A 104,420-nucleotide genomic window follows, 5' to 3' on the forward strand; every position below is an offset into this window, starting at 1 on the left:
ATCAGTTAGGTCATTTTGAGTATTTGTTAATTTTGGATCGGGTCACTTAGGGCATAGTTCGAGTTGCTTCGGGTTTCGGGTCCGTTCGGGTCAATAAATTCGGGTCAAAATCAGGTTGGGTCACTTCAGATTTCGGGTCACTTTAGGTCGGGTCAATTCGGGTATCCGTTAACTTCAAGTCGGGTTAATTCGGGTCAGGTCAATTCGGGTATTAGGTTAAGTTCGGATCAACTCCACTTCGGGTCGGGTATGGGTCGGGTCAGCTTTGTGTTCGGGTCAATTTTGAGTCTACATTTTCGGGTCAATTTCGAGTCACGGGTCTGGTTATTTTTGTCCGTTCAGAATTACTAGCTCTAGTTTGCATTGACCAAACTACTATAAAAAAAACATGAGTAATTTAATATGGAATAATATATACAATATGGGGTTATAGTACTCCATTCGTAATAATATAAACTCTTTGAAGTATCCACTAAGGGTTAGTGTTTATTTATTTGTTTTTACGGTAAGGATAAAGATCCTGCCAAACTTTAACCCATATGGTTTTTTTTGGTCTGTTATTTGCAGATCAGAATTGAAAAGTGAAGGGGGAAAGGTAAGCGATCCGCACCTCAAGGTTGGAACGTGCAATTTTTTTTAACTAGACTAAGCCTAAGAGTTAGTGATGTAGTTGATTGACATATTTCTCTATATAATGTCCTTCAAACAAGATCTTTTTGAGCTTAAATTATGAATTCAACATAACGCTTAATATTTTTACTTTGAAAATGAAGAATTGCTGACATATACCCAAGACCTACTCATCATGATGCAAATTTTTGTACTCCATAATGTGCTTCAATCCCTCCTTTGTATTGAAGAGTAAGGAGATTATTCAATTTTCATTTTGTGTGCGTTTACGCTTTAAATAAAGTTAAAATTACAACTATTGACACCATGTTGGGGGGTGTTACAATTATTGACACAACTTGCACTACTAGTTAGATTGACACCAATTTTGATTAAAAAAAGAAACATAAATAAGATTACTGATGTCTGAGTGGGTTCCACTTGCAAGAAATTTTGCATTTATACTGTATCAAAATCGTTTTTAGAAGAACTTTTTGTCAAAAACTACTTATTATAACACTTTTATTGCGAGAAACTATCTAATAAAAAAAATGATAAATGTTGTAAATGACTACCTAAGGTCAGAATGTCACCGTTGACTAAAGTTTTCCGACGTTGACCCCCATGTGCCTCTCACGTGACTTCTATGAATTTTTTTTGCTCATGCCGAATTGCTATGTGAATTATATTATTATTTTTGTATGTTTTACGACGTAAATACTCAATAGCCTTCTACAAGGAACTCTACATCACCCTTCTTGGCGGCAACGTAGAGCTCCCTCTCCATTTCTTAAGTCTGTTGATCTAATTCTACTAAAGGTTGACTTAATTTTTTCCCTCTTTTTTCTTAAGGGTTTTATGTGTAGAATAATTATTGCTTTACACTAATTTATACACAAGTATACAAGATCCAATCTTGTAGGAGTGAACCGCGTATGTAAGTGTTGCACTAAAATAATAAGACTTTGAAGTTGAATTGTTTATTACCCAGATCATTAATTAATTACCGACTAATAAAATAAATCGCTGCACGGTTTAAATTATAGGTAGTGTTATATATAACCTTTAGGGATACAAACTATAACATTGAATACAAATGACAAAATCCATGCAAATTAGTGTAATTAATGAATATACTTCTGTAATACTTTCTTCTTAGGGTTATGTATGTACGGAGTATTTCATTTTCCTTAAATTAAAGTCTAGTTTTTCCTTAAGCTTTTGTCTACTTGTGCCTAGCCAGCTGTATTGTCATTAGCAGATTAAATTCATCATTTTATAAATTTTCTTATTAAAAGTTTTAACTGTTAAAAACGCTTTATTTATTTACTCCGTATTTATTTTGGTTAAAGGGGGTAAACTAGACTAATTATGTGTCATTAAGACACTACGTTCATACGGACCAGCAGTAGTAGTAGCAATTAACAGAGTATCAGCATCATAAGTTGGATTAAGCGGATTGCATAAAAATTGTCTAAGCAAACTGTTATAAATGCTTTGATGTTCATACTTCATCCATAATTAACTAATTGTACTGTATCATTTAGACTTTAGTTGTTTACACACATTATTATTTCTTGAATTGGATACCTTTCCTTGGTTTCAAAAATTGGATACCTTTCCTTTCAAAATAAATAAAATTAAAAGCATATTATAATTCACTTATCACTTGTTAGGGGTAAAATTTTATAATTCAAAGTCAACGATAGTCAGCCAAAGTCAACAACGAAGATCAAAGACTTGACGAAGAAAAGCTAACCTCAACGGACGAAAGAAGCGTCAACTACTCCCCTATTTTTTAGGGAAGGATAAATGTGAAGGACTAAGTATATGTTCAGCTGTACATTACCATTAGCAGGCTAGACAGAAAAGAGATAATAATGAGCTAACTCCGGAAATCAAGGAACCAAGTTTATCACCTTGCAATGGCTAGGAATTAACCCTAGATACCATCTATTTAAGGGGAAGGCATCGTCAGATGAAGAACACATTGCAACCTAGCTATTAAAATACTCTAAGCATACATTGTAAACCGATTCCTTTGATATTTTGCATAGTGAAAGTTTGGTGAATCCTCATTCTACCCGCGGTTTTTATCTTCATTGAGTTTTCCGCGTGAACAATTCCTTGTGTCATTTCTTTACTTTCGCATTAGTTTTGATCACGGTTTTATTTAGTTGATCTGTAGCCTAGATTTTGATATTCAATCCCACCTAACGAAAATTCGCATAAACATCACTAATTAAGTAACCCTGTAACATTTTACACTAAATTTTCTTAATCTTATCAAGCGGCTCTATTTATGTTACTCCGTATTACAATACTACGAAGCATCTCCTCATTTCCATGGCTTGATCTGATTTCTCTGACTTTAACCATATAAAAGACTTTTAATCTTATTTAAGACTTTTTCTGAATACGTGCATTAATATAATGTAATCTTGTACAAGTAGACCATGTGAGTGTTGCACCTAATAATTAAGGTTCGTTGAAGTCTGCGATGCATTGGCTCAAAGCTCAATATGAACAGAGAGGCGGTTAGAGGCCAGGTTTAAACTTTGGCAAATTGTAACTCTTACGAATTTATAACGGAAAGATTGAGCCGTTGTTTTAAATAAAATGCTCCATCAGTCCATCTTAATAATCTGAAATAAAAAGAAAAAAAATGGTACAATTGAGGACTAATACAAAACTGCGGGGCGTTACATGACCTTCCATGCTTAATTTATCTAAACATTATTTAGGGAACTGTGAGAAGTATGCTGTCGACGACTAAAACAAGTGTGCCATGGACGACGATGAGAAGTGTGTTGCTCAGCACCCACAACAGAAAGCCGCAAAAACTTTCGTACAAAAATCACAGTAGCATTTTTAGAAGGAATAAGCACCTTAATGATGATATTTTTGTAAACGGACAACATTAGGAAAGAACAAAGAGCCAAAGTTACGTAAGCCATCCAGGCTTTGACTGGCAAGGTAGTTGCACACAGACCTGCCATGAATGTCAAGAGCGTTGTAAAGAATGATGCCAGGACCAATGTTACACTAAAATCGAGTATCATTACCGAATTCTTCCTGTTGTTTGTAGCCATGATCCAAAGGAGACAACATAAAACCATCATCGATAAGCACATTACTAATATATCTGATATCATAAAAACCTGAAACGCTATCTTCTCTATTAGAACTGGTGTCCCGATATCTTGGAGGAGGCCACCAGGGACAGTGAATGCTGCTGTGAATGTTATTGTCGTCAAAAGAGCTGCTATAATACCTATTGTGCTCACATAGGTTTTCATCTCTCTCAAAGGAATGCCCCACGTGCTAAGAACACCTATCATTTCTATTTCATCCAGAATGCCCTTCTCGATCTGAATGGTAAAGGGGAAGAAAGTTATTTAAATTAGTAAAAAGCAGCTATTTATTAATCAGAAAATTTGATAGTTTGATTATAATAAATATATTTTTACTTTGAATATTTTTTAGTAAATAATATCAATCTTTGACATATTGAAATGAATGCAATATAATCTTGTATAATACATTGTTTTGTTTAATTTTAATATATTAGTAAATACTATGGTACAGTCAAAGCTAATGTATTAACAATGCAAAAAAAACGTAACGATTTGTTGCAATTTTAAGAAATTAATTTTTTACTTCATACTAAAAAAATACATATATATGCATGTAATGCAGCTAAAAAATGAAGATCGTGTTGAAACTAAGACTTAAGTGAAATAATATTAATGGAGGTAAACAAAAACTGATTTTATTAACTCGATGCTACACTACGAGAATACAAAGATGCTTGAATTTAAATAGCATATGGAATAACAACCTAAAGCTAATAATTAGGAGCATGATCTTATCTAACTAACCCACTATACATGACTCCACTAACAGTAACAATGACTACTCCCACGTAATTAGCCACTATCCATTTACTCCTAAAGACTCTTAACTTATCAATAACATTTAACAAATTCACCTAAAAAATAGCTAGTTACTTTGAATCAATCCAACATTCCCCCTTGATTCAAAGTCTCATACATGACTAAACTTTGCTAGTGACTTCATCGACTTGCAATGGACATCGACACTTCAACGACTTGCGACAATGAACCTCGACTTTAACTCGACACAAACATTAACTCACGACACCCAAGGCACCACAACCACGACTTTCACGACATAACCACGACACACGACTTTAGAAAAGCCTACTCTCTTCTTGTTCGACATTTTGAGCAAAATTGGTATTTGCTTTCTTTTGCTCATCCCTTTGCTTATCCCAACACCTATCTTCCTTGTGACCATACCTCTTGCAATAGTAGCATTGGACTCTACTCATGGACGAACTTTGACCTTCAAAATGATCACCACTACCATTTTCTTCACGACCACGACCGCGAATACGACCACCTCGACCACGACCACCATCATAATAACGACCCTCCGACATTTGCCCTTTAACTTGAAAGGCTTTTTCCTCGACATCTTCATCCATAGACTTATCCATTCTCTCTTCATGAGCCATTAAAGAACTCATTAACTCATCAAACGAATAAGTTGATAAGTCCTTTGACTCTAATATAGCAGTCACGACATGTTTATAATTTTTTTCTTTGCTAAGACATCTCAGCACTTTACTAACAATAGTTTCATTGGTGATGGTATCACCATAAATTCTCATTTGATTTACAATACTTGACACTCTAGATAAAAATTTTTGAATAGACTCTTTATCTTGCATAGCCATACTCTCAAAACTACTATGTAAAGTTTGTAGTTTAACAGCAATCACCTTCTTGTCCCCAAAAAACTCTTGTTTTAGAATATCCCACGCTTGTTTGGCGGTTGACGCAGCGGAAATTCGTGGGAAAACCTTATCATCCATTGCCGATTGAATGTACAATAGAGCCTTTGCATCCTTCTTACGGTTTTCTCGCAATTGTTGATCAGGAATAGCCGGTGCTGGGTTCGGCTCACTATAACCGTTCTCCACCAAGTCCCATAACTCTTGAGACTTAAACAAGGTCTTCATCTTGAGACTCCATAGGTGATAATTCTCACCCTTAAACATTGGAATTAAGGCCTGCGACGACGAGTTAATACCACCATTTGACATGATTACTGACTCACAAAAAAAGAACGACTACTATTTTTTATGAAACTCACGACACTTTTTTTTTTTTTTTTTCTCACGACTGATTTTTTTTACTCACGACTCTTCTTTGTTTCACTCACAACTCACGACTCACGACATTTTTTTTTTTTTTTAATAAGGCCTAGGATTGAACCATCGGCTCGGATACCATGTTGAAACTAAGACTTAAGTGAAATAATATTAATGGAGGTAAACAAAAACTGATTTTATTAACTCGATGCTACACTACGAGAATACAAAGATGCTTGAATTTAAATAGCATATGGAATAACAACCTAAAGCTAATAATTAGGAGCATGATCTTATCTAACTAACCCACTATGCATGACTCCACTAACAGTAACAATGACTACTCCCACGTAATTAGCCACTATCCATTTACTCCTAAAGACTCTTAACTTATCAATAACATTTAACAAATTCACCTAAAAAATAGCTAGTTACTTTGAATCAATCCAACAGATCGAACTTACTTTGGAAGGAAGACTGGGTGAATCTGGTATTAGATCGTTGGGTGTTTTACCAGCATTGTTTGTAGTTTCTAAAAGATCCACTACCCATTGAACTTTCCCCTTAGTTGACTTACGTTCATATTTCCAAAATTCAAGGAAAACTTGTACAAGATCAAAACGGCTATCTATGATTGCCAGATGCAATGGTGTGTTTCCGTTTACGTCCGCCAACTTTAACAATTCTCGTAATTCCTTATTTTTAAACAGCCGAGAGAAATAGTATTCCGATGGATGTTTTTTTACTAGCAGATGCCCATATGTCTGGTTATTCGCGTCACCAGTTTTTGCTGCTTCTGGAGAAGCATTACATAGCATTGCTGCCGCAGATAAATTGCCAGCTTTAAGTGCTCTCAGTAAGGGGGTGAGCTCATTCTGGTCGAGCGAAAAGGCTGCTTTATTTGCTTTATTCAGCATTTCCTTTATGTCTTGTAGCTGTAATCGATCTTTACCTGAAGCAGATTAAACATATATACTTAATTTAATATTAAGATCAATATATATCTTTTTATGAAGCAGCATATATATTCTCCCCTCTTTTTATAACACCTCATTTATTGTAAACTCTAGTTTTCAAGAAAAATTAGGATATAAAATGAGTGGGTGTAAGAAAAAAAGTGGAAGAAGAAAGTTAAATATTACAAAATCAAGTATAATATATTAATATACAGATGTTAAAAAGACTTACCTTCGAGACGGCTAGCGAACAGATGAAGAGGTGTCTCTTTATTTTTGTTGACTAAATTAATTGACTTTTGATTGTACTTCATCAATTTTTTCACCAATTCAACGTTTTGATCCGATTTGAGGGCTTCATGCAAAGGCGTACTACCTTCCACATTTTGTACTAACCATGGCGAGTCGAAACGAGCTCCCTTAACGGTAGCCTCATTTTCAAGTTTAAGGATACACTGATTGCATTTCTCTAGTAACAATGATAAAAGATCAGATTGCCCCAGTAACGAGGCAATATAATCGTATGTCGTTACAGCAGGGTTACCATCACTACTTATGTTCTTTTGTTGCGAGTTATCTTGATCTCTTAAAGCAACATAAACTTTAGTATCTGGATGATTTCGCACCAGGACATGAATTAGAGTGTCCCCTTCATCGTCCGTTTGACTAATAACTGACGGAAATTTTTCAAAGGCCTGTTCAATGAAACTCACAAAGTCGTCTTTTATCATACGACTTTCATTTTTAATCTTCAACATACGATGGAGGACATCTTTTCCCATCAGATCTTGTGCGCATAAAAAAACCATTTCTGAGTCCATCATTCTTTCCTTTAGAAAGGATATGTTTGCTACGTCTATTGCTTGAATTTCCATCTTTGTTAATTTTCCCTTCATTAGCATCTGAATCATTAACAGTGACTTATTACTTGCATTGCATAATGCCGTTAGGGTCCCGTTTGATTTGATGTAAAACATTTTAATGAAAAATTAGTTTTTATGGAAAACATATTTTCAAACAAAAACACAATTGCAAATTAGTTTTCTTTTGGTTGCTTATAAGATACAAGAAAAGTTCAAGAAAAAAAAAATGAGTGGGGATGTGAGGATGCATGAGAAGGAAGTAAAAAGGTGGTTAGGAGGAGAGAGGAAAATGAGACTTCCCTTATTAGGTAAAGCAAAAATGTTATCCATCATTATGGATGTAATCCTCTACTATTGGGAAAAAATTTTCCTTCACAAACCAAACAAAGAAAAATGAGAAAAAAAATAGGAAAATCATTTCCATAAAAATATTTTACATCAAATCAAATAGGGCATAAATTAGAAATAAATAAATTCAACAAAAAGTTATCACGTCACCAACATGGCAAATATGTGCTGAACTTCATTGAAAATTCCCTTGTAAGTGTCCCACATTTTAAGAAAAAAGAGACGTGGTTTCAAGGTGAAGGAGTTACTCCTACTAATCTACTATTACCAATTGGTTTTTATATAGAACCTCCTTTGACCTTATTGTGAATCAAGCTCTCCTCCTCTTCATTTGGGTTGTCTAGACCCATTTCATATTAACCATGTTTGGTAAATGACTTTTGGCTTTTTATTTTGGTCAAACAAACAAAAAATGTGTTTGGTAGACAAAGCCGACTTTCCGCCAAAAACAAAAAGTTAGTCTTATTAGCTTTTTGATTTTGCCTTTCCATTAATAAAACTACTCTTTTAACTTTACTTGATAATTAATATGAGTAATTATTAACTAATAAAAACAACTATCTAGAACTTAATATGATTAATGATAAATAATTAATAGTTATTAACTAATAACTAATACTTACGGTGTAATAAAATTGGTTTCTTAAAAAAATACTTAATAAAATTAATTATTCATAATTATTATTGATTAATAACTAATAACTAGATAGTAATAACTGAATGATTAATAATTATAATTAAAAATAATTATATTTATAATTATAATAACAATTAAGGAGAGTTTGGTCTACAACCAAGACTTAAGAGATTCCATGCTAAAACCAATTAGCAATAGTAGGAGTAACTCCTCTACCTTATAAATACATATATTCTCCATTAGAAAGTAGCTATAAAAATTTATTTAACGGTAAGTAATGAATGTTTGGTACCTGAAATACATCTTTCTGTTGAATCAAGGATGCTGCTGAGATACCATCCACATTATTGGTGTTGTATTTTGAGTTGGATTCAAGTAAAACTCGAACCATATGTATGTCCCTAGTTGTTGCAGCGATATGCAATGGTCTTGGCAATTCCTCAAGGCATATATTTCTTTACGATTGACAAATTTTTCTGCTTTCTCGTATTTTGGAACTTTATTTATCAAAAGGTGTAAGATGGACTTACCGGAGTTATCACATACCTCCGCAGCTTGCGGGCAACGTTTAAGTACTAATTTTATGAACTTTATATTATATGGAAAGTTGACGGATGCTGCTAGATGAAGAGGAGTCATACCATTTGCATCAGGCCAGCATGTAACAATACTAGCTTTCCGAACGAGAGTACTTCTTAGCTTTGATACTTGCTTTTTGGGTGCAGAATTTATTTTTAGACCTGCTCCTCCTTTATCGATCGGTTGTTGCAGTCTTGCCATTATTGATCTGCTCTCAGCTAGGTACAAACACACATACGAGTACTGATGAGTACATAACTCAAGTTTAAAAAAAAAAAAAAAGGTGGGGGGGGGGGTGTTTGTCATAAACTATCTAATACAACCTAAAATTTGTGAGAAACTACCTAATAAAAAAAAATGTTGTAAGAAACTAACTTATAAAAGATAAAATGTTGTAAGGAAAAAAGAAAGAGAAAACAAAAGGAGGGAAATTGAAGAAGGTGTTGATGTGGCTAGGTGGTTTGAAATGTGAAAGGTGATTAAAGGGTAGTAGCAAGGGTGGGTGATTTACCGATGTGGTTGGGCATTGAGAATGGCGGTTGGCTACGGTGGTTTGCAATTCTAATGTAAGAGTTTTAGTACTGGGGGTTGATCACTAAAGCTATCTGACACTAAAAACTGCATTAAAAACAGAGTATCTCGCTAAGGAAGATGATCTAAATTTTGATGCAACTGAGGGAAGATGGTCTGTATTTTTAAATTTTTTTTTTTTTATAACTAATAGAATTGTATAGTCAAATAAATGAATGGCCATGCTTTAATATTGCATATCAATGATCCATATTTAAAAGTTACAATGGCTACAAAATTATTATAGTCATTGCAAAACTTCCTAGTAAAATATTCCCTCTTTGTATAACACAAAAGTATCATAGATTAATTGGCCAAGGCCGGCCCTTAAATATATTACAATTAGATACCCTTTACTTAAGAATCTAACAAACTAATGAAAACAAAGTAGTGTGTAGTGTGTAGTGTCACGAAAAAGGAAGGTCAAGAATAAGCAAACTTACAATAATTAGCATGTTGCCTGATTGCAAGATGAAGGGGGTGCTTCATTTGAGTTGTTACAAATACGAGCCAAGTAATCATCCTTCTTCAACAAAAATTTTGCAACTTTGTAGTTATCATGAGTAATTGCAACATGAAGAGGAGTGTTGCCCTGTAAGTTTTGCACCCTCCATGGTATTTCACCTTCAACCTTCCTATCTTTTAGGTATTTATAGAGTAACTTCGCTATGCTATAATTTCCAAATTGAGCAGCAACATGAAGAGGGGTATTTCCTTTTGAATTTTTTTCACAAATTAACTCATCAATGTCATTAGGAAATTTACTAAGACATGTTTCTATAAATTCTTGTTGCTCATGTCGAATGGCTATGTGAATGATATTATTTTTTTCGTAGGTTCTACTACGTAGATACTCGTCCTTCATGTCTTCTACAAGGAACTCTACATTACCATTCGTGGCCGCGATATAGAGCTCCGTCCCCATTTCTTCTACTACCTTTGATGTTGCCCCTCCCATGGCTTCTAATTTCTAAATTATTGTCAAATTTGTATTGTGTATAGAGCTCTTTTTTTTTTTTTCTTTCTTTCTTTGGATGACTAAAAGGTTGCATTTTTTCGTTTATTGATGAAAACAATTTATAGAACCCATCTTTTGTATGAGATAGAATTGATTAATGACTCGAAATCCGCTCAAATACATTATTAATGATTTCTCTAACCGATCTACTTGTATTAGCTTATAAGCAAGCCAAGCTAAATCATGTTACTAATATTAGTCAATCTAGTACTGTTAATTTCAATAAGTTGAAGTTGACGAAGTAATATTATATTAACTATTTTATTAATAATTTGAATAAAAGCCAGGATTGTCGCGAAAAGGACAACAGTTAAAGAAAAAAAAAAAAGAAAGAAAGACAGAAAGTGAGAGAGATAGATAAGAACGGGAGTGATCACAAAAGTCGCTATGCTTGTCTTTTACTAGTGTGAGTAGTCTGATAGTGTCTAGCTAGCTATTATTATTATTATTATTATTATTATTATTATTATTATAGAAAAATAACAAAAACCTACAAAGTCAATCGATTTACAAGAAATTAGTGGGGAGACGAAGATACAATCTGGCCCTCCATCCCTCTAGCTATAGCGAACCCAATCCTATTGAAGATGTGAGCAGCTGCACGAGCACCGAGAACCAATATCCTGAGTACTAGCGAATGCTTGAACCCGCTTCAGCAACGCAACAATATCCTACTCTAATTCCCCCAATGAAGAAAAGGAGAAAGGAAGAAAACCATAGCCAATAGCCCTGCAACGCGCCCCATACTTGTCCTACTTCCGCTGAACCACACCTGACACAACACGACCAGGAACAAAGTCAGACAACCCAAATCGAGTAAAATAAGATTAGGAAAACCCCGTCAAGTCAACACATTTATCAAGGCCTCTATGTCAGGAATAAAGTAACACATCTGCCGGTCGAAGAGCCCCGTCGTTTCCTCTAGTCACCCCAACGTTAACCCCCTTTCTTGCAGAAATTCCTGACCGAAAAAAATATCAACAAGGGTGTCACGAACAACGTTGAGTCGATGTTTAATACCTACCATCCTTGTACAAGAACAAATAACAAAAATCTACAAAATTAATCAATTTACAAAAAAATTAGTGGGGAGCCGAGATACAAGGTCCCCACCATTATTATTATTATTATTATTATTATTATTATTATTATTATTATTATTATTATTATTATTATTGGATTAAAAAAAACAAAAACTAAAGAAACAAAAATTAATTAAAAAATGAAAAACCCTAAAATCCTAACCCAACCATCACCCTCACCACCGGTGCCGATTCCCCCTGCCCCCACCGCTACTGTTGGCCAAGATAAAGACAAGGCCAGAAAACACACAAACACACACACAATCAGCAAAGCTGAGTACATAAACGTAATTAACACACTAGCATACAATTTCCTATCAATACACAACTTACCTTGTTGCACTTGTTCTTCAAGCATACAACAATCAATAAAAGTTCTCACTAGACACTAAATAATTTATTTAGCGTTGAAAACGCATCGAACGGATTTCCCACTAACCTCCCCCAATAAATTGAGGTTACTGACACGGGAGCTAATCGTGCCAACATCAAAACCACTCGTAAGTGGCGGAATTCCTGCGCATAATAATAATAAAAGGAATGTACAGCGTCCTGTACTCCAATAGAAGTTATGGTTAAATATAAAACCCCATAACTCCCCCCATATGTTCATACTCAAGGTATATACGTTCCAAGAGTTTTGGTGCGTAATCTCTTTCACTTTACGTTATTTACAGATTATTAAACTTGGTATGGTGATGACTCTCAACCATATCCATTCAATCGACAATAATTATTCAATCAATCAAATATACCAATTTAATTCTTGAATAATTAGTGACCACATAATAATTAATGTTGAATCCTTTTTAATTCTACCTCGGTGCCAATGACAACTTAAACACATAAAGCGCCACATATCCTATCCCTTGGTGTTAAAACACCTTAAGTGCACTAAGGCACCAACATACAATTTATTCCTCTTGTACATAGACACTTATATAGCTCATTCCTCATGCTTAAAGCATCAATAAAAATTATATGAACCATAATAAAATTCCTTTTCAATATCTTAAACCAAATTAATCATTTAGTTTAATTAAACATGCTCTCACATGCCACAAATAAATATGTGGTTCATAAACAATATTCCAAACCATAATCTTCCATCCAATAATCCATCATAATTAAATCATGCTTCATAATCCAATCACCAATAACATCCAACTCATAATTTCCAATCCAAACCTAGCATGATACTACTTGCATTGTAATCAATCAAACACATTTAGCATGCTAATACATCAACATAATTATGCTAAGTACGCAAACGTACCTTGTATACGATCTTAATATCGCCACAATTAATAAAAATCGCTCACTTCAAAGTCTCCTACAATTTAAAATCATAGAAGAGTATTAAAATCCTCTCTACACAAATTTCCAGCAATATACACTATTATAAAACCCCTCATAATTTAATTAAAATAAGCTGAAATTATATTTAAAACATCATACTTTAATCCCAATTAATGGGTAATTAAAATTCCTTAAAGAAACTTGATTTTAAATACTCTACCAAAAATTCCAGCACTATATTTTAATTAAAACTTGCTGTAATTAAGCCTTAAAACACTTTAATCAAAGATCTAAACCATTATACATAATAACCCTTCAATAATTTACAACTCAAGAACCTAGGGTTTCAAAAATTGGGGCTTTTTAATTAAAAACATAATCTGAAAATTAATTAACAAAATACTCATAATCAAACATCAAAAATAAAATCACGAAACCCATCATTAATATTTAGATCTACGATTAAATTAATTTTTGAAACAAAGTTTTAATCTTTTATTTTTTTTTTGTTCGAAACGGTGGCTGGCCGGCCACCACTGCCGGCTGCTGCTGCTGGTGGCTGGCGCCGGCAGCCCACCGGTGGTGGTGGTGGTCGGCGGTAAGGGGGAGGCCGAAAAGAGGAAGGGGAAAAGAGAAAGAAAAAAGAAAAGAAAAATAAAGAGAAAAGGGAGAGAAGTTTACCTTGGGTTTTCTTCACTCTGGGCAAAGTTGATTTGCCTCATATGTGGGACATTTATACCCCTTCTCTAGAAACCCTTCTCCCAAAACTTTCCTCTTTTAATTTTCCTAATCCCTTCCCTAATAAAACTTTACTTAAAATAAAAGTTTCCTAAATTAAACCCCAACTTAATTAAAATAATTAATTAAATAAACTTTCCTTTTATAAAATATTTCCAAACTTATTAAAATAAATAATTAAAATACTTTAAATAAAACATTTCAATTTAATTAAATACTTCTCAAAATACTTATTTTAATTAAAACACGTATAAAAATACGAGGTATTACACTGACAGCCTGGGTTAAGGTGTCGGTAGCTGAGGCAAGGTGGCACCGGTGGTAGGGCTAGCTGGGTTAGGGGATATGCTTTATGTTTTTTTTTAAAAAAAAAAAAATCATTTTTATTGATTTAATTTTTTAATCCAATACGACGCTATTGACATGTGTTGATTATGGGCCTCACTAACGGATTCCATCCAAGAATCCGTTAAGTGGTGATGAAATCAAATTTTCGAGTTCGCGTTTTTTGTGGTGTTATAATAAACGTTTTTTTTTTTTAGTGTTATAATTAAATTTTGGGTTTTTTGTGGTGTTATTTTGCAAAATACAGATAATTCTTTTATTTAAAACAATTGCAAAACAATTACAATTGAGTATACATGAATTTATAAAGCAATACTTTATAAATTCATGTATATAAATTATTGTATTTATTTAGGTAAGCAAAAGGGTCTTGTTGGATCAAAACCTTTCATAGTGTTCTAGTGCCTTGAAATAAAAGTGGAATCAAGAGTAAGAGAATGTAGTGCATCTAGTAATACTTGATCCCACAACCTCGTACTCTCGTAGCTATGAGCTACAAACTTTTCCATCAAACTATGTCTTGTTTGGAAGTCTTTGTAAATATTAGTATTGTATGGTATGGTCGTATGGATAACTATGTTTATACTATATATATATATATATATATATATATATATATATATATATATATATATATATATATATATATATATATATATATATATATATATATATATATATATATATATATATATAAGAGAGGGCATATGCAAAGTAATATAAAGTTGTATTCAATCCACGTACTCTATAACAACATAACAGTGCAAAAACTAAATTAGAAATAGGGTTGAATGCTTGATTAAGGTGGAATTTATTAAGTTAATATATAAATTTAGGAAACTTTGACACCTCATATTACTAAAAAGCACCACTTTGATTTTTGCTAGTTACTTAATTTTTTTTTTTTAAATTTTACTACTCCTTCCATCCCTTAATTACGTTCCTATTTCTAAATTTACACAGGAATTAAGGAAATTGGAGTAACCTTAAAACCCATGATTAGAAAGTACAATGGGAATTACAAGACATTTATTGTTGTTTTTGAATAAAACAAAGATAGAATGATATTAAATAAAGCACATGTCATCAATCCTTTGAAAAGAAAAAGGATCCACAACATTTTTTTATGAAAAATAAAAGGACCAATCATATTCAATTATAGTGTTGCACATGGATTTAGAATGTTCAAAAGGGTAAATGAAAATTAGGTTTTTGTGCAACCATTAATTGCAAAACAAAAAAATAATTAAAGTAATGTCACATCACAACTATTTAGGGATAATTTGGGGATATTTGGTAAAAATTTACTTACTAAAAAAAGAAAGTAGGAATGTAATTTTGAAACACCCAAAAAGGAAAGCAGGAATGTAATTAAGGGACGGAGGGAGTACCACTTAACGGTTTCCGTTAGTGCTCAATCATTAATTTTTTTTTTCTTAATTTTCATGTCGTAAAATGTTTTGTTAAGCATTTTGTGAGTCATTTTGGCTCTTAAGGTCCAAATTGAGTTTGGAATTTACAAAAAATAACGTAAGTGTCTCAGTTAGCTTGTCAAAAACGTATCGATTTGCTTGCAATTATTATTTTTGCCGTGAAAAATGTAGGGTAAGATTTTAGGTGTCATTTTAGTCCTTTTAGCCTCAAATTAAACTTGTAATTGACAAAAAAAAATTAAAAAAAAAACGTAAATAATGTCAATTTTGAGCTCAATTATTTCGATTTAAATAATTCCATCTGACCCCCATCTGCTCAAAAGTCAAAACAATTGTTCATTCGTTCTTACCTACAACATGTTTGACAAATTGTTTTATTATTATTATTTTTTTTTTCTTGAATCTCTTTCCTCCTACCTCCCACCTCCCAATCTTGTTTAATAGCGAGCCCACCATAACCACCACCACACCTGTCCTCAATTTGAAACCCCAATTTTATCCAAAACCCCAACTCATTTAATAGCAACCCCACCATAACATGATTTTGATTACATAAGGAGCTTAAAAAAGGATATATTAAGGATAAATTAACATTAATTACGCCAATTTGCTTATGATTTTTCAATACATACCCTAAAAGTGGACAATATATATGGCAAAGATTGAAATCACAAACCCTAGGTTTCAAAGGAAAAAAAAACACAAACACAAACCCTAGAAATTGAAATTGAGATTAAGTGAGGATGTTACAGCCTATAAAAATGAATTGGAATAGGAAGAGATCGAGATCACCAGTTAAATTGCAAAGATTGAATAAACTTCGTTCCGGGAGTAGTAATCTGAAAGCGATTAGACTATATTTCATGTCGTTGGAATCCGGTGGTAACAAATCGTTTTTGTTGAATATACCAATAGACGACATCGAATGGTTCAGTATGGCAAATCCTACTGTCTTTCCCACAGTTACAATATCGGCGATAAAAGATTCCCTACTCGGAAATTGGAGCCTCAGTTCCTTTTAGATATAAGGGAAGCTCCCGGTAGTATTCCCTTAGCAACTCCGCCGCCGTTCGTTGGCTCCACTGTCTACACTTTGTATTTTGGTAAGCTTGTCACCCTCGACCTTGATTATTATTTTCAAGAATTTGAGGAAATCGCGCTACCTCCTTCTTGCCCTCGTCCCTCCTACCACTTTGGTATACACTACAAGAAATAGGTCATTTTGCGACGGAAACCTTGCAACGGACTACAATTCCGTCGCAAAAAGGGTTAATTTGCGAGGGAATAAATTCCGTCGCAACTTTGCGACGGAAACAAACTTTTGCGACGGAAATTCCGTCGCAAAGTTTGCGACGGAATTTATTCCCTCGCAAAAGTTTGTTTGCGACGGAAATAATCGTCGCAAAACAATATTAAAAAAAAATAAAAAAAAACATTTTGCGACGGATTCTGCGACGGAAATTCCGTCGCAAAAAGTTTTTAAATTTTTTTAAAAAAAACTGAAGTTTCGCTGAAGGAGAGAGAAAAAGAAAACGAAGAACAGAAAGAGGAAAGCGTAGAGAGAGATAGAGGAAAGCGTAGAGAGAGAAAGAAAATCCGGCCACTTCACCGCCGCTGTCGCCACCGGAACGACCGGAATCCGGCCACTCACACCTACTAACGCCCACCCCCTCCGTTCACTCCCACTCACGCGCACTCACGCCCACCCACGCCACCCCCTCCGTTCAAGCCCACTCACGCCCCTCCGTTCGCCGGCGGTGTGCAGCCACCACACCACCCTCCTTCCGGCAGCCGGATTTCCGCCACAACACCCTCAAATCCCGGTGAGTATTCCACTATCCCCCTTTGTTTTTGTTTTCAATTTAATTTTAATGTAAACCCTAACTTTTTCTAATTATGTTTTTTAATTTAATTTGTAACTAAATTTTATTATTTAATTACTTGTGTTTAGTGTAGTGTAGTTTAATTTATATTGCAATGTTAGAATTAGTTTAATTTTTAAGATATATTGCAATGTTAGAATTAGTTTAATGTATGTTAGTTTAGTTTAAAATATATGTTAGATTAGTTTATAATGTATGTTATTTTAGTTAGGTGTATTAAGGTCAAAAATAGGTTCATTAGATAACAAATGTGAGAAATAGACAAGTTAGAACCAAAAACGCCCCATTTTCACCCAATTTTCCTAGTTTTAGGACCTAGTGAACCTATATTGCCACTTATGAACTATATCAAGCCTCAAACTATTGGTTCTCATTCTTTATTTTTATTTCTGCATTGTATATCCTTTGTTTGTTACAGGAGGCGTACCAACACAGACAGGAGGAATCAAGAACCCAGGGTTCCCAACTGTCTGAAAATGAAATTTTCTTTGAGGCGGCTGGTGGTCGTAATAAGAAGGGTCGTGTTAGAGGTCTTGGTGTTGGTGCTGACTTGTACTACGGCACATCTAGGGGACGAGGATCGGGTTCTTCCAGCCAATACGTACCGTCGGTCATAACTCAAATGCAGGAAAACTTCCACAAGGAGTTGAATGAGAGGGTGGAAGCAATTGAGAGCCAGATCGATAGCCGTGTGGCGGAACAGCTCGATGCTCGAGTGGAGGCTCGAGTGGCAGAACGGATGGCTGAAATCGAGAGGAAGAACAAGGAGTTCTTAGAGGAGTTAGCCAGTAGATTTACAGGATTGACCACTCCTTTCACTTGTTCTACGATTCAGCCTCAGATTCGAGACCCCAGGAACGACCCGGGTGGTGGTGGTGGTGGTGGTGCAGGCCAAGGACAGCCAGCTTGTGTTTAGTTAGGTGTCATTTTTCGATTTTTGTATATGGATGACATTGTAGTTTTAAAAATTATATCATGTACCGTACTTGGTAGTTACGGCTACGTGTTGTATATATTTGAATTATGTTAGGGCGTGGACTTTTTGACTGAAATTATTTTAAATGCACGTATTTTATTAAACAGGATTGCATGAATACAGGTTCCAGGAAAACAAAACAAAATACAAAAAAATTAAATAGGATTGCAGGAATACAGGTTCCAGGAAAAAAAAACAAAATACAAAAAAAAAAAAAGGGGTAATTGAATTTTAGTACCTCAAAATTGGGGGTAATTGAATTTTAGTACCCATCTAAATTTTTTTTTTAAATTAGTACCTCCAAACTGACAAAAGTATAGCTTTCAGTACCTCCGTTACTATTTCGTCTGATTTGCCGTTTGTGGGCCCCAGCTACCAAACTTCCCTCCCTTTGTTCGTTCTCTCTCTTCGATTCTCATTCAATTCCCTCCATTTTACTCTCTTTGTCTCTCTTTGCCTTGTTCCTCCATAATCAAATGCTCAACCACATGCAATAACTCCATTGCCCAAATTCAACCACGTTTTCTTTCTCTCTCCACTGTCAATTGCTAGGCTGTAATTTTTTTTTTTTTTTGTTTTCATTGTACCTCTGCAATTGACTCAAAGGTGTCTTCTTTTGACTCAAAGCACACATCAGCAAGCTTCTGGGAAAGGTCAAGCTTGGAGTCGTCATCTCCTTTGAAAGAAGTGGGAGATCTGACAACGAACAGGTATGATTTCCCCAACTTTTTGTACTGTCCATTAATGGTTTGTTGCGCAATTTTAATGAAATTTGTGGGTATTTTTGGAAAAAATTAATTAAACCCTAGATTACTGTGTTTGGATTAAAGTATCAATTTAATTGAAATTGATTTATAATTGAATGTTACAAATGCATGTGTTAGGGTATTTGTGTTGTTGCAGTTACTGTGTTGTTGCTTTATGGTAATTGGTGTAGGGTAATGCATGTTACAGTTGCTGTTATTGTTGTTTGTGATATAGAAAATTGGTTAATTAGATTGTTTATTCCTTAATTTGTAGAATCTCAAATGGATGAGCTTGATAACACTGTTGACATTAAAATAAGACTTTTTGGGGGTTTTGTGTTTAAGAAAAGAAAGAGAAAGGGTAGTGAGTATCAAGTGTATGAGGCTGGTTTTGTGTATTGGAGGTTAGCTGTGCCTCTTTCCTTTATAAGAGTGGGATACTTGAGATGGCTATGTGCTGAAGGGTTTAGGGAAAAGGGGTGGGCAGTCCCTTACATTTATGTGTTATGGTACAAAGAGAAGGGACAAACATGGATGAATGGGAAAAGGAAATTAGAGGATGATGAGGCTTTGAGGGGGTTTCTTGAGGCTAAACATAAAGATGGGTACTTGGAGTTGTTTGTGACTGTTAGTGAGCAAAACCCCCATGACCAAACAGATCCAGCTCAGATTGCAAGCCCAAGTCAAAATTCAACCATAAGCCCACCCAAACAAACTGAAAATCTGCCTAATGTCAGCCCACCTCAATCTACAGTTACTGGAAAAAGAAGTAAACCCCAAGTTCAAGAAAAAATCCCTGGTAAACACACTCCCAAAAAAGCTTGTACTTCATTAGTTTTGAGGAGGAGCCCTAGGTGGCAACAGTCCAACCCATTAGTGAGGAGGAGTCCTAGGTTTTCCTCAGGAAGTGAATTGAGGGAGGGAAATGATAAAGGGAAAGGGAAGCTGAGTGAAGCTGCTGGGTTGGGAAAGAGGATAGCCAAATCAGAGGGGAAAGGGAAGGGTAAGGCACAAAGGAAGCTGTTCATTGATGATGAGGAGAGTGATTCAGGTTCTTCTAGTGAGGACTTAAGTGACATAGACATAGATTGGAATCCAGGTGAGGAGGAAGAGGGTTATTCTGAAGACGAGGGATTGGGTGAGGGCACTGCTAACATCCTAGGTGAGGTGGAAAAGAGTTTGGCATTGGTTCATCCTGGGTGTTCAGGGCAGGGGAGTAAGCAGAAGTTGGATCAACTGGTGAAAGATCTAGGGCAGGGTGAAGTACAGCTTCATGAAGAAGAAACTGATGATGATGATGAGCTGAGAAGTGAGCATGGTTCTGATGAGGACATAGATGACAGTCCTTGGTTTAGGGAGGATACAGATTTCAAGAAACCTGTTGTGTTGGTGAAAAATCAGAAGTTCACTAACATTTTGGTGCTTAGGAAAGCACTAAGAACTCATGCAATTGAAAATAGATATGAGTTCTATTTTCTACACAACAACAAAGAGAAGTTAACCACTTTCTGCAGGAAGAGATGTGGTTGTGAATGGGATTCAAAGAGGAGTAAGCTTCCTATTTGTAAGTGCAGTGAGGAAGTGAGGAGGTGCAAGTATAAGGTCATTGCAAGGCCTTTGTTCAAGAGTAGTGCTTGGCAAATCCAAGATCTGAAGTTGGAACACAATTGTATGAGGAGCAACATGAATGCCAATGTTACAGCAGAGTACTTGGCTGAGAGATATGTGGAAGAGTGGAGAAACAACCCTAGTTGGAAGATAAACAGCTTTAGGGATAGGGTTTTGAGTGACTTGGGCATTAAGATTGGGTACTACAAGGCATGGTTAGCCAGGGGTAGGGCTAAATTCATGATATATGGCTCTGCTTCTGAACAGTATGCCAGAGTTTGGGATTATGGGAAGGCAGTGCAGAAATATAGCCCAGGGACTGTAGTGAATGTGGTGGTTGATGGATTGGATAGGCCAGAGCCACCACTATTCTTGAGGATGTATGTGTGCCTTTCCCCACTGGTAAGGGGTTTCTTAAAAGGCTGTAGGCCTTTAATAGGGGTGGATGGATGCCATTTGAAGGGCTCCTACCCTGGTCAGATTCTGGTGGCAGTGGGAAAGGATGGGAACAACAGCATCTACCCCTTTGCATGGGCTACTGTAGAGGTGGAGAACAAAGAAACTTGGTGCTGGTTCTTGGAGTGTTTGAAGCAAAGTTTGGATGACTTGGCAATGGGAGGTGGCTTCACTTACATGTCAGATAGGCAGAAGGTTAGTGAACTATCAATTTAGTGACTTTTTGTGGCATTTATTTTGAATTGACTGTGTTTTATTTGTTTACTCACATATAATTGTCATTTTTGTGTTTTTAGGGCCTTCTTGAGGCATTTGAGGAGGTGGTGCCCTTTGCTGAGAAGAGGTTTTGTGTGAGACACATATGGGCAAACTTCAAATTACAGTTCACAGGGTCCACATTCAAAGAGTTGTTTTGGAATGCTGCTAGAGCTACAATATGGGTATGCTCTGTTCTTTGTTTGTTTATTAGTATGGCATTAGCTCATTTTTTGTGGTAAATCCAGATGTGATTAGTTTATGTGTGCCTTTCCCCACTGGTAAATCCAGATGTAAATCCAGATCTGAAATTTTTCTCATTTATGTGTCATTTAGTTTGTTTTTCTTTGTCTTAATTTAGTATACATCCCCTAATTTTTGCAGACTACTCCTGGAGCATCAGCAGGACCTAACAGCATTGCCAATAAGAAGTTCCCACAAGAAGAGGCTAAGAAGAAGGCTGCTACTGCTGCAGCAAAAGCTTCCTCAACAGCTGCTGCAGCAGCAGCATCTCAAGGAGCAGGAGCTGCTGGATCTCAAGGACCAAAGGCATCCTCAAAAACTGCTGCAGCAAAAGCATCTCAAGGAGCATCAGCACCCTCACAAACAGCACCTTCTCAAAGGCCTAATACAAGGTCAAGGCAGAGTGCAGGAGCTGAGCCATACCTCTGCAGCCAAGCATCAACCACAACAACAGCAAAAAATACTACAGCAACAAGGCCAAGCAAGAAAAAAAAATAAGTGCAATTTCTGAAAATTGTTGAACCTGCTATTTCTCTAACAGTATCCATTATGTATTCACTTTGATGAACTTATATATTTAGTAGTCACTTTTTGGGCTTAGTCCCTTGTAAGTAGACATATTTATGCATATTTATGTATATATGATATTTAGTAGACATAAATGAAGCACATATATTTGAAGGCCAATATTTTTTGAAATTCATACATACATAAAGTGCAACTACAATTAAGAACCATACATAATTAGTAGGAAAATTAGTATCACCATACTTAGACATAATACCCTGTAATTCATCACCCTCCCCTAAACAAGTTTTATGACTACACAAACTCCTAAAACCATAACAAGTACACAAAATACAACAACTACAGTCAACTGAAGCCTGTCACCACTACCATTGTTGCCTGTCATCTTCTTCCTATCACCAGACAAGGCCTTGCATTTAGTCTTCAATGTGTCAACTTCATTTAGCAAACACCTCCTTTGCCCAACAAGATCATCAACCTCCCTTTGCAAAGAATTCATCTCAGACTTCATTAACTTCTTGTCAAGAGTGAGGTTGTTGATTACCTCCCTTTGCCACTCAGTTTGCTCCAAGTCAACCCATTCAAAACATTTGCAACCCCTTGTCTCAGTGTTTGGATCCCAAAATTTACAAGCCTTGAACTTGCGCCCTGGATTCTCCCTCGTCCAAGATGTCAGCCTTGCTAGTGGCAACCCACAGTTACACTTGTTCAGTTTAGAGGGAGATTCAGTATTGCAGGACATTATGACTCCTGCAAACATCAAACAAAATAAAAATAGGGGCATTAGACAAAACACACTACAACAACAACAACACCACTTAGACACACCATGCATCACACAAACCTTGTTAAACTGGTGGCTGAGCACCATTATAGGGATAGCCAGGGGGTGGCCAATTCCCATTCTGTTTCTGCCTAAACTCCCACATACAATCTGCCAAGAACCCAGGATCATCAGTGGTGCCCACATGAATGGTGTAGATGTCCTTATTACCAAGCCTCCTAATCATTTTGAACACATCCCCATCATCCTCTAAATCCCTATATTTCCCTTTATAAATGTACTGGAATCTGGGAAACAAAATATCTATAGATCCTTCTACTGGATCGTCCATTTCACGCAAACGGTCTTCCCACTCTAAGCATTTATCCATCAAGTTGTCTTTACCTATTTCTACTTCAATGTCAATCACTACACTCAAGAACTTATATCTGAAAACCACTCTATCCTCAGCCATTCTGCAAATAAAAATACACATATGCAACAAAAAACCCCAATTTTAGAAATATGACACACATGCAGCATTAATTTCAATAACACCAAAAATCCCCAATTTAACCAAATTAAAGAACCCTAACTTTTCTACAGCATCAAAATACAAATTACATCAACATTATTCAAATAAACACACAATTGGCAGTACAAACTACAATGTCAATATCATATGAACCACAAATACAACACAATTCTACTCAAATCAACTTCAAATATAACAATTCGTATACAAAATTATGAACAAACTGACCTTTTTTTTTTAGCCAACCAAATCTTCAGCAAATGCGTGAACAATCCTCCCAACAGCTTCCCAATTAAGCAATTAACAAGAACCCTAAGTCTAATTGAATTTCTATCCCACAAATTTTGATTCTTCACTATAAACAACAGCAAAAATGGGCAAAAATTGAAGAAAATCGTGGTTTAAAAAAAGGGAAGTAACAAACTAGCCGTTGACATGGGGCCCACAAACGGCAAATCAGACGGAATAGTAACGGAGGTACTGAAAGCTATACTTTTGTCAGTTTGGAGGTACTAATTTAAAAAAAAAATTTAGATGGGTACTAAAATTAAATTACCCCCAATTTTGAGGTACTAAAATTCAAATTTCCCAAAAAAAAAATTAAAATTACAATAACTTTGCGACGGAATTTCCGTCGCAAAATGGAGTATTTTGCGACGGATTATTTTCCGTCGCACACATGCGACGGAAAATAATCCGTCGCAAAAAACTTCATTTTGCGACGGAATTAAATTCCGTCGCAAAATTTGTGACGGACTATTCCGTCGCAAAAGAATCCATTTTGCGACGGAAATACATTCCGTCGCAAAATTTGTGACGGAATATTCCGTCGCAAAATGATTCCTCTTGCTACGGAATTTTCGTCGCAAATGTTGTTTTCAGCTACAACTACCTTTCCGTCGCAAAATCCGTCGCAATTCGTTTTGCGACGGATATTCCGTCACAAAAGGACTGTTTGCTACGAAAGTTCGAGCGACGCCATGCCTGTGACGGAAATCCGTCGCAAAGTCACTTTGCGACGGAATTTTGCCAGTTTGCGACGAATTATTTCCGTCGCAAAACGGCCCTTTTCTTGTAGTGATAGAAAATCAGATGAGTTCTAAGCTTATTTCTCTTCGAGGTCGTCTTTACTATTTTGGGTCCGGATCTAAGCCCTTTGGTGAGGTTTACGATCCCTTCACCAACTCATGGACTGCCCTTATTGAGCCTCGTGGAGTCGTCGATTCCACCAAAGTCTCTATAGTCTTTAGAGAGTCTCTTGAGGAGTCCAGGGGCGAAATCCCGCTCTACGGCTGTGATGATGATTCCACTCGGATTTACATTTATAATGTTGACTCTAGTCAATGGAGAAGTCGTTCCAGTACTCCTAAGTTTGATGATGATGCTTGTCCTTGGGATCTTTTCCTTGTTGGGAAGAAAGCTGCCATTAAGGAGGATACTAACACCCCTATCATGTATTGGTTCAATCGGTTAAGTCAGGTTTTCGCTTTTAATTGGGAAACTATGGAGGTTTATCAAGGAAATGTTGTTGGGATAGACCTCCAATATCTACGCACTATGGTCAGTAACTGCGCTGCAAAGTTTGCTTTTTTCCATGTATCCGGGGACCTCTTCTGCATTCCTTGGAATCTCGTATCAGGGTACCACGTCACTTTTTTGAGGGTCATTGAGGATGATCCCGAACCTGGTTCTTTTACAGCCTATGTTGTGGGTTGTATCCAGTATGCTTATGCTGATGCTATTGCGAATGATAATGCTGATGATGACGATTCCTATCTCTTTTTTACTAATGTTATCCCAATTTAATTCTGGTTAGTAATTTACTCGCTTTTATTTCCAGATCCATTGTTTGTGCTGGTCCAGTCGTTGAGCTAGTTTTCGGAGGTACAAACTACAAAAAAAGAGCCTTTTTCCGAAGGCTTAAATCCATCGGAAATTGCTCAAAATCCGTCGGAAATATGATTTCCGATGGTTTTCCATCGGAAAATGGTTATCGGAAAGTCCCTCGTCGGAAATTTACACTTTTCCGATGGAAAAGCCATCGGAAAACTTATTTCCGATGGTTTTAAATGGCCATCGGAAACTTCCGATGGCCAAGCCATCAGAAATTTCCGATGGGTCACTAAAGATTTCCGATGGCCTAGCCATCGGAAATTAAAGCAGAATTTTTTTTAAAAAAAAATTCCCCTCCCCCTCCACCACCCACCCTCACCCTAAACCACCCCTGCCCACAATCCAAACGACTAGACCCCAACCACTTATATTACCCACCTACCTAAACCACTTAAACCCACACCATTACCCACACTAAACCACCCCAGCCACACACCACCTCATTTAATCCGTCCCCAATCCAACTTTACAACTACCTTAGCCCCACACACATGTACTCCAAAAAAAACCCTAACCACAGCCATTGTTACCACCGCTACAACCACCGGTCGCCCTAAATACTCGAAAAAAAAACAAAAATCGCCAATAAAAAACCGCAAGAAAATGACTAAAGGAAAGAAATAAAAAAAATCTAACCTTCATAATTTTAACAAAAATGGGTTTATATGGTCAAATTCAACCACGAAAACTCCAGATCTGGAATTTTCGTGGTTGAATTTGGCCAAAAAAACCCAAAACAACCCACGCACATTGCTTATATTCAATTCTTGTAGTGTTTGCTCAGAATTAAGTGATGAACTCTTGCAAATTTGGCCAAAAAAGGTGAGATAGAGAAGAAATTAAAGAAATTAAAAGAAGAAAAGTGAGAAAAAGAGGAGAGAGAAATGAGAGGAGAGCGTCGAAAGGGGGGAAATGGGGAGAATAGTAAGAAAAGAAGAGAAGTGATAAGAAGAGGAAGTCAGAAGGGGGAAATGAGGAGAGGAGGAGAGAGAAAGGAAACGAGAAGAAGGAGAAAAGAGAGGAGAGAGAAAAGGAAATGAGAAGAGGAGGGGGCGGCTGCTGGCTTTATGCCCTTAGGGTTTTTTTTTCTCTTTATAATTTCCGATGGCTCTTTTTTAAAAAGCCATAGGAAATTTCCGATGGTTTTAAAAACCATCGGAAATTATCTATTTTCCGACGGTTTTTGACCATCGGAAATTTCCTATGGCTTTTAAACCATCGGAAATTTCCTATGGCTTTTAAAAGCCATAGGAAATCATATATTTTCCGACGGTTTTTAAAACCATCGGAAATTTCCGATGGCTAAAGCCATAGGAAAAGCCATAGGAAATACACTTTTCGATGCTTATTAGGGCCGTTGGAAATTTCCGATGGCTTGATCCATCGGAAAAATTATTAAACCATCGGAAATTTCCGATGGCTTATAAAACCATCGGAAAATATGTATTTTCCGACGGTTTTAGGTGGCCATCGGAATGATTCCATCGGAAATGGCGTGTTTTCTTGTAGTGACAGAGAAGTATTGCAGAGATGAGGGTTGAGCTTTAAGCGGGTTGGGTTGGGTTGTGGCCTTGTAGGGGTGGTGCAGCTGGGGGGCTGATAGTGGTTGTTATAGTTGGCATGAGAATGGAGAGGGTGAAGACTAAAGAGAGGATGTAAAGATGAATTTATTAACAGGGTTGTTAACTTTTTAATAATATGGTATGAGCACTATCATACTTAGCTTATGACAAATTTTGGCATGCCCATCAAGAGGTTCTTATGGTTTTGTTACTACTACCTATGACACATGCATTCTGGATTGAGGATATCCTCATAGGTGTGTATATTTTTATGAATGGCTAGTTTGCTACTTGTTTTCTTGTTTGGGGAACCTAATATGAAAATTTTTATGTACTCCCAAATACAAGCTATACCTATTATTTTTTTTCTTTTTTGGAAAACTAATCTAGGGCCTCTTCTGTATTTATCTTAGATGGTTTCAAGGGAAGGACAGATAAATTTTAATGATGCTCTTTTGCTGATTATGCTAGATGCCTTTTTTGGAATGCTGATGTGATTATTTACTAATCTTGGGCTGTACAATGACAAAATTATTTGTAAATAAATAGTGCCTATCTTTCCTAAAAAAAAATAATAAAAAAATAAATAATAAAAAAATTAGTGCCTATCATGTAATTATTTTGACCATGTTGCAAGGGAGATTTTCTTTGGAAAACCAATTAAGGGCCTCTTCAGGATGTTTTTGGGAGAACTGATTTACTAAGTATTTATAATTTATTTTAGGATAACCACGTATTACTAAATTGCTCAAGCTCTCCTCCATGATGTCATTGTGCCTTATTTATTTTAGGATAACCACATATTACTAAATTGCGCAAGTCCGCATTGGCTCAAAGCTCAATGATTATTGATTAATTATCGGTAGTTAAGAAGTTGTCTAACCAATACTTTCACATTCTTTCAAATTAATGTTATGGATTAGTTTGTTCAGCCCCGTGATTTGCCAATACATTGAGACAAATCAAACAAGATAAAAAATATTATCAAGAAAAATATTAAATATTGATTATTTGTTGGACGATCAAATTAAAAGAAATGGAGTGTTATGTAAGGAAATAACTTCCTCTGCCCAATCTAGCTGTTATATTTTGCTTCAGATAGGGTCCCAAATTCCCAATAGTTTACTTGCACCATTTTCTTTAGTTTTTACAGTATTTTATTTTATTATTGTTTTTTTTAACCTTGGGTTAAATCCCATATTCACTGCCGTTCTTTTTTTAGTGCAAATTTGTGTCATGGAGAAAGTAAAAGGAGACCGGATGAATTCTGTAGTAGTTAAGAGAAAATAAGTTTATACTCCGTGATTCATAAGTTTATATAAAAAGAGACAGATGAATTTTGTAGTAGATTATATAGCTTATATTCAATAAATATAAGTTGATTAGAAAATTGGTTTATCTTCAATTTAAATAAAACACTCTCTTATTGATTAAACTTATTGATTAAAAAAAAAAATAGTAATAAAGTCTTATAATTGAAAAGAAACACAATACATGTCTACATAACATTTATCTAAACGTTACTAAGGGAACCTTGGTGAGGCGACTGTTGAGCACCTACTCCTGTTGAGCTATTTAGGTTTGTTTTTGTGTGTGACATACAAGGCAAGCACAAAATCTTGCTTACAAAAGCATTTTTAGAAGGAATAAGCACATTGATGATAACATCTTTGTAAACTAGCAGAATAAGCAAAGTGCATAGACCCAAAGTAATGTAAGCCATCCAAGCTTTTACTGGTAAGGTAGTTGCACACAAACCTGCCATGAATGTCAAAAGAGTTGTGCAGAATGATGCTAGAACCAAAGTTACGCTAAAATCGAGTATCATCACTGAATTCTTCCGGTTGTTTGTAGCCATGATCCAAAGGAGACAACATAAAACCATCATCGATAAGCACATTGATAATATGTCGTCTAATACCATAAAAAATTGAAACGCTATCTTCTCTATTAGAACTGGTGTCCCGATATCTTGGAGGAGTCCTCCAGGAACTGTGAATGCTGTTGTAAATGTTATCGTTGTCAAAAGAGCTGCTGTAATACCTATTGTGCTTACATAGGTTTTCATCTCTTGTGATGGAATGCCCCATGTGCTAAGAACACCTGTCATTTCTTTTTCACCCAGAATGATCTTCCTTATCTGAATATCAAAAGGGTAAAAAATATCTTTGAACAATAAAATTAAACAATCGATATGGTACAACACTACAACCATCTCTTAAAGAACAAAAAAAAAAATGAGCGTGCTCTAATTTTACTAGTTATACCATGAATATTGAAAGTTCAACTTGATTACTATTCATGTTTATGGTAAAGTTAACATAACCTTTATATATATAATCTATAAATGATCATTTAAAAAAAATTATAGAAAAAGGCATGTGAGATTTACATTAATTTTCACTTGTACATATGCGGAGTTAGAATTAATGTTCAGAGATGTACCTTGTGTTTCATGAAAAATTAATGTGATTCGAACTTTCAGAAACCAAGAAATAATTGTAAGGAGTTAGATTTAGAGTACATATATCAGATGGAACACTGGGTGATTCTGCAAGTAGATCGTTGGGGGTTTTACCAGATCTGTTTGGTAATTCTAAAAGACGCACTAGCCATAATTGATCATCTTTACCCTTTGATGATTTACGTTCGTCATGCCAAAATTTAGGGTAAAACTTTACAAGGTCAAAACGAAAATAAATAGTGGTATCAGGATGATTTCGCACAAGGACATGTATCGGAGTGTCCCTTTTGCTGTCTTTTTGACTAATAAGCGATGGAAATCTTTTTAGAGCTTCTTCAATGAATTTTAGAAAGTCGTCTAGCACCATACGACTTCCCTTTTTAATCAACATTGTTTTATGAAGGATATTTTTTCCACTGGAATCTTGTGAGAGTAAAAAATCAACTCCTAATATGCTCATTCTTTCCCTTAAAAAGTTTATGTTTACTCTATTTGTTGCATCAATTTCCTCCTTTGTTAGCTTTCGTTTCCTTAACAACTGCATCACAAAAAAGGACTTATTAATAATCTATCTCATCTACACACGTACACTAAGGCCCTCTTCACCTTAAAAAAATAATATTAAGTAAAAATAATTTCAGTTCAGTAAAAATAAGTTCAGTTCAGTAAAATTAATTTCAGTTCTGTAAAAATAAGTTCAGTTCAGTAAAATTCAGTTTTCTTAAAGTAAAATTATAATAGAAAATCAGCAAAAATAATTTCAGTTTAGCAAAAATAATTTCAGTTCAATAAAATTAATTTAATTTCAATAAAAATAATTTAAGTTTAGCAAATATAATTTTATTTCAGTGAAAATAATTTCAATTCAGCAAAAATAATTTCAGTTCAGTAAAATTAATTTAAGTTCAGTAAAAATAATTTAAGTTTAGCAAATATAATTTTGTTTCAGTAAAAATAATTTCAGTTTAGCAAAAATAATTTCAATTTAGTAAAATTAATTTAAGTTCGGTAAAAATAATTTAAGTTCAGCAAATATAATTTTGTTTCAGTAAAAATAATTTCAATTCAGCAAAAATAAGGTGAAGAGAACGGGGCCTAAAACTATCAAAGATCCATTTGTTAGGCCAATAATATGGAAGTGTTAGTAGCCAAATTTCGTACCTTAAGCATTTCTTGTTCTTCTACCAAAGATGCAGCTGAGATAACATCCGCGTTATCGATGTTGAGTTTCACTGAGGATTCGAGTAAAAATCGCACCATATTTATGTCCTTACTCTTAGCCGCAACATGCAATGGTGTATTTCCTTGGTGGTCCTGATAATTTCTCAAGGCATACATTTCTTTATGACTAAGCAAATTTTTGGTTTCTTCGTAGTCTGGGATTTTGTTAATCAAATGGACTTGCCTGAATTATCACACACCTCCGCAGATTGCCGGCAATTATCAAGTATGAACTTAGTTAATTCTACATTATGAGGTTTACTGAGAGCTGCTACTTGATGAAGAGGAGTCAAACCTTTTGCATCAGGCCAGCATGTGACAATACTTGCTTTTTGAACAACAAGTTTTATCATATCAGACATATCTTCCTGGTGTACTGAGTTGATTGTTAGAGCTGCTGCTCCTCCATTGATCGGTTTTCGTGCTTTATCCATTATTGAATCACACTCGGCGAGCAATAAACACACATAAGATTGTGTACACAACGCAAGTTAGAAAGGCTAGCTTCAATAATTTAGTGTTTGTAATAATGTCCCTATTCTTTTGAACTTATTATTCTTCAGTTCAAATTCAACAATTAGTCCAAAGATACATGACTAGAGTCGAAAAAAAGTTTAACATACACACTACATATACTGAAAGACAGACAAAGCAATTGTCTAATTGACTACAACATATAACTTAGGCCCTCAGCTCACTTTGAAAGAGAACGGAGGAAGTGTATGAGTGTGTATGCATATGGGCGCACGCTCAAGTGTATGTGTGCGTGTGTGTGGACATTAGCCGAGTGCTAAAAGAGCTTGCGAGCTCGTATCAAAACTTGTGGGAGATGAGTTTTGAAAGATTATGATCGTTGCCTTTGTATTCATTAAACTTGAGTATAAATACACATGTACAATAGTTATCTACGGAAACTATCTAGCTACAAATAAGGCTAGGATAAATACAATACCAAAACAGTTATATACAAAGTCAACCGAATATATTTACATATATTCTAACACTCCCCCGCAGTCGTAGCGGGAGCATCACGGACGCTAAGACTGGCACGAAAGTCATCAAATAAAACACGTGGAAGGCCCTTCGTAAAAATATCTGCAATCTGATAACGAGAAGGAACATGTAAAACTCGTACTTCGCCTTTAGCGACTTTTTCGCGAACAAAATGAATGTCCATCTCAATGTGTTTTGTGCGTTGATGTTGCACCGGATTGCCAGAGAGGTAGATGGCACTCACATTATCACAATAAACAATAGTTGCTTTTCGAATAGGAAAATAAAGCTCAAGCAACAAATTTCTGATCCAACAAGAATCAGATACCACATTAGCAACCCCACGATATTCGGCCTCTGCACTAGACTTGGATAATGTAGGCTGCCGTTTAGAAGACCAGGAAATCAAATTATCCCCTAAAAATACACAATAACCCGAAGTGGATCGCCTGGTGTCGGGGCATCCCCCCCAATCAGCATCAGTATAAGAAACAAGACCATCAATAGAAGACTTATACAGATGCAAGCCAAAAGTCAATGTACCCTGTAAGTAGCGCAGAATACGCTTCAAGGCACCCATATGCGCATTGCGCGGATCATGCATGTGAAGACAAACCTGTTGAACAGCATAAGAAATATCGGGTCGAGTAAAAGTCAGATACTGAAGAGCACCTGCAAGACTCCTGTACTGAGTGGGATCCTCATAAGGATCGTCATGAGAGGCACTAAGTTTTGACTTCGTGTCAACAGGTGTAGGACAAGGACTACAGTTAGACATGCCGGCCCTTTCAATGATAGAGGAAGCATACTGTGTCTGAGACAAAAACATACCATTATCATCACGAGTTACAGCAATGCCCAAAAAGAAACTCAAAGGACCTAAATCCTTCATTGCAAATTCAGAACTCAAACGATCCATAATACTGGTCCGGAGACGGTCAGAAGATGCTGTAAGAATGATATCATCAACATATAACAGAATATAAGCAATATCAGATCCCTGCTTATAAATAAACAGAGAAGTATCAGATTTACTGTTAATAAATCCAATTGAGGTGACAAAATCTGCAAACCGTTGATACCAAGCCCGTGGAGCCTGTTTCAAACCATAGAGAGAACCTCGTAAAAGACAAACATGATCAGGGTGATTTTTGTCACGAAAACCCATAGGCTGATGCATATAAACTGTTTCATTAAGATAACCATGCAGAAAAGCATTCTTGACATCCAACTGATGGATCGGCCAAGAGTGTGAAATAGCAATGCTAAGAACAGTACGAATAGTGGCCGGTTTGACAACTGGGCTAAAGGTCTCATCACAATCAATACCCTGCTGCTGAGTCTTACCATCAGCTACAAGACGAGCCTTATACCTCTCAAAAGAACCATCAGAATTTCGTTTATGACGAAATATCCACATAGACCGAATAACATTCACATTAGGAGGCCGAGGAACCAAATCCCATGTATGATTATCAATAAGAGCATTATATTCGTCTAACATTGCATTTTTCCAATTTGGGTCACGAATAGCACTAACCGGGTCCTTTGGGATAGGAGAAATAGTGGTTGTGGTCATCGTGTTTAAGTTGGAAAAGTACTTGGGGTTAGGCTTGGTAATGCCGGCTTTGCCTCGGGTGGTCATGTGGTGCGGGGCCTGCTGGTCTATGTGGTGATGCTGTAGGTGAGGTGTTGGGCTGATTGGAGAGGTGGGTGGACTGTCGTGGGCTGTTGGGGTGGGCTGACCAGCACTTCGTGAGGAAGTGGCTGGTGGGCTGGTAGCTGTTAGGGGCCCAAGGGAAGATGGAGCACGCTGTGAGGGGGGCTGCTGTTGGGCCTTGACAGTACCGAGAGAGGGAGAGATTGGAGAGTGAGCTGGGTCAGGCCTAGTTAGAGGAAGAGTTGGGCCAGGCTGCGTTGGAGACACGGGCTGGACAGGGGGTGGTGTTTGACGCAAATGGGGAATGTGATGTATTGGATTTTCATCCAAAAAATCATAATCATTGTAAGCAGGCTTGTGAAGTTTAGAAAACGGGAATTCGGTTTCAATGAATTTCACATGACGACAAATAATGATTTTTCCAGTTGAAATGTCATAACACTTAGAACCTCTATGACTAGGTGCAGGACCAAGATAGACACAAGGGGTGGATCGTTCTTGCAATTTGTGAATAGAATTGGCGGGAATGAGGGGAAAACATAAGCAACCAAAGACACGTAATTCCGAGTATATTGGATCACGTTGATATAGAACTTGAGTTGGAGACCTATAGCCTAAAACTTTGGTTGGAAGAATGTTTAATAGATAGGTGGCCATTTCTAAAGCATGATGCCAAAAAGAAAGAGGCAAAGAAGCATGTGCAAGAAGAGTCCGGATGATGTTATTAATGGTTTTTATGTGGCGTTCGGCTTTTCCGTTTTGAGGAGAGGTGTGAGGACAGGAGAGTCGATAAAGCATGCCATGGTTGTTAAAAAAATCTTTAAGTGTGCCATTAACATACTCAGTGCCATTATCACATTGAAAGGTCTTAATATTACGCTCAAATTGTGTTTGAACTATCTTATGAAAGGATTGGAATAAGCGCTGCCCAAGAATAATACATCCCATGGTCGGCATCAAGAGTGATGGGAATGAGAGATTTGACGTTGGTGACGTTCAAAGCAGGGTGATATTTTGATTCAGCCATGAGAAATTTGCAGCGGAAGTGAAAACAGAGAGGAAGAAGGAAGACAGGAAGGTCTGGGCGAATTGCTAGGGGGAAGGAGGAAGGATCGTAACCCTAACGGATACCATGAAAGATTATGATCGTTGCCTTTGTATTCATTAAACTTGAGTATAAATACACATGTACAATAGTTATCTACGGAAACTATCTAGCTACAAATAAGGCTAGGATAAATACAATACCAAAACAGTTATATACAAAGTCAACCGAATATATTTACATATATTCTAACAAGTTTCTTGGGCGCTATTGCCTATTGATGACAAGAGCGGAGATGAGAGTCGTTTGGGATTTGTGGTGATGGGAACAGAGGGATCCGACAAAGAAATACTCACTCTGTTTTTTTAAAGCTATACTTGTTATTTTTGTCTCTTTTTAATAACAAATTACATATCCTCATTTGGAAACTTTTACAATTTAATAATATATCATTATCCACTTTTCCAATGGCCCAATGATCCTCATTTCCTTCACACTAGACCAGGCAATCCAACCCTACCCATAAGCCGAAAGTTGACCTGAAAATGACCCTAACCCGACCCGTATTGGAGTTGACTTGAACATGACTCGATACTCGAAATGATCCAAACTTGACCCGATCCGATTCAAACCTGAATTGATTGACCTGAAATGACGACCCGAATTGACCTGACCCGAAGTGACCCGATTCCTGAAGTGAATAGGGTGAAATGGTGAATTACTTATTTTAGAGCATCTTTCTTTCCTAAGTAATAGGTACTCACGATTTTTTATTTTCTTAACGATTTTACTTTATTTTTTCAACTATTTATTTTGGTGACCCAACCTAAACTTGACCTGACCCGAACTGATCCGACTCGAATTGACACGATCCGAATTGACTCGACCCGAACATTGATCCTAAAAATTGACCCGACCTGAATGGACCCAACCCGAATTAACCCGATCCGCACGAACTTGACCTAACCCGAACTTAACCTGATGTGTTGTCCTGAAACTCGAATTGACCTGACCCAACTCGAACCCAACCCAAATATTTACTGACCCAAAATTAACCCGACTTGCACTACCCGTTTGCTAGATCTACTTCACTCCACTTTACTTTTAATAAAATAATAACTTCATTACCTTTTCTTATAATTTTTTATTTATCTTATTTACCCCACTAATATCTTATTCTATAAACCTCTTAAAACTCCGCACAATCTTAACTCTAAATTTTAAAAGATATCCGTAGAAGTATTTCTGTTTTAGCGTCTCATGGAAATTAATCTGTTTTGGTGTGTTTTAAAATATGATTTTATTGTTAATTAGAGAGTCGCAAGGACACGTATAAAGATAATCGAACACTAATCAACGGAGATATCTGGCACATTATGTATACGGACTTACAACAACACACATTCACACAAGTATTAAAATAAGAGGCAATAATGGGCCCCAATGTAACAGTTCACATTTGTGTTAACTATAGCTTGGCATATTTAATTTAGCCCAAAAATAGGACTTTGTAGTAAGTGAACAACCAAGAGACGATAGTCAAATTACGTGTGATCTTAAGATTTGATTATTTTGATCTTAAGATATGCAAGTAAGCGGCAGGAATAAATCGAGTAATTAACTGATTTCAATTTTTTTTTCATGATTAAATATATAGCGCAATATAACTCTCGTATCAAACCCAATAAATTGAAAAATACTTGGTATAACATCTTCTTTTAGGCAAAATGTTTGCCATACAACTTGTTCCCTTCTCTAATATATAGTTTTTGATTTGAATTTATTAATGTTTGAAAAAAAATTATCGATTTGACTAAACTTTAATGTATCTTTACATTGATTATATATAAGAAAAAAAAAAATTATCAAATAAAATCTTAGATTTTTTTTTTTTTTTTTTTTTTGAGGAATTGGTGTATATTGTATACTCCATACTTCTAACAATAACTCCGCATAAAATTTCCCACATACAATTTTTTCTTTTAAAATAATCAAGTTGATTGATTATCCAAATACAACAAAGTACATTTAGTAGTGTTCGTAATTATTGTAATAAGAAAAAAGCACTTATCCGATCCAATTTGTTATGTAAGTTAGATTCAAAGTTGCTTTATAGATATCGTATGACTATAGATGACTTAAGCTAGTATATGCAAAAACAAATTAACAAAAAATATAATTAAAATGTAATGGAGAATAGACTTACAATAATTAACATGTTGCTTGATTGCAAGATGAAGGGGTGCTTCTTTAGCGTTGTTAGAAATTTCAGCCAATTCAGAATCCTTCTTCAATAATAATTTTGCAATTTCGACATTATCATGAGTAATAGCAACATGAAGAGAGGAGTGTTGCCCTTTGAGTTTTTCGCCTTCCATAAGTTAACATCACCTAAGTGATCATAGAGTAACTCTACTACACTAGAATTTCCGACCTCGGCCGCAACATGAAGAGGGGTGTTTCCTTTGGATTTTGTCTCGGAAAATAACTCATCATTTTTTGGAAACTTAATAAGACATGCTTTTACGAAATCATGTTGTTCATGTCTAATAGCTATGTGAATGATATTATTTTTTTCGTAGGTTTTACTATGTAAATACTCGTTGCTCTTGTCTCTTACAAGAACCTCTACCTTACCTTCCGCGGCCGCGACATAGAGCTCATTCTCCATTTTTTCTATTGCCGTGGCCTGGTTTCTCAAACTTTTTGCAAAGTTTTTTTTTTATTATTTTTTTTTTGGGGGTGGGGGGGAGATAAACTAGTAAAAGTGAAGGTTAGTTGCTGTTTTGGTTTAATGATGAAGACTATTTAATGAATCCAATCAATTAGTAGTAAATAATTATTGTAAATAGTGTATTAAAAAGACTTAATCAAAGACTCGAAAACCACGAACAATAATATTAATGATTCTCCGTATCTCAGATCATCGATGGATTAAATTATAGCAAGGCGTAAATCATGTTACTCAAATAATAGTCAATCTATTAACAGTAGTACTAGTACAAGTATTGGTTGATTAAATTATTAGTTGACGAGGTAAATATTATACTGATGAGTAGTTTATTAGTAGTAACTAAGGGCGTGTTCACTTCAGCTTTATTTATTTCAGTTTAATTCAGTTTAGTTCAGTTCAGCTCAGTTCCAATCAAATCAGTTCAGTTCAGTTTCTAATTTTCTTCTCTCATAAACTATTCAGCTCAGCTCAGTTTAGTTCAGTTCACCTCCAATCAGTTCAATTCAATTCATTTCACCTCACTTTAGTAAATGTGAACATGCCCTAACTAGTCTGTTGATTACATGAAATTAGAGTTAGTGGTTGTTGCAAAAAGGACAAAAAAAAGGTGACAATTAATGGAGTGTAACTTGTCATCCCCAAAGTTGTTACTTGTCTTTTATTAATCTTGTGAGTTGTGTCTTTTATTTAAATAAATTAAAATCCACAAACAGATCAAATATATCCATTTGTTGTTTTATGAGACGGGTTGACTTTTTTTTTTTTTTGAGAAGGAAGATGATTAATGATAATAGGCCAGGATTAGGCTTGTATAAATACTCTAAAAATGTAAAAATAAGTTCAATAATGTATAAATAATTCAGTTAAATAAAAAACATTTATTTAAAAGAAAAAATATAATAGAGAGTCAATAAAAATAATTTCATATTAATAAAGATAATTTCAATTAAATAAAAATAATTTAAGTTTTTAACTATTTTCATTAAATGATTTAATTTATACAAAGCAAAAAAGCAATCATTTAAAACTTATTAGCTTGTTAGGCTAATATTACTCCTCTTGTTTTAGAATAATTGCAATAATAGGTTTAAATAAAATAGTGTTGCAAACTTGTAATTAGTAAATAAAATAGTGTTGCAAACTTGTAATTAGTAATCAGAAACTAATAATGTAAATGAAAAGAGTTACAAAAATATTAATGTTTGAATATATACACTGAAATATGTAACATTCAGGGGGTGTTTGGTTCAAGCATATTAGGTATAAGGTATGGGTTTGGAATGACCAAAACCCATACCTTGTGTTTGTTTCTTGAAATTCCATTTTTCAAACCCATACCTCAAACCCCCAAGGTATGGGTTTTTGAAACCCAAGGGGGAAGGTGGGTATGGCTCATACCCATACCTTTAGGTTTAAAATTAAAAGGAAAACTATCATTCCTAGATAACAACCAAACACATGAAATCAAGTATCAAATTCCAACCCCATACCACCCAGGTTTCATTCCTCATTCCAAACCCATACCATTATTTGAACCAAACGCCCCCTCAATCCTTTGTCACAACTCACAAAGTCACAAGCTAAGTATGAACCAGTGAGGAGTCACGAGTGTAAAAGTGAATTATTCTATTAAAAACAATTGCAAAATCATTTTAAATTAAGAAATTTCAAATCAATCAAGTCGTTGTAATTTGTAGTGTCGTATGGATAACACAATACTTGTGTATGATGGCATTATAGCAACATGATGAAAGCCAAAGAGGTCAGCATGATGTGAATACTTGTGATACACAACTTAGGTCGACACAATTTAACCAACGCCTACCCAACACCTATCTAGTTTTTGCATAAACGACCACATGGTCTACATTGACCAAACCTCAATGTATGAACATTAGTAATTTAATACTATGTAGTATATATATATTATCATAAAAACATATTTTATTATAAAATATGTTGTTAGATATGTATTAATATAAAGTTTTATAATATAATTTTTAAAATATCTTTTATTAATATTTAATTACTGTATATAAAAATAAAGTCAAACTAATATATTGATATGTGTGCAATGTGACTGTGTGTCATGGATCTGGGATAGATAGTGCAGTACTATAGGTGATTGACTTGTTGTGTGTACAGTAAAACCTAATTGGTAGTGCAGTACTGCAGTTGATTGACTTATTGTGTGTATAGTATCATATATGCTCCTTCATACGAGATTCCTTTGAGCTTAAAGTGTGAATAGAGGTTTTATACTTAACACTAACTTCTTCACTTTGAAAATGAATGATGAGTTGTAATAACATATGAACTTTTTTTTATTAGGGTTTTATAACATTTTGGCCAGGCCATTATTGGTCATCTATAGCGCATAAATCGAGACATATTTAATAATTTATTTGCCATTTTTGAACTTAAAGTGGAATCATATGGGCCAAATGATCCCAAAACCATATATAATCAAACAATTTTTATCCTCTTGAAACTAATGGAACACAAACCAAAGCATTTCTTAGGATGCAAAACGAGATATATATGTTTAGTATGGAGTAATTTTATTTTAGTTCCTTTATTTTACTTTGAACTAAAAAAAAATTAGGCTAGTAAGGATCAAAATGATCCCAAAAAACTTAACCAAGCAATTTTTTCAGCTTGCAAATCGATAAATTATAGAAATGGATATTTTAAAATTTTGTTTTTAAAATATCATGTCTCACCAAAAAAAAAAAAAAAAAAAAAAGGTCCTTGTTGACATAAATCTTCCAATTTTTTAAGTGCATACAATAATTACAAAAATATTGGCTAAACATTATGAAGCTGATGTTGATGACGCTGAGAGTGACCTTGACTAGTTGTTGCTGCTGTAAGCTTGTTTATTAGGTTTGTCTTGCAACATTTGGTGATATTTGTGCATAAATCAGCAATAGACCGCCAAAAACACGTAACAAAGATGAGCGTAGCCTTTCCGAATGGGATGAGAAAATTTATGACAAAATATTTGTGGACGAGCAACGTCAACAAAGAGCATATAACCAAAGTGACAATAGCAATCCAGGGTTCCACAGAGAAAGTTGTTACGTACAGACCGGCCATGAATGTCGAAAGAGTTGCAAAGAATGATGCTAACAGCATTGACACGCTGAAATCGAGTATCATCACGGAATTTTTTCTGTTGCTCGTGGCCATGATCCAAAGGAGACAAAATAAAACCATCATTGATAAGCACATTGCTAATATGTCCGAGATCATAAATACATGAAACGCGGCCTTTCTTATCAGGAGTGGAGTCCCATTTTCTTGGGTTATTCCTCCCAGAACTGTAAATGCTGCTGTGAATGTTATTGTTGTCTGAAGCGCGCCTATTATACCTATTGTGTTCACATAGGTTTGCATCTCTTTTGTAGGAATCCCCCACACGCTACGAACACCTATCATTTCTTTGTTAGCCAGTATGATTCTCTCAATCTGAATGGTAAAAATAAACCTTTATGTTAGTGATAATAAATTGGTGACTGATTATTTCGATATGATCAAACATTCCTAGTTAGTAGTTACAATAAACAACAATGTTGTCAATGTACTCGGTACAATACGAGTCGAGGATATTGGATCAATATTATTTAAAACTCAATCTAGCTTGTAGTGTTATAATGTTATGTACTCGGTACATATATTAAAATGAACCGATCATATTATTTTATCATTAAAATACTACAAGAATAATAGACAGGAAGTACTTACAATGGGAGGAAGACTTGGTGATTCTCTGATAAGATCGGCAGGGGTTTTACAGGCTTTGTTCTGTATTTTTAAAAGATCTAGTAGCCATTGTTCATTGTCCTTTGATGATTTACGTTCTTTCCCCCAAACATGAAGGAAAACTTCTACAAGATCGTAACGATTACCTTCAATTGCAAGGTGCAACGGTGTATTTCCATGCTTGTCCTTCAATTTCAGCAGATCTCTTACAGATTTAATTTGTAGAAGGTGGTGCAAAAAATAGCCTGATGGATGATCTATTAGCTGGTGCCAAAATGTCAGCCCGTCAGCGTCACAAGTTTGTGCTGCTTTTGGTGACAGATTGCATAGTTCTGTAGCCATTACGAGGTTATCAGCTTTAATAGCTCTCATTAAGGGGGTCAGACCATCCTTGTCGAGCCAATGTGTCGCTGTGTCGTTTGTCGCCTCTACCATTGATTCTATGTCTACTTCTTTCTTGAACTGCTCATCCATGTCTTATGCAAAACAGAACCAAACAATTAAAAATGATGAATAAAAAAAAACAAGGAAAAAAAAAAAACAGTACTTGTTGAAGTTAAAATATTTACTCATGGGGCATTCGGCGAGCAAATGAAGAGGCAACTCTTTACATTTGTTAGCTACACCAGCCGATCTTGGATCGTGCATTAACAATCTTTTTACTAAATATGTGTTATTTGCTACGAGTGCTTCGTGAAGCGGTGTATTGCCTACTGCATTCTGTACCAACCAAGGTGTCTGTTCTTGAAATCTAAGGATACTCAGATTGCATAATTCTAGTAATAGTAACAAAAGGCCTGATTTGCACAATTTTAAAGTAACATTAGTGTGTGGCATGTCAAGGCTGTCTCGATTTCCTGAAGCGACATAAATTTTCGTATCAGGATGATTTTGTACAAGGATATGAACCGGAGTGTCCCCGTTAAGGTCTGTTTGACAGACAAGTGATGGAAAATTTTCAAGAAGTTGTTGGATGAAATCTACAAAGTCGTCATGCATTATATGGCTTTCATTTTGTATCTGTAGCAATTTATGAAGGATATTTCTTCCCTTGGAATCATGTGAGAGTAAGAATTCCATGATTTCCAATTTTTCCATCCCTAATTTGCTCATTCTATGCCTTAGAAAGGCTATGTCTCCTTTGTCCGCTGCTTCGGATTCCTCCGGTGTCATGTTTCGCTTCCTTAGCATCTGCATTATTGCAATATTCGACATATGAAACAAATATATATCTTGGCATGTGAAAAAAGACTAAGTAATCAGTACTATTGTTTCCTAGTTTCAGTTCCTACAGATCAGAGTAGTACCTCAAGCAGATTATGTTGTTGTATCAGTGATGCTACCGAGACACCTTCCATGTTTTTAATACTAAGTTTCGTCGAGGATTCCAATAGAACTCGTACCGTGTTAATGTCCTTATTTCTTGCAGCAATATGCAATGGTGTATCTCCTTGTAGATCCTGACAATTTCTGAGGACATAAATCTCTTTAAATTTAAGCAAATTTTTAACTTCTTGATAGTTTGGCAGCCTAGTTATCACAAGATGTAGGATGGACTTGCCAGAAGCATCACACACCTCTGCAGACTGCGGCCAGTGATAAAGAATGTTTTTTATGACCTGAAGGTTATAAGGTGAACTTAGCGATGCTGCACTATGCAGAGGAGTCGAACCGTTTGCATCAGGCCAACATGTGACATGACTCCATTTCTCTACCAGAAATAATATCAAACTTGACATATCTTCGCCGGGTACAAATGTTGTAGCCAAGGCAGCTCCTCCCTCAGTGATAGGTTGTTTTATTTTGGCCATTATTGATTCACTCTCAGCTATGTATAGCACAAATACATAAACAGAAGTTAAATATTCTTTAAATAAATAGTGATTTTACTCTGTTTTAATACTTGTAAATGGTTATGTTACAACTATATTTAAGAAGTCTAATTCTATTTCATGATACCAGCTAGACCTACCAGGTCACAACACCAAGCGTAAAGTCTAATTCTACTCCAAGCATGCTCAAATGTGTATTTCAAAATAAATACATATATTTTATAATTTAATGTAAGTTTGTGTTTACTAATTTTTCTTTAATCATGATATTTTTTAAGGGGAAAAAAAGGAAACAGTTTTGCAATGGCTACAATAAAATTGTAGCCACCACAAAAACGAAATCTACACCCTTGATTATCATTATGTAAATTAGGACCGTTGATTTAAGTTGACCATTAAATACCAAAAAAAATAAAATTGTTTAAATGTTTTTCGTAATCTTCTACACAACAAACTACTCCATTAATGAATTTCTGCAAAGAATGAATAGCAAAACAATCCACTAAACATGAAATCCATCACAAAAATAAACTGGGAGACTCATGGAGAGCAATAAATAATTATAATTATCCTATCCAATTATCAGTGTAGTTCGTATAAAACTATCCAATATATAAAATTGAATTCCTTTTTCAAGTCAATCAGCAATTTCCATTGATTGTAATTGGTTATACTTCAATCTTATCCATGATAATTGTTCCCCCACACCTATTTAATGGAGATTTAGGTTGAAAGATGGAACTGCATCAATGGCAGCGACGATTATTTTTTATTATTAAGTCAAATATATGAATGGACAAGATTAATCATTTATATTTAAACGGTTAAAATTGAAAATAGTTTCAATGGCTACATTTTTTATGTAGCCAATAAATAGTCTTTCTGGTTGGAAATTTTTGTTGTAGATGCATAATATGCATTACATGTTGTACTTCCTCGGTCTCATATTACAAAGCTTGTACTCCTTTTTAGATAAATCAAAATTTATTAAAAGCCTAGTTCTATTTAAATGTTGTATTGTTTGACAATATTATTCTCTTTTTGATGAGTAGTCATCTTTATTTTCTTTTTCTTTTCTAAACTAATGTATTTTGACATTAATTCTCAATACTTTTTCTCTCCCTCTTATCAATAATTTTCAACTACTTTCTCTTTCTCTTTATTTATATCTAATTCTACATGCATATATGTACTCCCAATACCCAATCATTAGTTTAAGGAATCCATAACCTTCTTAATTCATGTGAAAAAAAAATTAAATTGGCTTTGTATTATAAGACGGAAAGAAAAAATAATATAATATTAATTATCACGTTTTCAAGCTAAAGTTTTTTTTTTAAGGTTTTTTTTTTTTTTTGGTATACATAAAATTATACTACGTATATAGACCTTTCAAGCTAAGGTTACTATCACTTTTTTTTTTTTTTTTTTTTTAAAAAAAATGGTTACTATCACTTAGTATATCAAATGAAAAAAAGTTTACATGATATGTAGTCATCATGGTAAAAGATGAAAAATGTGGCCAGAAAGGCAGAAACTAATAAAGCAAAACATCATCTTTAATGTTTGTAGAGGAGTAAATAAAGCGTTGAAAATTCAGCGCATTTATATTGAATGAAAGAGACAAATTAAATAAATCAACAAATAGCTGAAAAATATGCAAGTGCATTAGTGCATATGTTGGTTGGTTGGTTGGCTAGGCTAGGCTAGGCTAATATTGTACACACATGGTGTCCTACCGTCGTGATAGTCATGGTGAAGCATTATTTTGTTGGTGTGTGGTTCAGAGAGCTTGAGAATTGATGAGATAAATGCTCATACCACACTAGACTTTTTTCAAAGAAAGACCCACACTAGACTTTTACGTAGGGGTAAAATTAATATGGTTTAAATATTAAATATTAAATATTAAATATACATTCAAATTAATTACAATTTTGTTTATGGGGATTTACTACTATATATTTAAAATTTGAGATTATATATTACTTTGCCTTTTAATATAGATTATGACAATTTAATTTCTATATATTTGATGGGTTATGTTTTATCAAATTTATTTGAAAGATATATTTAATTTTTACAAAAATAAGATTTATCGTACATGGCACAGGGCCTAAGCTAGTTATATAGTACAATACTAAAGCCGAATCCACTTAATTAGATTTTTCCTACATACATGCCAATTACTTAATAATTAAAGATATAAATGGAATACGGGTTATAAAATAAAAAATAAAATAAAACTAAGCAAATGAGGTAAATTAAAACTAAAAAAAATGGAAAAAATAATGGTGTCTCCTATTTTTGCAAAATGCACAACTTGTCGGTAGACCATTGGCCACTCAGGTTATGTCGTGCCAAAAGCGAGCTTCAAGCCTAAATTGTGCTAGACTAACCCACAACTCATGCTCGATCTATATATAGATATAATAGACCGAAAACAAACATTGTATCTATGAACCAAACAAGCAAGCTAATTACTTCTTGAAAAATAGCTTATTTAGTGGAATATATAACCTCTTTAAATAGGCTTTATGTAACACCCCAATAATTCTCCATTTTCCAAACCACTTAATTTAAATAAAATAGTGGAGAACCATTGACATGTTACCGTCACGTGTTTAAACATTAAGGCTTTATCAAAGTATTGCAGCGGAAAACCAACATAAGTCTTTAAAATAACACAGTTTAGAAAACGAATAAGTCAAAGCTTACAAATTGGAACCATATAAGGCCCTTATTTAAAACCAAACCAATATTAAAAATCCAAAACATAAATGAAATTGCAAAACATAAATAAGTTCGACACAAAGAACGACTACGCTCAATCACACCAATCCCTTGACAATGCGTATGTCAAATCCCCGAACTTCACATCATCAAGCTAACCTGTGCAATACTGCTCCCCAATAATACAAGTGTAATAATTGGATCATCACAGGGTCATTGAAAGGCGAAGGCCATGACCAAAAGAAAGCACACACAAAAGCACGCAATCAGCAAAGCTGAGTACATACAAGCTACAACGTACCAAACCTAGCATGCTCAATTAATTAAAGTAGATAAACATACTTACTAACTAATTCCAAACACTTGACTCTTTATATATAATTTAATTAATTTAGTTTGGAGTAAGCAATAGACCAGGTTGTCCAATCCACCAAATCATTTTGGTCCCAAATGACCATTTGAAATAAAAGTTTAGCGCGATGCAAGAATGGGCGCGACTCCATTCTCACAAAGTTAGTCTAGGATCCCATCTAACTTTCATTATAAAATAAAATGTAAATACCAAAAGAGAAGAGGACATGTTGATCAAACAAGCCTCGAAAAGCCACGGGCTACCACCGTGTACCCCAACCCATAATTGTCAATACTCTAGAAGTGCACGCTTTCCAGAGTTTTATTGCTCATCCATGTTTCACTTTACGTGATTACAATTTTAATTAATAGCCGACTCAATCAAGAAGACCATATATAACAATCATACATCAATTCATTTTTAATCTTATTTAGGACAATGGTGATCACATCACAAATTGACCTTTAATTCCAATTAAACTTCAAAATTATTCAAAATTGTTGAACATAGTCAACCCACCTAGCCATTTCGGCTTAGTACACCTTTACTCAACATACTAACAAGTTATGATCGAGTAATAAATAAATAATAATAACCTTGTGGAATAATTAATAAATTCATTCCACTTGAACCATTCAATTCCAATCCTTTAATAATCCAAATGTGGTTAACAAACCAATCCAATAAAATATGTTTGTATCAACATTCCATACAAACAATTAATCCAATATAATTCAACATACTTGCATCCATAATTCCATACAAGAATAATTAATTCACCAAAACATGCCTCATAACATAAATACATGAATTAATTATATATATAACCAAACAATTTCCATCCAAGTGTTCTCTAATCATGAAACTAAGTTCTTTCCTTTTGGTACCTAAACATGATACTACTTACAACGAAGTAGACATGTACGTACCTCGTGTAAACAATCCTTTGCGCCACTTTTAATTAATTAAAAGTCTCCTAGAGAAAAATCACTTCCTAGAAAACAACACACAACAATAAATTAATACTTAACCAAATTTCCAGCAATATAAATTAGGTTAAAAGTCCTTAAAACTTCATTAAAAACATGTTTTTATGGTTAATTAATCAATAGAAATTGACTAGGAACAAAAGCCCCAAATTAATTGCTCATTAGAATCCTAAAATCCCAATTTGATTAAATTAAAACCCTAGGTTTATAAATTATAAAATCTGAAAATTATAACACAATTAAAATCTGAAATTTATAAGTTTAAGCTATCAAAAACATGAATTTGATACTAAAAATATAATCTTTATACTACAAAATCAAAACCCAAAACAATTTAATAACATTAAGCAAAATAAGACAAAAGAGGAAGGAGATAAGGGGGGTGGGAGAACAGCAGCCACGTGGCTGCTGCTGGAGCACCGGCGGTCAGGGGGTGGCGGCGACCGGCGTCCGGCGGCTGGAGGTGGTGTGGCAGCAGGCAGAGTTGGTGGTGCAGCAATGGTGGTGAGTCAAAACTCACGTAAAGAGGAGGAAAAAGAAAGAAAGAAAAAGAAAAGAAAAAAAAGGAAAAGAAAAGAAAAATAAGGGGAAAGAAAATAAAGGAAAAATAAAATAAAGAAGAGGAAAAATAAGACTAACCTTTTGTGTGGGGAAAAATTTGGGGATGTATGGGGTATTTATAGGAGAGAGAGTGGTGTAAGGTTAGTTTTAAGATTGGGCTCATAAAATTAATGGGTCAAATAGGTAAATGAAATGGGCTAGCTTTGTTTAATAAGTATGGCATAAATTGTTGAATGGACAATTAAAAATCCTTTTAGAACAAAATCAATCATCAACCCAAGAATAATTTGGAACTTTAAAACTTAAATCCCGGAAAAACACATATAAGTATTATAAATAAAATAAAAATTCATTTATAATATATTTATAAATACGGGGGATTACACTTTAAAAAAAATAAAAAATAAAAAAAAGTTAATGTTAATGTTGGTCATGAAATTTTTCACCAAACACCTTAAATTAGCTTATTTAATAGTCAATAAATTAATGTTGGTCAAATAAGCTAATTTTGCTCAAATAAGCTAGCAGTTACCAAACACAGTCTTAGATTTACAAACAAATAAGATGAGGTTGGGAATTGACAAACTTACAATAATTAACATGGTGTTTGATTGCAAGATGAAGTGGTGCTTCATTTGACTTATTCACAATACAAGCCAAGGAAGGATCTTTCTCCAACAAAAACTTAGAAATCTTAACATTATCATGAACAAGTGCAACATGAAGTGGAGTGTTACCCTTTGAGTTTTGCACCCCCCCATAGCATTTGCTTCTTATCACCAAAATGATCATTGAGTAACTTGACTATACTAAAGTTTCCGACCTCGGCGGAGACATGAAGAGGGGTGTCTTCTTTGGAATTCTTCTCACATATTAACTCATTACAATCTTTTGGAAGTTTCCTAAGACATGTTTCTACGAAATCGTGTTGTTCGTGTTGAACCGCGATGTGAATGATATTGTTTTTTAAATAAGTTTTGTTAAGTAAATATTTGTCGCCGTGCTGAATTTCTTGAAGAAACTCTAAATTACCTTTTGCAGCGGCAACATAGAGCTTCTTCTCCATTTCTACTTCCTCTGAATTTTTCATAGTTTCTATGTTTTCAAGACTAGAGTTTGACATTTTTATTTTCTTGGGTGAGGTGTGTTAGAGGCCGTGAGGGGGAAATACTGTACGTTTAAGGCTTTATGACAAATTGGGCAATTTATAGGATTCAACCAATTTTGTTGACCATGTAAATTTTTTTTTTTTTTTTTTTTTTTTTTTTTTTTTTTTTTTTTGTGTGAAAGCTGACCGTGTAAATAATTCATTGGTTTTATGTTAATTTTTATCATTGGGTGATAGAAATAAATTACTTTTTTTTAAAATGACAATGATAGAAATTAATTACAAGATAAGAGGAATTATGGTATGATTAGTCACTGCAAAATTTACTTCCTCCATTTTTTAATAAATTAAGAGGAAATATGTTATGATTAGTCATTGCTAAATTGACACTTAATTTTTTTATTTTTTTATTTTTTTTTTTTTGGAGGAAATACAAATGGAGTATTGTTGTGTATTTGCAAATATATAACATACTTTCTCCGTTTTTTTAATATTGCTCCACTTGCCTTTTAAGAAAATATCACAAACATATCCTTAGTCCCTTACTTTTCAACCCTTGATTTTTTAATTTATATATACCATTTTGAATTTAATAGTTGTGTAAACTCGTACTTCCTTCGTGTATTTTTTAAAGTGTTACACTTTAATTATCACAGAGTTTTAGACAATTTAATTGATTTAAATAAAATAAGAAATAGGTGGGATAGTTGAAATGTTTAAAAATTTATAAAAAAAAGATAGTGAGTTTTAATAGTTTATTGAAAAGTAATAAATGTAAGAGGAAAGGGAAAAAAAAAATTTGAATAAAAAGTAGTAAAGAATAGTGAGATACAATATTAAAATATAGTTTTCGATATAAGAGCGTTAAGTATGAGTACCTACCAGTGGCGAAGCCACGTTGGAACATGGGGACAGCTATCCCACCATTAAAAAAAAGATGAATTTCATTAGCATAAAAAGATACAATAAATAAGAATAAATACATTACATAAACAACTTATATCATAAAGATTAAACATGGCCCAGTGGTTGTTGGGCTTTCAATAAGGCTTGTTTCTCCCTTTGGTCCTTTCTTTTACTTGTTTTTTTAATTTCATTTTATAGTATATAATTTATATATTGTATGCCTTCAAACCTCTAACTACTTTCATTTAACTATTTAATTAAGTACCACCTTGTTGATAATGTTTACTAATGTGTTATTCATCATTTTTTAATGAATACAAATCTTCGTATTTTTATCTCTTTAATTATGTGTGCCTAAATTCTATTTTTTTATTTTAATTAATTGTTTGGAACTAAGTTTCAAATTTTATTTTTACATAATACGGATTACATTGTAATAATTTCATTAGTCAAAGAAAGTTGCGTTTAATTTTTTTATTTTTTTTTTCCGAATGTATCCCAAATCCCTTTATATATATTAGTCAAAGAAAGTTGTGTTTTTTTATTATTTTTTCCAAATGTAACCCAATTCAAATCCCTTTATATCTAGTATCAATTTGTTTAAAAGATTATTATTTGATAAATCGTTTATCGATTATTGGGGATTACATAACTTAAAATTGGGATTCACCAACAAAAAATTATTTTACAAATTCCTCTTTTTCCATATATATATATATATATATATATATATATATATATATATATATATATATATATATATATATATATATATGACATATTTCATGTGATTTAAAATATATACAGTAATAAACAATTTATGTAATCTGATCACTATTTTTTCTTAAAATTTTTGTCAATTTATTAAACATTTGAAATTCGTGTCTCCGGATTACAAATTTTGGCTCCGCCACTAGTACCTACCAAAGAGAATAATACAGTATCTAATAGTTGACTCATATTGACTAGGGGATGTTACAACTAAATAGAGTATAAATAAAGACTCTAAAATAGAGGGAAATTTTCCAAAGAAAATAAACCCAAAAATATATCGACCGTTGGGCCTCCATCTAACCATCTCTCTTCATTATCCACATCTATCTCCATTCATCCAAATAACACAATCACCCACGAAAACACAAACAACTCTAGAACACAGAACTAACCCAATTTTCCTACAAAATTTAATCACTGAACTTCAAATTAATGGCTTCCATACCAAACCCAGTTTCTCTAATTTATCAAAAAACATTACACAGAACTTGTTATACTAAACCCACTTCAATTAACACCACCATTAAAGCCATGGCTAAAGAGCTCCACTTTAACCATGATGGTTCTGTCACTAAGAAACTTCAGGTTTACCATTTTTGGACCATTACACCTTTATTTTTGAATTTATAATTGTTGATTTTTTATTTTTAAAGTTATATATTTATCAAATTTTTAATCTTTTTTGTGGGAATTGTAGGCAGGGGTGAATTTGGTGGGAGATTTGTTAGGGGTGACATTGGGTCCAAAAGGAAGAAATGTGATTTTGCCAAATAAATATGGACCTCCCAAGATTGTCAATGATGGTGAGACTGTTCTTAAAGAGGTTATCTACTTTGCTTATACTTTGTAGCATTTATTTCATCAATTCTGTTATTTAATTAGTATGTGGGTATGATATAGAAATTATACATCTCTGACCCAAAATAATTGGCCACATTTATTTTTCGGGCTGTCCCCGTATCAATCGGTTATTTTGTAGTACTTGGTATGTTGATATGTGAACTTTTCATAATACCCTTAATAAAAGACTAAAGAAATAAGTTTTTAATTGTGTGATCATGTACACAATATTTGTAAGGTGGGTACTTAAACTATGATTTTTTAACTGAACTTCCTTAAAAATGATTGTGAATCAATGTAGCTTATTTCAATGAATATTGGAATTTCATACATAAGTTCATATTTAGCAGATTTCAGAAATGTATGCATTTTGTGAAACAGTGCAATTTCTAACAGACTAGACTAGCACTATATATTTATATAATGTGAAGGAGCTACCATATAACTTTGTGTGAACTTTTCTTATGTAATCAACTGATCATACTTTAGATTGAGTTGGAGGATCCTCTAGAGAATGTTGGAGTAAAGTTGGTGAGACAAGCCGGTGCTAAAACTAATGATCTTGCTGGTGATGGTTCAACAACGTCGATTGTTCTTGCCCGTGGTCTCATTGATGAGGGTGTGAAGGTAATTATATCCCTATCCGAAAGGGTCACTGCTAGGACAAATTTCTTTATTTTCACAATTGCATTTAACATATTCCTTAGTTATGGAATAAGGACATTACCAATCTAAATGCCTTGTTGTTGGTGTCGTTGTCTAGCTTCTTAATTCCTTGTACTAATGGTGCAACTCTTAAGGTCATTGCAGCAGGCAGGAATCCTATCCAGATTTCACGTGGTATCGAGAAGACAGCAAAGGCCCTTGTTTCTCAGCTTAAACTAATGTCTAGGGAGGTGAATGTTACTGTTCTTCTATTGTTTCTTAATGCTTTAGCCTCATGAAAACCTCAGAGAAGGGAAGAAATTTAAGTGTTCATATTCATAGTACTTAAATTAAGTTTGCAAAAATAATGCAGATTGAAGATCATGAAATTGCAGATGTGGCTGCTGTTAGTGCAGGAAATGATTATGAAGTAGGCAATATGATTGCTGAAGCTGTTGCAAAAGTAGGAAGGAAAGGAGTTGTGAGAGTTGAGAAAGGAACATACACAGAAAACAAACTGCAGATTGTAGAAGGAATGCAGTTTGATCGCGGGTACTTGTCTCCTTATTTTGTCACTGATCGACGAAAAATGACAGTAGAGTATGACAATTGCAAGGTAGGTTTCATACATCAATAATCAGTTTTCTATGATCTTCTTCTGAGGAGTGATCAAAGGATTAATTGTTCACCTGGCAGATTCTTTTGGTGGACAAAAAGATCACTCATCCGAAGGAGGTGTTCAAAATGTTAGAAAATGCGGTTCAGGGAGATTTTCCAATTTTGATTGTTGCAGAGGGCATAGAGCAGGAAGCTATGGCTCCAATAATCAGGAACAAACTAAAAGGTGCTCTGAAGGCTGTTGCTATCAAGGCTCCTGCCTTTGGAGAACGTAAAAGTCATTGCTTGGATGACATTGCTATATTGACAAGAGGTAGTTCCTTTACTGGTCATAAGAGTTACATTTATGCTTCCCTAAAGCAGCCATGATCCAATTTAAGCTTGACCACATTGTTATAGCTTATGTTGCTCAGACTCTTCATATCTCCTCACGTACCTTTGTCAGGTCCTCAAATACCAAAATGGGTGTACACTTTGTATCTTTTTAAAAGTGTGCTCTTTATGTTCTCGTGCACTGTGTAGGAACTGTGATCAGAGATGATATAGGCCTCAACCTAGAAAAGGCGGGAATAGATGTATTAGGAACTGCTACTAAAGTGATCATAACCAACAAATCTACTTTGATTGTTACTGATGGAAGTACAAGGCAAGCTGTTGAGAAGAGAGTTTCTGAAATCAAAGCATATGCTGAGGTAAGGCATCAAGTTCTTCACAGATTTGGCCTATCATTTGAACTATAGAACTTTGATAGGTCAGTATTGATCTACATACTGATTAAAATATCAATGGCATCAGTCCTGTGGAGTATAATATATCGAAGTTATATGAACAAGTGTATGATTTTAGGAAATAAATTTTTTTAGGCAGTGTAATGTTCTGTTAGATTTTGAAGGTTTGAGCTAGTAAGATAATATCTGGCCAGATATGTGCAGAGGATATTTGATGACAGTTTTTGTATGGTTTCCTTGCATGATACTTAGTTGTTAAATGCTATTGGTCAATCTCCAGAATGTCGAAGAAAATTTTCAACGGAAAATTCTGCATGAGAGAATAGCAAGGTTATCTGGGGGTATTGCTATCATAGAGGTAATTTCATAATTTATAAACAGGAACAGGTACCCTGTGTTGTGGACATTTTGTTAAAATGAAATGACTATATTGCAGCCTTCTGCAGGTGGGAGCTCAAACACAGATTGAGCTGAAGGATAAACATCTAAGGATTGAAGATGCTTTGAATGCAACTAAGGTACTGTTCTTGATTTATTCAGTTTATATATTTTAACTTTGAGGAGATCGTAATAACAATTACTCCCCTTGTCCCTAAATAATAGGCCACATTTGATTCATGGTCTTTATAAGGATATCAGCTAAAATACCAAAACTATCTTTTACTTCCAAAATTTACTTCATCATACCAATGTAGCTTTTCTGTAAAAATATTGATTTAGAACATCATTGAGGATATTATGGGAAAATTCCAGCAAGTGACCTACGGAGTATAATTTTGGGACAAACTAAATTGAAATATGACCTATTATTTTAGGATGGAGGAAGCTTATGAGCCTACAAAATTGTGTCTAAGCATATGACAAGTCATGAAGAAATCAAAGAAAGGTTCCTATGATCTTTTTTAGGAGCAATATCAAGGAAAGATTTCGTTTGACCATTAGAAAATTGAAATTTTGCACTCCCTCTCTTTATTTTTGGTTTCTTATTGCTCTTATAATTGTACTCAATAGCTAACAAGTTTACGTGGCTTAATAACAAGAACTGAATCCTAAAGATCTGTTATCTAATTATTTCTACTCTTGAATCTTTAACTCACTTGCTAACAAACTTCGTAACATGAACTCTTGTTTCTAATCTCCAAAATGACATTTTGTAGGCAGCTATTGAAGAAGGTGTTGTGGTTGGTGGAGGATGTTGTCTTTTACGGCTTTCATTGAAGGTTGATGAAATCAAAGAGCAGCTAGATAATGAGGAGCAAAAGGTAATGCAGCACTTCCTTTCAGATTTTTTTTTTGTTATAAAACATAGAAAACTGCTTAGTTCTATGTAAACGAACTCATGATGTCTATAGCCAATGGCTATGATCTTCCCTTCTTTGTGTTGCCTAACTTATGATATTTCTGTGCTGCTTAAAAGTTTTGGATGTGATATGATACAGCTCAATAAATATACCGTTATATCAAATGAATTCCTAGCTTGTGTTTAAACTTCAGAACATTTGTCAAAACAAAAAATGTATGTTCAGAGGTATTCATGTCAGATTTTTATGAGCATTCCTTGACAAATGTGACTGAAATTAAGTAAATATCTACAGGTTGGAGCAGAGATCTTCAGACAGGCTTTGGCCTACCCAATAAAAAAGATAGCAGAAAATGCAGGTGTTAATGGCAGTGTGGTTGTACAAAAGGTCCTGCATACTGTTTTACTGAATTCTGTTCTGCTCAAAATATGTAAGCATTTTGCTCATAATTAACTCTATGAAACTATTGTTGCAGGTTCTTGCGAATGATAACTTGAGATATGGGTACAATGCTGCACGTGACTGTTATCAGGATCTAATGGAAGCTGGGATTATAGATCCTACAAAGGTATACTAGATCCAAATGTAATTTTTCCTGTTACTTGTGGAAAATAATTATAGTAATGTGTTTTTCGGGTGGCTTGGATCATGTAGTATGTTCAAAGTATAGCATTCTAGCTCCTTACTACTTTATTAACAGCAATGTTAAAAAAAAAAAACTATAGAGGCCTTCATGCCAAATATCATGGATTCATGGTAAAGATTAAATTACCAAATTGAAGCATTAGAAGATTTGAAGTGCATCTAACCCAAAAAAATCAATTTATCCTGCTTGCTTGCAGAATGGGCAAAGAACCAAGTCATGCTCTAATAGTGTCAAATCTTTTGTAGAAAAAATGCACTCTTTTTACTCTCCTTTCTGTTAGATTCTTCACATCTTGTTAATACATTTATATGTGCCCAGTGACGATAATTTTTTACATTTCCCTCACAAATGGGAGCAGGTAGTCAGGTGCTGTTTGGAGAATGCAGCATCTGTTGCAAAAACATTTCTTACGTCAGATGCTGTAGCTGTTGACATTAAGGAAAAACAACCATTTCTGAGGAGACCTCCAATGCCACCAATGCCCATGTCAGGTAATTTACCACCATTTCCGAGGAGACCTCCAATGCCACCAATGCCCATGTCAGGTAATTTTGACTTGTGCAATCAAGTGATCAATTCTCCTGCAGCAGTTTAGCAGACGCTAAATTACAGTTGATTTGATGAAACTGACTCATACTACATTTTTTCATTTAGGTGTCGGGCCTCTTGGGATGTAATCAATTTACATACAATATGGATGTGTCTTTATCATATAGCAGCCAATTGTGTTTTTTTTTTTTCCCCTGAGTTAGAATTAGTGATGATCCTCAATCAAATGGAAATTCTTCTCTTAACAATCAAGCTTCAGGGAGTTATGCTGCATTACATGATCATCATGAAGTTACAGATGATTGGCCTTCCGCAGTGCCAACTGGTATCAGAGTTTCTCTGAAAGAACTAAGATTAAGGGTGGTAGCTAATGTATCATTCATTCGTAAATCAAAATATTTTGATGTTTGTACATACTCTGATCTGTATGTAAATCAATAGCACTGTGTAGTCTGCAAAGCTTAATATTCCAAAATATAAACTGATTGCGCATTAGACTGATATTGAATATTTGAAAGCATGCATAAATGTACTTTTTACATGTATTCTCTATCTTAATGAAATGATGCCAAAGATAATGGGCTAATGGCAACAAATTTATACTTTCTTTCTATTGATTTTAAATTTTTTATTAATCACTGACATACTTATATATTACGAAGAAGAGATGGATTGGACCGTGTTACATGTATTGAATTAGTTCCCCCCCCCCCCCCCCCCCCCCCCCGAATGAGAATGTCTCAGCATAGGGGTTTCATCTACCTATGAACGTAGCTAACACATAGTGAACCACAAACATCTTTGTACATGTTTCTTGTTAATGCTTCTCCCATCCATCACAACATGCCCTTCAGGCCTTCACTGATTTATTCTTAATTGGACTGATGACTATATTCTATATAGTCATTTAAATATTAAAAAATTACAATTATCAGAATAAATGTCACATTTTAAAATTTTATTTAAAAATCAACCCAAAAGTTAAAACAATAATCTTAGAAACTATAGATTAAAAATTTCCTACAAGTGTTGTCGCAAATTTGAAGTATATCATTACAGCATGGAGCATTTGTCTTTTCAATTGCTTCATTAATGTACTTTATATGACCCTAGGTCATTTTTTATAAACAATTACCAGCATATTTAGCCAAAAAGGGCAAGAGGTTCATCATATATGCTTCAAAAGATGAACACGTCAACTGTAAGCAACAACTTAGATTGATCAAACACAAGAAGCAAGGCCAGTAAGGTTATGCTCATACTAGTCATACATAGCCAGTTAGGATAGCCAGAACACATTGACGCTTGATCTTCAACTCAGGTAAAAATGTTTACAAAAGTAAGCGTATACAATAAAATTGATTTTAATTTGCAATGGCTAATCTTTCTCCAAAATTACGCAGAAACATTAAATTGAACACTTAATTTCCTGACTCATGAAAGGAGAATTCTCTAGCTAAAAGATCAAACTGCAAGCTTCAAATTTCTTACTAAATTTACAGATCAATCACACGAGACAGCTTCTGGATTCTGTTTAGTAAGAAATCTCCTTGCTTGATAGTTGCTTGATAGAGAGCATTTTTCGCATCAGGCCGATTGGTCTCAAGAACACCAGCTACCTTGTCAATTTTGCAGTGCAGCTTTCCAGCTGCTATAAAGCGAGACAACTCCCTGGAAAGCCAAATTTTAGTTCTCAGAATTGCAAAAATTAACAAATATGGCTCATCTTGAAAACCTAAACAGATGAAGGGAGTAATTTGACTAATTTCAATTTTCCTTTGCTTCAGCAATTAAAAAAGGGGTGAAGGGCAAATAAAAAAAGGCCTCAATCCAGCTTATAAGCTGTATATATGTCATTTGATCTTGCTTCTCCATTATAATTTTCACTTTTGCTACCACTCAAACACCCCTATTTCACTTTTGCTACCATCTAAAATGACATTTATACAGCCGACGGGAGGGGCAGGGCACTCCGAAGCTTTGGGCGCCAGCTGCCGGCAGGGGGGGAGGGGGGAAAGTGGCTGACGGGAGGGGCTGGGCAGTTGAGGGTGGCTGGGTATTTTTCTTTTTTAATGAACTTAACGGAACCCTAACGGATTCCGTTAAGTGGTAGTGAAATTTAAATTATGAGATTTTAGGTGGTAGCAAAATAAAATAAAATTTTAGATGGTAGCAAAAGTGAAATAGGGGTGTTTGAGTGGTAGCAAAAGTGAAAATTTCCTAATTTTTTTTCAAAAACTGAATACTTTTAGCTTTTTAAGGGACTGGTTTGGAATTTCAAATGCCGTAAGAAAACACTTTATTTTTCAAGCAGCAGCTTGAAATTAGATACTTTTCCACCACAAAGTAAAATTAAGAATACTCACAGGTCAATGAACTCCACTGTCACGCCAAAAGCCTTCGCCATTGCTTCAATGGTCACACTCTTGTATGATTCCAGAAACTGAGAGTAAACGACAGTCCTGACCTCCCTCATGTAATAGCGGAAGTGTCGATGCAAATAGCGGTCAAACTTTATTTGTTCTGTCAGACCAGCTGCACATCACAAAGATAATATTGATGTGATCGTTATTACCCATTAATTTGCCGCAGCATCTAAACTGAAAAATTAAATTTCCAGGAGGAGGACAGAGGGAAGATGAGCATGCCCACTATTATATTGAGTTATTTTCCAAACCAACCCCCCCCCCCCCCCGGCCCCCACTTTGCATCCCCACACCAAAGCCTGATTACCACAGTAGACTGATAAGAGTCGGAACAGACAAACTAGCCAAAAAGATGGCAGGTACTAAAACACAAGTGAAATATGCAATAAACAACACACGAAGTGGTCACAGTAGGCAAAAAAAAGAAACTAATCTTACTCACCAAATGCAGAGAAAAATGACTTGTATTGACAATCATAGAGTGAGTTCAGGAACTCGGACAAATGAGGAATCTTTCCGATCACAGTTAAAATCTCAGGTGCATCCACTACCTGTCACATGTCCATGAACATTAATACATACCACTATGTCAATGGAATAACAAATTCAGGAGGATACAGAAATAAAATTACTATTAGATTACCTTTTGTTTCAAGGAAACTCTATCAAGGGATATGATACTGGTAAGGACAGTGTAGAATATAAAGGTATCATAAGGGAAAAGCTCATATGTTGTGAAAGTTGAGATGGAGTCCAAAAATAAGCTAGCTGCTTTCTTGAAATTTCGAGTAGACATGCAATAGAGCCCCTCATACACCTTCAATCGATTTTTTCTTTCCCAATCACCTCCTTCCTCAAACAGGCTGAAATTAAGAAATAGACACCGTAAATAAAAAAAGAACAAATTGATTAAGACACTCAAGAATCTAAAGTGCAATATATTGCAGAGAATTATGATGATTCCTTGCAACTTACTTTTTGGCTTTATCTATGCTTTTGGAAATCAGATCAAAGTCCATATCAAACAATCCAACTTGAAGAGTAAAGAACACCAGATCCATTTTCTGACCAACTGCAACAGTTTTGGTCTCAGTTACCTTGAGCTGCTCCAATGCTTTATCCTAAATATAAATCAGATTAAGGAATGGTTAGAAGTAATGTTACAACTTAGGACAGTCCTAAACCCCCGAAAAAATCAATAGAAATGATCTGCTGAAGAGGTCCTTACTTTATCACCAGTTCTTATGTAGAATAAAGACTTTGCCAAATGAGCTTCTCGAACTTCACTTTCGCCCAAGTTTTCTTCAGCATCAGCTATCCTACACCAAAAAAGAACAGATAAAAACAAAGGTCATAAAGATGTAAAGCTATTTTTTCAATGAGCTTCATAGTTTACAAGAAGCATAACCATGCAACAGGCAAAGAGATTAAACAAACTAAAACCACTACCTACCCTCTAGATAAAAAGAAAACAGCAAATCAAGCATTGACTAGTCTAGCATGTAAAATGAACACAATATGATCCATGGCCAGCATCAGTAACAGTCACAATATCAAAATTACCTTATTTCTTTATCAAACTAATCAAAAAAGTTAAAGAGGTAAAACAATATTGATCAGAAATTAAGGAGTCTTTCCAATACAATACAATACAATACATAAACTAATTTTAGGTAAATTTCAGAAAACCTTTAGGTAAAGTTCCTGAAATCTTTACACTTTTACTCATGACTGATAACGATTACAAGCTAGTTTCAGGGGACAACACTTTGCCTCACTGACACAACCTTTGTAAGTGAACAAAGAACAAATATTCTGCACTCGGATGTATGTGCTTCTATTGAACTCAAAGGAATACAAAGAATCTGTTACATCCAACTATCCAAGTATTCAAACGAAGGTGTAACTAGAAAAATCTAGAAGTCATAGATCCTCAGATGTCTCTTCATTTCCACCTCTAGAGCTTTACCAAATATGATAAAGCCCCATTTTTGGGAATTGGAACGATATCAACGAGCATCATACATCACTGGATCATTACAATTCATCCAAAACATGTGGAAATGTTTCACCTTTAAAGCTAATTTCTATAACAAATTCACAATTGGGGATTGAAATAAAAGAAATTATGACTTACTTGTCATATAATTCCAGTTATACATCACAGCAAAAATGTAGAAAATATAAGTTCTCAATGTTATTAGATGCGCTTAGCACCTCTATGAGAGAGAGCAATGGGAGGTTACACAAAAACATTTACCACATACAGAGTTAACAACCAATATTGAAGGACAGTACTGATCCACTAATTAGTACAGTACTAGACAAGCATGATGGAGCAGGAAGATCTATTTAGACAGTGATAAGCCCCTCTAATGTATAGCACCACACAACACTACTCTCATTTCACCTCAAGTACCCTTGTCAGATCCTAGACACTCTAACATAGGTATAGACACTTCAATATTCCATTTTGCTTCAATTTTAGAAATTTTAATACGGCCTACTTGATTGCCCAGGTCTAAGTAACATAGAACAACCCAAATTGATAACCCGTACATCAGTAATAGCAACACAAAGAAGCATATTTACGTCAAGGCTAATGGTTTCATTTCACAGATTTGTAGCATTCCCAACTCAATGCACCCCAACCCCCTTCAACTTATAGTGTTTCAGCTAAAAGATAGTGAATCAAATTAACTTTGATAGAAAAATTCTTTAGAATACAGCATAGAAAAAAACCCTAAAAAAATCAAATTAACTTGCATTTAACAAAAATAAATACTTAGTTATAAAAGCTACAATTTAACAATCCAACAAACCCTAAATCAAAATTCACAGAAAACTCACTTCTCATCGAGTTTCTTAAGCTCATCTTCAATACTTTGCCGCATCGAATCAAGCAGCGATTGATCCAACTCCAACACTCCATTACCAGCTAGGGTTTCATAAAGCGAAACCATAACTGCAAAATCAATAAAACACAAAATTAAACACAATTTGATTCTAAAAATATGATTGAAATGAAGAATTAGGGTTTGAATCGAAAAAAAAAAACAACTTACAGTCAGATTTGATGGAAGATAAGACCTCATCTTTGAGACGAACTTTCTCGATATCCTCAACATCGGGATGAGTAAGATGGAAGATCTTGTTAGCGAGTTTAAGGTGCTCATTTTGTGAATCTTCTTTAGCTTCCATGGCTTCTTTCTCGAGTTTCTCTCTCCTCTCTGAGTAAAGAGGTTTGTGTTTTCTTTTTGTTTGCTTGGAGAAGGAGAAACTGTAATTGTAAAGAGAGTACGTTTGTATTTCCTCTTAAAACAATGTGTGGGCTGGACAGTCGTCTGTTAAAACGAGCTTGCTTATAGAGGTGTTAAAAACTAACTCGATTCGATAAAAATCCCGATTTAATAACACAATAATTTTACACAACTTACCTTTAAAATTGACTTAACCCACTTCGAGCTCACCAAACTCAACCCAAGTAACCAAATTGACACATCTACTTGCTCATACAATGATACAAGTCCTAGTATGTGAGGCATATACGGCAAATTGAGTGTAGTAGCATACTAACAGGTTTTTGTTTGAAAGAATCCCGACACTTTTCAATGTACTTTGTAGGAGTTGAAACTGTTTTCTTCACTTGAATTAGAGAGATCTTGTAACTTAATTATAGACGAAACCAAAAAAATAACTTGTATATTCTTGAAGTGTTGAATTTGGCAAATTAATACTAATAACTTTTATAATGGAGCGAAAAAATAACTGCACCATTTGTAATTTAAGTTAATGGTGAGAATTGAGCGGTTGCCCTAGCTGGGTATAGAGTTATATGCATTAGCCAATTAGCCCAATTAGCGATATTTGAACAAGTTTGCTAAAACATTGGAGCTTTTTAAACTAAACCAGACATACAAAATTGGTACACATTTCATTAGCTAATTTGTGATTTGTGATCCTGAATCGAAAGCATATTGTAGTATAATCAAAGCACATTAATCAAGTGGGCATGACATGTACCACAAACCCTCTTCATACATTTTTCAGCTTGTACTGATGATCAAGATACATAAGAGTTACCTCTTTGAATTTGAAACGTGATATTAGCAACACCAATAATACTAAGTAATTCAAACAAATAGAGATAACATATACTTCTAATGTTCATACTATACTGCTCTTTACAGTGTCATAAACTCATAATCCAAAACTCAGGTCAATATGTATTGAAAATTTAGCTTTGTATCTCAGTATCTGTCATTGTCAGCATGTCACCTGCTAGCAACTGCATCAGCTTGGTCAATAGGGAAGGGCGCCTTCAGGAAGCTCCCAATTATCATTATCAAAATCATCATCTTCCTTCTTTGGAGTATCAGTACGATTCTGTTTAGTAACTTTTGGCTGAAAACGCCTGTATTAACAAGTAGTCAACATGTCTTAAATTGAATTCTACAACAGGCCAGAAATAATATTAAAATGACAATTCCAATAAGAAAGCAGCAGAAGATCAAGCTCTCTCAAATCTCGAAACACAAATTCAAAGGTACAAAGCATATTAGAGAAACACGAAGTAGCAGCTGCAAGATGCTATGGAGTATACTGAAGAACCTTTTCATCTGTCAAAGTCGCATAATATGTCAACCAGATTTTAAGTACAGAGAGATTAACACGGAATATCAGTAGAGGAAACTGTAATAACATACAAAACTCACATCACATCATAGGCAAAATGATAATCCTTCTGTCCCTAATTAAAAGCCCCGTTTCCGTCAAAACTCTTGTGCCTAAATAAAAGCCTCATTTCTCATTTGGCTAGGGTCAATTATCCATTTACCTCGTTTCTTTATCACTATTGACCAACAAAACCTCCTTAACCCACTATACATTCTCTCACTTCCCCTAAAACCAATAAATTGTTACCACTGCCTTTCTTTTCTATTCAACTTAAATCAACAAAACCCCACCGCATTCCTCTCCTAAAACCGCATGCACAGGAGAAATGTGGCTTATCTAAATCTAAAGGCAAAAGGAGTAAATAATATATATAGTACAGTTGCATAAGTAAGCAATACTGCAATTGCAAGCATAAAATTAGGTTGCAGCTTCTCAAGTCCCACAAGGATAATGAATGCTAATTTGTTCCAAAGATTCCATGTAACAATCTCACATTTGGTAAAAGATCTGTCTTATGGTAGTTAAGTTGTATGACATAAGAGACAAGACTCCAAGTATTCCATTCTCTTTTGAAGTCAAGTATTACATCAAGCAGGGTGAATAGCTCTAATACTCCTTCCGCAGAAAAGCGTAACAGAATTGGAATCTCAGGACATAAATTTTATACTATGTATAAGATAACGAGGGAAACAACAATGTTATTAATGAACCAAAGCTTCGTTCAGTAGGAAACTATCTAAACAGTGTTAGCTTTGCCCATCAATGACTTTGCAGCGCCTAATTTACAAAATGGTATTTGCACAATACAAGAAAGCTTCAGGATCCCCTATAGGTGTTATAATATAACCACAGCTGCAGCAAAATTAACTATAAAATTGTTCAAAACCAGAACACATTAGGTCCTCAAATACCAAATACACTAAACTTGGTCAAGATTACTCTGGTGAGTCTAGACTCTGGTCAAGGGAGTAACAGAATATACCAGAACATCCAAAGGAATGCAGATAAGCATCATGTCTGTCTGCGGAATAACTTATGTTTTCATTGCGCCTCATATGACTTCTTCAAGATTTCTATAAGTCAATCATATCATTCAATATTCATAGAAACCATGAAACCAAAACCTTCATCTCTAAAAGCCTCAAATTCTAATACTTCACTATCATTCCCAAAAGTTCAAATTTTATAGCAAGTCAATCCCTATTTCAATTTCAGCTCTTTCATCCGCTTTTCTTCCTCAAGCAAAATATAACTCCATTAACAAAACCTAAATTTGGAGTTAAAATCTTAAAAATAGACAAATTTCTGTAGTTAACTTATTAGCAAAATCTCAGTCCAATAGTCCATAACTCCATACTTCACAAAGCCACAAAAATTCCTTAAAATGACAAGAACACGTAAAGAGGAGAAAAGTCTGAAGCTAAACCTTCAAACTTCCTTCATCAATTTCTCCTGGCTCATATAAGAATCATGTTTACAAGTTTGGGACAAAATTCTGTAGCTGCTCACCATATGAAACACCAAGTAAAGCTCAGTCGAGCTCAATCAAACAACAACAAACTCGATTGGCGTACCTCAATGCTCATCACAAGGCCAAACACATTACCATACCTAAATCCTATTCTTAAATTAAACATGAGTTTCCAGTCATTGTAACTCACAAACCACTTCTAATTCTGCTTCAATTTTCATAATTACTGTTATTAATCATGAAAAATCTTATACTGTCACGAAAAAAAGTTAAAAAAACCATCACAAGTTCACACCCCACCCCAAGTTTAATTCTTCTCTTAAGGTTTGTTTGATGACTTTGATCCTTTGATGATGGATTTTCACATTTTTACCAAAATCCTAATTTTACAGGGTGAGTTTTGAGTATTGAATACCAAACAAACCAAAATAAAACTCCAAAACAACATACCAAAACCAAGAACTATATACAAATATAAAATAAAATCCATCAACTCAAACCAAAGAATTAAGCTTTTGGCGGCAAAACCGAGACCTGAAATCAAATCTCGTCTACATAATTATCGATTTCTTGATTCTCCATATACACACACGATTGATAAAAAAAAAAAAAATAAGAACAAAATGAACATTAACCAAATAAAATCTGTAAATAGAAACCAAACCTTTTGCTATTCCTCTTAGCAGCTTCACGAGACTTACGTTTCTTCTTATCATGAGGATTCTCAAACCATCTTCGTCTCTTACACTCTTGAATAACACCAGCTCTAAAAACTTCTCTCCTAAATCTGCTTAACAGCTTTTCTTCATGCTCGTTTTCATCAACCACAACCTGCACATTATAAGTACCCATTGATGTTATAAACAACCCATTTCGATTTCTAGGGTTTTCTGGGTTTTTTAGAGTGATTGAAGGGCAATTTAGAGAATATGAAAGGTGGATTTTTTGGGAAGAAGGGATTTGGGTTTTGGTGTTCTGAGTTTGGGGGAAGAATGAGATGAGTTTTGAGAAACTTGAAGTTGCAGCCATGGCGGATTTCTTCAATTTTGATTTTTTTTTTTTTTTTTCAAATTTTGTTTTTGCAGAGTATTTGTTGGTACTTTTTTCCGTGATTTTGTGGGGTTTTGCTGGGGTTTAAGGTACTGGAGAGGTCTACTTCAAATGGTACAAAAGAACCAAGAATGTTCCAAGAACTTCTAGGTTTTTTTTTTCTTCAAGGCGTGGTGTCAATAGACAATTGTGAAATGTAATGCAGAGTCATCCCGACGGCTCACCTGAAGAATAAAATTGTTCTTTAAATCACGACAAAATAAATTCATACAGATATGTAAGTAAAGATATTAATGGTTAAACTTGTACATTGAATGTTATTAAGAAATCAAACACGAAATACATTTTGTGGAACAGAAATTGTAAAATGATGATCTAGTCATATTGATGCATAGGAGAAATAAGCTTTAGTTCATTGTTACAATTATGGTAAGAAGGGTGAAAACTGAAAGTGAAGAATTTGTTTTTTTTGGTGCAATGAAAGTGAAGAATTTGTGACCATTATTAGAAATTCTAACATTAAGATGATGTATAATGTATTGGGTCCATTTTCATCTTATTGTTATCTTATTAGTATCATCAAAATTTAAGAAGATTAATAAAGTAGGCTTTAATAAACACTTAAAAACCCAATACAGTTTGAATGTCAAAAACAATGAATAAATAAATAACAGATACTACTAAAATAGAAAACATCAACACTTAAGTAGCTACCTATGAGATGCAAGTAATATTCACAGTGGATTGCAACAATGCCTAACTGTACAGTACAGCCTACTAATATCAAAACCCAATTAGCCAAGAAAACTGTTGGATCCAGGAATTCTGATAACCCCCTTTGCCAGATTAGACGGAAGCCCGATGCTTTGCTTTTGCTGACTGCTTTCAGTGGAGTTGAAAGCTCGGGAAGCTTGGAGAGACATCTGTGCATGAAGCTGAAGGCATGCCATGGCCATCTATATGCACCAAAAACCATTAAAACCATTAGAGCATGTTTATAAAATTTGAAGTGACATATCTTTCACCAAATCTAACTCACCGTACAACATTCTCTATCAGTGTCTGATTCGGCTATTTGAAGTGCCCATGTCCGAACCCACTCAAGTCCTCTAGAAATTTCTTCATTCCCTTCCATTAAGGAAGATGCTATAAATGAGGGGTGAAGTGCATTCAAACAGCATGATATAGCAAAGAGGACTGATCTCCGAACAAATGCTTCCTTATGTTGGCATACCTCCCTGCATCCAAGTAAATCCATTTGTTCAGCATTAATAAACACAGGAAAAAATTATTAAGCATACAGAAAAACCTTTAATTCAGTGGGTTATTATAATGGCAGAAATTCCTTTCAAAATCAAAAACAAATCCCTACCAGATCCCACATAAATTTTTGTATTACATTATGCTTGGAAGTGTGCTTAGATGAGTTATCTTCCCTTATGTTCACTTCATATTAAGCATTATTGAGAAAAGGGGAGAAATTATGTGATGAGGAAATTATTAGGCTAATTATTCAATAATCATATTATTCAATACCTTGACCTTAGCAAGTCCAGAAGAGCAGGAGCCAAAGTAGATGCTTCTGGATGCAGAGCTATGCATCTGACACAAACTCCAAGCATATAAATAAGTTTCCCTAAAACAAGGAAATCCCTTCCGAGCAAGTCAACTCCATGGCTTTTCTTATCGAACCCTTGCATAGCAGGAAGCATAAATGCTGCCGCATAAAGAGGAAACTTGTTCTGAGACCAGTCATTCACGCTACCCTGCAAGTTTGCTGGTTTACGACCCCATCGGCGAGTTTTTCCTTTGATTTCCACAGACTTTGAAGGAAGCTCTCTCTCAAACCGGTTGGTCAAATTCAATGAAGAGAAAGGAAGTGTATCAGGGATTTCTTTCCAGGATCCAGCTCCAGATGGCCCTTTGCTACTAGGCAAGAACCAGGGTTGAGGTTCAGATGCGGATGATATCAGAGATTTTGGGTGGGTTTTCCTAACAATGGTTTTAGCATTAGCAAGTTCCTCAGCAGCATCTGTCATGACATCAAGTATCATGATGCGCTGGCTCACATCCAAATGAGGAGAATATAAAAGTTTATTCACGGTATTTACAGATTCAAAAGGGCACGTCACAAGCAATGCAACCAGTGCCTTCTGCCTTTTTTCTTCAGCCGAATCTTCCTCTTCTTCTACCACTGAATCAGTGCAACGGACTTGTACAAGGGTTCTTACTAGATCACTGGCTACATGCCGAAGTTCATCAGGTGATGCTCGCACAAGCTTTTCTGCAACATCAAGAGCTCTTTCAACCTGCATAAAAAGTGAGCATAATTATCTAAACATATTTCTATATGGTGTCAAATCATCATCCTTTCCGCTATAATGAATAATGTAAAAAAGAATGCAAAAATGGAAATTCCAAAAAGCAAGAACATCCACAAACAGGAGCAGTATAAATTGAAATTATTTGATCGAACTACAGGTACATCAAATTACACAAAGGAAAAGAAAAGAGGGCCCCCTCAGCTGGCTTTTCTTTAAATTTAGAGTGTTGTCGGATATTAGGCAGCAACATTTTAAAATTCGTGTTATTATAGAGTACTCTATATTTGATTTGAAAATTAATGCTAATTAAATTCAGTTATAATTTTTTTATGAATTGTAACTTCACAAAGATCCCCCCAACAATGCATCTGCAAAAATTAAGAAACGAAACAAAACAAAACCAACCCCTTAACTTCTTATTTGCTGAAAACTTATCTAACTCGATAGAGTAATAGAGCAGAGCCCTCAACATGACAAGAATTAGGCCCTGTTCTGTTCATCTTGTTGCACCTTATTTCAGCTAAGATAATGCCTAAAAGTTCAGATAGGTTCAAATAAGTGATAACTAGGAGAAAGGTAAATAAAACACTCCCTTTTTTAACTTGAGCATAATAATCCCTTCATTCACAACAAGATTTACTACAAGACAGACATTTCAAGGACTATGTCAAAAGATGCTTGGTTACAGCACAAGCAGAAATGTGTTCTTGTAGAGCTAAAATCAATTAAAGACTCTGAGCTTAATGAGCGAAAGGTCAGGGGGAACGAAAACAGGAGAAACGAAGACAGGGTTGGGATGAATACCATATGAGGAACATACTATCACAGGTCATCTTGTCTTATATATGCACCTTTAGGTTTGAGTTGAACACTACAACTACATTTGGCAGCCATTAGTATCCCCCAGCACAAGTGTGCATGCTTGCTTTGCTGCTAACTTAGATTTAAAGATTGATAAAATTAGTATCCCCCATTAGTATCCAGGACAATTGTACTTAAAGTCCAGGGTGATAAAATTTTCCTAGTTTTCTAGACCCCAAGTCACCTGCAATATCCCCCTCACCTTGGCCCTTTTCTGAATTATTTTATAATGTATGTGCAATTTAAGACCAGTATTTTGCAATATCAATTTAAATATCACCAACACCACCATAGCCATAGCACAGCTCCTGCAATTTACAATCTAGATGCACAGCACCTTATCCCCAAACAGTTAAGAAAAGAAATATAACTAGAAATGAGGCTGAATAACAAGGCTTACTCCATCAGGATCATCAGATTTTCGAAGGGCCCCAACAACATCCACCAACTGAGAGATCCTCTTCTTAAGATCACTGTCATCATCTGTCAAGTCATAAGGCTGCAATGATGAGTCACTTGAGGATTCAGAATCTTCACTTGCGTTATCATCCACCTCTTCACCAGTGAGAAACTCATCGTTCAATGATGCTGGATCAACAATCTCATCCGGATCAACCAACATAAGCTCAAAAGGTTTCTTTTTGTCAGGATTCAACTTGCTTTCTCTTTCATGTGTATCTCCATGGTTTTGGCTTTCCATATGCACACCTTTATCATTTGATTCTGCATTCACCACGTTGTTGGAGGTTCTATTTTTACGAGACAAAGCACCCTTTGAGGAGGGTAATCCAAATTCCCAATCTACATTTTCTTCTCTACAGCTATCATCAAGGTAAAGAGGATTTTTTGGATCAACTACCTTAGAAAATACAAGTGCCACATTGCTTGCCATTTTTCTGACTAATTCATCAGGGTTCTCCAGTCTACCTATCAAGAAAAGAGAGCACACTGGTAAGCTTTGAAATAACTTGCAAAAAAACACACACACACACACACACACACACACACACACACATTTGAGAGGGTTCAAGATTGTACAGCTAACTCCTTCAAGAATTAAGCGCATAACATCCTTGGTCGAGTCTAGCTCTTCCCTAGACATATTCTCCAACAAAAGACCTGCCACAGCTGTTACATCTGCAGTTCAGGTTAAGGTGAAATGCATTCCAAAACACAAGTAACTATAAATATTAGTGGCATTCGGTGTTTAGATATTACCAAATATATAGTGGAATTACACGGAGATATAAGAAGTAGTAGCAAATAATCACACAGAAATATCTTCCGAAAAGGATACAGAATTGCTGCTCTAAAGGAGCCGATTGTACAAATTCCCGAGTAGACCATACTTGTACAACACGGCTGACAGCTTCCAACAGAACATGATTGTTTTCACTTTTCTTCAACTTGCCATCATCAAAAGGGCAACCAAAAACAGCAAACTGGAGTATCCATCTCAAGCAGCAGAATGGAAGTACTTTCAAGAGGAGAAATTTATCAACAAATATGACCCTAGGTAGAAAGTAGATAACAATGTAAGTCTGCTTATGCGTTTTTCATTCATAAATAAAAAATAAAACCCCTATTCAAGACAGAATACATAATTATATAACAATCCATTTTTGGACATGGATGTTTCCAAACTTCCATATTTGACCAATGTTAATAAAATGAGGTATTAGACACAGGTGTGTGTTAAAGAGTCACTGGCAATTTTATGGTTAGTAATATTTTTGGTGCAAAATGATGTATCAACTGCCCATACTTGTGTAGGACTATTGAGTAATAGGGATGTCAAGAATCTGGCATGTATTCTTCAAGTGAAATGTAGAGTCCTAGAAACATAAAATCTGACATTAAGCTCGTCCAAATTCTATATAGTTATTTAGTGCAGTGCAAACCACCACCAAGAAAAGTATCAATCATTGTCCAATTAAAGAACAAATCAAACAAAAAAATAAGAAAAATAAAACGGCAATTAATTAACCAACTTTTACATCATCAAACTAAACCTATACTTGATAATTGTAAAAAAATTGCTCTCACCTGACTGTTGTCTGATGTTGAAATGACTGATGAAATAAAATCCATAGTATCCAATATGCTTCGGTGTCGTTTGCACTTTCATATACCAGCTGATGCAAGATTTGCTCAGTCATTTTTTCCAAAACATATGCATCTTTAATGGTTCCTATCATCAATAACCAGAACTGGAAACTGGGGTCTGATTTGAAACTTTTCTCAGTGATAATATCCTTGTCATGGGACGATAAAAGGTTTCGTACATGTCTATGAATTCGGGGGATCACCTCACTTACCAGCAAATCTGCAGTCAGCATTTCAAGTCAGCATTAAAGACTGCTCCCTTTAATAGACAATTATCTAATTGTCTATTTTGCTTCACATATATAAGTGTAGGGGGGATGGGGGACAATTTCCACATGGTCACTAATGTAAGTTTGAAGCTTTCAAAATCCAAACAAATGGTCAATGACATCTAAAAAGTTTAATACATTACTCACTTTGTAGCAGATTCGTTTTACACATTCCTATATCATCTGTCTCACTCTCTCACATAAATCTTTACGTTCCATCTTTCGAAATCTCATCTCCACTACTAAAAAGATAGTGTCCCACACTCTATTGCACTAAATAAAACAATACCTCATTATCTCCTTTCACACCTACTTTTTTGTTTAAAAAAAATCACTGTATTAAACTACATTTACCATTTCAATAAAAATAACTACTAAAGCTAGCAAACAACTTATCACCTAAAAGTATGTGTTATGATAAGTGTCAAATCTAATTTAGGGAGGAAAGAGTACCTCAAGTGAAGGAGTAACAAAGAAAGTTGTGTGTAATTATTTTCTTTTTTTAGTTCTCATCAGATGTACTACCTTTGCTCCTCCTTAATGTTCTTGATGCTTACTATTTGCATAAGATTTAAAAAAGGGATAAAGAGATTGAAATAGTGGGGTTTAAGTGGCAAAATTAATCATGTGGGGAAAAGTATGCCCTTCTGTGTGGGGTAACGTATAAAAGTGTGCAAAAAAAACACATTGCCAAAAATGGAATAAAGTAGAAGTGTAAAGAACGAAAAGGAACAAACATATGAAGAAAGGGTAGAAAACAAAAAGGAACGGGAGTACGTAATTTATTATCATAGAGGACCCCAAATCATTTTGGGACAAAGGCTTTGTTGTTGTTGTTGTACTATCATACAGGGAAGAAGCACTAGATTAGAAAAGTTCCAGATGTTGTACAGTAAAAAAAGAGGCTTAAATTGAAATACCATCAACACCACCAGTGATATAGCTAATAAGGTTCTACTTACCCAACCATCCTCCCCTCATAGCAAACAAAAGCATGGAAAACCTCCTTAATCACATTTAATTCCTCTTTTCCTCAAACAAAAAATTCCTATTCCCTACTATCGAACAGATCTCATGTATCCCCAAATTTACCATTCAACTACCATCCTCTCAAAGACCAGAGTGTTATTATGATACATGCAAAAGACACTTCATGATTCACTATGGTTGGTGGAATCATAAGCATTCCATAAATTTTACAGCACATAATTACCAAACTTATGATTCATATATAAACATACGGAATATGACAAACAGATATATCACTCGATTTACAGGTAGCACTTGCTGTGTACTATTGAAGAACTGGCCAAGCTGGTTTCAACTAAATAGTCTACTCCTCACAAAATCTAACTCTTTCCAAAATTAAATCCTTGATTGGAAACGTATTAACGTATAAGGCATTCCCTGCCAGGGATTATGTGTTTGCAAGCACTCTTACAATGCACCCCACCCACCCTAGCGCCCCAGACAGTTGGATAGTTCAAACCCCACATGAAGCATCTGAGCCCCCTACAGCCTGCCCTGCACCTACAGGAAATGAGTTCGTCCTATCATATCTGGACAGTCATAAATGGACCGAGATAACTTGATAAATTTCAAAAAAATTAAAACAAATAAAGGTTGGAAACAAGCAGTGCATAAAGTAGAAGCTACAGAAATACTATTTGTTTCATACTTTCATTGCCATTGCCCGAAAAAATCAATAATCTTGTCTCAGTATCTTTTACCATTTTCTGAGACATGTAACATGTTTACATATTATATGGGCCAAAAATTTTACTCTAAGAAAGTTAGATTGCTAAATGTATACATATATCATATATATAATATATATACCTAACATTTGATAATGATAATGGAGCAAATAGTAGAAATCTATTACCCAATTTTAATGCTCAGAAATTTCAGTAATTGTTACCACAATTAACCAGGAAAATTCAGTGCTAAAAGCCAAAAATTGCAAGCTCAACAGTAGCCAATGGAAATTGCAGCATTAATGTTTTACCAGCTGATCCACGTCGACAAATGCGAGCAAACATTTCTGCAACAAATAGGAAGGAACCATCCACATCAGTGTAAACTTCTTTGCCATATAACTTCCTGCTTTTTTCTTCTGCTCCATCCAGAAGCTGGATAGTGATGCTCTTAAAAAATAAACTAAGAGCCTTTGTCAAGAATAAACAACCAGAGCTGCCCAGCTTAATACATATACTCAGTAGATATCTTTCCAGTAACACAAAGATTCAACAATCCTTCATAAATATCAGGAAATGTGCAAAATGTCCATTTTGGAGTTCACTTTAAGAAGCTGAATTAAGCATACATATTCAGTAGAATAAGAAAGGATACTGAGATGAAAGAGATTTAAGAGCTCCAGGCCGTGTTTTGTCTGGGACAGATGCAACAAGCTGTGCCACTCTAGATACTGTCAGCTTGACTAAAGAAGCAGAGTTATCATTAGATTCATGGTAAACATCCAGTTCCTTAGCCAGCTGAAGAGCTCCTTCATTTTCTAACAAGCAGAGTGCAACTAATCTGTGAATATTTGGAGAGTGAAATTGTGAGCGACATTATATAAATTTACAATTGCATCTGGTAGACAAATTGCAACCAAACTTCCAGTAAGAACATGAGAAAATTCGACAAGAAATCGTGTCTAGCAAGGACAAATCTGAAACTCGACAAGTGCATTATCAGCATCACAATCACCTTTCAGTATTTGATCTTACAACACTGGTACTATGATTTAGAGAAGGAATCAATGCTTGAACAACCTCAAAAATGAGACCTTTTACGAAAAATACATCATAAACCAGCTTCCTTGCAGTCAAAGGGAAGCAAGATAACCAATTGGAAGCAACATCTGCAAAATCATCAAAAGAAGAAAGCATTGTAACCATGAAGTGAATATATTGAGCTAGCAGATAATAACCTCAACCAAGTCAAGCTTCTCCAAGTCACTCAAGTAGCTTAACTTTGAAAGGAAAAAAAAAAGATACAACTAGCATTCTGCTAGAAATTAGCATGGTTTCCAGCACTAGTAATGGCAGAAAAACAGAAGAAAAAGGCTGATTATATTGATTAGATGAGAATTACACTAACTTGGATGATAATTCCACTTTCGAGAGGTGGATGCTCTCCTATTATGAGCTTTCGAGAGGCTCACTCTCTCCCAATAACTAAACCTCACAATTTTTTAACATTCCTTATTCCTCCTAATGAGGCCTATTTATAGAAAACTCTCATAACAAACCTATAACTTATTCCCCAAGTCCCTACTAATAGACTAAGACTAATATTTCCTTCCCCCAATTATTGATTTTTTGCACATTCACAACTAGAAAGCGTCTAGGCCATAATTCACAGAATTCGAAAACCACCCCAAACAGACTACAAATCCAACTCAAGTTTGAGCAAAGCCACAGGCAAATTCATATATGACATATTATTTCTTTGGCCATCATGACCACTACTCCACTAGCTTCCACAGAAACTTTTCTCTCAAGGGTATATTAGACTTTACCCTCCAGAACTATCAATTAACAACTGTAAAACTCATGTTCAAACCATTTTCCTCCTCTTCTGACCTTCTAAGGTAATAGATTGAGAGGTTTAGTAAATCGCAAAGGGTATAAAATTTGAAAAGAGGATGTTAAGCATCTTGATTATTAGCATGGAATAGTGGATGTAGGTAAGTTCTATCTTTTCAAACAGTGGAAGCAAGAAACTATTACAAAGTGACAACTGACAAGATTCATAAGTACAATTTTCCTAATTGAAAGACTTCTCCTCTTGCATCCATTCACTAAACAAAATGACCCAGTTTGTCATGATATTGCTACTGAACTTCTTTTCGTCATACTGATGTAACATCAATGTATCTAACATACCATATCATTGAAAAGCGTTAAACACGAAAATCAGAAAACATACCACGAATCAAAAATCGAGCTAATGTAGGAAATGAAACTCCTTTATAGAAGACTTCCCACACGTGGTTCCTCCCCTCACTTGCATAGGGTACTTCTAATTGATTGAGCTGGAATATTAATGTCAATAGCATCATCATACATCAACAACCCACACCAACAATAGCAAAAATTCTACAACTATAATCCCATAAAGACAGTCACCCCCCCCCCCCCCCCACCAAAGTACCGAGAGTTGGAATTGTAGTCTACAAATGCAACTTTCTTAAAGGTAAGGGTGGGTGAGTAGTCAAAACTCAAGATGCGGCAAAAAAGAGGCACCCATTTGGCATTTGTGCAAGATTCACAACGAGAAACATTAAACTTCTAGCAAGCCTTAAAACATTAAAGTACATTGTTTCATGTATGCATGAACAAGATATCAGCTATTTCGATACAATACGTTCTAATGAGGGCTAATAAGTTCGAATAAGGGTTTTCACGGCGAAAAAAGAGTAGAAAAACTTATTAAAAAGTCAGAGAATAATGATAGAATTTACCTGATCCCTGTATCTCTCTGAAATCACTCCTGCCAATTCAATGAGCACACAAATAAAAGACCTTTAGCAAACTCCACGTTTTCCCCTTTCAATCAATGCTTAATTTAATTCTCAAAATTCATTGTTTATACACAGCAAATAGATAAATTCTCGAGTTTTCCAAGTTCATATGCTTCAAATTACTATTTCTTGTAACATTTATGAGTAATGGGTGCTTAAAAAAATGAAAATCCAAGAGAAAAATGCAAAAAATTGAAGAAATTAACAGGAAACATGGAGTTGTTTTAGCACCCACCTGAAAGGGAGGAAGTATCGACGGGAAAAATGAGGATTGCGACGGAATGAAGAGCTAAAATGACGTCGTCGACGTATTTGGCGGTGGTAATGGCGGAGATAGCGGCGGATATCTTTTCTAGGAGTTGGGTTTCCGGTACACTGCTCTTTGACTTCACCTCCGTCGCCATATTAGTGTTTGATTGTTGTTATGCTTGGTTTAGCAGGAGGATCAAGACTACAAATTCTTTGATTATATACTTTCGTAGTTAAGTAAAACTTCAAGACACCTCTATTGGCTACTACGGGCGTTTGAAATGGCACCTATATTCGTCGTTGTGAACGGTTTATAACCTTAGGAATTATACATAACATACAGTTCAACAATCAATTATACAGGCCCGTCCCTGAGGCAGGGCAGGAGGGAAAAGAGCTCTGATTTCATAGTTAAATCCTAACATTAAAGTGTTGTGCAATACATTAGCAACCAAATTTGATTCATAATTTTAGGGATATTTGATTCCATTATCGATCTCATAATTTTAGGGATATTTGATATGATGATAACAAATACATACAACTTACCTCAGAAGTTGCTTCAATGAGGGATACAAGAACTAGACTCAACGGAGAGCGCTAACTCCGCTTCAATGGAGAACGTTGAGTGCGCTTCAATGGATATCTGACTAATCTGAGAGAGAGCAATTCTATGGATCCCTATGACCCGTCACAGTTATTAAAGGATCTAATATTAAAAATGGGGTTGATTCTTTATACAATCATCCAATTATATGTAAACCTGTTTTAAAAAATAGGGTTGATTCTTTATACGATCATCCAATTTTTTAAGGGTTTAGAGTAAACCTCTTTTAAAAAGTACGGAATATTAAGTCTTTTTTTTAATAGCATGGAGTATTGGTTTAAATTTACACTTCCTTTTCTCAAATATTATCTTCACACACCAAACCTTGTATATTTGTCTCGTAAAAAAAAATAAAAAACTTGTATAAATTGTTTATAAGTTTTTTTTGTTTTTTTTTTAAATTTTGAAAACGACTAAAATTACATTAATTAAACTGGGATAATTTTTATATGTGGCTGGCCACATGGTGTGGCCAGTCCGTTTCATATAACGGACTCCGTTATACCAAACGGGTCCGTTATTTTAAATTAAAAAAAAAAAAAAAAAAACGTGTCTTTCTTTTTTTTCATTTTATTACATCAAAAGGTTCTTCTTTTCCAAAGTTTTCTCATTTTCTCTGTTCCATTTTCTCTCTCCTCAAACTGTTCTTCTTCCATTTTCTCTCTCCTCAAATTCTTTCTCCTCTAAATTGTTCTTTTCATTGATAATGACTAAAATCAAGATAATCTTCCCTAAGGGAAAGAAAGGATCGACATATACGCTGAACTCTCCTACTTCTAATATAAATCAAACCCTAATTTTAGTAATTTTTCGATTTTCCTGTCATCTATGCTCTGCAATTTGAACAAGCATCGAGAGATTGTTTTTGGTGGTGTGAAAGAATTCGTGAGTAGAAATCAAGCAATTTATGAAGAATTTCTAGAGAATGAAAAGAAAAAAAAAAGGCAGATGAAATGGAGGCTGCTAAGAAGATGCTGGAGGAGCTTGCTAATGTAGAAGATACAGCAATAGTTACTTTTTTCATCATGTAGGGATTACTTTTTAAAATTACAGTGTACTTATTTTAGGGGTTACTCGTTGGTTTTATAGGGAGGGGTTACTTGTTGATTTTACAAGGGTTGTTTGTAAAGTTTTAGGGGGTTACTTGTTACTCATAGTTTATTAGGAGTTACTTGTTAGTTTAATTTTACAGAATTTGTTGTTAAGTTAGAGGGGTTACTTGTTAATTTTTGTTAAGTTTCAGGTGTTAGTTACTTGTTAGTTTTATAGGGGTTACTTGTTATTTTTAGGGGTTACTTGTTAATTTTTGTTAGGGTTACTTGTTTATTTTAGTGGTTACTTGTTAGTTTAACAGGGGTTACTTGTTAATTTTTGTTAGGATTACTTGTTTATTTTCGGGGTTACTTGTTAATTTTTTGTTAGGGTTACTTGTTTATTTTAGGGGTTACTTGTTAATTATACATGGGTTACTTGTTTATTATTGTTAGGGTTACTTGTTTATTTTAGGGGTTACTTGTTAGTTTAACAGGGCTTACTTGTTAATTTTTGTTAGGGTTACTTGTTAACTATTGTTAGGGTTACTTGTTTATTTTAGGGGTTACTTGTTAATTTTTGTTAAGGTTACTTGTTTATTTTAGGGGTTACTTGTTAGTTTAACAGGGGTTACTTGTTAATTTTTGTTAAGGTTACTTGTTTATTTTAGGGGTTACTTGTTAATTTTTGTAAGGGTTACATGTTTATTTTAGGGGTTACTTGTTAAGTTTTGTTAGGGTTACTTGTTTACTTTAGGGGTTACTTGTTAATTTTTGTTAGGGTTACTTGTTTATTTTAGGGGTTACTCGTTAGTTTAACAGGGGTTACTTGTTAATTTTACAGGAGTTAGTTATTAGTTTTACAGGGGTTACATGTTAATTTTACAGGGGTTACTTGTTAATTTCTTCAATTTCATTGTATCTATTTTCATCTTCCAGATCCAATACCTGATTACTGGTTTGGATTTCGAGATTCATCAAAGAATCTTCAATTTGTTCGATCTTTAATGATTCTTGTGAATCAGGTAATTTTTCGAATTCTTCTGCCATTGTTATTCTTGAATTTCTGGAAGAAAAATTGTGTGAGGTTTCGCTCAATTTTCGCATTCGTTCCTCGTAAATGAGTTGTTATGGGTTTTAAGGTTTAGAAATTTGCGCGTGTTTTGTTGAGCCATTATGTTCAGCGCTTGTTTCCTAATCCCGTTATACGCGCGTCGTTCTCCGTTATTTTGCTGACTTGGAAGCAGGCCACACGGTGTGGCCTGCTGTACCAAAAAGGCGCCGATTAAACTGAGTTTACAACAAACGAAAGGAAAGTATGGTAACATAAGTCAATCACAATTTATCATGTGTTTAATGTGTTTAGGATGAGTTTTCCTCAAAAAAAATGTGGTTAGGATGACTCTTTTGTCATGGCTATTATGGCAAACTACTAGTGTCGTGTGAAGTGTGAACTATGCAATTGTATAGGTAGTGTTACCTTTGCGGTTTTAACATCAGCTGACGGTCACCTACATTTTATTATAAATGCAGTTGCAGACTAGCAAGTCTAGAATTCACTTAGTTAATTGTATGAGTTGGTTAGTTGTAACACCCCCAAATCTCCCTCTACGGAAATACCATTATAATACGTATAATTATACCGTAGAGATAGATTTAGGCGTTTTATCGCCGCGTGATTACGCAAGGCTACTCAAAATACTTAACTCAACAACAAAACTTGCAACGGAAACTCAACTTTCTTTTATTAATACTTATAAAAATAGTAACATTGTTATGAGTACTCAAAATAAAGACACAAAGACCAACATTCCTAATCTAGATGAAACCATTCCCGGGACTCCACATGCTCAATCATTGACTCCACCTGAAATTAGTCAACACTGCTTACCATTAAGGTAAATAGGGCGAACCAAAACAAATAAGAAATACGGATTAGCAAAATATGCTAAGTACGACAAGTGCAAGATAATGTAAACTCAATTTATTTGCAAACATGCTTTAAAAAAATCAATTCCAATAATTTCAAAACTCATTATTCCAAAACTAATTCCAATGATTCAATATTCAAAATAATAGTTAATAAAAACAATTCCTTTATTAAGAACCAATTTCTTTTAATCTAATTCCTCACCCAAGTGTGCACACCCCCCAACCAAATCCGCATAGTGGGATTACCAACATGCTTATAAAGCATTAATAATAATAATTCATAAATCCTTTTAATATCCAATAATTCCAATATAATTCAAACTCCTTTTTAATAATTCCACATACTTTCAAAATCAAAACCTTTTAAATAGATACTTGAGAATAAAATCTCATATTAATAACTTTTTAAAATCAATAACTCTTCCTTGAAAAACCTTTTATTTAATTCAACAAACCTTTTAAAATCAATTCCTTTATTTAAACACCATAAGTAATTCAAACCATTCAAAACATGATTTAAAAATCAATCATTCAAAATTCTTTTATTAAAATCAATACCTTCAAACATAATTTATTTCAAAATCATAATTCAAATCAATTTAATTCAATCACCAATCAAATCATGTAAAACATGTTATTCAAACCAATCATTTCCAAAGGAATCTAGCCACCTAAACGTACCTTGATCCTTGCTAGAAAAACCACACAAAAAGAACCTCAAGAACCTTGATTCCGAATATCAATCAATACTTCGCACTTTCAAAGTTCAATCACGAATACACCTTGCAAATAACATAACCATAAGGTTATCACAACATAAACTCAAATCTAATGTGCATGGACTATAAAACTCTTTTAAAATAATAATTTAATATAAAATTATAGCTTTGAAATAGGTATTTGTATTTTAGAAAACTAACCATGAAAAAGATAAAAGAATAGGGTTAAAGAGAATTGGATTTTCGTAGGAAAGAATAGGCAGAACTTGCAGAGGTCATAACTCCCTCAATATAACTCCGAATTGGGTGATTCTTGAGCCTAAACTCAAGGATTTTTTGAGAGGAACAATCTTCTGTGAAACATCAATACCCCAAAAACTGACCAGAAGTGGCCGAAAACTGTCTTCAAAGGTATACGGGATAATACTTGTATGAAAAAAGGAGAAGAAAAGTATGAAAAAGTTTAGGGAAAAGAAGAATAAGAGAGAAGAAGAGAATTGGGTTTTTGGTGTGAAGAATATGAAAGGTATGAAGGGGTATTTATAGGCTAGCTCATGCAAGAATTATGGCAAGAGAATGTGGGAAGAATTATGGTAAAAAGAATTAAGGAAATTACTTGGAGAAGTGAATAAAAGAATTAAGGAAAGTTTGGATATTAAGGTGATTGTGTATACTTGAATATGGAAGGTATGTATGTCATGAAAAATAATAAGGAATTAGAATTACTTGGGGAATAATTAAGAAGAATGAATGGCAAGAAAATATGATGATTAGATATTAAAAAGATGGAGAATTAGAATTAAGGAAAATAAGATATTTTGAAGAGATAATTAAAAATATAATTTACCAAAATGAGTCACCCAAAAATCCATCATGGTGGCTTTAGATATTTAGGGAATCAATTTTCTAATTTTAAGGAATTAAAAATAATTGTGTAAATAATATTTATTGTATAAAATAATTAATTAATAAAATTCTAATTATTCACTAAATAAAATAACTAAGAAAATCAGATTTTCTACACATAGAAAATCCGAAAACTATAGTTAATAATTTAGGAATTTTTAGCCCTTTTAAATAAATAATAAAATATAATTTTTTTTAATTAAAATATCCGAAATATATATAAATAATCCGGTTTTTAAAATAAAATAAATGGATAATAAATCTTATCCAAAATCCAAAAATAATAATTGAGTTTTTAAAATACTTTTGGCGCCGAAATTCAAATATCATTTTGGCTCCAAAATTCAAATAGTAAAATAAATTACTAAAATACCCTTTTTAAGAGAATACTTATTAGAAAATACGCTTCAAAAATACGGGGCATTATATTAGTGTTCTGTGAAAAACGGAAATTGTTAGTGAATAACTTTGGAAGTGACATCTTTAATACTTAAAAAAAAAAAAAAAAACCTTATAGATCAATCAAAGAAATTTCCAAAATGCGAGAAGAGATTACATCACTCCACACCCGTTGAAACACTATTAAAATTTGTATACTAATTTATTACCCCATCGCTTTACAACAGACCATGAAACACTAGTAAAATTAGAAGAAAAAAAATCTAGAATATCCTTTATAATCAGATGAAAGGAACTAGGGCCATACAAATGCTTCCTAATTGTCTCAATCACCACCAGATTATCACTCTCGATCTCAATGCAACTCATACCCTTGTGTCTCGCAATCTTCATGCCCTAAAATATCGTTTTCACCTCTGCAATCTTAGTATCTCATTTTTCACTCCACTGCACCGTAGCTTCCCCAAAGCACCACCCCCTCACTATTCCTGCAAACTGCACCCAGCCCCGTCCCCACCTCCCCCAAAACACAGCATCAACAATAATTTTAACCACTGCCGGAAGAGACCCGCCCACAAAGACACTCTTTCCACCCATCAATTCCCCCATGTTATTCAACTTTCTCACCTCACGCCCCTTCGTATTAATCTTCAAAGCATATGCAGCAATTTGTTCAACATTCGGATTTTTCACCCTCAATCATTCATTTGTTCCTTACGCCCCACATAACCCAACACATGGTAATTAAATTCACCATATCCTCCCCAAAATTACCAAAACAGTGCTCCCACCAATCACCCATACTACAAAGAGAGTGAGACAAAACCATAGAATAATTGCACTTACTTCAAATTGCTTTGACTAAACTGCAATCTTGACGCATGCATGACATGTTCTTCTTCTCTCTAGCAAACACCACAAGCTAGTAGTCAGGGCACAAATTAGCTACAAAAGAAATTAGCTTTAAAATTTTATGTAGCCTAAAAAAGCTAATTTGCTAATTAGCTTACTATTGGAGTTGCTCTAATACTACATCGATTCCTTTAATTGGATACATTTTAACTTTACACCCTAGTTTCCCAACCAGTCCAGCGAACACCCACCCAAACCTTAACTCTAACTCTAACGCTCGATGTAATACCTCGTATTTTTATACGTATTTTAATTAAAATAAGTATTTTGAGAAGTATTTAATTAAATTGAATTGTTTTATTTAAAGTATTTTAATTATTTATTTTAAATAAGTTTGGAAATATTTATAAAAGGAAAGTTTATTTAATTAATTAATTTAATTAAGTTGGGGTTTAATTTAAGGAAAGTTTTATTTTAGTAAAGTTTTATTAGGGATGGGATTAGGAAAATTAAAAGAGAAAAGTTAGGGAAAAAGGGTTTGTAGAGAAGGGGTATAAATATCCCACATATGAGGCAAATCAAACTTTGCTCAGAGTGGAGAAAACCCAAGGTAAACTTCTCTCTCCTTTCTCCTTATTTTTCTTTCTTTTTCTTTCTCTTTTTCCCCTTCCCCCTTTTTCTTTTTTTCGACTCCCCTTCACCACCACCGCCGACCACCAGCAGCAGGTGGCCGCCAGCCGCCAGTAGCAGGCAGCCACCGACGCTGGCAACTGGCGTGGTGGCTGTCGCTGCCCCTCTCCCCTTTCGAATAAAAAAAAATTTTGATCTTTATTGTTAAAAAACTAATTTATGCCTAAATCTAATTGTTAATTGTGAGTTTTGGGATTTGATTTTGATGTTTGATTATAAGTATTATGTTAATTAATTTTTAGATTATGTTTTTAATTAAAAAGCCCCAATTTTTGAAACCCTAGGTTCTTGATTTGTAAATTATTGAAGGGTTATGATGTATAATGGTTTAGATTTTTGATTAAAGTGTTTTAAGGCTTAATTACAGCAAGTTTTAATTAAAATATAGTGCTGGAATTTGGTAGAGCATTTAAAATCAAGTTTCGTTAAGGAATTTTAATTACCCATTAATTGGGATTAAAGTATGATGTTTTAAATATAATTTCAGTTTATTTTAATTAAATTACGAGGGGTTTTATAATAGTATATATTGCTGGAAATTTGTGTAGAGTGGATTTTAATACTCTTCTATGATTTTAAATTGTAGGAGACTTTGAAGTAAGCGATTTTTATTAGTCGTGGCGATTTTAAGATCGTATACAAGGTACGTTCGCGTACTTAGCATAATTATGTTGATGTAGTAGCATGCTAAATGTGTTTGATTGATTACAAGTAGTATCATGCTAAGTTTGCATTGGAAATTATGATTTGGATGTTATTGGTGATTGGATTATGAAACATGATTTATTTGTAATGGATTATTGAATGGAAAATAATAGTTTGGAATATTATTTATAAACCACATATTTATTTATGGCATGTTAGAGAGCATGTTTAATTAAACTAAATGTTTAATTTGGTCTGGGATATTGAAAAGGAATTTTATTATGGTTCATATAATTTTTTATTGATGTTATAAGCATGAGGAAAGAGCTATATAAGTGTCTATGTACACGAGGAATAAATTGTATGTTGGTGCCTTAGTGCACTTAAGGTGTGTTTAACACCGAGGGATAGGATTTTGTGGCGCTTTATGCGTTTAAAGTGTCATTGGCACCGAGGTAGAATTAAAAAGGATTCAACATTAAATATTATGTGGTCACTAATTATTCAAGAATTAAATTGGTATATTTGGTTGATGGAATAATTATTGTTGATTGAATGATTATGGTTTGAGAGTCATCACCAAGTTTAATAATCTGTAAATAACGTAAAGTGAAAGAGATTACGCACCAAAACTCTTGGGACGTATATACCTTGAGTATGAACATATGGGGGGAGTTATGGGGTTTTATATTTAACCATAACTTCTACTGGAGTACAGGGCGTTGTACATTCCTTTTATTATTATTATGCGCAGGAATTCCGCCACCTATATATGTGTGGTTATTGATGCTGGCACAGTTAGCTCCCGTGTCAGTAACCTCAATTTATTTGGGGGAAGTTGAGTGGGAAACTCGTTCGATGCGTAGTCAGCATTAAATAAATTATGTAGTGTCTAGTGAGAAATTTTATTGAATGTTGTATGCTTGAAAAACAGGTGCAACGAGGTAAGTTGTGTGTTGATAGGAAATTATATGTTAGTGTGTTAATTACGCTTATGTACTCAGCTTTGCTGATTGTGTGTTTTGTGTGTTGTTGGCCTTGTCTTATCTTGGCCTTATGATGACCCATTTTTAATGGAGAGTAGTGGAAACTAGTAGAGATAAGCTTTTCAGGTGATGAAGCATTTTCATGAATGGGCATGAGTGAAGAGCGAATCATGCTAGTTTCTATAAGTATATGAATGTGTTATTGCTTTATTTATTTATGACTTTATTATTATGTGTGACTAACGAAAAGGGTTTTGAGTTTGGTTTGTTTTAATAAGGGTCTACAATGGTTCCAAATTGTAGGTGGATTATATTTTACTTCGTTTGACTTTGGTTTGACTTTACTTTCGTTGATTGACTTTTCAATGTTGACTTGGTTTGAATTGTTTTGAAATTAGTCTTGCGCTATGTATTTTTGATAGTTGCCTTAATCGTTTTCACAGTGGCGGTAATGTCTTAGATATTCCTATTTAAAAGTTTTAAACAGGACAAAATAGGTATTTTAAAATAAAGGAATTTCTAGGGTGTTACACTCGAACCCCACTTATGTGGCGAACTCCCAACCAAAGCCCAACCCGAACTCTCAAACCACACTTATGCGGCAAACTCCTACCTAGCCCCAACCTAGTTGATCGATCGAACCCACACAACTCCTACCCACCCTAGTCGACACGAAATTATGACCACCAGGCCTCCAAATTGTCAAAATCGGCTCTGCAATTATAAAAGAACCCTTAATTGAGTATAAACCTAGAATTAATTTACGATAACAAATTCAGAAGATAGCAATGTAAAATTGATATTCGGTGCTTTTCAAATTGAGTGAACACCTAACCTCAAGAGCTGCTTCAATGGAAGATAGCAATGTCGGAAGTCGCTTTTAATGGAGAACTTGGAGTGACTTCTGCGAGAAATCGTGAAAGATAGAGTTTAGTTTTAAGTGAAAAAACAACAAATAATTATTTATGATTTGAATTATTTAAAAAAAAAAAAAACAAACAGACATATCTTTTCATGCCAAATATCTATACTAATATATTAAAAGGCGTTTATATAAAAACGTCCATGTGCCACGTAGATCCTTTTATAATACGCCACATCACTTCACAAATACTTCATGATGCCACATCACCTACCCAACATCTCTTTATGCCACATCATCACCCAAGTAATCCACATTACTTCAACCACTTATAACAAAGGTGGCTTATTTAACCATCTTATCCCATTATCAAGCGTGTTATAAATATTAAAATTAAATGTACTCCCTCCGTCCCCAAAACTTTGACCCTTTTGGCCTAATTTTAGTCCCAAAATGATTGACTCATTTGCATTAAAATACCCACCAATTTACAACAATAGTTGTGCAAAATTAGATTCCCCATGTAAAATTTTGTTTTTTCATGTATTTTTAATACTTTAGCTTTCTACTTTTTCACAAACCCCATGTAAATTTATCTTTCCAATATGTTTTTATTTCTTTTTATTTAAGTTTCTTAATAACCATGAAATCAACCCAAAAGGGTCGAAGTTTTGAGGACGGAGGGAGTACATAAGTGTAAACCACATGATTTAATTATTAAAAAAAAAACACACATTCAATAATATAGATTTCATATTTCAAAATCCTTAAAAAAAATGCCCCAATTGCATGATTATAAAAGTAGCAACCCGCGCAACGCCTGGGCTACCCACTAGTTTTATCCTATAAGACGATTATATCTTAATGTGATGCGTGAGACATATGAAAGGAGTACAATGTACAAGTACAATACAAATTTTTAAAGGGAGTTGGTTCACACTAATTTATTATGGACCACTAACATTAGAGACAATATAATTGTTTTATTTATAAATAAAAAGGTCAATATATTAAAATAAAGGTTATTATATTGAAATAAAAGTTAGTGTGACATTAATTTTTGTAATGAAATTTTTAGTATAATGGTCAATATGAATAATAAAGATTCACTACAAAAAAATAGCCTGTTTCCGACGGAAAAATTCCGTCGGAACAACCCAGAAATTCGTCGGAAAACTCGTTTCCGACGGAATTCCGTCGGAACGAGTTGTCGGAAAATGGTTTGTAGGAAAACGGACTCTTCCGACGGAAAATTCCGTCGGAAACACTATTCCGACGGAATTCGGTCGTCGGATGTGGTTTTCCGGCACCGGATAAATCCGTCGTAAATCTCCGACGGACACAATTCCCTCGGAAAGTTGCGACGGAAAATCCGTCGAAAAATTATTAAAAAAAAAAGCATCCCACCACCAGCTACCACCCCCCACCACCAGCCCCTAACTCGTATCACAAGCCCACCCCTAACCCGTATCACCAGCCCCCCTAACCCGATCCACCACCCACACCCACACCCACACCCACCAGAACCCCTACACACCTAACCCTAAGTCCATTTCCACCACCCACACCCACACCCACACCCAAACCCGAACCCGTACCGCCACCCACACCCACACCCGCCAGAACCCCTACCACCTAACCCTAAGTCCATTTCCACCACCCATACCCACACCCACACCCGAACCCGTACCACCACCCACACCCACCAGAACCCCTACCCACCTAACCCTAAGTCCATTTCCACCACCCACACCCACACCCAAACCCGTACCACCACCAATAAAAACCACCACCACCAACAAAAACCACCAACATCGCCAAAAACCACTACCACCGCCACAATAAACAACAAAAAACAAAACAAAAAAGAATGAAAAATTAAAACCAGAAAACATACCTTAACAACCGAAGCTTCCAATTTCAAGCCGAATTTGGTTTAATAAGGGTAAATTCGACCCTGAAACCTCTAGATCTAGAGATTTCATGGTCGAATTTGACCGTATAAACCATTACTATGAAGTAGCAAGAGAACTTAAGCGCCGGTGAGAATTGAGAAAGATGAGGAGGAAAGAAGATGAGGAGAAATAAAAAAAATAAATAAAAGAAAAAAGGGAGAGAGGAGACGGTCAGAACTGAGAAGTGAGGAAGAGATAGGAGCAGAAACTCAGAAGATGAGAGGAAGAGAGGAGAGGAGAGAGAGTGAGAAGAGAGGAGAGAGAAAGAGAAATTAGAATATAAAGAGGGGGGGGTGCCGTTTTTAATTAGGGTTTGGAGGGTTTGTTTTTTTTTTTTTAAATTAAATTCCGTCGGAAACATATAATATTCCGTCTGAAATTTTCCGACGGAATTTAATTTCGTAGGAAACTTTAATATTTCCGACCGAATATTCCGTCGGAAATTTCCTACGGAATAAAATCCGTCGAAAAACACTTAATTTACGATGGAATTTTATCTCCGTCGTAAATTTCCGACGGATTTTCGACGGAAATTCCAAATTCCAAATTCGTCGCAAATTCCCTATTCCAGATTCACAACGAGAAACATTAAACTTCTAGCAAGCCTTAAAACATTAAAGTACATTGTTTCATGTATGCATGAACAAGATATCAGCTATTTCGATACAATACGTTCTAATGAGGGCTAATAAGTTCGAATAAGGGTTTTCACGGCGAAAAAAGAGTAGAAAAACTTATTAAAAAGTCAGAGAATAATGATAGAATTTACCTGATCCCTGTATCTCTCTGAAATCACTCCTGCCAATTCAATGAGCACACAAATAAAAGACCTTTAGCAAACTCCACGTTTTCCCCTTTCAATCAATGCTTAATTTAATTCTCAAAATTCATTGTTTATACACAGCAAATAGATAAATTCTCGAGTTTTCCAAGTTCATATGCTTCAAATTACTATTTCTTGTAACATTTATGAGTAATGGGTGCTTAAAAAAATGAAAATCCAAGAGAAAAATGCAAAAAATTGAAGAAATTAACAGGAAATATGGAGTTGTTTTAGCACCCACCTGAAAGGGAGGAAGTATCGACGGGAAAAATGAGGATTGCGACGGAATGAAGAGCTAAAATGACGTCGTCGACGTATTTGGCGGTGGTAATGGCGGAGATAGCGGCGGATATCTTTTCTAGGAGTTGGGTTTCCGGTACACTGCTCTTTGACTTCACCTCCGTCGCCATATTAGTGTTTGATTGTTGTTATGCTTGGTTTAGCAGGAGGATCAAGACTACAAATTCTTTGATTATATACTTTCGTAGTTAAGTAAAACTTCAAGACACCTCTATTGGCTACTATGGGCGTTTGAAATGGCACCTGTATTTAGTACGCCAAAAAAAATATGTTGTGTTTAAGTACTTATATCTGATTTATGCCCTTGATGGCTTGATTCCATTCAATGACTACAATCTAACATTAGTAGTTTTCAGGAAATTAAAGTTTATTTAAAAACAACAATATCATAATTACTCTCGATGATTTGTGCAAATATTATGAAAACATACATTTTGTATCATGTGACTCTCGCACTATGCATCAAATCTCGAAAACAACAAAGAGGTGTTTGGTTCACATAATTAAGGTATAAGATATGGATTTAGAATGGTTTTAACTCATACCTTATGTTTGTTTTATGAATTTAAGAGTTTCAAACCCATACCTCAAACCTCCAAGAAATGGGGTTTTGAAACCATGGAGGAAGGTGGGTTTGGCTCATTCCCATACTTTTTGGTATCAAATAAAAGAAAAAAAAATTGCATTCCATGATCATACCAAACATATGATTAAGAATCAAGTTCTAAACTCATACCACTATGATTTCATTCATGATTCCAAACCCATACCACTTTGCGAACCAAACGCTCCTTAATAAAGGTTTTAAACATAAAATCGACTTTTGGAGGTTTTCATTTACTTTAAAAAGATGTAACCGAGACATTCCTCAAATGTTGTTAATGACTCATTGACTCCATAAAGCACCCTAAACCGATTCCCATTTGCAAACACACGATAAGGCCAATAAAATGCACATCTAGTTGCATCAACCATCGAATGTTGTGAAAGTCCAAAACTTCATCACCCCATCTCCATCAACCTGAAGTTGAGTGGAAGTTGTGATGCATAATGTAGAGGGAATATATTAGATTATCAAACCATCAAATCAACACAACATTATGTGGAGTCATTCTTCAATTTGAGTCATCTCCACTCCATCATCTATAAAATTGACCCATCTCTAGTCCGTGAAATTACTACTAATACCACTTAGCTCTCAAAGACCAGACCCATTATTTTTCAGTTTATGTGTCAAGTTAAGTCAATACATCTATCTTTGATCCTTCAATTCTATTATTAATAATAATAATAAAATTAAAAAAAAAAAGATAATTTATCCTTTTATTATGTATTACATAATACAATTATCATATCATATGTTGCTCTCGAGTCTCGACCCAAATTTGTCTAATTGTTACTTCTCATCTATTTTCGGGCCTGTTTTGATTGATTGAAATGAGTTGAACTAAATTGAAGTGAATTGAACTCTGACCCTTCTAGTGCCCAAATTAAACTAAAATGAAAGTCATGAGATATAATTCAAGTGGTTAAAACTCTCTTTTCAAGATTAGAGATTTTGATTGATTTTCATCCCAGTCCCTTAAAGTGACTCGTAAACACCAAAAAAAACAAATTTCCATATACAGCAAACACAAAACCCCTCTTGAGCTAATACTCCATTTTCTCTCATTCTCTCTCTAATGGCGGCAGCTACAGTATCACCCTCTCAATCCCGCAAACTCCCACGCCCAGGCCGTGGCGGCGTAGTATCACACGGCCTAACCGAAGAAGAAGCCCGTGTCAAAGCAATCGCTGAAATCGTCTCTCAAATGGTAGACCTTTCAAGAAAAGGCGAAACCGTAGACCTTAACTTCATCAAATCCGCTGCGTGCCGTAAATACGGCCTAGCCCGTGCTCCTAAGCTGGTGGAAATGATCGCGGCCTTGCCGGATTCGGACCGCGAGGCTCTCCTTCCGAAGCTTCGGGCTAAGCCCGTGCGAACCGCCTCGGGTATTGCGGTTGTTGCGGTGATGTCAAAGCCTCATAGGTGTCCGCATATTGCTACTACTGGGAATATTTGTGTGTATTGCCCTGGTGGTCCTGATTCTGATTTTGAGTATAGTACTCAGAGTTATACTGGATATGAACCCACCAGTATGCGAGCTATTCGAGCGAGGTATGAATTGTTTTATTAATTTAATGATTGAATTTGGTGGTTTGGGATGTTTGAGGAAGTGGGTAGTATCTTGTTTTTTTGGGGATTTCTGGGGTTTTAGTTGTTTTAATGTGGAGATAATTTTTTTTATTGATTGAATGATGTGAAGTTATTGGCATTTGATGTGTTTTGGAAATAGATATGGTATGTATGTTAACTTGTATTTTCCTTAATTGCTGTTACTAGGAATGAGGGTTAAAGTATGAGTCATGGGTGTTAATGTCACTAAACTCTAAATGTCTGTCTTAGAATTTAGAACCCTGTTAGGAGCAGGATATCAAATACCAGCAGCATTACCATCGCGAACGCAATGGAAAGTTTTTTGAGCTTATATGAGTTTGGTATTAAGCTGTGGCAGCCATAGAACTTATGCATGCCTGCAGCTGTTATTGTGATTGTAAAGATATCTGATATATGATTCCCTGACCCAAAGTTAAGAGGCAATAGGAAATGATATGGTTTCTGATTTGATGAAATTGCTAGACCTAAGGAAAGAGTAGCACTTTATTGATACAATTTTTAGATCTTTGATCTATCTCTCTTGGTTAAACTTGCGGTGTAAAGTTGTGAGAGCATATTGGCTATTAAGTTCAGTGGAGTTCCTTGCATATTGGACAGACTTGGAACTGTCCTTTACGTTTTCATTAGTGTGATTAGGGGAGTTGAAGTAATTCATGAGATGTATTCTTTTATTGTTGAGATTCAGGTTATTGATTGTCTGGCTCTAGCATGTCAATTTTTACTGTGCTGATTGTATCTGAAGATTTCAGTTTATATTTTTTTTTTCAAATTGATGCTATGTATGTAACTTATGGCAGTGTACAGTACTTCAATATTGTTTTACTGAGGTATTTCATCAACTTTATCTATGTGGTTCCAGATACAACCCTTATGTCCAGGCCAGAAGCAGGATTGATCAGCTCAAGCGGTTGGGTCACAGTGTTGATAAGGTTGAGTTCATCTTGATGGGTGGTACTTTTATGTCACTGCCAGCAGACTATCGTGATTATTTCACAAGGAACCTGCATGATGCCTTATCTGGGCATACATCTGCAAATGTCGAAGAAGCTGTTGCCTACTCTGAACACAGTGCAGTAAAATGTATTGGAATGACTATTGAGACGTAAGCAATCATTTCTATATACTTGTCAGAATTTGTGTTCTGTTTCCTGAGCTGATAGGATATGACCCTTTTATAGCTGGTGATTTGGTGTTTCTTGCTTTCTGTCTGCTTCATTGTTCCACTTTCCTCTAATTTTTTCGTGGGCGGATCTTATTTTCGGAGTATTCTGACTAGTTCTTAAGGACACTTTATTGTTTACCTTGATCCTTATTTGCAACCTCATGATGTCTATATGCCTTTAAAAACTTCAGGAGACCGGACTATTGCCTTGGCCCTCATTTGCGACAGATGCTATCGTATGGCTGCACACGTTTGGAGATTGGAGTTCAAAGTACATACGAGGATGTTGCACGGGATTCGAATAGAGGTCATACTGTAGCTGCCGTAGCTGATTGCTTTTGTTTGGCAAAGGATGCTGGTTTCAAGGTACATTTAGTACTGTATACTCAATTGTTACTAATAAGGATATATATATATATATATATATATATATATATATATATATATATATTTTTTTTTTTGTTTTTAAATTTCCTATTGATATCAGAGAATCAAATCTCAAAGATGTTATATACCAGAAATATACTGTGTTGATTTTGCTTCCATTGTGAGTTGTAGAACTCATGCATTCGTAGTTGTGACTTGTGAGTTGTGACATCAAGAATTGGTTCTATTCCAAGATGATTTATCTATTTTGGAATTTGAATGTTAACAATTATTATCGGCCTGAGCTTTCTAAAGTTTTTTGCAATGTGTTGGTTGCTCAGCTTATCTACATACTTTTTGTCAGATTGTTGCTCATATGATGCCAGATCTTCCAAATGTGGGGGTTGAGAGGGATATGGAAAGCTTCAAGGAATTTTTTGAGAGTCCTGCCTTCAGAGCTGATGGACTTAAAATATATCCTACTCTTGTTATTCGTGGAACTGGGCTCTATGAGCTCTGGAAAACTGGCAGGTATTTCCTCCAATATGCCTCTTTTTGTCGTGTTCCAACTGGATCATAAAGATATTGTATACAAGCAGGCATTTGATGGATTGATGGTAAAAAGAAAGCCATTGTTTATTATATTATCTGCCAGAGAACTTGATTTTGGGGTAGAAAGGCTGGTATTAAGTTTGTTAATAATGCACTGCAACTCTGTAGGTAATTGGTAGTATTGGAGTTTTATTTTATTTTATCAGGCTTCGAGAAATGAACTTCCCTACTTCCTTTAGTCTGTGTTTATCATCCCCTTACCCCGGAGGATTCTGCTTATGAATCTGAATTAGATTATTGAGGGTCATGGAACAAATTTCTAGTTCTTGAGGATATAGCAGTAGGTTTGCACAAAGTTACTTCATCCATCGAGATACCCAGGAGGCTTTCGGTTCACTCTTTAAAGAGTAGTAACAGAATGAAATGATAGACTCCCTAACCAATATGTCCTTTATATTTTTATAAATTAAATTCTTTTTTGATGCCTGATCAATTCCTAAATTTTCAAATTCCAACATTCAAGGGTATAATACAAACCTATGCGGTTACCTTAACTTCCATACTGGCGCTAATGCTACCACATCACCAACAGGACAAGTGGACAACCATCTGTGGCTGTCATCACAGAACAACCACCACTTATGATCTGATATCTATCTTCTGGTTCTTCTCTTTCCTCTTGACCATTCCTCAACTAATAGCTTTAGAAAACAGACAAGAGAGCTTGAATTAGAAAAACAAATGAGGAAACCTGGACAGGGGGTGGAAATGATATGGAAAAAAAAAAGAAAAAGAAAAAGAAAAAAGAACTCATGATAAATAGCAATTGTGCATGACCTCAGTCAACAGTAGTTGGCTAAATAATCAATTCTTTATTAGTATATTTTCATTGCCAAATTGTGTGGGTGATGCTGTATTTGATGTGTATATGATTAAAAACACATCAATTATGATATGAGAGGAGATGGAATGAGTGATTGTTGACTCTTGTGGCAAACTGGCAACAATGGTAGCTCTGGCAGTAGAGGATAGTGGTGGCTTGCAGGACGGAATCAAGGAGAAGAAAAATGCAGGAAGTGTGGCTTTTAAGTTGTGAGGAGGGAGAGATGAAGGCAAGTGGTGATTGTTTGGAGAAAGGGGAATGAAGTTTTTTTGTAAAATGAACCAATAACTTTCGTGAAGGAATGGAGTGGGCTAAAATCCATTACTTTCCTCCACTATATCTGATACTATTTTTTTTTCCTGAACAGGTCATTAATTTTCTTATATATGTATGCAGGTATAGAAATTACCCACCTGAACAACTTGTGGATATTATAGCTAGGATTTTATCTATGGTGCCTCCTTGGACTCGTGTTTATCGAGTTCAGCGTGATATACCTATGCCTTTGGTTACTTCTGGTGTTGAGAAAGGCAATCTTCGTGAATTGGCTCTGGCTCGAATGGATGATCTAGGACTAAAATGCCGTGATGTGCGAACAAGAGAAGCAGGAATTCAGGTATGTTGGCTGGCTTAGTACTATCACATTGAATCAGATTAGATGTTAAAGTAATTATATTTTTTTGGGGGGTACGTTCAGGACATTCACCACAAGATAAGACCAGAAGAAGTGGTGCTCGTTCGTCGTGATTATACAGCTAATGAGGGCTGGGAAACCTTCCTCTCTTATGAGGATACACGACAGGTAATGAATGTTTGATTGATGTTTTCAAGGCATAGCTATTGATTGTACTGTTGGTTGGAATTTGCTTTCCTAGTAACTTTGAAGAATGATTAATTATCACACATGTTTTGGTGTATTTTATTTCTGTAAGAATCCTGTCCTTGATATTCCTAGCTCTTATCAAGACACTTGCAGTCAAGATTCATTGCTGACTTTCTTCATACTGATAAGTGGCTCCCTGGAAATATATTTGGGCAATGTGAAGTATCTGAGTTGCTTTGTAGTTATACGAAGTACTTGTTAAGTTGCTATTGTTTTACTTATTTACATCTATTGATTATTGTTTCAATTTTGGATTAGAAATCATTTGAAAGTTTTCCTCTACAGGACATTCTTGTAGGCCTCCTCCGACTTAGAAGATGTGGTAGGAATGTCACTTGTCCTGAACTCACGGGGAAGTGTTCAATTGTTCGTGAACTTCACATTTATGGAACTGCAGTCCCTGTCCATGGACGGGAAGCAGATAAGTTACAACATCAGGTAATCAAACTAAGTACACTGTTACTCCTGCTGAGCCTGGACTCCGGGAGGGGGGTTATCAGTTTTTTAATTTCTTTGTTTTATAGATTGCTCATCAGTTTGTTTAATGTTTAGGGTTATGGTACTCTACTAATGGAAGAGGCAGAGCATATTGCTCGTAGGGAGCATAGGTCAACAAAGATAGCTGTTATCTCTGGTGTTGGAACCCGGCATTACTACAGGAAATTAGGCTATGAACTTGAGGGACCTTATATGGTAAAATATCTCGTGTAATGGGCATCCACATAAGAATGAAGATTTTGTTGTACACTGCGCCTTAGATGTAGATCAGACTAATTAACCATATGTATATTGTGAATTTTGATAGTTGCCTATCACTTAGTTGGCTGTCAATTGCATCTAGCCATTTTATAATAGTGTCTTTGCTGATTTTGATGTACCAGTAAAATGAAATGAAAAGTGAGCATTTTCATTTAATAGTGAATTGTGCATACCATATGTGAAATATTCAGCAGGTGTGCTGTGTGCAGATTAGACTTTTTTTTTCTTTTTTTTTTCCCTTATGAAGCGATTGAACTATTGAAGCTTGTTTAATTCTACAGGTAAGTACAAAAAAGAGATACTGGTAATAAGTTCAAACAAGATAAGTTTACATAGCGTTTCTTGGCTTATTGGTTATAACTTATAAATACATATGGAAATTTATGGCATGGTGATCAAGTAATGTTATATTTTAACAAAAATTGGGAGATCAAGCTTTGGTCTCCTACACTTTTGGTTTAAGATCTGTAACTGTTAGTTGTAGGTAGCCACGAAAAATTGGTTATCAAATCCTAAAATATGAATTCTTGTGTATAAAAGTTTGAACCCCATGAATAGAAACTAAAGTTTGGTATACTTTGAACCTCATTATTCATGTATTTCAAATTATGAATTCATGTATCAATAGCATGCTTATAGTAAACATAAATTCTAAAATATAAAAATTTGTATTTTAAACTTTGAACCTCATAAATTGGAAACTAATGGAGAAGATATGTTGCACCATGGTCAAGAGCATTAGCATTAATGAGGAATGTCATCTTAATAGCCCTCTTTAGAGCATCAACAATGGAGAGGATTACTCTCTTTTTAGCCATCTTTTTATGTACTTTTTAGCTTCCTCTTGAATGCTAGATTAGCTAAAACGATCCTCTCTTGATTAGGAAACTAGCATTTCCTTTCCGTGGAAAGAAAACAATGCCTCGACCCACGTGCCAAAGCAAACAAAAGAAAAAGAAATAAAAAAAGGGAAAAGTAACCGTTGGGAGCAAAATGCCAAACCAACGTCAAAGAAGAACGGTCAAATGGCAAAGCATGCACAAGTTAAGCTGTGACACTTGTCACAACTTTAGAGGTCACGTATTTTTTGTGACTTAAATCTCTAAAACGGCTATAACTTGTTAACGGTAACTTATTTCAGAAAACCAAAAACACCAATGTATTTTTAATATTTTCGTTATCCGTGTATTTCATATTTTTAATTTATGTCTTTTAATTCATGTATTTCGTATTTTACTAATTTTTTATATTAATGTGAAAATGTATTAGTTGACGTATTTTTGTTCGATTAATAATAATAATAATAATAATAATAATAATAATAATAATAATAATAATAAACATATTTTACAAACTAAAATAATAATTAAGTGTGTAAATAGGAGAGAGAATATATGGTGGGGTACATGTAAATAGGAGAAAATATATGGGAAAGGATACTCATTGATGTTGGAAATATTTAAGAAAGAGGATAAGTAAAAGGATGGAGATAGTGGAAAGTGATGTGGAAGAAAGAGACTGTGATGTGTCAAATGGAGGAAAGGAGAGAGAAATTGGGAAAGAATTGTTGCTTACTCTTGAATGCTGGTGTTCTTATGGTAAAGGATCCTTAGTATCCTAAAAGGATCATACCATAAGGATTTAAGCTTTTTCTTTCGATGGAAAGGATTTGTTTCCTAGGTCCTTGTGCCATTGCTGACACAATTTTAGGGGAAAAAAAAGGCAGAAGGAAAGCAGCGTTGAGCCATTGAAGAGCAAAAGTAACAACATTAATATGCCACTTGTCAAGATATGAGTGGTTATACGTGGTTGTAAACTTTATAACGACTATAGCTTTTAAACGATAAATAATTTTTTCTTAAAAAAAATACCAACGATCATAATATTTTATTCTCTATAAAATGAGTCTCCTTTTAGCCCTTTTTTTCCATGGGAGAGGATGATTCACCATCTTTTAGCCCTCCTTTTCCATTGGTAAAAGGACCTTGTGGATGTTAAAGATCCTAAAAGGATCTTGTTAAGAAAAGGAAAGTACCTAATCCTCTTGGTAAAAAAAAAAGTGTCAGCTTTTGTAAATTTTCTAACATTTTGGTTGGATTTAAATTTTTTTTAAAAAAAGGCTGAAGAAAGCACATTTGGAGGAATCTAACGGTAACTTTTTTTAACATGTGTCAAGATTTAATTTGATAGCATATTTTAAGTTCATAAATATTCATAATGGCAATATTAAGCAATCGGTCATTAAATTTTAAAAATAAATGGAGGAAACGAGAGGGAAAATGAGAAAGGTACATATCCTTACAAGTGCTCATGCTTGGCATACTCAACATGAAATCTTTTTAACAATAAAATAGGACGGCTAAAAGGATATATTTCCTCCCCAATATTGATGATCATAAATTCATAACTCATAAGAGCAAAAACAATGGTAAGGGGACAAGTCAACAACTCACCTCCCTTGTAAAAAAAATACCTCTCCTTTCCCATTTTCTTTCTCCTTTCCTCATGATGTTTTTAGGAACAAAAAATAAAAAAGAAAAAAGAAAACTAAAATGCTCTATGAGGGTGGTTTTAGAAATAAAAAACAAAAACAAAAAAACACGTGGATGGCTTATGGTGATCAAAGTTACTTTGATCACCTTAGAATTTTCATATAACAATATGTTACTCGTATATCTTTTTAGACTAATTGTAACAAACCATCAATTTTTTGTCCCTAGGTCAATACCTTGACGAAACGATACCATCTAACATTCTAACCTTTTTTTTTTCACTAACATCTAACATTGTAACTAAAAATATAGAAATTGGGGCTTTATCTCACGAACGGACCGTTAATTTGTATCATTACATCACCTTCCAAAATAACTACCTTGACAGTTGAGACCATTGCTTCTTCCTCCAAAAATTGTCTGCATTGAACAAAAATAGTCAAACCATGATGCTTAGGACAGCTCTTTCGCCATTTATATCCACCCTTCAATTGAAGTTCAAAGGTCCCAATTTCTCCTTAACAGTAAGAAATGTTCACACTCAATGCACATCAACTGTTCGACAAAATTCCCAAACGAATCCAACTCCTCTGTATCAACTCCCTCCAACCTCAGCTTACATCCACCTTCCTTTCTGTAGGAAACGTTGCCATTACTGTGATTTCCCCATTGTCGCTCTAGGATCATCCATGAACCAATCCCACGACGATGACCCTCGAATCGTAGATTACATAGGGCTGATATGCAGGGAAATTAAGGCTACAAGATTAGATTTTGATCAATACCCACCTCTTGAAACTGTGTTTTTTGGTGGGGGTACCCCTTCTTTGGTCCCACCAAGGCTTGTTGCTTTGGTGCTTGATACACTGAAATCAAAATTTGGGGTGTGTTTGAATGCTGAGATAAGCATGGAAATGGATCCTGGTACTTTCAATGCTGATAAGCTAAGGGACTTCTTGGGGTTGGGTGTGAATAGAGTGTCTCTTGGTGTGCAGGCATTTCAAGAGGAGTTGCTCAAGGCTTGTGGGAGAGCTCATGGTCTTGAGGAGGTTTACGAGGCAATCGAGATTGTAGAGTCATGTCGAGTTGGAAATTGGAGTATGGACTTGATTTCTTCCCTCCCTCACCAAACCACAGACATGTGGAGTGAGAGTTTGCAGCTCACAATTGATGCAAAGCCTACCCATGTATCAGTGTATGATTTGCAAGTTGAGAAAGATACTAAATTTGGAGTATTGTAAGTGTTTTTACTCCTTTTAACACTTGTCTAGCTACCTTGTATGCCTTTTAGTGAAATGAAATGTCTAATGTGATGAATGAGGCTGAAAATGGTTATGACAGGTATACACCAGGAGAGTTACCATTGCCATCTGAATCTCAATCTGCAGAGTTTTACAAAATGGCTTCAGAAACACTTACAAGCGCGGGATATGAACATTACGAAATTAGCAGTTATTCAAAGAGTGGGTTCAAGTGTCAGCACAATCTCACTTATTGGAAGAACACGTCATTTTACGGATTTGGTCTTGGATCTGCGAGTTACCTCAATGGTTTGCGATTTTCAAGACCAAGGAGGATGAGAGACTATGCAACTTATGTGGCAAACTTGGAAAATGGATTGGCAAGTGATCAAGAGAATGGTAATGTGGATCCTAAAGATAGAGCTGCGGATATTGTGATGCTATCTCTCAGAACTTCGAGAGGTTTAGATACCAAGTCCTTTACACAAGATTTTGGTGCCTCACTTGCCCTTTCTCTCTGCCAAGCCTTTATACCTTATGTAGAAAGTGGACATGTCCTCTGCTTAGATGAAGAAAGGAAGCTTATACCGGCATCTGAAGTTAGCTCCTTGTTTGTTGATGTAGACAAGTTAGAAGAAAGAGTTTCATTCATCAGACTAAGTGATCCAGAGGGTTTTCTTCTTTCCAATGAATTGATATCAATTGCTTTTGGGGTTGTTGCCCCATGAATGAAATGTGCATTCTTTATTTTTCTTTTTACATGTTAAATAAGACTTCAAAATTCAAATTAATAGGAGCATCTGAAAATTTTGTACCATTATCAGTTACCAACTTACCCTGAAGCCCTTATACTCTCTTTACTGTTTATGGTATGCTAAAACAGTTACAAGGAGGTTGCTAACAGTCTTCGTGTGCAGTTTGCACTGGAACTATAGACTAAAAGATGGGATATGGAGCTTCCTTGCGAGTACCAATCACCCAGTGCACCCAGAAGGACTTATAAACTCATCACAGAAACACATTTCCGATTCTTCCCTTGACACTCCCTGTTTTAGTCCAGAGGAAAGTAATCCCTTGACACTCCCTGTTTTAGTCCAGAGGAAAGTATCATTTTACCCTTCCACACTCGTATAACTAATTATAGATAATTCTATTGTACAGTTGTACACGACTTTCAGGTTTAGAAACAATCTTCTGAGAATTATAAGTGAGGTACTCTTAAAGTACAGGCTTGGGATCGGCACTTGACGCTCTTTCTGGGGTTTTAAGAGCCTAGGTCAATCAACTAGAGTCATCTGAGAAGATTTAGTGAAGTAAAATATGATGACGAAACTTTTCAAAAGTGGTTCCCAATACATCAACTGTTTGTCTATATTCAGCAAAAATATGTGATACAAATCTTAATGTTATTTGCTTGAATATACTTCTGCACCATATAGTTGAGATAAATGGACGATTTACAGTTTAATCCAAGAATAAAATACAACATAATGGTCACTGCTGCCTTGAATTGATTCAGAAGCAACCAAAGACAAAAAAATAATTGCTACAGAGTATAAGTATTTTATGTTCCATGATACATTTGAAGCAACATATTTGAAGGGACTTGCTGGATGATATAGATTGTAGATGATGCCGAGCAATAAGCTGATCCGCTTGAATGAGTCCCTCAAAAAGTGAGCTATCTGTGCACCTCAAGCAATTCTTAGGCGACCATCAATCTCTTTTAATCAATAGCTACCCTGTAACAGATTCAGTTTCTTAAGGAAGAGAAGCAACAAATATGGTGATGTACCAGCTTCAAAATCCATAATCATGGACCAGTGTGTTGTATAAGAAACAAAATTGCTGTCGCCATTATCCTAGATTCAGCAAAGCAAAATGGAACATGTGAGTTTTACCGACAAAACTTAGAACATGCAAACTGATAGAAGGGTGAAAGATAAAAGCTGATTAGGCTGGTTCTAACATTTTTACTGATCATATAGGTTTTGCTTTGCGACCAAGTCTTGAAATTCGCTTAAGCTCCTGGGTATCCTTTCGAATTTCACTGAAATACAGGAAAATATCATCAATGTTCTGTATAAAAGCACTGCAGAAGAGGAAAAAATGTGCTTGGATAAATTTCTCAAATACCTCTGGTGCAAACACACCAAAACATAGAAAAGAGGAAGTAACATTATAATCAGTATTGAGGCGGCAAAGTACAGTAGACTTGTTTCCTTCTGTACAGATGCAAAACAGAAAATCATATTAGAAAATTAAATCAATCAGTCAGATTACAGATTAGTTCTCAGTAATAATGAGAAATTAATAATCTATTATAACAAAACTCTATAACAAATACTATGTACTATAAAACATTTTTTACAAGTCTTTTATTTCATCTGTAGCCAAGTGAACCATATATTGGTTATACTTGACAGCAACCATGACCTCAAGTCCTCATAAGTTACATAATTCAGATTTTCCAGGAAATATGTCAGATTAAAAACTCATTAAAACCATATCAGCGTGCTCACAAGCTTCTTGTGCAATACCAGAGGGGCAGGGCCGAGAGGGAACAAGATAAAGAAAGCATACAGAAGCTTAGGCTTCCTAGTTCTACAAGGAGAGAATTTTGTAAGTTATTTGAGATATAAACTAATAACATAAGAACAGATCTTACCCTTCCTCCTCTCGAGAATGGTTTTTTTCCTCCTGAGCACGTGTGAGCATAGCAGAATTGTTGCAAAAATAGCTCTGCCAGGAAAAATGACAAATTTCAAGAGTAAAAAAATCCCAGACAATGAAACAAAATACGATGAGTTAATTAAATCTCTTTGGCTCAACATAATTGCTAGTGTAACAGCCAATGCATAGCCACATACTCCCTTTCGACAATCCTACTTTGCCCCTCCCCTCTCAATAATTATAAGGAGAGCGGAGAAAAGAAAAAAAAAAAAAAAAAAAAAAAAAAGAAGTAAAATGAACAAAAAATTTATATATTTATGACGTTTATGACGAAAGTACCATGAAGACGGCTTGCAGATGGTCCATGAGTAACAGGAAAGCAGGAATCAGCAAGACTCTGCATGAAACACTCAAATAATTAAAATAAAGGAAGCCAATAAAAAATTATTAACAATGTGCTTGGAAGAAGGAATTTGGAAGGAGGAAGATGGGAGGGAGAGTGAGGAGTCCATATTATTTTGTTGGATATCAATCGGATTGATCAAATTTCTTTCCTCTTGTTAAAAACCAAATCATTCCGACATGGAGAAATCAGAGGAAAACTGCAAGCCCACATCTTCCCTCCTCTTCCCCTTCCCTCCCTCTTCCCTCGGTGATTGCTAACCAAACACATTCTGAACCTCAAACATCTAAAAAGTAACCTCACACAAGTGGCGATTCCTTGCAGCTGCGGCATGATTGCACTTTGCTTTAGGTGATTTTGTATTCAGAACATGATCACAATGCAATGCACCACATAAATCTGCCAAGCACTTGCTTCCAGTCTGCGGTAAAAATGTAGAATGTAATGCATTAGCCCTCTTTACAGTTGACATTAAACAGAACAAAAAAAAACATACAGTGATTACTTAATTAGAATAAAATTCATAAAATAAGTTAAAGCTTTAAAGACTAGCAATACAGTAAACCTAAAGCAAACCTTCATCTTTCAATATATAAGATGGACTGTGGCAGTGTGGCCTACTCTTGCAAAAATTGATTAGTGGTTGTAGAAGGAACAAGTTATGAGATGCTTACATGAGGTATAAGTCATTTACAAAGAATAAGGTAAGCATAACCACCACGTTTTTTAGGCTGTCTGGCAGGAAATGTGCCTCGCCAAAAAGTAGCTAAAAACCATTCTAGGTTTTCTTGTCATGATACTACCCTAATTAGACTCATTCCCATTTAAGCAACCCATGTGTACTCATAAATATCCAGTCACAAAACCAGGACATATGTAAACTAGTATGAATACTTTTTCAAAGTTCAACCATATCTTGAAGGGCCACCCTTTCCAATTAAAGGTAGTAACTACAACTACTCCAAGTCAAAGAGGGATCTATATAGTTCTCAATCATCACAGCACAAGGATCAACATAAATTGCGAGGGACTGAAAATAGTTCAGCTTACAAAATTGAGAAGATTGTAATGTCTGCTGTCAAAATGCCGGTCAAGAAATTCTTCCGACAAGAAGCTTTTCTTACAATAGCCACATTGCCATTCATTTACATCCATTTTAATCTTATGCTGCTCCTGATCTCTAAACAGATCATTGTCTGGATGGAGTCTACAACTCCTCGGAATTTCGTATCTTTCCCGCTCCACAAAGTGCATCAAATACTGTCATATATAAGTTTATGAAAATTATCACTCAAAACTTCTAGCTATGCGAGCAAATTAAATCAAATAACAATGATGCACTCCAACACGGTACCTTCTCGACAATTTCCCATGCCGCCCTACTTCTTTCCCTAGAGCAGTGTACCTCATGGATGTGCTCATGTTCTTTTTTTAAATCTCTGAACATCCAAGCAATGAAGGAATGAACTTTTACCAAAAACAACTATCATATTATAGTTGTTTCCATAAAAATTAGACAGAAATTAACTCATGATAAATTTTCGCAACTTGTAAATCTGGAAAATCATAAAATCTTTACCTAGATTCAGCATTTTCGTTCAACCCCTGATGATAAAATGAAAATATTGGCATCAATAACACACTAATTCAAGAAATTATTGGAAAAAAAAAAATTAAAAATTTTGGGGTATCCCCAAATTACACAGTTCCTTCAAATAACCTTTGATCAATTTCAAGTATAGAGCATGTTCCCCCAATTATGCATTGTTTAAGCAAATTGAATCAATTTCTCAAGAAATCAAAACACCCAATAAGCTAAAAGAACTAATTTCCCAAAAATAATAACAAAAATATAAAGTTGTGAAATTGAATTACAGAAGAAAGAAGGGGTTCAAACAAAGAAAAGGAAAAACCTGATCTTGGTGATGCATAGGTTGAGCAGCAGAAAATCCGACATTTGCAGAAATTATCAGCAAAATAAAAGGTAAAACCCAAAGAAATCCAATTTTAATGCTGCTCCTCATTGATACCGTCGCTAAATTTCTCTCTCCTCCGAAATTAATAATTCTGGGTTCAAGAAAGAAGAGACCTTTTTCAACGGGATTTGTAAACAGGTTGTTGTCTTAATGAGTTCGGACAAAGGACAATCAATCAGATGTGGCTTGGTTTAGTGGCAAGTTAACTAGGTTTGAGGGTTTAGGTCTTTGGGCTAGTTTGCGGATTTGTTGTCCATGTGTTGGATGGTCAAATGTCGAAATTCATCTTTGAAGAAATTAGAGACAGAATACTTGTTCTTTTAACCTTATTTTTATTTGGTTTTAAACGAGAAAATGTAAGCCACAAAATTTGATTTAAAAATTGTTTGAACGTTTTATATTCCTATCTTTTTTTTAAAAGTATGAATAAACTCTTATAAATAGTGTTGAAACTACTATATTCTTATAAAAATATTTAGGGTTTGTTCTCTTCACATTATTTTCAATTCAGTTCAGTTCTTAATTTCCTTCTCTCATAAAATATTCAGTTCAGTTTAGTTCCAATAAGTTCAA

General features: G+C 34.9%; 9 protein-coding genes, 1 long non-coding RNA gene and 1 pseudogene across 17 annotated transcripts; 4 read left to right on the forward strand and 7 right to left on the reverse strand.

Annotated features, from left to right (window-relative positions):
• Positions 1-4,822: 4,822 nt before the first annotated feature.
• LOC145570784 (uncharacterized) lies at positions 4,823-5,740 on the reverse strand. The gene has a single exon (XM_081629923.1). The coding sequence runs from the start codon at positions 5,738-5,740 to the stop codon at positions 4,823-4,825; it is 918 nt and encodes a 305-aa protein (XP_081486049.1).
• Positions 5,741-16,581: 10,841 nt separating this feature from the next.
• On the forward strand, positions 16,582-21,837 carry LOC145570785 (uncharacterized). The gene is made up of 3 exons (XM_081629924.1): positions 16,582-16,852; positions 19,536-21,520; positions 21,622-21,837. Exons 1-3 carry the CDS (start codon positions 16,582-16,584, stop codon positions 21,820-21,822), a joined length of 2,457 nt encoding a protein of 818 aa, XP_081486050.1. The 3' UTR covers positions 21,823-21,837.
• A 17,893-nt stretch (positions 21,838-39,730) lies between these two features.
• LOC145571876 (uncharacterized) lies at positions 39,731-42,886 on the reverse strand (annotated as a pseudogene). The gene is made up of 4 exons (XR_014096640.1): positions 42,294-42,886; positions 41,556-42,177; positions 40,969-41,462; positions 39,731-40,692 (listed from the first exon to the last, which is right to left on the reverse strand). The product of XR_014096640.1 is annotated as an uncharacterized LOC145571876 (transcript).
• Positions 42,887-45,476: 2,590 nt separating this feature from the next.
• Positions 45,477-47,899, reverse strand: LOC145571877 (uncharacterized). Its single transcript, XR_014096641.1, has 2 exons — positions 46,833-47,899; positions 45,477-45,720 (listed from the first exon to the last, which is right to left on the reverse strand). It is a non-coding gene; the product is annotated as an uncharacterized LOC145571877 (long non-coding RNA).
• A 2,595-nt stretch (positions 47,900-50,494) lies between these two features.
• LOC145570242 (ruBisCO large subunit-binding protein subunit beta, chloroplastic-like) lies at positions 50,495-56,109 on the forward strand. Of its 2 annotated transcripts, none has more exons than XM_081629275.1 (14): positions 50,495-50,826; positions 50,939-51,064; positions 51,571-51,708; positions 51,882-51,977; positions 52,100-52,342; positions 52,423-52,657; positions 52,867-53,036; positions 53,353-53,430; positions 53,519-53,590; positions 54,230-54,334; positions 54,668-54,760; positions 54,849-54,941; positions 55,378-55,564; positions 55,674-56,109. In XM_081629275.1, the coding sequence occupies exons 1-14, from the start codon at positions 50,674-50,676 to the stop codon at positions 55,694-55,696; spliced, it is 1,812 nt and encodes a 603-aa protein (XP_081485401.1). In that variant the 5' UTR covers positions 50,495-50,673; the 3' UTR covers positions 55,697-56,109. The 2 variants fall into 2 exon arrangements, with proteins under 2 accessions (XP_081485401.1, XP_081485402.1); XM_081629276.1 differs by having other exon boundaries at positions 50,687-50,826; positions 50,939-51,044.
• An 858-nt stretch (positions 56,110-56,967) lies between these two features.
• LOC145570243 (26S proteasome non-ATPase regulatory subunit 6 homolog) lies at positions 56,968-61,273 on the reverse strand. The gene is made up of 8 exons (XM_081629277.1): positions 61,060-61,273; positions 60,845-60,959; positions 59,223-59,313; positions 58,970-59,115; positions 58,638-58,857; positions 58,437-58,545; positions 57,935-58,103; positions 56,968-57,239 (listed from the first exon to the last, which is right to left on the reverse strand). Exons 1-8 carry the CDS (start codon positions 61,193-61,195, stop codon positions 57,065-57,067), a joined length of 1,161 nt encoding a protein of 386 aa, XP_081485403.1. The 5' UTR covers positions 61,196-61,273; the 3' UTR covers positions 56,968-57,064.
• An 843-nt stretch (positions 61,274-62,116) lies between these two features.
• On the reverse strand, positions 62,117-65,172 carry LOC145570245 (small ribosomal subunit protein bS21c-like). Its single transcript, XM_081629283.1, has 2 exons — positions 64,807-65,172; positions 62,117-62,408 (listed from the first exon to the last, which is right to left on the reverse strand). Exons 1-2 carry the CDS (start codon positions 65,169-65,171, stop codon positions 62,297-62,299), a joined length of 477 nt encoding a protein of 158 aa, XP_081485409.1. The 5' UTR covers position 65,172; the 3' UTR covers positions 62,117-62,296.
• A 111-nt stretch (positions 65,173-65,283) lies between these two features.
• On the reverse strand, positions 65,284-76,263 carry LOC145570244 (uncharacterized). 6 transcript variants are annotated; one of them, XR_014096418.1, is made up of 15 exons: positions 76,082-76,263; positions 75,519-75,820; positions 75,224-75,252; positions 74,689-74,794; positions 73,465-73,618; positions 73,105-73,290; positions 72,761-72,912; positions 70,424-70,703; positions 69,675-69,889; positions 69,392-69,514; positions 68,778-69,304; positions 66,729-67,501; positions 66,232-66,430; positions 65,907-66,148; positions 65,284-65,416 (listed from the first exon to the last, which is right to left on the reverse strand). XR_014096418.1 is itself a non-coding variant. In XM_081629280.1 (14 exons), the coding sequence occupies exons 2-14, from the start codon at positions 75,685-75,687 to the stop codon at positions 65,987-65,989; spliced, it is 3,075 nt and encodes a 1,024-aa protein (XP_081485406.1). In that variant the 5' UTR covers positions 75,688-75,734; positions 76,082-76,263; the 3' UTR covers positions 65,784-65,986. The 6 variants fall into 6 exon arrangements, 5 of the variants coding, with proteins under 5 accessions (XP_081485406.1, XP_081485408.1, XP_081485407.1 ...); XM_081629280.1 differs by lacking the exon at positions 65,284-65,416 and having other exon boundaries at positions 65,784-66,148; positions 75,519-75,734; XM_081629282.1 differs by lacking the exon at positions 65,284-65,416 and having other exon boundaries at positions 65,784-66,148; positions 69,416-69,514.
• A 13,593-nt stretch (positions 76,264-89,856) lies between these two features.
• LOC145570246 (elongator complex protein 3-like) lies at positions 89,857-95,223 on the forward strand. Its single transcript, XM_081629284.1, has 8 exons — positions 89,857-90,397; positions 91,317-91,559; positions 91,811-91,985; positions 92,350-92,516; positions 93,817-94,036; positions 94,118-94,222; positions 94,589-94,741; positions 94,856-95,223. The coding sequence occupies exons 1-8, from the start codon at positions 89,922-89,924 to the stop codon at positions 95,012-95,014; spliced, it is 1,698 nt and encodes a 565-aa protein (XP_081485410.1). The 5' UTR covers positions 89,857-89,921; the 3' UTR covers positions 95,015-95,223.
• A 2,653-nt stretch (positions 95,224-97,876) lies between these two features.
• On the forward strand, positions 97,877-99,627 carry LOC145571878 (uncharacterized). Its single transcript, XM_081630909.1, has 2 exons — positions 97,877-98,791; positions 98,896-99,627. The coding sequence occupies exons 1-2, from the start codon at positions 98,001-98,003 to the stop codon at positions 99,521-99,523; spliced, it is 1,419 nt and encodes a 472-aa protein (XP_081487035.1). The 5' UTR covers positions 97,877-98,000; the 3' UTR covers positions 99,524-99,627.
• Positions 99,628-100,138: 511 nt separating this feature from the next.
• LOC145571879 (uncharacterized) lies at positions 100,139-103,974 on the reverse strand. The gene is made up of 10 exons (XM_081630910.1): positions 103,785-103,974; positions 103,451-103,476; positions 103,226-103,310; positions 102,922-103,131; positions 102,170-102,292; positions 101,808-101,865; positions 101,464-101,537; positions 100,932-101,020; positions 100,765-100,845; positions 100,139-100,657 (listed from the first exon to the last, which is right to left on the reverse strand). Exons 1-9 carry the CDS (start codon positions 103,893-103,895, stop codon positions 100,776-100,778), a joined length of 846 nt encoding a protein of 281 aa, XP_081487036.1. The 5' UTR covers positions 103,896-103,974; the 3' UTR covers positions 100,139-100,657; positions 100,765-100,775.
• Between the last annotated feature and the right edge of the window lie 446 nt (positions 103,975-104,420).

The sequence above is a fragment of the Chenopodium album genome, chromosome 12 (assembly GCF_948465745.1).
Source record: "Chenopodium album chromosome 12, dcCheAlbu1.1, whole genome shotgun sequence".
NCBI classification, from domain to species: domain Eukaryota; kingdom Viridiplantae; phylum Streptophyta; class Magnoliopsida; order Caryophyllales; family Amaranthaceae; genus Chenopodium; species Chenopodium album.

What these genes read in the sequence shown, in the direction of transcription:
- LOC145570242 (XM_081629275.1), top strand. Translation starts at nt 50,674, where the DNA reads ATGGCTTCCATACCAAACCCAGTTTCTCTAATTTATCAAAAAACATTA. An exon ending in CTGTCACTAAGAAACTTCAG is followed by an intron (nt 50,827 to 50,938) that starts GTTTACCATTTT and finishes TGGGAATTGTAG; the next exon opens with GCAGGGGTGAATTTGGTGGG. An exon ending in TAGAGTATGACAATTGCAAG is followed by an intron (nt 52,343 to 52,422) that starts GTAGGTTTCATA and finishes TTCACCTGGCAG; the next exon opens with ATTCTTTTGGTGGACAAAAA.
- LOC145571879 (XM_081630910.1), bottom strand. Translation starts at nt 103,895, where the DNA reads ATGAGGAGCAGCATTAAAATTGGATTTCTTTGGGTTTTACCTTTTATT. An exon ending in AACGAAAATGCTGAATCTAG is followed by an intron (nt 103,311 to 103,450) that starts GTAAAGATTTTA and finishes TTGGATGTTCAG; the next exon opens with AGATTTAAAAAAAGAACATG. An exon ending in CATGGGAAATTGTCGAGAAG is followed by an intron (nt 103,132 to 103,225) that starts GTACCGTGTTGG and finishes TATATATGACAG; the next exon opens with TATTTGATGCACTTTGTGGA.
- LOC145570244 (XM_081629280.1), bottom strand. Translation starts at nt 75,687, where the DNA reads ATGGCGACGGAGGTGAAGTCAAAGAGCAGTGTACCGGAAACCCAACTC. An exon ending in AGCTCGATTTTTGATTCGTG is followed by an intron (nt 73,619 to 74,688) that starts GTATGTTTTCTG and finishes ATGATTTTGCAG; the next exon opens with ATGTTGCTTCCAATTGGTTA. An exon ending in CTGGACTTGCTAAGGTCAAG is followed by an intron (nt 66,431 to 66,728) that starts GTATTGAATAAT and finishes ACTTGGATGCAG; the next exon opens with GGAGGTATGCCAACATAAGG.
- LOC145571878 (XM_081630909.1), top strand. Translation starts at nt 98,001, where the DNA reads ATGATGCTTAGGACAGCTCTTTCGCCATTTATATCCACCCTTCAATTG. An exon ending in GATACTAAATTTGGAGTATT is followed by an intron (nt 98,792 to 98,895) that starts GTAAGTGTTTTT and finishes TGGTTATGACAG; the next exon opens with GTATACACCAGGAGAGTTAC.
- LOC145570243 (XM_081629277.1), bottom strand. Translation starts at nt 61,195, where the DNA reads ATGGAAGCTAAAGAAGATTCACAAAATGAGCACCTTAAACTCGCTAAC. An exon ending in CTTAAGAAACTCGATGAGAA is followed by an intron (nt 59,314 to 60,844) that starts GTGAGTTTTCTG and finishes TTTTTGGTGTAG; the next exon opens with GATAGCTGATGCTGAAGAAA. An exon ending in AGCATAGATAAAGCCAAAAA is followed by an intron (nt 58,858 to 58,969) that starts GTAAGTTGCAAG and finishes TCTTAATTTCAG; the next exon opens with CCTGTTTGAGGAAGGAGGTG.
- LOC145570784 (XM_081629923.1), bottom strand. Translation starts at nt 5,740, where the DNA reads ATGTCAAATGGTGGTATTAACTCGTCGTCGCAGGCCTTAATTCCAATG.
- LOC145570245 (XM_081629283.1), bottom strand. Translation starts at nt 65,171, where the DNA reads ATGGCTGCAACTTCAAGTTTCTCAAAACTCATCTCATTCTTCCCCCAA. An exon ending in GCTAAGAGGAATAGCAAAAG is followed by an intron (nt 62,409 to 64,806) that starts GTTTGGTTTCTA and finishes TTGTTAATACAG; the next exon opens with GCGTTTTCAGCCAAAAGTTA.
- LOC145570785 (XM_081629924.1), top strand. Translation starts at nt 16,582, where the DNA reads ATGGTTCAGTATGGCAAATCCTACTGTCTTTCCCACAGTTACAATATC. An exon ending in TCGTCCCTCCTACCACTTTG is followed by an intron (nt 16,853 to 19,535) that starts GTATACACTACA and finishes CTTAATTTGTAG; the next exon opens with AATCTCAAATGGATGAGCTT. An exon ending in ACATGTCAGATAGGCAGAAG is followed by an intron (nt 21,521 to 21,621) that starts GTTAGTGAACTA and finishes TTGTGTTTTTAG; the next exon opens with GGCCTTCTTGAGGCATTTGA.
- LOC145570246 (XM_081629284.1), top strand. Translation starts at nt 89,922, where the DNA reads ATGGCGGCAGCTACAGTATCACCCTCTCAATCCCGCAAACTCCCACGC. An exon ending in ATTGGAATGACTATTGAGAC is followed by an intron (nt 91,560 to 91,810) that starts GTAAGCAATCAT and finishes TAAAAACTTCAG; the next exon opens with GAGACCGGACTATTGCCTTG. An exon ending in CAAGAGAAGCAGGAATTCAG is followed by an intron (nt 94,037 to 94,117) that starts GTATGTTGGCTG and finishes GGGTACGTTCAG; the next exon opens with GACATTCACCACAAGATAAG.